The sequence below is a fragment of the Vicugna pacos genome, chromosome X (genome assembly GCF_048564905.1).
Source record: "Vicugna pacos chromosome X, VicPac4, whole genome shotgun sequence".
NCBI classification, from domain to species: Eukaryota; Metazoa; Chordata; class Mammalia; order Artiodactyla; family Camelidae; genus Vicugna; species Vicugna pacos.
Window position 1 is genome coordinate 28,780,816 of NC_133023.1, and position 104,599 is coordinate 28,885,414.

General features: G+C 41.1%; 1 protein-coding gene across 1 annotated transcript; it reads left to right on the top strand.

Moving 5' to 3' along the window:
• Window positions 1-15,885: 15,885 nt before the first annotated feature.
• On the top strand, window positions 15,886-103,571 carry LANCL3 (LanC like family member 3). The gene is made up of 5 exons (XM_072956664.1): window positions 15,886-16,767; window positions 85,617-85,740; window positions 88,866-89,063; window positions 96,207-96,414; window positions 102,786-103,571. Exons 1-5 carry the CDS (start codon window positions 16,195-16,197, stop codon window positions 102,943-102,945), a joined length of 1,263 nt encoding a protein of 420 aa, XP_072812765.1. The 5' UTR covers window positions 15,886-16,194; the 3' UTR covers window positions 102,946-103,571.
• Window positions 103,572-104,599: the final 1,028 nt, after the last annotated feature.

Genomic DNA, 104,599 nt, shown 5'->3' on the forward strand with positions numbered 1-104,599 from the left:
TTACTGCCATTTAAAAATCATTTTCTGTCTTATTCGTAGCTGTTTTGTTTCTCTTTTCCCTTCTTGCTGCCTTCCTCGATGTTTCATTGATTTTTTTTTTTTTGTAGTGGCATGCTTTGGTTTACTTCTCATTTTCTTTTGAGTATCTTCTAAAGATTGTGGTTACCATGAGGCTTACAAACAACACCTATGGTTATAACAATCTCCTTTAAGCTAATAGCAACTCAACTTCAACTACAAGAACCCTACACTTTTACTTCTGCCCACAGAAACACATACACACACACAGACATACTTTACGTTATTGATATAACAAATTACATTTTTATATTGTATATCCATTAAAATATTTTAGTTATAATTTTTTTAATACTTTGTCTGTTAACTTCTAATACCAGAATTAAAAGTGACCCACCCATCACCATTTCAGTTTTACAGTATTCTGTATTTATCTAATATATTTACCTTTACCAGTGAGTTTTATATTTTCTCATGCTTTCGCATTGCTGTTTAACATCTTTTTATTTCAACTTGAAGGTCTCCCTTTAATATTTCTTGTAAAGCAGGTCTAGAGGTAATAAATTCCTTCAGCTTTTGTTTACCTGGAAAACTTGTTTAATTTTATAGTGTGGTGTGGGAATTTCTTTGTACGTGGTGAGTCACTTTTCTCTTGCTGATTCCAAAACTTTCTCCTTATATGTGACTTTTGATAATTTGATTATAATCTCTCTCAGTTTGGACTTCTTTAGCTTCATCTTATTTGAGATCTTTGGGCTTCTTGAATCTGGACGTTCATTTCCTTCCCTAGGTTTGGGAAGTTTTCACCATGATTTGTTTATTCTTACTGAAGTATAGTTGATTTACAATATTATATTAGCTTCAGGTGTACAGCATAGCGATTCAGAATTTATACAGATTATACTCCATTAAAACTTATTAGAAGATAATGGCTATATTTCCCTGTGCTGTACAATATATCCTCGGTGCTTATCTATTTTATACACAGTAGTTTGTACCTTTTAATCCCCTACCCCTAACTTGCCTCTCCCCTCTTCCTTCTCCCCACTGGTAATGACTAGTTTGTTTTCTATATTTGTAAGTTTGTTTCTGTTTTGCTATACACATTTGCATTATTTTTTAGATTCCACATATAAGTGATACAATATTTATCTTTCTCTGTCTGACTTGTTTCACTAAGCATAATATTCTCTAGGTCCATCCACATTGCTACAGCATGATAGAATGGCAGACTTTTATTCTTCTATGGCTGAGTAATATTCCATTGTATACATATACCACATCTTCTTTATCCATTTTTCTGTTGATGGACACTTTAGTTGCTTCCAAATCTTGGCAATTGTGAAAAATGCTGCTATGTATCTTTCTGAATTAGCGTTTTTGTTTTTTCTCGTTATATACCCAGGAGTAGAATTGCTGGATCATATGGTAATTTTAGTTTTAGTTTTTTGAGAAACTTCCATACTGTTTCTCATAGTGGCTGCACCAATTTACATTCCCACCAACAGTGTACAAGGGTTCTCTTTCGTCCACATCCTTGCCAACATTTATTATTTGTAGACTTTTTGATGATAGCTATTCTAATAGGTGTGAGGTGATACCTCATTGTGGCTTTCATTTGCATTTCTCTATCAGTGATGTTGAGCATCTTTTCATGTGCCTGTTAGCTGTCTGTATGTGTTCTTTGGAAAAATGTCTATTCAGGTCTTCTGCCCATTTTTTGACCGGGTTGTTTGGTTTATGATATTGAGTTGTATGAGCTATTTATGTACTTTGGATATTAACCTCTTGTCAGTTCTATCATTTGCAAGTATTTTCTCCCATTCAGTAGGTTGTCTTTTTGTTTTTGTCCGTAGTTTCCTTTGCTGTGCAAAAGCTTTTAAGTTTAATTAGGTCTCATTTGTTTATTTTTGCTTTTCTTTCTTCTGCCTTAGGAGACAGATCCAAAAAAACATTGCTACGATCTATGTCAAAGAGTGTTCTGCCTATGTTCTCTTCCAGGAGTTTTATGGTTTGAGGTTTTACATATAGGTCTTTAATCCATTTTGAGGTTTTTTTGTATATGGTGTGAGGAAATGTTCTAATCTCATCATTTTACACGTAGCTGTCCAGTTTTCCCAGTGCCACTTGTTGAAGAGACTGTCTTTTCTCCATCCTATATTCTTGCCTCCTTTGTCATAAGACTAATTAACCATAATGGGCATTTCTGGGCTCTCAAGTATGTTCCATTGATTTATGTGTCTGTTTTTGTGTCAGTATCATTATGCCTTGATTACTGAAGCTTTGTAATACAGTCTGAAGTCTCTCAAGATTGCTTTGGCAATTTGGAGCTTTTTGTGGTTCCATATGAATTTTAGGATTATTTGTTCCAGTTCTGTGAAAAATTTCATCAGTATTTTGATAGGAATTGGATTAAATACATAGATTGCTTTGGGTGGTAATGCCATTTTAACAATATTAAACCTTCCAATTCAAGAGCTCAGAGTATCTTTCCATTTCTTTGCATCATCTTCAGTTTCCTTCGCCAATATTTACAGTTTTCAGAGTACAGGTTTTTTACCTCCTTGGTTAAGTTTATTCCTAGATATTTTTGATGTGATTTTAAACAGGATTGTTTTTTTAACGTTCTCTTTCTGATAGTTCATTACAAGTGTATAGAAAAGCAACAGATTTCTGTATATTAATCTTGTCTCCTGCAACTTTACTTAATTTATTTACTAGTTCTAATAGATTTTGTGTAGAGACTTCGGGGTTTTCTATATAAAGTATCATGTCATTTGCAAATAGTGACAGTTTTACATCTTCCTTTCCAATTTGAATGCCTTTCATTTCTTTTTCTTGTGTGACTATACAGGGAAGTATAAATATTATTTCTTTAAATAAGTTTTCTGCTTATTTCTCTCTCTTCTCCTTCTAGGACTCTCATAATGCATATATTGGTCCTCTTTTTGATGTCCCATAATTTCCATATGCTTTTGTCACTGTTTTTCCATCTTTTCTTTTTATTCCTTTGAATGGGTAATTTCAAATGATCTTTTCCTCAAGTTTGCTCATTCTTTCTTATGCTTGTTCACGTCTGTTTCATCTAATGAATTTTTAAACTCAGTTATTACATTCATCAGCATGAAAATTTCTGGTTTTGTCTTTTTTATATTTTGTATCTCTTTGTTGGAATTCTCATTTTGTTCATGAATAATTTTCCTGATATCCTTGAGCATCTTTATGACAGTTATTTTGAATTCTTTGTGAAGTAATTCACATAACCCTGTTTCTTTGATGTTGGTTTCTGGAGATTTATTTTGTTTCTTTGATTGGGCCATTTTTCCTTATTTCTTTGTGTTCCTTGTAACTTTGTGTTGGTATCTGCACAGCTGAAAAAACAGTCAACTCTCCCAGACTTTACTTACTGACTTCTTACAGGGAAATAACTTCACCAATCAGACCAGCTAGAGATTCTTAAATCTTTTTTGTGGATGTATCTTCTCTAAACTTGTGCATGTAAATTCCTAATCAGAGAAATTTGCTGGTTTCTTTTTTCAGGAGTTTGTAATCTCTTGCTCCCTCTGTTGTCTGTCTGCTGTACTGCAGGTCCTCTGAAGCAGCAGCATGCTAGACAGCTCTTTTTTGTTCTCAGAGGGCCCCTAGCATTAGAGTATGCCAGTTCCTGTCTATGCTCCAAAACAGGTGAGACAGAAACTAGTCCTTTGCGTAGCCCCCTGAAAAATCAGAATGTTGTACACACACTCCACTCCTTTCCCCCAGAGGAAGAACCCACCAAACTGTATCAGCCTCTGTCTAGTGTACTGTAGTTCCCCTGGAGCTCTAGTATGCCATCCAGCTCTTTTTTGTTCTCAGCAACCTCCAGGCATCCAGAGTGTGTTGGTTCCCACCAATGTTTCAAGACAGGTGAAACAGAAACCAGACTCTTGGGCAGCCCCCTAAAAGTCAGAACATTTGAAGTAAGGTCCAGTCTTCTCTTTCCTTCCTAGGGGAAAAGCCAGAAGCTAGGAGTTTGCTCCAGATCACATGGCACTGTGGTCGGGAAAGAGACGATGGCAAAAGATGGTCACAGATTTTCCTATGGACTTCAACATGACTGGTTTCATGCTTGCCTTGGGTGCAGAAGCATCTTACCTAGTTTCTGGATTTCTCACAGAGGGAATTAATCCATGTATCGTTATTGAATCAGTATTTCTTTGGGAGGAAGGAAGGTCTGGGGCTTCTATTCTGCCATCTTGCTGACATTACTCTCAATACTTTCAACTTTTTTTAAATAGGAAAGAGAAACAAACTTCTATTGTACTTTGAGGGGTTTTTTTTTAACACATTTTTCTTTATAAGCAGCTAAATTTAACTTGAATAGATACAGATAGATGCCTGCTTTGGATGGTAGGTAATATTAGATGAAGTCTTAAAACTTTACAAATCTAGAATGATATAAATCTAAGATTCACATTGTTATTCTTCAACCAAATATTTTATGAAAAAGAGGAAGTTTTAGGAAATACTGAAAATGTGTAAAAGTGTAGTTCCCAGGAAAGCAAATCCTCCTCTTTGATTTATTTTTGTTTTTACCCATAGGAAAACAATGGCTTTCATGATGTTTTGGTTAATTAGGAAGGACAGAACAGACGTCCAGATGTTAATCCCTTAGCTAGCCCCATACTCCACATCTTTCTTTGGTCTGGATACTAAGTCTGCATCAGAAACCCGAGTCAGCTTTATTAAATAAATGGTCTCATTTTATTTATATTTAATCATTTAGTAAATGAAATAAAGCCATTAGAAGAGATAACAGACCTCAGATTTAAAAACAAATGTTGAGACAAGATAAATATCTCTGCTTTTCCGTGACATTTATCTAGCAGCAGGAACCTATTAGACTGTCATGATGTTTTATTCCATTGACTTATCTCCAGGCTCTCTTTTATAGAAGGCCAATTTTTCGGATGCTTTTACACCCATCATTTATATGTACTTACTTATTTAACTCTTCTGCATTCACTACTACTCTATGTCTGAATTCCAATTTTGTATGTCTCACATGAAACTCAAAGTCTAAATATACAGTGTTCTTGACCAAAAAAAAAAGGTTAAATGTCACCATCTGAATAAAAATTAATTTTACTAAGTAGTGGTGGCCTGGAGATTGTTACGTGTAGGTTCTGACTGTGAATTTCAAGTAACCATATATGAGCCACTCACTTGTATGTTAAATAGAAAGATAACATTGATAATCTTTCAATATATCTTAATTGAAATTAAAGACTGAAGATACTGATTGTTTTTTTAACTAAGTTTGTCTTATATAACTTCCAGCCAATAATAAACCAAATTTCTCTATCAATCTTTCCAGAAGCAGCTCAAATAACCAAAACAACCAAAGACATCATGCAGGTTTTCTTTTCAAAGTTGTGTGAGAGTGGTAGAGTAGGGAGAAACTGTGGAAAGCTTCCATTGTATTTAAAAGATCAAAAACCACTGAGTCAAATATCCCCCTCATGTAGTGCCTGTTTATCCTGTCTTTGCAGACAAGCTCATCCACATGGCTTTATGTCACATGTTTTTAATTTTCTGACCACTCTTACCACTGCAGAACCAGATAGCCTTGAAAAAGATTAATGTTATCCTGTCTTATGCATCAGCAACAAAATTTGTCAACTTGAATCTTTTTTACCGGCAATTACATCAAAGCTGAAAAACAGCATGATTTCTTTTTTCACCTTAGAAGTTGAATTTGTTACACACAAAAAAAATCTTTAGGCTTGAAATGGAACATGTTTGATTTGGGAATCATTGAGAAAGAATAAGCAAAACAACCCCCCCTCCAAACACACACACAACTCTTTTCTAAGGAGAACCAACTTAGAAAAAGAGGAAGATACAAGAGGTTAGGTGGTAAGCAGGCAGTGGGAATCCACTTCTTGAAGCAACTACATGCAGAATAATAATGATTTTGGAAAAATGCTAACATTTGTTCAGTGTTAGACCTCAAGTTATACCTCTTAACCATTCTGTGAGACAGATTCTATTGTTGTTACCAATTTATAGGAGAGAACAGAGGTTTAGAAAGGTTAAATAACTTTCCCAAGGTCACGCAGTTGGATTTGGTGGAGCATGAATTTGACATCAGGTCTCATTTCTCAAGGTCTTCATCGCTCAAGACCTGTTCTCAATCAACTCTTGTCTCAATCATTTTCCTTGCTTTCCCAACATTTTCCTTGCTTCCCTCCCTACCTACCCAGCTTCTCTAAACAAAATCATGCAAACTACTTTAAATTATCAAAAACCTGAATTACTCCAGACTTCTTTCTTTTGCAAATGATAGTCACCCACTTGAGCAAAGGAAGAAATGTACTGGGCCCTATAACTGAATAGTCCTTCGGGTAAGGTCAGGTGCAGGTATGCCAATGATGTCATCAGGTAACACTTTTTGTCTCTTACTCCATTCTCCTTTCTACTATGTGGCTCTATCCTCAGCGAGCTTTCTCCTTGCAGTCATAGGACGGCCACCAGAAGCTGTAAGTTTAATCCTCTTACTTTAGCAATCCCAGCTTTCCCAATGTTTCTAGCCAAGAAAGCTCAGAACTGTTTCTCCTTGGGTAGGCCTGGGATATATGCCCCCTACCCTGCCTTGGGGACTTGGAAATGGTTTAGCTCCTCTCAAGTCACATGTTATGGGAATGGGGGATGGTTGTCTCTCAAAGGAAATTCAAGATATTATTGACAGAATGTAATGGAACCTGGGTTGGTAAGCACAACAGAACTCATTCTGAAGTCTAGTTGCCTGCCTTTTCCTGTATTATCACTATATTAACCCATTTCCAAAGCTTATCTCCATCAGCCTCATTTAATGAGTCTTACTGAATTTTGAGTGCATCTTCAGGATTTGAGTGCTAAAATTTTACATATGTATATCACCCATAATAAGACCGTAAAGTCATGCTCAACAGTTTCAAAACTGTATTAGCCATTGTCCTTCCCCTCATGCCCCATATCCATTCTACTACCTGGATCCTTTGGCTTAGTGTATAGCACCTCCACTGGCCCAACTGTGCAGAGCAGAAAACAGCCATAATCTTTTACTCTTCTCCTACCTTACTCCGACATCTAGTTGGTCATCAAACCCAGTAAATCCTATCTGCTTAACATCTCTTGACTCCTACTAAGTCTCTCCATCCTTCCTTCTACTGACATAGCTCAGATTTCCTCATTTCTTGATTATTCTACTTACCATCCCAACACATCTTGCTCCTTTCAAATATATTCTCCAATTTTCCAGAAAAATAATCTTTCTAAATCACAGATAGGATCCCCTCACTCTCCTCTTTACAACCATTCAGTGACTCCCTGTTGTATGACTGCCATGGGTCTCAGTTTTGTCATTGTTAAAGGAAAGGATTAAATTGATGATCTCTTGGATCCTTCCAGCTCCACGATTCTATTAATCCTTGCTAACCTAAAGTAGTCAATTTCTTTGGCCATCTGGTAATGGATTTTTCTGCCTTTTGGATCATGGGCTGAGATCCAGGTTCTTTTTGGATATCACTCTTCATTGTACCTCATAGTAACGCTGGGCCAAGCTATCTCGAGAAGTCATCTCATATTGAAAACAGTTGGAAAAGTGTGAGCATGGGCATTCCAGAGTCATAATCAGAATCAATTATTTGAGATCTATCCAATCTTTTAACTACAACTTCTTACATTCATGCAAATGTCTAGAAACTGACTGTATCAGAGAATAAACTCTATCTTCTATTTCTGACATTGGGACTTCTTCCAACAAGGAGAACTATAGATGTAGAAGTAGACATGTTGGTTTCTCATAAGACAAAAAGCAAGAGTGTTAATGTATTATTCATTATTATGCTATTATTTGAAAGCTGTTGAACTATGCCACCATAGGGATCCTTAATCACTCCTTTCCTTTTAATATTCTGAATATTGAAGTAAACCTTAGAAATGACTACATGCAGAAAACTGTTATAATTTTCAAGTTAAAGAATTTACTCTAACCAAATGAACACCTCCATCTCTACTTGCCGATATAAGGTAACTTTACACGGATTCATCAATTTAAGATAAAGGCATGTCTGTTTTAGCACTGCCCCCTACAGCAATGATTTACTATAGTGCATTCAAATCGTATATCTATACACACACATTATAGTACCCATAGAAAATTAGTAAATACACTTTTGTCATATCCAGTATGCTAGGGTGTGCATTATTATTTGCCTTGGCCAATGTGACTGATCAAACTGGGCTGCCTCTCCTTCAGATGGCGTGATGAGTGCCAGTACACTTACTTATTACACCTAGTTTCTAATTCTGCCAGTACATTGTGTGATTACGTTTGACTTACAATGGCTAAAAAAAAAAAAGGCTTAAGATTGATAATACTGGAGGTAGAGAAAAAGAGACAAGAAAAAGAATCAAATCCTATGTTAAAAATGCACATTTTGGGGGACTGAGCCAAGATGGCAGAGTAGAGAGACTCATAGCTCGCCCTTTTCCACAAATAACACCAAGAATTACGCCTACAAACCCACTGAATCACACAGAACACCTACTTGGACTCTTGCAGAGTGTCTCTCACTTCGAAATACAGGAGGATTCTCACAAAATCCTGTAAGAAAAAAAGAAAAAACTCCATGCAAGACAGGTCCTACAGGGAGGGCGTGGTATAGGAAGAAAGACACCCTCACGCTGGGATGCCCCGTCTCCAGCCAGGAGGCCAGCGGGGACAGAAACAGAGCTTCTGAGGCTCGGAGGAGAAAGTGACAACCGTTTGGCAGACAGAACTAAGGGAAACTGCCAAGGAGGGTCCCTGCAACCCCCAGCCCTAGCCGGCAGCCGGCAGGGACGAGCCAGGACTGGCTGTTGGAGATAGGTGAGGAGCCCAGGCAGAGGTTTAGGGCCCACTGCACAGAGGCAGCCTCAGGGGACTGGAGGGTGGTGTGAGCTCTGGCTGGGGGTGCGTGCGGAACTGCACAGCCTGGGACCCACATAAAAAGGCACCACTGTTGGTGTGGTGGGGGAGGGGCGCAACGCGGACGCACCATAGCCGCTGTCTCCACTTGGCGCCATTGTTGGTGTGTTCTCGCGAGAAGAGAGGTGGGGCTTGGTCAGAGCAGGCACTGCTGCGGGGAGGCGGGGCTGAAAGCTGAATTCATACCCAGTGGCCCTGCAACTTCTTGGGCGGCACTGAGATTTCTTTACAGCTCCAGACAGAGAGGGCGGGTTTGCTCTCTCTGGGCCCTTTGGCATGAACAGGCAGTGAGCCAAGTTCTGACACACAGGGGCGAGTACAGGTATTTACAATGGGCTGGTGTACCATATCGTATGCGGAGGCAGGGGTCTGCGCCAACCCTGTGGCACACTACAGATTCAGGTGTGTGACTGCATGCTTGCTACGGCGGGTCCTAGCGCCTGACATTGGTAGATCTGTACTGGTAGTTTCTGAGGCTCAGAACCTGGGGGACACCAGAGCAGGTGGCCAACGTTCCTATAGCTAAGGTGGGGACAAAGGCAGCGTCAACAAAGAGTACTTTGTAAGCCTGCATAACAAGCGACAGACAACACCACAGAGGGCACTTCCCAGGGGACATCTCCTGCCTACTCTTTCCCAGATGAAGCACTCCAGCCCTGCCTACCACACACCACAGCTCAGAAACGGGTCTAGAAGCCTCTATTCCAGAAACAGGGGAACAGACCCAGCCCCTTCCCAGGCTGTGACAACCACAGAACAAAAAAGGAGGCCTCACTCAACAACAATCAGGGCAAGCTAATACAAAAGAAAACTATCAAACACTAAAAATAGACTTACCATATGATCCAGCAATCCCATTCCTGGGAATATATCTGGAGGGAACTTTAATTCAAAAAGATACATGCACCCTAATGCTCATAGCAGCACTATTTACAATAGCCAAGACATGGAAACAACCTAAATGTCCACAGACTGGATGAAGAAGTGGTGGTATATTTATACAATGGAATACTACTCAGCCATAAAAAATAATAAAATAATGCCATTTGCAGCAACATGGATGGACCTAGAGAAGTCATTCTAAGTGAAGTGGGCCAGAAAGAGAAAGAAAAATACCATATGATATCACTCATATGTGGAATCTAAAAAAAAAAAAAAGACAAATGAACTTATTTACAAAACAGAAACAGACTCATAGACATAGAAAATAAACTTATGGTTACCAGGGGGAAAGGGGATGGGAAGGGATAAATTGGGAGTTTGTGATTTGCAGATACTAACATATATAAAATAGATAAACAACAAGTTTATACTGTATAGCACAGGGAACTATATTCAATATCTTGTAGTAACTTGTGAAAAAGAATATGAAAATGAACATACATATGTTCATCTATGACTGAAGCATTGTGCTGTGCACCAGAAATGGACACACTGTAAACTGACTATATTTCAATAAAATATATATATATATGCAATCAAAAATGCACATTTTTACAGCTGCTTGTGCAGAGGGGTACGATCAGGAAACTGTTCAAGAAAGCAGAGAAAGCATTTGCAGCAACATGGATGCTCCTGGAGAATGTCATTCTAAGTGAAGTAAGCCAGAAAGAGAAAGAAAAATACCATATGAGATCGCTCATATGTGGAATCTAAAAAACAAAAACAAAAACAAACAAACAAACAAAAACAAAGCATAAATACAGGACAGAAATAGACTCACAGACAGAGAATACAGACTTGTGGTTACCAGGGGGGTGGAGGGTGGGAAGGGATAGACTGGGATTTCAAAATTGTAGAATAGATAAACAAGATTACACTGTATAGCACAGGGAAATATACACAAAATGTTATAATAACTCACAGAGAAAAAAATGTGACAATGAGTGTGTATATGTCCATGAATGACTGAAAAATTGTGCTGAACACTGAAATTTGACACAACATTGTAAAATGATTATAAATCAATAAAAAATGTTAAAAAAAAAGCAGAGAACAAAGCTCAGCCATTGGTTAGGAATTGGTGGAAGTTTTTCATATTATGAAGGGTATCACAGACATCAATAAATATCTATTGAGCAAATGCTGTGTCCCAGGCATTAATTGAGATGCTGAGGATAAAGCAGGGAACAACAGAGACAAGAACTCCTATCCTCATGGTGATTACATTCTAGTGGAGGGAGACAGAAAAGGAAAAAGCTTAAATCAGTAAAAATACATAGTTATTAGACACTAATGAATGGTAGGGGGAAAGGTTGTAATTTAAAATAATAGCTGGGGAAGATGTCATTGAGAGGGAGGTGAAAGGGCAAGCCATGAATATATCTTGAAGAGCATTCCAGGAAGAGGAAACGGCATAGGAAACTCTAAGTTAAGGCTATAACAAATGTGTTTGTGGAAATCAAGGCGGCCAGTGTGGCTGGAACTGAAGGAGAAAGAGGAAGAGGAAAAAGAGGATAAGTCAGGTAAATGATGAGGGCCAGATGGCTGTGAGCCTTTTAGGCCATCCTATGAGTCTGGATTTTACTTTGTGGGATATTTGAAACATTGATACCATCAGTTAGAAGATTTGGCTTTTATCATTCCGGCTGCTATTTTGAGAATGGCCTATAGGGGGCAGAAGCAGGAGAAATCTCCAATTAGGTTGCTAATAAATTGGAGCTATATCTCCAAAGAAAATGTGCTAGAAGGACTGGACATAGCACTGATTTAGTTAGCTAAACCATTTCCAGGATGCACCCTTTGAGCAGAACTTTGGAAAACTTTCTGAAAGTACTTTTAGGATGGTTTATACCATAAAATGTACTAAACCTTGTGTTGAGGTTTGACAGTTACACAATTACTGATTTTTTTTCCCTATTCACCTTAGATAGCGATGATTTGCATAAGAGGAACCTGTTAATTTTAATATGTTTTTCCTGGATAGTTTTGCATAATTTTATGTGATTTCCTTGATGAACCCGCTAAAACTATTTTCCATCCATCATTTTGCACAATCTGCATAATAAGGAAATACTGAGGAAGAACTGGGAACTGGGCAATTCAGCAAGATCACAGAAACCATGTGCTGGGAGCTGCCTGTCAGCAAATGCTGCTAGAGATTCTGTGAATATCAGGAAAAATCTTGCAGATAAGGGCAAAATAAATGGCTTTGGCAAGTTTTGTGTAGGCTGCAATTTCTTGTGGGGTCACTGCTACTTCTAAAGAGTCCAACTAGAATAATTATTTTGGAACACAACTTTCTGTGTGCCTGCATACTCGGTGCCTCCCTGCTCAGATTTCTCCATAACATGCCTCTTGAGTGCACTATTGATTACAAGGACTTTATGGCATTGGATGACCCATAGAGTGGGCAATATAGATGACAGCAGACTTTATTGCATTGGATAATAAGAAGCTAGCAGGATGTTCTAGTTACCATTGTTGCACAGAAAATAACCCTAAAACTTAGTACCTTAAAACAACTATTTTATTTTATTCATAATATTGTGGGTCAGGAATTCTGGAAGGGCTTGGGATGTTAGTTCTCATGGAGCTGTAGTCATCTGAAGGCTCAACTGGGCTGGATATCCAAGGTGGCTCATTCACATAACTGTCAGCTGATTCTCTCAGCTGAGCTGTTGACCCAAGTACCTACAAGTGGCCTCTTCATATTGTCTTCACTTCCTCACAAAATGGTGGCCACAAGTAGTTAGACTCTTACAAGGTGGCTCAGTGCTCCAACTACGAGTACTCCCACATGTAACATGGGAGCTCTATCGTTTTTTATGACCTAGACTTGCATGTCATGCAGTGTCATTTGGATCACATTCCATTGGTTACAAGTTAAGTCATAAGCCACTTAGATTCAAGAGGGGGGGCACATCCCTTACCTCCTGATGAGAGGAGTGTCAAGGTCACATTGTAGAGGCCCATGTGGCAGAGCAGATATTGTTGGGGCCATATTTGGAAAATATAATCTGCTACCCAGGGTTAGTTATTAAAAATAGAATGTGTGAAGTCACTGGATTCAAGGTAAAGTATAGAGGTCACCTGACTTTGTGGAGAAACAGACAAAGTGAGGAAGCAGGAACTGCAGAATGTTGACATTGTTGCATTCATGAGAGCAAAAGGATCCAAGGAAACCCTGGGAGTTCAATCAAGCCAGGATAAAGTTGCAAGAAAGGCTTCATTCTGCAGGCTGCACTCCAGGTTACCTTGCTCATGGTGCTCTTATGGCAACTCATTTATCATTTCACAAACTTTTAATGAGTGCCTACTACATGTGCCAGGGACTATTCTGGACTCTTGGTGCATATCAGTAAATTAAATTAATGTAGCAAAAAGCCCTACCCTCATGGAGAGTGTATTCTAGTAGAGTCATGATATTAAAATAAACAGAACTGCTTGCAAATTAAGTAAATGACTATCAGAGGTGATGCCACACATGGTCTAAATAGCTAGCTCCACCCTGAAGAATGTCCTGGGCTGAAGTTTTGCAGGTAATCGTGCAACAGAAAAAGTGCTGAGGTCTTTGGGAACGAAATGTACAGGTAATAGGGGTAATTTGCCCCATGAGTTTCAGAGGGCCTCTGGATACTGCTAGCTTCCTGCTTCTCCCAGATCAGGCTGTTTCACATCCATCCTGTGATCTTTGTTCTACTTGTGGGCATCGCTGTCTGAAAGAAAATCCTAGGAACCCTAATAGTTCACCCCACCTTGTATACACACAATTTGTCATGTAAATTTGGAATTCCAGAAAGACACCCCCTGTTTCCTCATGTGACATGTCGATAAGGCAAAGAGCATGCCAGTTCTGAGACCAGACCCGGAGAAGTCTTGCATGTTTCCTCGTGTGCTCTTGCCCCTCTGCCATTGCCATTCAAGCCAGCTGGGAATGACCGGCTGGAGGATGAGAGACATGTGGACCAGAGCCCAGTTGACCTAGTCTCCCAAGCGACACCCGGCCCACCCCCAGCACCCAGCCAAGATCCCAGACGCATGAGCAATACACTTATTGTTATACACTACGAGATTGTGCGCTTGCTTGTTAGGCAGAATTTTTTGGCAATGGGTGCAGGGGGACACAACTAGGAATAAAGCAGAGCTCCTCCTCTTGGAGACCTGCTTCCAGGTTTACTTTGAAGCCAGTCAGCACAAACCCCTGTCATTGCTGCTGGTGCTACCTTGGTGCTGGGCTGGGTGGAAGGGTCATCAGAGTCAGAATGAACAGTCGCCTCTAGGTTGACGACCAGGGTGAGGTAGGGAGGGAGAAAGTGGAATAAGGCTTCATTTCTGCCTGAGAAGTTTTGCGTTTTATGTCTCCTTGTCTAAAGGGACAAAAATCACTTGTAATGCCTACTATGATTGGGGGATGAGGAAGAAGCCCCAAGGAGAAATGAAACATTCCACTTGATCCTTTGATCTCCCTGGCCCGTCACACTCCCTGCTGAAAAGTGGACTGACTTAGCTTTGTATTATTATCATTGAAAAGAAACCTGGTTTTGGCACACTACAGGAGGATGGAGGCCATACCATCTACTCTGTGGAAGTGTCAGTCCTGCCAGTAATCTTGGCAAACTGAACTCCTTCTCCAGAATACATCAAGCAAGGAGAAGGACGGAGGGGCAGGCTGTTTAATCTCTTCTTCCAAAACACTGTGACAATTAACACTTTTGAGGAAAAAAATTACCTCCAAGCAAAAGTGGCCTTTCAAGTAAGTGGAGTCGTTGCTCTCCCCACAAAGTGTCGGAAACTTTTCCATGAGTCACTTATTCTTTTGCGCCTTGCACACTCCCTAGCCAAATGCAAATACTCCTGGGAAAGGTGACCTTTTTGGCCGTCACTGGTCAACACTTTGGGAAAGGAAGAATTATTTTAAAACAGCTGAGCAAAGGAAAGGCAATTCATGTGTGCAACTGTTCATTTTCCATCTTTCCCACTGGACTGTAAGCTCCAAGAGGTCATGTCCATTTTGTTTATCCATCTATTTTCAGGGTCCAGGATCATAGGAGACTCTCAAAAACCCTGGGATGGGGTGGGGGGATGGGGAGGAAGAAAGCAGGAGGGAAGAACAATGGGAAGGAAGGAAAGGAGGGAAGGACACAGAGAAAAGGGTCAAAACGATTAATTAATAATCTCAGCATCGTTTACCCTGATATTAACTAGTTAATGACCTCAAGATATTTATAGGGCCTTCACTATGAAGGAACTGGATGGGGGGGGCGGGAGGGGCGAGGGGGCGGGGGCGGTCTCTGGGAGAAAGACCGAACCCTCATCCCTTACCTTATCCCGGTGTGCTTCTTTGAATTTTCACTTCTGTATACGCCAAGAAAAACAACAGGACAGCCAAGGGCGAGAGAAAGTTTCCCTATGAGGCATTTCACCGTTTTAATGCATGAAACGTGATGCATTCAAATCCCTCCGCCTTTGGGGTGAAACACTCAGAATGAGAACTCCAAAGTGACCAAGATGAAAACCAAGTTTCAGGAGGGCACCCAGTTTTTCCCCCGGAACTCTAGACTAGTTCAGTGGCTTCTCAATCTTTAACGTGCGTGCGAATCACCTGGGGATCTTGCTAAATATGCTGATTTTGATTCACTAGTCTGGAGCAAAGTCTCTGCTGCTGCATCTTTAATATGCTCCTAGGTGATGCTGACTTGCTGACTTGCTGACTCGAGGAGGGCCACCCGTGGAGTACACGAGGGACTCGAGGTCTTCACCTCCGCCGCCAGGTGTGTGTACGCCCAGTCTCAGCGTTCCGGATCGGTGTCCCGCGCGTCCCTGGCCTTCCGCCGGGAGGGGAGGAGCCGAGGGCGGAGCGGGAGGAGTGGCGCGGGCCCCGCGTGGGTCCTGCCGGAGATCACCTCGGCCCCTCGGAGAGGCGGCCGAGCTGCGGCGGCGCAGGAGGGGGCGGGTTCGGCGAGGGCGCGGCCTCTGTGAGGGGGGCGCACGACGCGCATCCCCCGCGCTCGCCCGGGCCACTCGGGAGCCTCGCGGCAGCCCGGTGCCCCACTTGGCAATCCGCTCCGTGCTTCTTCCTCGCGCCCGCCTCCTCTTGTCACCTCCCGTCTCAGCCTCCTCGCTCCATCCCGGCCGCATCCACCGCCATCCGAGTGCCTCCAAGAGCGAGAGGTGGTGCGCGGGACCGCAGGGCGCGCCCTCCAACGGACCCCGGCTCGGCATTGGGGGGCACGGGCGGCAGCATGGACACCAAGCGCTGCTTCGCCAACCGCTTCGATGACTACCAGGGCAGCCTGCTGGCGGGCCAGTGCGAAGAGGCGGTGGCGCCCTTGGTCACCGCCACCATCGAGCGCATCCTCCAGGAGCTGCCCCCGCTCGGGGGCGGCGCTGAGGCCCGGGGGACGGCGGCCGCGGCCAGCAGCTGCCAGGGGGGTCTATACGGCGGCGTGGCCGGGGTGGCCTACATGCTCTACCACGTCTCGCAGAGCCCGCTCTTCGCCGGGGCCCGGGAGCGCTACCTGCGTTCGGCCAAGCGCCTCATCGACGCGTGCGCCCGCGCGGAGGAGTGGGGCGAGCCGGACGCCGACACCCGCGCCGCCTTCCTGCTCGGGGGCGCCGGCGTGTACGCCGTGGCTACTCTCGTGTACCACGCCCTGGGCCGGTCCGACTACGTGCAGCCGCTGGCCAAGTTCCGGGCTCTGTGCGCCGTCTGCGCGCCCGTCTCCTTCCTGGAGTGCGGCTCCGACGAGCTCTTCGTGGGCCGCGCGGGCTACCTGTGCGCCGCGCTCGTGCTCAAGCAGAAACTCGCCCAGGAGGTAAGAGGCAGCCCCGGCCGCGGGGGGGCGCTCGCCGCCTGCCAGGCCCGGCCCTGCCCCGCCGCCCGGCCCCAGACTCCGGCTGTGGGAGCAGCGCCCCTGGCTGTTCTCCATCTCTCTTTGTTACTCTTTGTCTATCACAGTCCTTTTTTTGAGTCTCTTGAGGTTTATCTCTTGCTTTTGTCCGTCTCCTCCCCCTCCCCTCCCCCCGCCCACTGCCTCTTTCAGTCTCTCAGTTGGGATTCCCGCGCCTTTGCGCTTTGTTCATGTTTTAAGGCGGACGTGACATCTCCCCAGATGCCTCTGCCCAGTAGCTTTCTGGAGGCCCTTTCACGTGAGATTTTTTTTTAATTCTCAGAAATGAAACAGATTTCCCTTCCTTTGACCCTCCTGTCAAAAGCTGAGCACCCTCAAATATTAGAGCACTAGAAAGTAATAGAAGTTGGGGGAGCTGATTACGCTATTATTGTTTCTGTCATTAAGGTGAAGGTAAGTTGCTTTTGCAATCCCCGGGTCTGTAACCCAGAATAACTGCCCCCTGTGTTGCTTTCTATTCAGTTCATCGTATGGCTCTGATAAAATGCGTATCTGATAGGGGTGTCCTCTTTTAAATACATAAATGTAGACAGAATTTTACCCCATTATAATCCAACGTGCATTTTTTTTTTTTTCATTTTAAAGTGTATCGTTAGGTTTGTCAGGACGACAGCAGACTTGACAGGGCAGGCTTTCTTAATGAATAGCTTTCCAACAGCTCCTTAAAGTGAATTGGATTTCACAACTATGTGAGGTTTTTTGTTGGTTTTTTTTTTTTTCTGGATTCACTTTAAATACAGCGTGTGGATATTGGAAGAGAATGTGCCAGTTCCCGTGGAGTAGGGAAAAAAAAAATCCTCCAAAGTATCATAGTAACTAGAACTGAAAGAGAGGCACTTTCATTCATAACCTACTGGAGCCAAATATTGTTCTAGGGAGGAAGTGACACATTTAACTTGGCTCTCTCTATTTCGGTGAGAGAGGCATTTGAAGAAGAATTAAAGGTACATGGTGTTTTAAAAGTGTAATTAACTTAGATAACCTCGACAGAGGCTGGCTTGTTTTTTTTTTTTTTGGATTTATAGCAGGTGAGGTTAATTCAAGTGAGAAAAAAGATTACTAAACACCGTGCACTGTGCTAGCAGGGCAGCAAAGGGCTGTGTGACAAAGTTGTCTTGAAATAGTTCACTCTGCTTCTGAGTCACTGTTATCTGCTAGCAATTTCCCAAGGGCCCTTCCAGTTGTATAAAACCTTTTAGAAGGCCACGGGGCTATTTACATATCATTTGCATTATATTTGCATCTGCTCTTAAGACCTTGCAGTCTGGCAGTAGGCAATTTTCAAGTTCATGGAGATTTTTTTTCCCAGATGTTTTCCTTCAACTTGCTTTCATCCCCTTTTTGTGCTTTTCTCCAGAATGGAATGGCAGAGTGAGAGACCCATCAGGTCATGCAGGTGGAAACAGATCAGAAGGACTCCTTGCCCCAAGACTGGTGGCCCAGGGCCAGTCTGCAGTGCTGAGCCACAAAGACATTTAATAAGACCTCTCTTTTGCCCAGCTGCCAAACTAGATCTGTCTTTTTATACTAATCAAGTTGAGGTGCTTTGGCCCCTGCTCCAAGGAGACAGAACAAGCTCTGAGGTAAAAAACAACAATAGCAACAAAAAACAAACAAACAAAAAAAAACCCAGCTCTTAACTTGAGCAGATCAGCTAGTCTCAGTGCCAGCCTCAGCTGTGGCAACCAAGAAGTTCAGGCTTGAAAAGTGCGGGGCAGAGGCTAAGCATACCAGGTTGGAAGCCCTTTTAGGGGAAAATACAAGTCTTCGACACTGTTTCCACCCCCACATCCCAGCCTGCATAGGGCTTTGCCCTCAGGAGGTGATCTGTAAACCTTGATTAAATTGAACCGCGAACTTCTGTCATTTCTCTATAAATAATCTGCCATTATGTCCTGGGTTTCTTTCCCTCCAGTGTCACTTACATTCACTTTCCTCTGGCAGTGCCCTCAGTTATCATCCTCGTCTAGATCCTCCCCACCCTATGTGGCACGTCTTTGCCACCTAGTTGCGTGAACCAATCACCTTTTCCTGGGATTAGTGCGATATATGTACTCTGGGCTAGATTCTCTCACTCGGGCCAGTCCATGTACCTCTGAGAAAGCGGTCTTCTTAAAAATGCTTTTCATTCTGTCGTTACCCTGCTCAGCATCCTGCAATGGCTCCCTATTACCTTTCCTCCAGTGGCTTCTCATCTCACTTGGCAGTCAGAGCTCAGACACTTAAAATGGCTGACAGGGCCCCACAGGATCTGGCCCCTGTTTAGCTGCTCCACTTTTTGTTCACTCGGCTTCAACCCCACCGACCTTCTTGCTGTTTCAGGCCTCTCTTGTCTCAGGGTGTTTGTACTCACTGTTCCCTCTGCTTGGAATACTCTTTCCCCAGCTATTTTTATAGCTAGCTCCTTGACCTTGTACAGGTTACCGCCTCAGAGAGGCCTTCCGTCCACCCTGTTTAAAACTGCCCCCCTGTCCCCTGACTTTCGCCATTTTCTTGCTTCATTTTACTAATTTTGTTTACGTTGTCTTCAGTTAGAATGTAAACGCCAGAAGAGTAGAGAGTTTTTGTTTCATTGCTGTATTTAGGTGTTAAGACAGTGCTCGGTACAGGTTTAGGTACTCAACTTTCTGTGTTTTGGTGATGGTGTGAATATTGTCTAATCTGTGGCTTCCTTTATCACTCAGTCTTAATGGCATCTCATTTATCAGTATTTTCCTTTATGGTGGTGCTTTTGATGTTATGTTTAAAAAAAATCATTTCCTTCTGTCAAGGTATCAGTAGATATTTGTTGAATGAGTGAATGAATGAATACTAGTTTCTTACAAATTTTACCTGAAATCCAGCTTAACTGCTAGACCAGTGTTTGTTCGACTTTAATGTTATGGGAATCACCTGCAGATCCTGTTAATCAAATACAGATTCTGATTCGGCAGGCCTCGGATTGGGCCTGAGATTCTGCATTTCTAGCAAAATGGGTGATGCCTAATTAGATGATGTGATTAGTCCAGGGACCATGCTTTGAATAGGAAAGTGGTCCAATGCTGCGTAGATTTTGGCATCATACTAGCCATGTCTATGAAGGCATGCCATACGACACCGTTTTGTGAAGCCTGATGTATTTATTTATACAGTTGTGGTTTAAAATACTGACCACTGTATCCTACCATGCTTTCAATATAAGGACCCACCAGAGGAATTTCTCTCAGGACTTAGAAACAGGAAGATTTGTGCTCCTGCTGGAAATTGATGGAATTTTTTAAATCTCCAGGATAAGTCATGTTACTGATTGTATTTCTCATTTTATGTTGGCTACTAGGAAGCAAGTGGCCGGAACTGTGGTCCACATAGCTTGAGTACAATGTGTATTTTTGTATACTGAGGTTTGCTCTGGGTTTACCTAATTTTTTTCCTTCCTTCATTTGCCCTTTTCTGAATTTTCTCCCTGATATTTGATTTTATTGTTTGTATTTATAAGATTCAGAAATGAGAAAGTGTGTGTATGTAGAGAGAGAGACATACAGACACAGAAAGAACCGCTCAATCCAAGTAATGTATTTTTGCTTAATTTGGCCCTCCGGGAAATACTCAAGGGAAATAGCTTTGAGGGTTTGTAAGGCAGACATCCTTGAGCACTGGAGCACTAATGTCTCAAGAAATCACACCATAAGAACTTGTACTGAGTCTTTTCTGCTTTCCAGATTGGTGGAAACATAGCAGGGAAAAGGAAGTTAGAAAGAATGATGGAAGGACTAAGGAAGAGGCCTAGGGGACTATGGTTAAAATAATAACTTTGCCGCTGGGTGACCTTGGACAGGTAATTGAACATCCTGGAGCCTTAATTTCCTGCCTTGTAAAATGGATTAATAATAGCTTCCTCATTCGCTTATTCTACCATTTATTCATTCAGTGAATGTCAGGTTTCTACGTGTGCCAGGCACCCTGCTAGATGCCAGGATTGAGAGTGAACAAAAATCAATATAGTTATGTTGTCATAAGTGCTCTGAGGGAAGTAAACAGGAAATCAGTGCAGGCGGGGCAGGCGAGGGGAGGGGCGCTGCCTGGCGCCCGAAAGCGTGGAAGGAGTCTCTGTGGAGGTGATGTCCTAGCTCATCACTGAAGCATGAGAATGAAGTGGCAGAGGACAGGAAGGACAAAGCCCCCAAGGTGGGAAACTGCTTGGAGATGTCCAAGAAAAGGAAGGTGGCCGGCATGGCTGGAGCAGAGTGAGCAATGGATAGAGGGCTCGGGGCATCTGAAACCCGGGAGGAGCTATGAGCAGGGAAAAAGCAGATCCCGCAGGGCCAGGGCAATCCCCGTTAAGCGTTTGTATTTGTTTCAGGTTTAAACAGAGAAATGTCATCTTAATTATCTTTTTAAAAAGCTTACCCTGGTTTTCGGTATAGACAGTGGATCAAACAGTATTGAGAATGATCACAAGGGGGACTGGTTAGAGGGGGTCTAAACCCCTTGCGTTCCAAGGACTCCTTTATAACTCTGGTGAAACCTCCAGTGCTTCTTTTTAGAAGAACATTTTGAGATGCATAAAATAAAACACATAGGATTACAAAGGAAGCCAATTATATTAACATTCAGTTACCAAAACATTTTAAAAACATGTGATGCAGTAGCATATGTGCTGCTTTGTTAACACATTCGATACAATTTTGCTGCGGGCCTAAGGATTATGGTACATTTGGAACGGTGATGAGGGTCAATGATATTTCGAGATACCTTCAACAACTGCAGTGTGATGAATACATCTGTGATTTCCATAGGTGGCAAAGTCACAAGCACTGCTGGGTATTTTGTGGTCTGCATTTGTAATGAAAGGAAATGCTAGGTTGTTTAAATAAGATTGGAGAAAATAGAGATGCGATTTTACTTTCCTGGCCCAAGGGACTGGTCTGGAAGTTGCTGTGATGACTCAACCTAGATAAAGTTCCTAGTATAGTGCTTGACACAAGGTGGATGTTTAATGAAATCAGTGTTATTTCCTTTGCCTCTACTAAGAAAGAATCAAAAGCAATTCTGAAAATCACGTAGAAAGTTAGACCCAATACAAAGAATCTTTTTTCCTGCCATGATTAAAGGAACAAACCTTTTGCTAGATTGTTAATTGGGTCTTTAGTACATACGTAAGGCAGGTGGTTGGCAGCTGTACCAGTGGGGATGCTTTTAGCTGCAGATAATAGAATGTCCAGTAGAAAGTGATCTGAATAATGGGAACATGTATTACCTCATTTGCCAAGGGGTGTAGAGCTACGTCATTCCAGGATTGGTTCAGCAACTCAGGAAAATCATCAGACCTCGGGCCCTTTCCAACCTTTTTCTGTGCTCTTCTGAGTGTGTGAGCTGCATCACTCTTCAAAATTGCAAGATGGCTGCTGCCATCTCAAGCGTCATGTTCCCATGCAACTGAGTGTGAGGGTTTTTCCTTGTTTTGTTTTGTTTTGTTTTTTTTGAACCATATGGAACATTCTATCCTTGAAGAATTTCCCTTCTGCCTCATTGCACAGCACATGGTCACTGGCCCAGCTCTGTCCACTTCTGATTTCTGGGGAGGCTGGAAAGGCTAGTAGCCTTCATGTCTTACCTCTGTCGGTGGATGCAGGTTCTGATGAGAAGAAAGGAGGGGGGAATGGCTGTTGGGTGGTTACTTGAAGTGTCTGCCCCTGGGCTCCCTTACCAGGGTCTGCCTCGTGACCTCCCACTTCCTTAGCTGTTGTCCATAATGCCACAATGAACGTGGGGATGCACATACCTCTTCCAGATCCAGTTTTCATTTCTTTTGGATAAATACCCAAAAGTGGGAATGCTGGATCATATGGTAGTTCTGTTTTTACTTTTTTAAGGAACGTCCATACTGTTTTCCGTAGTTGTGGTACCAATTTATATTGCCACTAACAGTGTACAAGGGTTCTCTTTTCTCTACATCCTCAGCAATACTTATCTCTTACTTTTTTGATGATTCTTACAGGTGTGAGGTGACAACCTCATCATGGTTTTGATTTGCATTTCTCTGATGGTTAGTGATAGCGAGCACCTTTTCATGTACCTGTTGGCTATTTGTATGCTTTTTTTTTAAGTGCTCAATTTTTAAAATTTATGTATTTTTATTGAAGTATAGTCAGTTTACAATGTTGTGTCAATTTCTGGTATAGAGCATAATATTTCAGTCATACACATACATACATATATTTGTTTTCATATTCTTTTTCATTATAGGTTATTACAAGATACTGAATATAGTTCCCTGTACTATACAGTATAAACTTGTTGTTTATTTTATATATAGTAGTTAGTATCTGCAAATCTTGAACTCTCAATTTACCCCTTCCCACCCCCTTCACCCCCTGGTAACCATAAGTTTGTTTTTTATGTCTGTGAGTCTGTTTCTGTTTTGTAAATAAGTTCATTCGGCTTTTTTTTTTTAAGATTCCACATATAAGTGACATCATATGGTATTTTTCTTTCTCTTTCTGGCTTACAATCTCTAGGTCCATCCATGTTGCTGCAAATGGCATTGTTTTATAATTTTTATGGCTGAGTAGTATTCCACTGTATAAATATACCACAGCTTCTTTATCCAGTCATCTGTCAATGGACATTTAGGTTGTTTCCATGTCTTGGCTATTGTAAATAGTGCTGCTATGAACATTGAGGTGCATGTGTCTTTTCAAATTAGAGTTCTCTCTGGATATACTCCCAGGAGTGGGATTCCTGGATCATATAGTAAGTCTATTTTTAGGTTTTTGAAGATCTCCATACTGTTTTCCATAATGGCTACACCAAACTACATTCCCACCAACAGTGTAGGAGGGCTCCCTTTTCTCCACACCCTCTCCAGCATTTATCATTTTGGAGAGATGTCTATGCAGTTCCTCTGCCCATTTTTAAAATTCAGTTATTTGTTTCCCTGTTGAGTTGTAGGACTTCTTTATATATTTTGAATATTAACCTCTTACCAAAATACAGTTTGCAGATACTTGCTCCTGTTCTGTAGGTTGCCTTTTCATTTTGTTGTTCTTTTGCTCTGTAGAAGCTTTTTAGTTTGATGTAGTTCCACTTATTTTTGCTTTTGCTACTTGTGATTTTGGTGTCATATCCAGAAAATCATTGCCAAGACCAGTGTCAAGGAGTTTTTCTCCTGTGTTCTCTTTTAGGAGTTGTACCTTTTCTGGTTTTACGTTTAAGCCTTTAATCTATTTCAAGCTAATTTTTGTGAGTGGTGTAAGGTTCATTTTTCTGCATGTGGTTATTCAGTTTTCTCAATACTGTTCATTAATAAGACTGTCCTTTCCCCATTGAGTATTCTTGGCTCCCATGTCAAGTATTAGTTGACCATATACTTGGGGGTTTATTTATGGGCTCTTGATTCTGTTCCATTGGTCTATGTGTCTGTTTTCATATCAGTACCATAGTGTTTGGATTACTAAACCTTTGTAATATAGTTTGAAATCAAGAAGTGTGATACCTCTAGCTTTGTTCTGTTTTCTCAAGATTGCTTTGGCTATTCAGGGTCTTTTGCGGTTCTGTATAAATTTTAGGACTGTTTTTGTGTTTCTGTGAAAGTGTCATTAGGATTTTGATAGCAGTAGCATTCAATCTACAGATGGCTTTGGATAGTATGGGTAGTATGGACACTTTAATAATATCAATTTTTCTGATCCACAAACACAGGATGTCTTTCCATTTATTTGTATTTAATTTCTTTCATCAAAGTCTTAGTTGTCAGTATACAGATCTTCACCTCCTTGGTTAAATTCTGAAGTGTTTATTGTTTCTGATTTTATTATAATGGGATTTCTTTATTTCCTTTTCAGATAGTTTGTTGTTTTCTTAGTGTGTAGAAACACAGCTGATTTTTGTATGTTGATGTTGTAACCTGCAACTTTACTGAACTCATTTATTAGTTCTAGTAGTTCTTTGGTAGAGTCTTTAGGATTTTCTATATATAAGTTTATGTCATCTGCAAACAAACACTTCTTTCTTTCTGATTTGGGTACCTTTTATTTCTTTTAATTGCCTGATTGCTCAGGCTAAAACTTCCAGTACTATGTTGAATGAGTGTGAGAGTGGGCAGCTTTGTCTTGTTCTTCATCTTAGAGGAAAAGCTTTCAACCTTTCACCATTGAGTATATGATGCTAGCTGTGGGCTTGCCATAGATGACATTTATTATATTGAGGTATATCCCTTCTATAACCAGTTTGTTCACTTTTTATTATGAAAGGATATTGAATTTTATCAAATTATTTATCTGCACCTATTGAGATAATCGTGATGTTTTATCTTCATTATATTAATGTGATGTATCACATTTTTAAAGGAGAAATTTACTTCTTAAATTTACTCATTTAGTTACTTATTGGCTGTGTGCTTTGCAGTGTCCTTTGTACTATGTATACATTTTTATTTTCATTTTTTTAGCTGTACTGAGGTATAAATGACAAATAAAATTATAAGATATTTAAAGTGTTCATTGTGGTGATTTTGATATATGTACACATTGTAAGAGGATTCCCACCCTCTAGTTAATTAACACATCCATCACCTTACATATTTGCATATGTTGAATCATCCTTGCATCCCAGGGATCAATCCTACTTGATCCTTGTGTATGATCCTTTTAATGTGCTGTTGAATTCAGTTTGCTAGTATTTTGTGGAGAATGTTTATATCTATATTCATCAGGAATATTGGCCTGTAGTTTTCTTGTAGTGTCCTTATCTGGCTTTGTTACCAGGGTGACGTAGTGCTGGCCTCATAAAATGAGGCTGATAGTGTTCCCTCCTCTTCCATTTTTTGGAAGAGTTTGAGAGGGATTGACATTAATTTTTCTTTAAATGTCTGGTAGTATTCACCAGTGAAACCATCTGGTCCCGGCTTTTCTTTGTTGGGAAGTTTTTAATTATTGATTCAATATCTTTACTTATTATTGGTTTGTTTAGATTTCTGTTTCTTCATGATTCAGTGTTGGTAAATTGTATCTTTCTAGGAATTTATCCATTTCTTCTGGGTTGTCCAGTTTGTTGACATATACTTGTTCATAGTAGTCTCTTATGATCTTTTGTATTTCTGTAGTATCAGTTTTAATATCTCCTCTTTAATTTCTGATTTTGAGTCTTTTTTTTTGTCCTAATCTAGCTAACCATTTGTCAGTTTCATTTGTGTTTTCAAAGAACCAATTACTAATTTCATTGATTCTTTTCTATTGTATTTCTATTCTCTATTTCATTTATTTTGGCTCTGATGTTTGTGTACAATTTTCTTTCTTCTGCAAACTTTGGGCTTAGTTTTTTCTTCTTTTTCTGGTTCCTGGAGGAGTAAATGTTAGGTTTTTGAGAGCTTCCAGCACCCTCCCTACTTTTTCTTAACAATTATTACTGTCAGACTCACAAGGTAAATTCAGACAGTAAGAGGACACAGAAAGATACACAGGCATACCTCAAAGATATTGTGGGTCCAGTTCCAAACTACTGCAATAAAGCAGATGTCTCAATAAAGCAAGTCACATGAATTTTCTGGTTTACCAGTGCAGATAAGCTATGTTCACACTCTACTGTACTCTATTAAGTATGCCAATAGCATTATGTCTAAAAAACAATGTACACACCTTAATTAAAAAATACTTTATTGCTAAAACGTGCTAACCTTCATCTCAGCCATTAGCGAGTCATAGTAGTAACATCAAAGATCAGTGATCACAGATCATCATAACAAATATAATAGTAATGAAAAAGTTTGCAGTATTGGGAGAATTACCAAAGTATGACTCAGAGACTCAAAGTGAGCAAATGCTGTTGGGAAAAATGACTCTGATAGATTTGCTTGACACAGTGTTGCCACAAACCTTTGGTTTGTGAAAAAAGCAGTGTCTGTGAAGTGCAATAAAGCAAAGTGCATAAAACGAGGTATGCCTGTGTAATAGGATGTCTTCTTTGAACATGATCATTAACATTTTCTTATTTTAATAAATATTCTGGTTATATAAAATACCTATATTTTTATCCATTTACATGATCGTATATTTATGTGTGTGTGTGTGCATATATATGTATATTCTACAGCTTGTTTTATTATGTGCCTTGTGCATCTTTGCACATTACTGCAAAGAAAGATGTCTCATTCTTTATACTGGTTTGATTGAGTGGCTGTACCATAATTTAACCATTACTGATGGACATTAAGTTGATTTGTTTTTTTCCTTTTTCACTATCAAAATCAATGCTCTAAAGTATATGCACATATACGTATAATACACATATATACATGTAATATATACATACATACATATGGCTTTCTATATATGTATCTTTGCCTTCTGTTGCACGTATATGTGTAGAATAAATTTTTAAAACCCAATTTCTGAGTCAAGGTTGATAGATACTTTTCACTTGATGGAGATTATCAAACTGCTTCCTTAAAAGGTTACATCATCTTCCATTCCCTCCACGAGCGTTTGGGAGTGCCACGTTATTTTCAATACTCAGTTTCATCAGACTTTTTAATATATGACAAACTGATGGGTACAAAATGAGGATGGAGATTTCCAGGATAGAAAATGTGTCCCCTTATTGTTCCATTCAACACCCACTGAACAAAATGCATATGCAGGATTTCACTCAGTCTGAATTGGAGTGGTCCCTGTTTTGTAAGCAGCTGTGCATTGTGCATTGCATAAGTAAACCCTGCAGTTTGGCTTGAAATGACAGCAGGTTGGGAAGCTGGATTTTTGTAGGCTGAGTATAGTTCCTCATTGCCTGATTATAAACCTGTCAGGAAGTGGGCACCTCTATGGGCTACAGCTTAGACTCTATTATTCTGGATCCAGAACCCTGTGATGGCTAAAAGGACAGAAGAACTAGCACTGACTGGTTACTCATTGTGCACACTGTTGTAAGCACGTTACCTGTATTATGTCATGTAATACTTACCACATAAGCACTGGTTCTATTTCCATGCTCCCCAGTGAGGGAACTGAGGCACAGAGAGGCTATGGAACTTGTTCCGAGTCACACAGCTTAGTCAGTGGCAGAGGTGGGGTTCCATCCTTCACAGGCTAATTACCAAATCTATGCTTTCAATGGATGCTCCTCACACTTGAACATGCATGCAGATCTCCTGGGGATCTTGTTAAAAATCAGGTAGAATAGATAAACAAGATTATACTGTATAGCACAGAGAAACATATACAAGATCTTGTGGTAGCTCACAATGAAAAAAAATGTGACAATGAATATATGTATGTTCATGTATAACTGAAAAATTGTACTCTACATTGGAAATTGACACAACATTGTAAACTGACTATAACTCAATAAAAAAAAATGTTAAAAAAATCAGGTTTTGATTCAGCAGGTCTGGGGTGAGGACCAAGGTACTGCATCTCTAGCAAGCTCCCAGATGCTGCTGCTGCTGCTTCACTGAGCAGACTTGAGTAAAAAGCTCTAAATCATTCATTTTTTTCAATTTTGTGGGATTGCCTATCAACAGATTTGACTGATTTCCCACCTCCCCCCCCCCAAAAAAACTTCATGATTTTCACCACTTGTCCTTTGTACTGGAAATGATTTCTTCCACAAATGCCAGAATACCATCAGCTCTCCAGTTTGGAGTTGATGCTGAAGGAAAGATTCACTGCCTGGCACATCTTGCAGGTTTCAGGACTCAGTTAACGTCTCTGAGTGAATGCATGAATTTATTTTTTCTGATAAGTGTAATTTTACACTGTATATACCAGATTTTTTAAGAATGTCTTTAAAATAGACCACATTCCAGCAGTTTTAAGTGATTTCATAATAATAAGAGACACTTGATTGCAGCTTTCCCAGATCAGATCGAAAACATGATCTTGATGATCATGGAACCACTCCCATGTTGAAATAACTCAATTAAGTTTACCTGTGTGACAGAGTAGTGCTGCCTCAACTCTAAATTAATTTAAATGGAAGATCCTTAGGCATTTTTTCCTTATTTTTTTCTGACACAGTGATTTAACACTTAGAATAATGCAGATTTCCTTAGAGATAACTTATTTATACCTTTTAATTAATCTACTACCATACATTCCACCACAAACTAAACATACTATTTGTATTATAATTATTTGGAGAGAGCATGGTTCATAATTTTCTTATTCCCAAATAAATAAATTGGGGAAATACACATAGTAAAAATTCTTTTAAATGTCCTGAATTATTTGTTTTGCCAATAACTTGACCTCCCAGTGTTCCATAACGAGGTGGCTTTAATGAAATTTCACTATATTTATTGACTTCTGAATGCGAAATGATAGATTGTATTAATTTCTTATTAACTTGGCTAATTTCATTTTTTGCTAGTTAACAAGAGATGATTGTCACTCGACTGGCTCCTACACAGGACACAATGGATTTCCCCCATGTGCCAGGGGGTCCTATAATTATCCCCATGTGGTGATGGTCTCTTGGTAAACAACAGTCCATGATGTGTCTAAGTGTTTCTTTTCATGATTCACTTTTATTTATTTATCTCTGACTTCCATTCACTAATTAAGTACAATGCCTTGGATGTTGGATGTTTGATTTGTCTCAAAGAAAAACATGTTGTTCTCATGCATTATTTATATATATCTAAGTACTTCTTATCTTTTCCTAATTATTTTCTTTATGGATTTAGTTACTAAGGAAACCTACCAAGTTAACAGACTCATTATTCTTGGGGTGCTAGCCACTTGGACAAATGGAATTTTCAAGATGTCATTTGATCCATTCTTTCTTTTAGCAAGCTGAACAAAGAAGTGTTTTGTGTAAGATCACATTTCCTTTTCCAAATGGCTTTACCCATTCAACAGCCCAGACAGATGAATGCCTTTGACACATTGAAGTGTGAGTGTTGCTACCTGGGCCATAAAGCAGCTGTTTCCCAGATGAGAGGCAGTCTTACAGATTTCATGCGTGAGAACATCATCTAAATGAGAGGTGGCAAAACAAATATTGGTCATAGCGTTATGTGCAGTTAGCTGTTACTGTGCCCATCTGCTGGCTCCATTGCTTTGCATGGAATGGATTCCCTGTGCTCAGTGGTCTATTGAAATCTGGTGTCCATGACAACCGAAGCATCACCAATCTCAGAACAAGCACTATGGGGCCAGCTGAATCTCCACTCTTATAATGACTTTAGGAGGGAGCCACATTTCTGTCTAAGGCTGAAAAGATCTAGTGCTCAGCCAGAAAGGAAGTATTATTCTCATGCACATTTCAGTAACATAGTTTTGCTATTTGAAATGTTTTCTTCTTTCCTTGTGAGGCAAACAGAATTGCACATGTATCGCCAATTGCAACTGTTGAAATAGGTTAGAGTCTCAATGAAGGCATTAGAAGATCATGGTTAAGAACAGAGCTTTCAGAGGCAGATAGCCTTGGGATTGAATCCTGGCTCCACCACAGTAGCTGGTTGACCTTAGCCACGTTCCTTAGCATCTTTGAGGCTTAATTTCCTCATCTGCAAAATGTAAGGCAAGCAGCACCCACCTCATAGGTGTGTCATGAAGATCCACTGAGAATGTGCATGGAATGTGCTTAGCAGAGGGTCTGCTAAACACAGAGTGAAGACTCTATAGGTCAGCCATTGTTTTATTAGTATTTTGAGTATGATTGTCCTCAATGTGAAATGAGACCCTGTGTTGGCTAAACACTACAGGCATGTTTTTCAGATATTCAGCCGGTCATGTTCCCTGTGGTGGTATTCAGGGCTGCTACGCCCCTGATCACAATAGCAAAGCTTTGAGATCTTCAAACAGAGGCCATAAGGGGCTAGAGGGAGACGTCCTCTGCAATGCCATGTGGGAGATTAAGCTGAGCAGCTCAGAGGGTTGATGTATTAGAGTCACTTGTGTTGCTGGTCATCACCCCCGAACCATGAACCTATGTAAGTGACACTCTGCACTTTGCTTCTTCAGGAAGAGGGCGTCCTTTTCTCTTTTTAAAAGGTCAGGCTCTTTGCAGACTTAATCTAGGAATTGGCTTTCCCATGTCTGATTTGTCCTCTTCAGAGTAAATCGCCTAGTTGGCTTTATTGGCAGTAGATTGTCCCGCAGGTGACGTTGGAATATTTTTTGCTCTGTTCCCCCAGAATCTGAGTGGTGGATTCCAGTAGCTCACTCTTGCTCTTAAGTTCTCTTCTTTGTGTCTGAAGATCATTGGCTTATATTGCAGTAATTCCAAATTTCAGACAAATTTCAATAGTTGTATCTCCGGCAAAGTGACAACTTTAAATGAGTTTGATTTCTCGGCAAATGTTCCAGATCATGTATCTTCGGTAGCTTGTTTTAGAAAGAGATTAATACAATTAAGGATTCTTTCAAGTGTTCCTTCAGCTTCTGGACCCAGAAATTATTTTTCTTGCATTAATGCACATTTCTATTTACATTTCAAGGCTATGTGGTATAGACTCTCTGTCAGTTTCACAAACTTAAGTCTACATTTTACTCTTTAGCTCCTATTCATATTCACTTATAACATGATAATCTTGATATTTGTAACTACACTACTCTAATAATAAAGGTCTCATGATTTCTTCCTACCCCTCATCTAGTTATGAATATTCATTAGTTTTGCTTACAAACTTCAATACCACGCCAGCTGGCTCTAGGTCTGTGGCCTTCGTCTCCATGGAGGTCTATTTTTCTCCGATCTATGGTGTTAGATCAGTGTTTCTCACACTGGAGCATGCATTAGAATCCCTTGGAGGTCTTGTTACAATACACATGGCTGAGTTCCATCCTCAGACTTTCTGATTCAGTAGGTCTGGAGTAGGGCCTGAGAATGCACTATTAACAAATTCAGCCGTGATGCTGCTATAGTCTGACGGCTACATTTTTAGAACCACTACCTTAGACTGTGCCCTTAACCTTGGCCAAATATCTCTGAAATGTGGGAACTAGGTGAAGGCAAATGGCGGGAGCACCACAAACTTATCACCACCACCAGAAAATAACTTGAAGGATAGGACTTACTGTATGGCAGGCACTGTGATGAACATATTGTATCCATTTCAGGTGACAAAATTGGGACTTAGATTCAGTCACATGCCTGTCCTCACACAGCTGGTCAAGTAGTTGAATCCAGGTTTATCTGATTGCAGAGCTGCTTAATTTCTAGAGATTTGTCAGGTAAGACTGCTTGTTTTTCCAACTAAAGTTCACACTGCTAAGAGGAGAGTGAGCTGTATCTCAAGACATTTGGAGGAATGGCCTGAACTGGACTCGATGACTCTCAAGGTGTTTCTGAAGTTTAACTTAAAAATGAATAAAAATGGCAGTACAGGAAAGTGCGCTCTGTGTGCCCCAAAGTTCTGGAAGCCTCTGTGAGTCTCAGCTTCAATTTTTCCCATTACAAGTTTGATAGAGTGGTTAGACTCCAGGATCCTTTCCCAAACCCAAGCAACTAGCTGATGGTCTCAGGCTGGGTCCTCCAAAAGCTGCCTCAGAGATGTGGATATGCTACATTAAGGGAGAGCGCTGGGGAGAAACCAGTATGGAAGTGGGGAAAACAGTGGAGGGTAACAAGCCAAGGAAAGGTGTGATTTTTAGGTGAAGTCCCAGTCTCATCCTGTGGGGGAGCTCTGGATTGGACATTTACATCTCAGTTTGTCCAGGCTAGAGGCGCACGCTTCCACCAGGAAGTCACTACAGCTGCGTGGGGGTGTGATCTTGGGTACATCGGGCTGTACTGGCCACCGTAGCTCTCCTAACCCAAGAGTAGCGCTCTGAAGAAGGCTGCAGATGGGAGTTGTTAGAAGCAAAGTAGATGGACACTGGGGAGTGGGGAACAGGTTGGACTCATGGAATCAGTAGGAGGGTTCTGGTAGGAACACCCACAGTTCCATACATGGGTCCTCCAGAGTTTAGTAGAAGCCGTGAAGTTCGTTTTCTTGACAGATTGAATTAGAGAAGCTCTGGCCTTTGGGGCCCAAGGCACAGTCCAGGGCAGAGATGCGGTACATCACTAAAATCAGCATTATGTCCTAAATGCTGAGACACCCCCCTCCTCCCCACCCCCCACAGCCCACACACATCCTAAGCCTCTGCCTCAGCAACATTTCCCAGAACCCTGGCAGATACACTCAGCCACCAAGTAGTAGATTGAAGGAGGGTCTGTGGTTGTCAGATTCAACAAAAAAGAACCACAAAGACTGACATCTGTAGGCATCTCCCACCCAAGAGAAAAAGGAGTTACACTGTCTTGTCACCCGGCAGTAAAGCCCACCAATTGACTAACCCTCTTCCCCACTCGGAGTTCCCAATTAAGCTTCTTAGATTAAGACTCTTAAATAGGAGTAGTCAGTCAAAAGACATTTAAGGAAAGCATCTGATGTGAAAGACAGCGATCAGAACAAAATAAATAGGAAAACCGAATTTGGAGTAAATAGCAAATATCAGGAGCAGAAGAGAGCTTCCTAAGTGCCCAAATCCATAATTAATATTGTCAGAGAGGAAAGCAGTCACCGTATGAAATAGAAGCAGGATGTTATTAAAAGCAATATTCCGAGAAAAGAAGGAACTCTGCAAAATTAAAAACATGATAGCAGAAATAAAAATAATTCACAAGCATTAGTATATTAAGTTGAAGAAACAAACATCCCTGAAAGTTCAACCAAAAGGTAATGAGATTGTCAATAAAGAAAGACAATGAGATTGATGAGAGAGAAGACTAATTAGAAGTTAAAGCTCAGTCTACTAGTTAATCTCAATGAAAGAGAACAAGATAAATGAAAAAGAAAAATTATGAAAAAATAAGAATATTTTTCACATGTGAAAAAACATGAGTTGCTATATTTAAGGGACCCACCAGCATGTCAGATGGAAAAAGAATAAAGATTCGAAAGGCTTCTAAGAAGAAAGACAAAACTGGTTCCAAAAAAGGGTTTGCACTGGACTCTGAATAGCAACTTAAGAAGTTACAAGACCATGGAGCAAGGCCTCCAAAATTCACAGAGAAAATTATCAACTAGAATTCTATAGCAGCCAAAATGATCAATCACGTCTGAGAGTGGAGGAAAAACTCTTCGCAAGGTCTCAAAAAAAATTAAAACGTTGTTTTTTTTTCTTTCCAAAGCATATGACAGAGGTGATCTAGCCTCACAGAACGTGTGTTAAAAGAACCTTGGGGCCAGAGGGTCCACGTGAACCAGCCATCATCTGGAACACTGCAAGAGCTTTCTAACTAGTAAAACATTTTGGAGGGGAGGGTCCATGGCAAAGGGAGAATGAACCAAGAAATAGGAAAATATGAGATCTCAAAACTTGGAGCTCCGATACAGGTGGAATCAGAAAACTTCCACAGTGATGGTAAAGGACTGCCTAGGAGGACAGCTGGGTATCAGGCCTTGAAGGCAGCTGTTAAGTACTGAAGCAGAGCTACAGCTGGGATGTTGCTAAGAGGGAAAAAAAAAATAGGAGGCTTACCTGATATGTTTGGCTGTACCTTGGCGAGTTTTGCAAGTCTGCCTGCAAGTTTGGGTGTGAATTTGGTGTACAGACAAATAGAAAACCAAATAACATAAAAAGAAAATTATTAACTGGTGGTGGGGAATAGAAGCAGAAAGGAAGTGGTAATCAGTGCACATGGTTTTGCTTAATGAATATTGACTTAACTGAATGTGGTTGTGGTAAAAAATGTGATGTAACTATTTTGGGCGTTTGGGAAAGGAAATGTATGTATGGAGAGATTATAAGAGCTAAATTGTCATCTTCCATGTTAGCTGATTAATAGATAACACCTAAAATGGAAAAGTCAAGAGATAGCTGTACAAGCAGGTCATTTAGAAATGTGAAGATAAGTAGCTAGAAAAAATGCAAAAAAAGTGTTTAGTTTTTGCATCAGAGGAGTCACAATGTGGATGGAGTGGGTGGGGCAGAAGCCTGATACCATTTTAAGGAACTCTTCACTTTTTAAGTTATGCACATAGATTTCTTTGAGAAATATAAACACCAAGAAAATAAGAACTATTTTTCTTAATCTCACCTGTGCTTTTTAGATGTGATTTCTCCATATTCTGCTCTTCACATTTAATTTATGCCTGCTCAGTGATTTAAAAATGTTCTCAGAGAACATTTATGGAATGTTACCTAATAATAGAAATAATGTCATTTATAGACAAATTTTGTCAACAAATTTTTCCCCATCAAAAATATGGCTTGATCTCTCTCTCATATTCTTAGAAGTAAAACTAAATTAGGATTTAATGATGGCATTTTATTAGTTTGAATGGTCGAATAGCTCTGTGTCAATTAAAAACTTCATAAGGTTTAATTTGAATAGTTGTGCCTTCCTTAATGAAGTATTAAGTAAAATAATGAGGATCGGAGCTATATTTATTAAGATTCTACCCAGGAAGAAGGAGGAGAGAGCCCAGTTAAAATAATTAAAAGTGAAAAGATAGATGATTAGACTACAATGCAGACTGGCTGAACCACTTATGTAAAGCAGAATAAGAATAATGTTTTTTTTTCCATAGCAGTGGCTCTAAAATGCTCCAAGATTCTAAAAATGCGTCCAAGTCATTGCAACCAGTGGTAACGAATAATTATATAGAACATTAAGTCTGCTAAGTACTTTTTACATAAACTGTCCGGTTTAATTCTCACACTATGTCTTATAGTTAGATATTACTATGACCATTTTCGGAATAGAAAATAGAAAACATTGCAAGGAGGTTGAGAAACTTTCCCAAGGATATAGGGTTGTTAAGTAGGATAATAGTAATATTTATTGCCCCAGCAGGATACTTTTGGTAGGAACCAGCCAGTTGAGAATCTAAGACAAGAGAGAGAAACTAAGACTTACCTATGGGACTTATGGCTCCCAATTAATAAGAGATTGAATGTAGTCCAGAACTCAACTTCCTCTCCAAACTTGTGATCTTTCTGCTGCCTTGAGCTGAAGGTACCATTAGTGTTAAGCAAAATTCCCCCGTTCTCTAAATATACCAATAAATATTGCTTGAATGGCAAATAATTGTTTCTGTTCATTGAGAAAACCATCAAGGGAGTAGGTGAAGCTTCTGAATCAGTTCTAGGGCTTCAGGACTGAGTTAGTTGCTCACTTGCACCCCCTATTGCATTCGGTAGCTTGAAAACTCAAGAGAGACGGTGTCTGGGAGGTATTCAGGTACAGGTGAGAAGTTCCTGAATAGAACATAGTAGTGTGATATTGGAGACAAGCATGGATGACTAAGTGTAAGGACTGAAAGTAGATGGCAAATAAAAAATGAGACAAATGAACTTATTTACAAAACAGAAACAGACTCACAGACATAGAAAACAAACTTGTGGTTCCCAGGGGGAGAAAGAAGGGGGTTGGAAGGGATAAATTAGGAGTTTGGGATTAACATATATACACTACTATATATAAAATAGATAAACAACAAAGACTTACTGTACAGCACAAGGAACTATATTCAATACCTTGTAATAACCTATCATGAAAAAGAATATGAAAAGGAATATATATGTATAACTGAATCACTATGCTGTACACCAGAAATTAACACAATATTGTAAACCAACTATACTTCAATTAAAAAAAAAAGGTAGATGGCAAACAGTGAGATAAAGAATCTAACACCACACCTGTTCCCTAAGTTTCTTTTGTTATTTTTTCTCACAAGCCTTTTTTCTTAATCGATCCCTTTCCCCAGCACCTCTGGCTCTCCCTTTGGGTGTACATTCACTGCACATATTATGTTTGTTTCCATCCTACACCTTTTCGAGGGAGCCCTTCCTATAGCATGACTAGGGCAGCTCTGAGCTCTTAGTCTCCACTCCCTTTTTACTACTACTGAAATGAATCATAGCATAGGCTCCTGACAAAGAGAAGATTCTTAATACGTATGTATGGAAGGAAGGAAGGAATGCAGGTGAAATGTTTTTAATTTCATGGAACTAAATAATCCCCTTTATTTGAAGCTCAAAAAGGGACAACCCATATTTTAAAGGCAGCTCCTGTCTAAATGTATTTTAGCTGTTACTGGTTGGACAGCAGAGCCACTTAGGATTAAGTATTTGATGGCCAGGATACTTGGTTGGTCATGGATATTGTCGTATTTTCATTCACAAGCAGCCTTGTGACAGCCAAAGGATGGTCAAATTCTACCACTTTTACATTACAAAATGAGAAATGAAGTGCGCCCAGCTTGTGATAGGTCAGAATGATTCACTTAGGCACCTCTCCGCTGACACACAGAACTCTCTGATTGTTAACATTAGGGATACCCTTTAGTTTGGACTTGTGCAATACCTGACATCTAAAAGAGTTTTTGTTTTGTTTTTTTAAAATAATTTGTTACTTTTATATTCATGCAGGTGATAAAATCTTGTGTATGTTTCTCAACCTTTATCTCCCTCTGTTTGAAAATTGCATTCACGCTTAATAAATAAAACATTGACAGATGTAGACACTTCATCAGCTGCTATAATTTCTTTTGTGTTTGTTTGGGAAGGACTTGTGCTTTTCCTGTAAAGGAGAATGTAATATAGAAAACTGTCCCTTTAATTGCATATTAAAGCACTGTTCCTCAAACAGTTTTTAAAGTAAATATTTATGAACAAGAGTGTGTGTAGGAGTGGAAAAATCAGAGCCAGTTTTCAGTAAGTATATTTTTACTACAGCTAAGAAATGAATACCTCATCACGTCTTTCCCATAGTGAATAAACAGATACCCAGAGAGATAATTAAATCAGAAATTAGAAGGAAAAAAAAGGTCTTTCAGAATATTTCTACAGCACCCTATGACGTAATATTTCTCTTCATCTTAGATCGTGTGAGCTTTTAATTAGCAAGGTGGGACCCTGTATGACACAGCTGTTTCTGATTTATACTGTTGACTGTTGACCAACATGTAACTAACTCCCCACCAATATTTTTAGCAGTCAGGGAAAAGTCCCCAATTCTTGGTACAGGCAACTTCTTAGAGATTCCAACTGAAACTACTGTGTAAAATGGCTCTTAACATTTATCTTTAAGCTTGAGGCTTTCTGTTTTCCATCAGGCAAGCTGTGTTCCTTTCTACATGTGAATAAGAGACAGAACAATACTGTTTTCATTTCTGTTACTGTCTAGTATTGTTTTTTTCTAGAGATTTCAGGCCAAGGTGGAACCTTCTGGGTAGTCTCTTATCCTGAATTACTGGCAGTTAAGATGCTCTGACGCTTTCAGTGTGTTTACAGTGCCCTCTAAAGTTTGATTGCCAGGGATTTCCTTGGTTTGGGGCTATCTGCAGTTTCACCATAGTGTGTCTAGAGTAAATTTCATATTAATTATCCTACTTTTTATATGTTGTGTTTCATTTACTTGTGGATTTGTGTCTTTAATCCATTCTTGGAAATTGTCATTGGCTGTCCATTCAAATATTTCTCTTCGTTTTTAAATAATTTTATTGAGATGTAACTTACAAACCATATGGTTCATACATTTGAGGTATACAGTTCAGTGGTTTTAATGTGTTCATAGGGTTGTGCCACTATCACCACAATCAATTTTAGAAGATTTTCATGACGCCAAAAGGAAACCCTGAAGCCATTAACAGTCACTCCTCTATTTCACCCAACCCCTCCTCCTACCCCTACTGCTCTAGGCAGCCACTTTTTTGTCTTGATGGATTTGCCTATTCTGGACATTTCATATAAATGGAATAATACACTATGTAGTCTTTTGTGATTGGCTTCTTTCACTTAGCAAAAATGTATTCAAGCTCCATCCATATTATAGCATGTATCAGTACTTCATTGTTTTTTATTGCCAAATAATATTTCACTATACGGATACATCATATTTATTCATCTTGTCATCTGTTGGCATTTGAGTTATTACAAGTTATTGGCTACTATGAAAAATACCTCTGTGAACATTCTTGTATAGATTTTTGTTGTACACATCTGTTTTCAATGTTTTCAGTTCTCTTGGGTATATACCTAGGAATGGAATTGCTGGGCCAGATGGTAGTTTTATGTTTAACATTTTGAGGAACTGTAGAGACTGTCTTCCAAAGCAGCTGCACCATTTTCCATCAATACCAGCAACGTATAAGGGTTCTAGTTGGTCCAAACCCTCACCAACACTTGTTATTACCAAACTTTTCAATTATAGCCTTGTTAAGCCAGCCTGAACTGGTATATAATTGTGGCTTTGAGATGCATTTTCTTGATGACTAATGATGCTGAACATCTTTTCATGTGCTTATTGGCCATTTGCAGATATTTGGAGAAATGTCTTTTTAGAGCTTTTGCCTGTTTTTAATTGAGTTATTTTTTTATTATTGAGTTGTAAAATTTCTTTATATATTCTGGATACAAATTCCATATCAGAAATATGATTTGCAAAATATGTTGTCCCATTGTGTGGATTATCTTTCAACTGTATTGATGGTTTCCTTTGAAGCACAAAAGCTTTAATTTTTATAAAGCCTGATTTATCTACTTTTTCTCTTGTCACGTGTGCTTTTGGTGTCACTTCTAAGGAGAGTGACTAAATCAAGTTTGCGATCTTCTGCATTTTTTTTGTATCAGTGCTTCTCTACCTTGGCTGTACATTCGAATCAGCCAGTGAGCTTTAAAAATTCCTGAAGCCTGGGTCATGCTCTAGAACGATTAATTCAGAATTTCCTGGAGTGGGACCTAGGCATCAATAGTTTTATATTTCCACAGGTGAGTCCTGTGTGCAGCCAAAGTAGAGAACCACTGCTCTGTGTTCTTCTGAGGTCCAGATGGACATATGTTACACCTTTGTGTCACTTCATACTACATATCCTGTCTTTTATATTTTCCATTTACTTATTTCTCTGTGCTGCATTCTAGGTAACTTCTTTAGATATATCTTCCAGTTCACCAGTTCCCCCTTGAACAGTGTTTCACCTGCCATTTAACCCATCCATTGGGTTCTATATCTATCAATTTCACTTTTCTGTAAGTTCCAGCTAAGCTTTTCTCATGGTTTCACATTTCTCGTTAAGTTTGGCGATTCTACCTTTTTTTGAACATTTAATGCATTTTGGGGTATTCCATATCTGGTAATTTAAATGCTGGAAGTCCTTGATGGTATGATTTTCTTGTTTGTTGTTTCTGTATACTGTCACTTACGGGGGCTTGTTTCCTTGAGTCTTTGATCTTCCACCATGCACACATATTTGGTTGATTGTAATATGTGGTGTCTCTGTTGAGGATGCTTCCTTATAGAGATTTGTGTTTGCTGCTTCTGGGATTCAACAATACTGCCAGCCTGGAACCACTTGCGCCCTTTTCCTAGGCATTTCCAGCTTGATGGAGACATCAGCCTTTGCCCACAGGGCATCCGTGCCTTGCTTATCACATATGCTTCAGCTCAAGTTTTTTGTTTCCTTTTGCTTTTTCAGGTGGACTGGGGGCTTCCCCTTGCTGTACTTGAGCCTAAGTATATATTGGTAAACAAGTCTCTTAAAGGATATGCAGTATTTAATCAGTTACAAAGTTCTGCCAATTAAGATGCATTTTTTTATGTACCAGTGAGAAAGAGAAAAAACAGTCCATTAAACTGACATAATGCTTCTTCTCACTAGGATTTTACACTTATGGAAAGAGCTCTTTTAGAGTTATTTAGACAGTGTTTTTATCATATATCACTCTTGTGTATGCCTCAAAGAAAAATATAAGCAAAATAAATTAGTTATGATATTCATAACACTTTCTCACACTCACACTCCAGCAGGTTTTAATTACTTTCTCCCTAGAGTCACTAATGTCTGTGATTTTCTACAAAATATCATCCCTCTGTGCCATAAAAGCACTGGTGATGCAGCACTTCTTAAAAAAGTGTTCCGCTTTGGCATTTTTTTCCAAGTGGTTGACACCCATTTTGGAGGTTTTGATGAACCATACACAGACTGTGGGAGCTAAGTCCTACTGCCTCTGGGCGGATAGTGATTTTGAGATACATTCTAATTACAGGGATGTTAAAATGAAAAAAAAAAAAAAGAAGAAGAAGAAGAAGGAGAAGGGTACATCTTAGAATCAATAAAGCTATGCAGTTTCTTTGTTACAGGGAAAGGCCTTCCTGAGTATCTAGAGAAGTGCTGCTGAAGGTGTGGCTTGCGGGCCATTCTGCAAATTTATTCCTGGTCGAAAAGGATACAAGTACAGAAATGGAGAGTTGAGCATTTAGGAACTTTTTTTTAGTAATTACAGCAAGTAACTTTTTTTTAGTAATTACGCCTGTTAGATCTCATAATAAAAAATTGGGACTGATATTTCATATGTGTTTTTAATTGCATTTTCTGGCAATGCACCCGTATGTTATTTTACGAAAGCATCAGCCCATGATGGATTAGAAATAAACCAACCAAAATCGGTCCTTCACCAATGATAGTTTGAGTAGCATTGGTCTTAATGGGTCTCAAAGTTTGGCTTTGGCAGAATCACCTGGAGGGCTTACTAAAACACAGGTCACTGTGCTTTAGGTGGGTCTCCGGTAGAGTGGGAGAATTTGCATTTCTAATCAGTTCCCAGGTAATATGGATGCTGTTCTAGGGCCCACGCTTCCAGAACACTGCCCTCGACCCCAGATTGCTGGAAGCAGATACCATATTGCCAAGGATTTCCAGCTTGATTTGGAGGACAGGAAATCCTGATGCTCTCTTGGAAAGCTCCTGCTTCCGGTGATCACTTTCTTTTAATGAATTTAGAATAACTTCTCTAAACTGTATTCTATTTAATCTCCATTCCTTGGTACACTCTTTAGGACACCACTGACTTTCAGGGCTGTTGCAGCCAATGTCTGCTACAAAGGTATATATATATGATTGCATTTGATTAAATGTTCACACTCTTAGAAAAGCAAAATGTACATTTTATTTTTTAAGTGAATTGGTGCCATGATTGGGTAGAAATAAGCTCCCAGTTCTTTTGATTGTGCCACAATCTGTTGACAGTGTTCTAGGGACTGATCAAATAGCACCAATGCCCAGGATAACCCTTTCCAGTGGTTTAAACCAGACTGCACACCAGACTTCTGAGATATTTGTGTTGCCTTGTTAAGCTGACAGGAGGAAGCATCTCTGTGAAAAATCTGTACTGCATATCCACACCATAGTTTCCAGCAGCAACTGTCATTATTACTATCTTGAAGAATATATATTAACCTCAGAGACCTTGATAAATGACCCTTTAGGGGAAAATTAATATCTTTAGAGGAGTCAAATATATTAATCATTGGTGCCACGGGCAGAGTAAATTTCCTTCCCGCTGCTGTGGCAAATGCTGTAAATCCTTGCAGGGTCCATGGGCAACATTTATGGCCCTGTGAATATTAGCCAATGCCTGCCATTCACTGGGGTGGGAATAATTATCATCCCCTGCTTTCAGGTGTTGTAACAGATTAGGAGCCTTCTTAGAGTTCTAAACCAGTGCTTCTCACATTTTGATGCATCTGAATCACTTGGGGAACCTTTTAAAGATCTGGGATGGAGCCTGAGGTTCTGCCTGTCTTAGAAGCTCCTGGGTGATACCAGTGTTGCCCGTCTAAGGACCACACTGAGTGGTCCTTTGCTAAATGCTTTTGAACAACCTGCTTGCATAGAGTGCTCCTTCTTGCAAGCTAGCACGTGGAGTACTGATACAGCTCTTCCTCCAGAAACTTAGCCTGGTCACCTAAAGTCATTGCCCGCTTCTTTATGTTCATTTAGTGAAAAACATTCTGGCAGGTGATTCTGCCAAAGCTAAACTTTGTGACCCATTAAGATCAATGCTACTCAGGACAGTATTCACATTGGAAACCACTCCTTTCAGGTCTGTGTCCTTTAAGAACGTTTTACTTTGGTCATTAGAAAAGGTCAACTTTCTCTTTGTCAACAGAATATGCTGTTGGGGGAAGAGTTGTCACGAATGTCATATTGAAGGTAATTCCATAGCATCTTATCAGAGAAGAAAACCTAAATCCCAAGGAGAGACATACGATGCGAGCTCTGTGCTGTGCCACTTCAGGATGTCCTCAGAAGGCCACAGCTTTCATTTGTAAATGTCAACTTGTGATCGGTGGTGCATGAGACAGAGTACAGCTTTAATAAAATGGTTTTGTTGCTTGCTTTGGTCTTGGGTGAAACAGGAGTGATGAGAAATATTATTAGAGCCTGTGTGCGGCTATCGCTCACTGTGAGGCCCTCATATGCTTCTGTGCCCGAGAAGCAGACAAATTACTGTAACCTAATAGGGATTATTTTAAACAATGAATTCTACTCAGATCTGAGAGTGAAAGCCAGATTCCTTTCCTGGTCGAGTGTTTCATTTACCAGTGCTTTTAGCTGTAGGTAATAGAAAACCTGACTTAGGGTGGCTTAAGCAGATCAGGGTTATCATTCTAACATGTAAAGATGTCTGGAATTAGATGGCTGCTGGTATTTGCTCAATGAGTTGGCAGCATCAGGGCCTTTCCCTGGTGATAGTTGCAGAATCTGTGGAGCTCCTGGTACCATGTCTGTGTTCAAGGCAGAAAACAGAAGGAAGGGTGTGCTAAGGATGTCTTAACTGACCAGGGAAGCCAAAGCTGTCCAAGACATCTCCAGATTTCTCCTTGTGTCTGTCAATCAGGACTGTTGCATGCCCACGCAAGGGAGACTGGCAAATCTTGCATTTATCTGGGCCACCTTGAAAATTACTGGAGTTCTGTTGGGAAGGAAGAAGGGAGAAATGGATATTGAGTAGGCAACTAACTATATGCCTCAGCCAAAGTAACTGGAGGTAAAATTTCCCAGCCTCTGTGATGTAGCTTTCTTCTTTTCTTGGAAGAATCCTATATTCAGTACTAAGAAATAGAGTGCGTGTGTGCTGAAAGTAGGAGGTGGATTTGGTAGAGGGAAGAAGCAAAAGTCAAACAGCCTTTCAACATCCAAACTCCATTTCCTCCAAGTGAGAAGCTTATACATATTGGGTTTTGAAGGCACAGATTACACCTAAAATCAAAAGGAAGAGTAAATGGACATCACATTATGCACACAAAGTAATTTGGAAAATCGACAATAGATTTTCCAAAGTCATAAATATGGTGATACCCCTTATCCTGTAATTGTGTTAGAAAGTTCAAGTATTAAACAGCTTGTGTTGTCAGCCTAATGAATCTCTAATGATTTTGAAAGAAAACCTTGTACTATTAATTATAATTAGAATGCCTCTTGGGACACTTCAAGATTCAGTTCTTGATAAGGAGCAATCAGTGAGGTCTTTTGATAAAGAATGAAGCAGCTTGGAAAGTGAAAATCTTGGGGGTATTATTTGCCTTTTAAAAATATTCTCTGGACATTGATTCTTAAATAATGAATATCTTTCCAATGATGTTACTATATATTTCCTGTTGATTTTTAGACAACCTTTGCCTCAATTAGAGTTAATTGGACCTGCATTAGATTAGGATTTTGCACACTATTGAGCTGGGTAACTGCTTTTTTTTTCCTTTTTTCTTCTTCACTTAACTTTATTAAAATAATTTAGTTGTTAGGAGTTAACTCTTCTTTTAAAGATGAAGGAAAAAACAATTTGCTTGGGGAGAGGGTGGTGTATTTCTCTTTCTTGATTAAACACATAGTATGTATGGTCAAGATCAGGCTTCCCAGCTTGGCTTTGTAACATTTGGAAGGTGATTGCCTTGTTTAATCCTCTTCCTCTGTGCTTTCTGGCTCTGAATTAGCTCAGGCATTTTTATCTGTAGCCTTGTCACTGGATGAAAGGGAATGATGACTTCTGGGTTGTGCAGATTTTAGAATTCGGAGGAGAAAAGTGAGATAAAAGACAACTTTTAATTTTGTTTCATTCATCTGAAGGATATAGAAGCATTTCCCGGATTCCCATAGAAAGCCTGGCAGAAGATGGAGATTGTGAAAGAGAGATGACTGGGCTTCTTTTGCTCTCTCTTGAATCAGGAGATTAGTTCTTACAGAGAATTCCCTTTGCTGCCTTCCAAAGAGAGTGAAAAATAGCTTATGTCAGGGTCTAAAAGATGGGCGGGGTCCTGGTGTGATTGTGTGGCAGAGATGAGACAAAGTAGAGTTTTGGGGGTTTTCATGTGTATCTCCAAGTGAGTGAACTGAACTCACCCACCCTGGGAGATGGGCACATCGGAGTGCTGTGCTCCACCCTCACATTGGTTCCTCTGCCCTTCCTGACAGATTTGTAAGCGCTACTCTCTATTTTGTGTTTGCATTGAACTTGGAACCTGCTTCCGTCATAGCCCTTGGCACTTTGTGTCTTGAGCTCTGCCAGGACTGAGAGCTCTTTGAGGGCAGACCCAAGACCTCAGACTCCAGAGGGCAAGGAGTGTGACCTGTCTTGGGTCTCACTGTCCTTGGGACCACTTGAGGCAGGATTGAAGCAGCCCCCTGTGATGCTCAGATTTGCGTTCGTCTCTCGTTTTATGATCCCCATTTTCATGGGAACATTATACCTGCTCTCACTCAACTTTTTCACCTTGGGTTGAGAGAATCCTCAGTATGACTTTGAAAGGCACTTGAAATATCTTGCCCTTTTCAAAGCACAATGATTAGAAGGGATGCCTTGGGCAACAGTAAAGGAGAAACAGAACAAGTAGGGAGTTGAGGAGAATGACAAAAGTGTTGAGGTTGACAGGCACGGATACTTTCAGGTTTTAAATGAACTTTACCTGTTGCTGCCTAGGAAGCACAGAATGAAATGGGCAGCTCTGTTATTCTTGGGAGATGAATATATTCTCTCGGCTCTACCAAATGAGGCTGTGATATTGAAAGGATGCCAGCCTCCCCGCTGGGCAGCCTGCCTCCTTTTCGTCCAGGCACCGAGGTCTTTCTCAGCTGCCCCAGCATCTGTGCCCTTCCCGCTGTTCACCGCTTTGCCAAAGGCCAGCCTCCCTGAGCTGTGGGAGCATCTGCCCTTTGTTGTACTTGAGCAGAGAATGTTTCCAACATTTCAATTGCTCTTCTCCTGGGGAGCCGGAGAGAGGGAGAGCAGCATTGTGACAACTTTGAGACTCTCAAGCCAAAATGTTAGGGTTTTCTGAAGTGAAGCATCCCATCTTTGAAGGAGCAGCCTCCCTCCGAGCCCTTCTGGCTTTGAAGTGGTCGTCAGACCTGCCTTTGTCCTGAGAGATCCCGTGAGAGATTCTGCAGTGGTTTTCACTTGGGAACCCCGTTCAGAGGCATCTGGAGAACTCTTTTAGAGATACTCAAACTCAGGCACATTCGTCAGTTACCCACTGCTGCACACAGACTACCTTAACACTTCCGGCCTTATGTTTTGGTTGTTATTATTGCTCACAAGTCCATCTAGTGGTTCGGCTCGTCTGGGCCAGGCTGGGCTTGCTTATGTGTCGGCAGCGAGCTGAAAGGTCGGCTGAAACCTGCTGGCCTGGGGTGGCTCCGCTCAGGTGTGTGTCAGGTGGCCCGCCGTGGGCTGGGGGGAGGGAGTGACAGAATCCCAAGGCTTCGAGGCTTAGGCTCCAAAGTGCTGCATCACCACTCCGCTGCCAATTGACGACAGCACCGTCACGTGGGCAGCCTGGCTTCAAAGGGGAGACAACTGGACTCCACTTCCTGATGAGAGGGGCCGCAGAGAAAAATGGCAAGGGCCTGGGTGTAGGGAGGGAAAGACTCTGTGGCCGGCTTTGCAGTCTGTCGCAGTGTGTGGTGTCAGATGCAGCGTGAAGTCATGTGCGGGGCGTGGGTGTGTGTTCCCAGGGTTCTAGACTTCCACGAATTGTGGGGAGACGTGTGTGCTGGAGAAGGAGTGGGGCAGGTGCTGAGGAGTATTCCACATCCCCTTTGCCTCCGGCGTCTCTTGCGAGGGCTGCTGAAATTAATCCTGTACAGCTTCCTTCGCCTCACAGGTATCATAGACCGTTTATCCCCCTTCCCTTCCATGAAGCCGATGCTACGTATGAAACATATACAAATAACTATGGAGTGAGGCCAGGACGGGGTGGTGTGGTAGTGTTCAGTAATGTGATTTGCTGTATGTTGTTCACAGGAAAAGCCGAAAATGGACAGTGATGATTTACCCCAATTATTAAGGTATTACAGTTGACCCTTGACCGAGATGGGGACAGGGGCAGTGACCCTCTGCCCAGCCAAACTCCGCATCTCACTTCACAGTCGGCCCTCCATCGTCACAGTTCCACATCCGCAGAGTCAGCCGACCTCGGATCATGTAGTACTGCAGTGTGTATTTATTGAAAAACCCTGCGTATAAGAGGACCTGCGCAGTTCAAACCCATGTTGTTCCAGGGTCTGCCCTATAGGGTTGCTTTTGACATAGTTCTTGCCTTAAGATTGAAGTATAGTGACTCAACACCTGAGATCGTCCCCTCAGACCAATACAGATATCCAGCCTACTTACCAGCTATGAAGGTCCCTGGTGCACGTGTTTTTTGTGTATTTACCTCGCCCTTGACTTCATCTTAGTTACTTTTGTTTCTCGTTATCGTCATGGTGGCCTCCAAGGCCCTCTATGATGGGCGTTCTCCCTTCCCGGCCTCACTCTCTCACCTCACCTCCTACCCATCTCCCCGTGGCTCTCACTGCTCCAGACACCGGCCTCCTCACTGTTTCTTAAACACACAGGTGCACTCCCACGTTAGGGCTGGGCGTAAGTTGTGCCCTCTGCCTAGAGAACTCCTCCCTCACACATCACCTTGGCTAATAGCCTCGCCTCCCCTTTCAGGTCTTTGATAAGATGGGACCTTTTCTACGAGACCTGCATTGACCTCCTGTTGAATGCAGAGTCCTGCCCACCTTCACTGCAGCCACCCCGAGCCTCCTTCCCTGTTCTCCGTTTTCTTCTTTCCTTAATGCTGATCACCGTTTAGTACACTAGACAATTTACTTCGATAATATTCATTGTGTATCGTCTGAACCTCTTCCTTCCTGGGTGTTGGGGGTCCCTGAGACCACCCCAGGATCGATAATTCACCCAGCAAACTCAAAGGACTCAGCACAGAGTTGTGCCCATGGTTATGACTTATTACAGTGAAAGGACACAAGGCAGAATCAGCAGAGGGAAAAGGTGCCTGGAGTGAAATCAGGGGGAATCTTGGGCACAGGCTTCCAGGGGGCCCCTCTGAGCAGAGTCAAAAAGGACACACTTCATTCTCCCGGCAGCGAGTTGTGCCAGCTCGTGTGGGATGTGGTCTGCCGGGGAAGGCCATTAGAGGCTTGGCACCCAGGGTTTGTACCGGGGGCTGGTCACGTAGGCACCCTCTGCCCAGCACGTAGGAAAATTCCAGACTCCCAGAAGACAAGCAGGTGTTCAGAATAAACTATATTGTTGGCCCAAAGAGTTTAGGCACACCCTCACTAGTCCTGAGCATGGTGGTCCAGAAATCCAAGTTCTCAAATGCCAGCCTCGCAAACAGGTCTTTCCAAGGATGGCAGTCTCGGGCCAGCTGTGATAACTCTTCTCGACACCATCCAAGAATCTAAGCTCCTTGAGGACAGAGATCTTTGTTTTGTCCTAGGATGTGCCCCCTAGAACACTGGCTACCACACAGTAAGTGCTCAGTAAATGTGTATTGCGTGAAGAGCGGGAGCGCAGGTCCTTGCGTGCACCATTTGACTTTACCTGCATCTAGTTGTGATACTGATGCAAGAAGTGTCTTAGTTTCTTCTCTTAATGTTTATTTATTTATTTTTGGTTTGTTTTATAATGTTATTTTTTGATGTTTTTTGGGAGGGGAGATAATTAGATTTATTTTCATTTATTTTTTTTCATGAAAGTACCAGGGATTGAACCCAGGACCTCATGCATGCTAAGCATGCACTCTAACACGGAGCTCTACCCTCTCCATTAATGTTTATTTTTAAAGGCAAAAGTGCTGTGCAAAAGGACTTCTCCTTCACACAATATACATTTCCTTCTTCTCTGTTTCAAAGTCCAAAACCATTTTTCACTGACTATGTAAGCTCTTTAGTTTACCTATGATCAGTGACTCTTTGGATAAAAACCTCATTTTTCATTCCCTGCTCCCTCAGTATTAGAAAGATTAAGCTAATTTCAAAATGACTTGTGTCAGGATTTCATCCCATCTAGAAGGTCTATCTGTTTCATCAGAGGCTTGCTTGTCACCTTCTGAAGTTTGATAAATTGATGGAATGAATCATTTGCTGAAATTCAACAAAGAGCACCCAGCCTGTATTCTCTGTCTCTGCTTAAGATTGGTCTCAGCTCAAAAACCTTAAATTGAATTTATCAGCAGGAAAAAAAAATGAGAGGTTTTTTAAATGAATATCGTAGTACCATTCGAGAATATAAATCTCCTGTAGCATTTGTCATCAAAATTAAGTTTTAATATTATTGTGAGAATGTGTTGATACATCATTCCTACCAACAGAATATGCTAGGTTGGCCTATTAATAACAATTCCAAGTAATGCTGAGTCACTTTTGTACAGGGAGAATATTCTTCTGAATGGAAGGGGAATTATGAATCTATTCTTAGGGCAAATAAAAAATAATTGCACATCAGGATTCGTGGACTGATCAGATGAATTAATATTTCTGGCTGGGAGATGATAAATTCTGAGGGAGAAAACTGTCAGGGAGCGTTCACCAGCGACTTGAACAAATGACTTGGCCTTGACAGAAACATTTTAAATACAGCTTCTAGATGTTTAACGTATTTTGTCATTTTGACAAGATTGGGTTAGCCTTTCCTGAAACTTAAAAAAACTGACATGTTAAAAAAAGGGGGGGAGGGACTCATATGCCAGGATATTACAGTCCTCGGCTAGTGCTATTGAGGGCAGTGACTTGTTACTTTCTAGAGCTGGCAAGGATGTAAAAGAATTTCTGTCCCATGTACCTCATTTTATAGATGAGAAAACTGAGGTCCAGAGAGGTGTGGTGACTTGATGAAGGCCACACAGTGAACTAATAGCAGAGCACAGAACAGAATTCAGGGTCTTTCACTTTCAGAGCACTGTGCCACTCTGAGCCCATTACATGTTCCAAGGTGGTGGGTCTCCCAATCTAGTGGGCATCAGAATCACCTGGAGAGCTGGTTCACCCACAGACTGCTGGGCCCACCCTTCAGAGTTTGTGTTTTCATAGCTCTGGGATAGGGACAGGGACAGGGAATGTGCATTTCTACTAAGATCCCAGGTGATGCTCTTGGTCCTGGTTCAGTGACCACACTTGGAGAACCACTGGGCTAAGGGTTGGAGGGGACAGTCGGGAGACTAAGAATAAATGTGTGTGTGGGGGGGGGTATAGCTCAGTGGTAGTGTCTGCTTAGCATGCACAAGGTTCTGGGTTCAATCCCCAGTGCCTCCATTAAATAAATAAATAAAATTTTAAAAAGAGAATGAATGTGGAATTTTCTGCAGGGAAAGAGGGAATGATTGACTGGCTGATTTTAGCTAGTCCTGTCTTTGTATTCAAAGAATAGAAAGCCTGTTAGTAATTTTACTTTTCCTGTTCTGCTTGTCATTATTGTTAAATAAGGTTTCTACTATTAGCCTAAGTACCTGGTAAATTTCTTTCCTGACTCAGAATTATGACCCATTTGGGGGCCCTAGATAATTGGTGAAGGGGGCCATAGCAAATCAATGCCAAGAAAAAGAAAATCCCTAAGAGGTATCTTAAAATGCCGAACAATGGTTAATTTTGAATACCTCTTCAGCGTCCAAATCATTACCAGGAAATCATCAAATTGCCTTGACTCATCTTAAATATCCCCATTACCGTAGGAAAAAAAAAAAGAGCTAGAAATGGTGACTGCAAACAAACAGAAAAGTGGTTAACTGAGTTGACAGAGAGAACTGAACTTAAAGCAGAAATTGAATCCCTCCAAATATTGTTTTTCTGGGCCAGTTAATAAATTTGTTGCCAGAAATGTGCTTCACATTGTCCTTGGTGCTACAGAACAGGAAGACTACCTGACACTAAGATTAAATCTAAAAACCAAGTTCTCATGGTAGATTCTAAGCACATCCTTGCACTAACATAAAGTTTATCTTTACCTATTTCTTATTTTTATCTTTTTGTTGATATTCATTAGCTAGTTAGATTAAAATGGATGCGTTATACTATATTGAGACAAAATCAAAGTTGGTGGTTACAGCCTTCCCACCCCTTTTCAGAAATCTACCTGCTAAAAACAAACCCATATCTGCCTGCTCATAATCCCTCTTTTTAAAATTTAAAAAAAATTTTAATGTATTTTTATTGATGTATAGCCAGTTTACAATGTTGTGTCAATTTCTGGTGTACAGCATAATGCTTCAGTCATACATGAACATACATATATTCATTTTCATATTCTTTTTCACCATAAATTACTACAAGATATAGATTATAGTTCCCTGTGCTATACAGTATAAATTTGTTGTTTATCTATTTTATGTATATTAGTTAGTATCTGCAAATCTCAAACTCCCAATTTATCCCCTCCTACCCCCTTCCCCCCAGTAACCATAAGTTGTTTTCTATGTCTGAGTCTGTTTCTGTTTTGTAAATAAATTCATTCGTCATTTTTTTAAGACTCCACATATAAGTGATATCATGTGGTATTTTTCCTTCTCTTTTCTGGCTTACTTCACTTAGAATGACAGTCTCCAGGTCCATCCATGTTGCTGCAAATGGCATTATTTTATTATTTTTTATGGCTGAGTAGTATTCCGTTGTATAAATATACCACAACTTCTTTATCCAGTCACCTGTCAGTGGACATTTAGGTTGTTTCCATGTCTTGGCTATTGTAAATAGTGCTGCTGTGAACACTGGGGTGCGTGTGTCTTTGAATTAAGGTTCCCCATGGATAGAAGCCCCAGAATCCCTCTTAATTGTCCCTTTCACCTTGCTAGAGTAGATAAAAATTACTCCTGGCTGACCTAGAGACTACATCAAGGTTTTGGGGGAAAGGAAGAGATGAGAGAGAGGGAAGAAAAAGAACCCAAGTGGATTCTGGGGCTCAAGAAATTATTTGTGTGTAAAAGGTCCTGAAGCAGCTGTCAGGGACAAAAGTATCCAAGAATGTGGAAGGGGTTGAGGGAGTGTTACACGGGTTAGGTATGGATTCCTATTATTGTATTTTGAAAGGCAAAGAAAAGAGCTGCTGTTTTGATGCTCTGTAACTGCTAAAAGAGACACTGCTCTGAGATTGGACCACATGGGTCCTTGGATTTATTAAGTTTACTCAAAGTACCTATGCTTCAGTCTCTGCTCTAATAAAATTTGTTTGCAAGAAGGAATCAGGGGAATCCATGGAAAATTAGGTTTCCAAGGAAACCAGCCTGGATGGGATAAGAGGAACATTATGCCTATCTATCAATTAACAAATATTTACAGTCATGTGAAGGCTCTTGCTGTTGGTGAGAAAGGAAGCATTCTCTTTGGCTCCAGCAGGAGGGGTGAGAGAAAGAAGGGCACGGAGGTGTAGGGGAGAACTCTAAGCTACAGGCCTCAAAAAGGGAAAAATAGACTGTGGCTTCAAAAAAAAAAGGTTCTGGTAAAAGCTCTGAGTCAGCTTTCCATTCTAGGGAAGCTGAGTGTATCTGTTACCTATTGCTGTGGGACAAACTGCTTCAAAACTCCGTAGTTCAAAATAACGATCTTTTATTTTGTTCAAAAATCTGCAATTTGGGCAGCGTTGCACAGAGAGGGCTTGTGTTTTCTTTTCTTCTTGTCAGCTGGGAGGGCTCAACTTGGGGCTACAGGAACTGTTTTCTAGATGGCTCTCTCACATGGCTGGCAACTTGGTGCTGGTTCTCTACTGGGAGTTCATCTGGGGTCGGGAGCCTTGGTTTCTCTCCCCATTGGCCCTTCCATGGATTGCTTGGGGAAAGCATGTGAATGGACATATTTGGACAGTATCATCCCCACAGGGGAACCTGAGGCATGGTCTCTGCTTTGAATTGGTGTTTGCAAAAGCCAAAAAGGTATCTCAGTGTGTCTCAGCTTGCTTCTTTTCCTCCTTTTATCCCTGTAGACAGAATGCTTGGCCCTTACTTAAAGTCCAACCCCAGAAGCAATCCTCATTTCTCCCCATCATTGTTTAAGAGGCCAATTTTGGCCATTTTTGAACATTTTGCGTCACAGCTGGGAAGGAGAGAGTCAGAAAGAATTACACCAGAGAAACAAAAGTTCCAAGTGTTAATCAGTGGCCTTTCCAGCCAGCACTGGCCCTTTCTGACACACTAAGATTCACCAATTCTAGAACTTTACCTATAACAGGCCATATATTTATTGTATGGACTCCTTGTCTTAGTTTGGGTTCCCCTAAAGTGTACCCTAAGATAAGGATTTGGGAGTGAGTAGCGTATGTGGGAGGTGATCCCAGGAAGCTCAGTGAGGGAGTAGAGAGTGAAGTTGGGAAGGAAGGAAAGCCAGCTAAATGTGTGATTATGAGCAGCCTAGCCCTTGAGCCGCTGGGGGCCCAGGCCCACGGGGACTTTTGATAGATGGTGTAAAACACACCCCAGGGTTGTCCCCGAGGAGGAGTGCAGAAGGTGGAATATTTATCCACCAGTTCCTGTCCCTTGTTCGTTGGGGGCAGTAACACTGACCCTTGCAGCCCGCCCTGTGCCCAGACCTGACACACTCGTGAAGCCCGAGAAGGGCTTCAGGCATATGGTGCCCACCTTTACGTTATCGCCCAGGTGATGCTCTGATTCAGTCCAAGACGGAAAAGCAGAATGCTGCTTGCTGATGAGCTTTCTCTCCTCTTCCCCCCAGTACCCTATCCCTTGTCCAGCTCCTCTGCTCTGTGGATGTGGTGGTTTCCTTTTCTTTTTCTTTTTCTTCCTTTTCTTTCTTTTTTTCTTTCTTTTTTTTTTTTTTTGCCTCTCATCGCAAACTATGGTTAGAAGGGTGCCTTTGCTGACCTGTCTTACCATGACTGATGTCATATTCCCTCCTTCTCCTGGAGGTAGGCCCAGTCACCCTCTCATTTAAAACATGAGGGACAGGGCCTGTGGTCCCCTTCTGATGTGGGAAATGGAGGGGTTCCTTGAATGGCCAGGATCAAGGTAATAGTAATTATAGATAGAGGATGCAGGAGTTGAAGGAGAAGACTGATACAGGCCAGTGTATTTAAAGTGAAACTCCCCAGAGGGTGGATATGCTCAGTGGTAGAGTGCATGCTTAGCATGCACGAGGCTCAGGGTTCAGTCCCCAGTACCTGCATAAAAAAACGAAGCTCCTCGACCACCAACGTAATTGGCCCACTTAATGTAAGTACCTACTGGGCGGCAATAGACAGAGGTGCTTCCGAGTTTGGGGTCCAGCTGCCTGAGTTTGAATCCCAGAGCTACTCATTAGTTGTGTGACTTGGGGCAAGTTACCCGAGCCTTCTGAGCCTCATTTTCCTCATCTATAAAGTGTCATATGATTGTTTTGTGGATTAGATGAGCGAGAACATGAAATACTTTTAGAATGATGCCTGGCAGTTATTAAGTGTTCAGTAATGTTAGTTGTTGTTTTTATTATCATTCTTGTCCAAATCCCAGACCTAGTGAATCATATCTCTGAAGACAGAGCTTGGAAATCTTCATTTCTAACCAGCCCCTCATGTGTGATTCGTATACATCCTGAAATTTGAACGCCGCTGCTCCAGGCTGAGGCCAAGGGAGATAAGGTGATGTCAAGACAAGATTGATTAGCACAGGAGAATCTCATTTTCCAGCAACTTTGGGAAATGAGGAGTTGCCTATAAGCGAGTTCTCCAGATGGCTGGCACTTTCCTCTTGTTTTAAACACCCAATCATAACAGTTAAAACTTGCTGTATTATTCATTCTGAGGTCTAAATTCTATTATGGGCTGACACAAAGAAATCTGGAAATAGTAGTGTTGTAGCAGTATTTGGGGAGTCACTCAGTGTCCTCAAGACAGTCGGGCCGATAGTAAATCTTTATTGACTGTTTTGCTGTGTACCCTCCTGGTGGTAGGTGCTGTGGATACAATGACAAATAGGACCAAAGCCCTGCCTTCAAGATGCTCACTGTCTAGCGAAGGAGAGGCCAGGAGATGGAGTGGCAGGCAGTGAGAGGAGTGATAGGACAGAAGGCTGTTTTGAGCTTTGTCACAAGGATGTCGCAAAGGCTACATTAGTGGGAAGACATGTGGCCCTCATGCAGGGCCCTCTGAGCATGTGGGCCTGCGAGTTGATTGCTCCTGTGTCCTTCCCTTGCTGGCAATTGATACTCCTTGTTTCTGTCACTTTGCCTTCAAATGACATTCCTGTCCTTACCTAACACACTGCTTCTAATTTGCTAGGGACTGGAAACCAGATCCCCTGAACTTGCTGGGATGTTGCCCTCTTGGAAAGGCCTTCTCTAACCTTGCCATCTAAAATAGCACACCCACCATCACACACACACACACACACACACACACATACACACAGTCTGCAGCCCCTTGCCCTGCTTGATTTTTCCTTCATGACATTTGTCACCAACTGATGACAAGCTTGCTCCCTGCATCTATTGATGTCCAGTGGTCTGCCTTCCTCATGAGAACGTAAGTGCCGAGAGGGCAGGGGCTCCCAGTTTAGGACACCTGTGTATCCAACACCTAGAACCTGATCTGGCTCTGAACAGGTTTTTAATAAATATTTATTGAGTGAGTAATAACGATAGCAAATATATTTCTCTTAATTTTTTATTGAGGTATAATCTGTGTTCAGTAAAATGCACCCACCTTACATGTTCCACTCAGTGAACGCGCGCACACGTGTCCACCTAGAGCAGGAGCGAGCATCTCCGGCCCACACCCAGCAGGCTCGCTCGGAGCCCTCCTAGTCAGTGCCTCCTCCAGAAGGCAGCCGCTCCTCTGGCTTCTATCGCCACTGATTCGTTTTGCTCCTTCTTGAGTTTCACGTAAGTAGAATCATATAATCTGTGCTCTTACGTGTCAGCCTCCTCACCATTACGCCTGTGAGACACATCCGTGTCGTGGGGTGTAGCAGCAGTTCATGCTTTATTTCAGTGCTTGTAATATTCTCAGTGAATTGACTGCAGTGGATTTAACCCATTCCGGTCACATGTGCGTTGACTCCAGGCCTGGCTGAGAATGGGCCTGCGAGGCTCTGGGAGAAAAGGGCACGAGCGTTGTGGCAACGATTTGGGATGGCTTTCTTGTTACCCCATTTTCTCAGTCCTAGATTTCTGGAATGCTCCCCCTCTTCCTGCTACCTCAGGGTTCTGGGTTACACTTGGACCTGCAATGTCTGTCTGGAACAAAGTCAAATTTACAACCCCCCCAGATGGCCTGGTAGAGCAAAGCCACATCCCTGGTGGTTCAGTTACAAGACATCGAAGGGAAATGCTGTCCGCTCTCCCTCCTGATCGCCTTCTCTTCTCCTCCCGGCTCATCCTCAATTCTTGTTCACTTTCTGCTGATTCCCTCCACTCACTCGGGGCACCTTTGGGCCTAATGTGTTTTAGAACAGTGGTTCCCAACCATGGCTGCACATTACTGTCACTTGGGGAACTGTGAACTCCACCTTGCCTGAGCCCTGCTCCGAAGCAATGTAAATCAGTATCTCTGGAGCTGGTGCCTCGGTATCAGTAGTTTTGAAACGCTTTCCAGATGATTCTGACAGGCAGCCAAGTCTGAGAACCATTACAAGACACATCTTATCCCAGGAAATGGTACACTTGTGTAGCATCAACTCAGCCCCTTCCACCCCCATCAGGCAGAATCAACTTGTTTCCACGCGACTTACTAGATAGGGCTCTTTCACATGCTGTCAGCTTTATAAATTGCAGGGAGCAATTCATATGAGAACCACTTGAAAATGAGGAAGTCAAGGAATGTGGCTTTTTCTTCCACCATATTAGTCACTCCATGGTGTCTAGAGCAATATTAATTCCAGTTTGGCTCATGTATTACAATTTAAATACATCATTTAAACCCCAGGCTGTGGCAGGGATCCCTTGACGACCACTGGATGGGTACTTCTGAAAAACTGTTACTTGTGATTCTTTTTTTTTTTTAAGTGGGCACCATGTATAAACAGAATTAGTACCACCAGGTCACAAATGTCATGAGGTCAGGGTCTATTTTTCAGTCATCTATTTCCTGGCAATATCCAACAGTATTTTGTCCATTGTAGCTAACATTTCCCGAGTACTTTCTATTTGTTATTTACTGCACTCGGCGTTTAAAACTTCATCAGTCCTCACTCTAACAACAGTCTTACTGAACACTGATGTACCATACCCTTTTCTAGGCTCTTTTCATGTATTCATTCATTTACTCTTGTCAATAGCCCTATGAGTTGGGTTTTTATGATTATCTCCATTTTATGGGTTAAGAAACTGAGGCACAAATCGGTTCAGTACCACACTAAGGACTCACAGATGCTAACCTGTAGAGCTAGGATTCAAGTAATTTGGGGTCAGAGACTGCTTCCTTAACATCTACCCAGTGCTTCTCAAATTTCAACACACATAGAAATCACCTGGGGATCTTGTTAAAAATGCAGATTCCAGCTCACTTGATCTGGGGTAGAGCCTAGGACTCTGCATTTCTCACAAGCTCCCAGATGGTGTTGATGCTGTAGGTTTGTGGTCCACATGTTGAATAGCAAGGACACACCCTATTTTGATCGTTTCTATTACTGTCCCCATTTTCAGGTGAGTACTTTGAGGCTCAGAGAAGATAGCAGTTTCACCAGCTTCTCACAGGAAATATACAGCAAAGCTATAATTAGAATCCATGCAGTGGAGTCTCAAAAGTGATGGTTTAAACACCTTGGGAACTTGGTATATGGTTATTGAATGAATAAGTAAACTGACATCGGGTGCTGGGGCTAAGAGATCACCATTGTGTAGCCGTAGGTCAGAATAGAGCAACTAGAATCCAGGTAATCGTGTATCTTTCATTGATACTTTTTACACCTTGAATCTACTATCAGCTTTTATCTTCACCACATTTTCTTCTCATGGTCTAAACGGGTCATTCCCCACCCTTGCTGTTGACAGGGGACATAAAGGAAGCAGCTCAGCAAGTGTCCCTTGGGGATATCTTTCTGTATATCTGTTTACCATTGCCTTTGCTTTGGAAAAAGGGGCACAGACCTGGCATCCTGCTGACATGAATATTTCTTATTAAACTGAACAGCAGTATCAGTAGATAGAGGAGCAATACTCATTCAAAAATAATGCCACCATTTAAGCTTTTGTCATCAGCAAAGAGATTATTTTCCACTTTTTGACTGAAAGAAAATATTGCCATGAATAGCTTTGAAACACCCAGACTCAGAGCAAGTGTGCGGTCGATGAGATTCAAACTCTCATCCCCGACTCTGTTCTGATTCCATAGATTTAGTCCATGAAGGACCTCCTGAGAACAAGGCCATCCGGACAGAATAAAAATCAAACTGCATGTTCCTGGCAACAGTTCAACAATTACGGAGTCAAGGAAGAACTCTGCGCACCCCCAGCACTCTGGACAATGTTTTCCAACTAGATAATGCATACAGTCAGCTCTGCGTGTCCACGGGTTCTGCATCTGCTGACAGGGAGAGCTGACTGAAAGGAACTTGAGCATCCTCGGATTTTGGTATCTGTGGGAGGTCCTGGAATCAATCCCACATGAATATCGAGGGATGACTGTACAGGTGACAAAGATTCTGTGCCTGGAAGAAAATTTATTTACTTATTAAATTATTTTAAGAGGCACTTCTTGGCTAATAGAATGGGAGGGAACAAACTGTGTGATATAAAATGTGTGACTCATAAAAATATGTGACTTCATGCAACAGAAATCAGGGGTGAAATCCTAGCATCTCTCCATCTTGATGGGGTCCAGTCTTAAGAAAAGGACTCTTGGCTGTGTTTTATTGACTAGGATTCTGAAGCTGGTACTTTTTCTGTGGAAATGTCATTTGAGGCTCTGGCTTGTCTCATATTCATCACTGCTGGGAATGAGAAACCAGACCTGAAAATTAGTGGCTGTATTCACTTCACTCACTCATTCATTCATTCATTCATTCATTTCATTCAGTTATTCAGTAAAAGATGCTGAGTGCCACAGTGTTAGGTACTCTGGAGGTGCCAAGGAGCATCAAACATGGTGCCTGCCTTCAAGGAGTTCACAAAATTACTAAGGATGCAAGACAAAAAGGAAAGAGGTTAATACTAAGAGCTGGTGTATGACAAGGATAATACGAAAGGTACAGTGTCATAGAGCAGGGTTTCTTCAAAGAGTGGCCCTGGACTGTGCATCAGCATCACCTGGGAGCTTGTTTGAAATGCAGATTTTGGGGCCCCACCCCAGGCCCACTGAATCAGAAGTTCTGTGGTTGGGGCCCAAGGATCTGCATTTTTAACAAGATCCTAAGATGATTTGTATACACATTAAACTTTAAGAAGCACTGTTTTAAAAGAATACTTCTGTCAGAGGAAGAACACATTAAGCTACTGTCCTCAAGGGCCTGCAATTTAAAAGAAGAAATGAAATTTGAATATGAATCATCACATGTAATAAGGAACATTAGCAGAAGAAATGGGGAGAGGTAGAGAAATTTTGCTTGATGGCAAGTGGGGAAATCTATTTCTTGGATGGGGCCGTGGAGGGTAGGAAATGGATCAGTTAGGCGTGTCCTTAGCTAAGTAACACAACCTGATTGAGAGTGACTTAAGGAAAAGGGGTTGTTCTTTGTTATGCAAAAAGTAGCCTGGAGGTAGGTGGCCTCCAGCACTGACTCAGGTATTCAAGGATGTCAGCCCTTTTTTTTCCCATTATGATCACAAGATGACTATTGTAGCTCAGAGAATCACATCCTCATGGAACTGTATTCAAGTGCAAGAAGCAGGGAGGCATGGGGCAAGAAACTCTCCTTCTGCTTGCTTATTAAGGAGACAACTGTTTCCCAGAAGCCTCCTAGCAAACTTCCCCCTCACCTCACTGACTGGGACTGGGGCATACGACCACCAGTACACCAGGGCTGGTCTACCTTCCATGGCTTCTAGGAGGCCTAGCCCACCATAAGTTTAGTTAACATCCATCCCCTCATATAGTTACAAATTATTTTTCCTTGTGATGAGAACTTTTGGGATCCTGCTCTCTTAGCAGCTTTGAAATCTACCATACAGCGGTGTGAACTATAGTCCTCACTTGCACTGAAAGGGCTTTTTGAAGGCCAGACAGAAAAATGATGCCCCAGGCACTGCTCCTTTGAGCCTGCCACACCCAGGGCTCCTTGTGGCCCTCTCCTTGCAGGAGGCTGGGAGGCATTTAGCAAGATCACCCATTCGGCCTCAGACTGGAACGACCCAAGTATATATGGAAAATGGAAGGATACAGGCTGGGTATGTGTGCTTGTCTTTATGGCAGTGGTCTTGGGAAATGCCACGTGGGGCCCTGCTCCTCTTCACCCTGTTCCTGACCCTGAATCACTGAAACAGGAGCTGAGGGGAGCACCATGAGGAAACCAGCAGAGGAAGGAGAGCACTCTTCCCTGCAATGCAGGAAAAAACGGATGTGGGGTGTGGGGAGGGCCATGTTCCAGGTCTCGGTGGAGCCCCTGGGACGTGCCCCACCAGGTGTCGGTCCTTGGCTTCGCGCAGGAAAGAACTCAAGAGCAAGCCACAGTTGAGTAAAGGTAGATTTATTTGGAGAGATACATACTGCATAGAGTATAGGCTGTTTCAGAAGGAGAGAGAGGCCACGAGGTGTGAAGGTTGGGTGCTCAGGTTAAAGTAAAGGTAGATATACTCCATAGACAGAGTGTGAGCCATCTCCTAAGATGAGGGAGCGAGAGGCGGCCACGAGGCACGGTGTTGCTAGTTTTTATGGGCTCTTATGGGCTCGGCAGCTTCACACGCCAACAAATGGGAGGACAATTCCAACTACCCTGGGGAAGGGGCTGGGATTCCTAGGAATTGGGCCACCACCCACTCTCTGACCTTTTGTGGTCAGCCTTGGGACTGTCATGGCGCCTGTGGACATGTTATTCGTCATGCTAGTATGTTACAATGAACATATAATGAAGCTCAAGGTCTACTAGAAGTCAAATCTCCTGCCATCTTAATCCTCAAGGCATACTGGGAGTTGAATCTTCCACCATTTTGGTGCTAATTGCTGTCATTCCTTGAATGGCTGTGCCCCGCCACTGTCCCTCTTGTCTCACCTGTGAGAAGTGGTTTCTCCCCACCTGCCGCCTTTACTGACCTGTGTTAGTTTCCCAGGGCTGTTGTAACACAATACCATGAACTTGGTGGCTCAAACAACAGAAATTTACTGTCTCGCCGTTCTGGAGGCCAGAGGTCTAAGACCAAGCTGTCGATGGGGTTGGTTCCTTCTGAAGGCTGAGAGGGAGAGTCTGTCCCAGGCTCTCCCGTAACTTCTGGTGGTTTTCTGGCCTTCTTTGACATCCCCTGGCTTGTAGATCTCTCCCTTCATCTTCACGTGGTGTGTTTCCTCTACACCTTCACATTGCCTTCCCTGTGTGCATGTCCCCCTGTGTCCGAATTTCTACTTTTTATAAGGACCCAGTCATATTGCATTAAGGCCCACCACCATGACCTCAACTGAATCATCAGTTTCCGAATAAGGTCACATCCTCAGGTACTGGAGGTTCGGACATCAACAGCCCTCTTGGGAGTGATGGAATTTCATCCATAGCACAGCCCGTATTCCCAATGTCCACTTCCCTTTCTCTGGGGCCTCCCACCCACCCCCACCTTGATCTTAGTGGCCGCAGTTTGGTCACTGAACTCTTATACCAGGAGAATGTAGCGGAAGGAGGTGGGTTATTTCAAGGAGTAGTTTACCCTCACTGTTCGGTTTGAAGAGATAATTGTGTAGAATAGTGTCTGAAAAGAAACTTGGGGATGAAATTATATACCTATATTCAGTCTTATGCACGGGCTCTGAAGTTTGAATAAAAAAGAGTGGAATCAAAAGACTGACTAATAATTATAATGATTACCACTATCATATCTTATATAGCACTTCCACACAGACTCTCATTTGGAAGCACAATCCTTTTTTGCCAGTGATCAAGATCCGTTTTTCCCTCCCCTTTTACTTCATAATAAATTCTCCTTGAGGATGTTTTCTGACAGGAATTGTCTGCAGAAAACCCTTTACTTAGAGATGTAACCGGATCTTCCTAAATTTAGCAGAGTTCATGCAACACTGAACTGAAACCCAAGGAAGGGAAGATGGAGAGAGAGAGTAGATGAGACACTGAAGAAATATAAAGTGGAATTTATAGAAAAATCTTTTTTTTTTTTCTGGTCAGGTCACTGACAGAGGGGATCCAAATTTGGTCAAGCTAAGTTGTCTTGAGATTATATGGTCCTAATTTGGAGACTTGCTGTATTTTTAAACTTGGAAACTTGCTACTTAAATACTAGTTATTAGCAACAAACTCTGCCCTTGATCAAGGAAGCAGAAAGGAGAAGTTAGTACTCAGGCTGTAGTCTCGCCACTTTCTCAGACTCAACCATGTTGTCAGATGCTACAATCAGTTCCTCTTACTCAGTGGAAATTTCCTCTTATCCCATTTTCCCTGGAAATGGAAAAAAGCTGCACAGAACCTCCGCACAACCCTCCCTGTCCTCAGAGACTCTTCTTCATGTCATCATGTCTTTTCTCTCCTTTATCCCAGTCTATCAACGAGCTCCCTACATCTCCTTCAGATCACTTGAAGCGTGACACCAAGCCATTGCTTATGCTGCCGCATCTACCTGGAATGCTTTCCCTCTTAATCCTCGGCCAAAATATATCTTTTCTTCCTTGAATACTTAGCCGAGGAGAGAGTTCTGAAGCATGTACAGGAAGGCGTAAAATGGGGAAGCCCCCAGAAAGGCAGGCAGACACATCCTGTGACGCAGCTTGGCTTCCTCAGCTTTCCTATAGCCCTCCTAGTTGGCCATGCCTTAAGTGCTCATCACTATTGACCAGTTGCAGTTTTCTGGAACGCTCCTTTCCTATGACCCAGCTGAGTTCTAGGACGAAATGCAGAGAGTGGGAGTCTCCAGAGAAGGCCCAACGCAAAGGAGCAGAGGACTCCTGGGATCTCAGACGTGGGACGACAACTACAACCGACTGGGTACCACATGAAGGTTTGGGTATCACCTGACTGCTCAAGGATGAAAAGGTGGCAGATCTTCCACCCAGAGGAGTCAATGAGTTTCCTCTGCCCAGTTCCCAGCAGATCTGGGGAAACAGGGACCAGTTCCATAGTCTACGTGGTCTTACAGAAGCTGGGGCAAGTTGCAGAGAAGTTCCAAAGATTTAAGTCCCATGTAGCCTGGATTTGGGGTGCCACTTGAGCACAAACTCTTCCCTGTCCAGTTCTTTTTTTTTTTCAATTTTTTATTGATTTATAGTCATTTTACAATGTTGTGTCAAATTCCAGTGTTCAGCACAATTTTTCAGTCATTCATGGACATATACACACTCATTGTCACATTTTTTTCTCTGTGAGTTATCATAACATTTTGTGTATATTTCCCTGTGCTATACAGTGTAATCTTGTTTATCTATTCTACAATTTTGAAATCCCAGTCTATCCCTGTCCAGTTCTTAACTGCTGGTGGCCCCATATCCAGAGCCAGAGACCCCAGCATTCCTGTGGCCATCTTCCGTCCATATACCACAGGGTACTCACAAAAGGGACCAAGACTCAAGGCACTAACCATGAGCCCATGGCCAAAACTGAGGGGTTCAACTGTATTCAACACCTCCAGACCCGTGATAAAAACTGTTGAAAACGATCCATGAGTTATTGTCTGCAGAACAATCATTTGGATACTTGGCTGTTCTTTAACGTTGAACCCCACATCCCTGACTTAAGAGAGTGTCCTTGACGGAGACACTGGAGATGCCCTTGCTCTTGCATGGATTCTTCTGGTGCATTCCCGGAATGACCTAAAGGGCTGGGGAAGTGCCACAGACTCTTAGCTCACATCTTTTCAACCCTAATCCCCACAGTTCACAGCCTAGTTTCTGTCACAGCAGTTACTCCCCTGTCTCATTTAAATCCAAGTGAAGAAAATCTTAATACCAGATCTCATTGTTTCCAGATCGGACCGGTTTGACTTTGGGTATCCAGGTAACAAGCACCTTTGTCCTTTGCAGTCTATTATTTTGTTCCTGAGGCCATCTCTGCAGCTCCGGTGGGCAGTGCAGTATTTGTGTCGTCCTGCCCCTCTGGTCCAATGATACATACTTTGAGGTCTTGCGCTGTGTCTTTTCACAGTTTTTCAGACCCTGTGCACAGCTTGGCACAGCATTTTCAGGACACAGACATGCTATTGCTTGACATGTAAATTCAAGATGTTTGGTTGATTCTGATGATCAATTATGTAGTCTTTCTCTAGCTCTAGGCATTAAATTCCAGAACACCCGGAGGCTAAAGGAAATCCTGGTTGAAGTTCATCTTAATGGCAGAGGTAAGGGTGGATGGATCAGTGGCAACCCATTTCAGATATCTTCACACTCACTGAAATAAAACATTAAAAGCGGCATTCTAAGTAAAGAGACTACCAATAACATTTTATCACCTTAAATGAATATCTGGTGATCTTTCTTCTGTTTTCCTCAGCTCACGTGAGAATTATGTCTTCTCTCCTATTTCAAGAAAATGATTCGTTTTGCTTTGTTGCAGAAAATATTCAAGTGTGAAAAGATGAGTTTGGACTGTGCCGGGTCCCGAAGGCCAGCATTTCGATTTCAGTCTTTTGGACTTCTATGACTTGAAATTGTTGACCTTGAACTTCAAGTGGTCCCACCTTAATGAACCACTGTATCCCAGGGATGTGGAGGCACTCAGAGGCTTGAAATGGAAAATCTATGTTGGGGTGGCTCTAGCTCAGCTCCTGCCCCAAACCTTCCCCCACCCTGTAACTGGTGGGATCCCCTTGGCCCTGCCCCCACAGCTCAAGCCAAAGCGCCTCCTGTCACCTCCTCTCACACATGTCTCTCAGGTGACCCCCGAGGAGACTACAGTTCTGAGGCTTCGGCTGATCCAGTCTTCCTTTGTCTTTCCCAAGACATCATTGCCAGAGCCCCCACTGCTCTTCACCTTCTGCTGTACTTCCTGATTCTCAGCTCCCTCTTTATTCTAAGGGCCCTCCCCCCAAGGACGGACCTCCCACGTGGCAGTTCACCGCTTCTTAGAGTGGTGAGAAGGTGTCAGAATTATATATACGTGAGAGGAGCTCAAGCTGGGCAGACACTTGTGTACAGGGAGAGCCTCCAGTGTGTTCATATCCCTACTAACCTCATTTTACAACCCACAGCTTCTAGGCCTTGTCCCTGTATCACCCCCTTTCTCTGGCAGGGGTCCCCCGTTGCCTCCCTGGTATTTCCCAGAGCTGTGATACTATTGGAGGTTGTACAAAGAGTGGGGGAACTTCTTGTCAAATATTTTCTTCGCAAACTCAAACCCACTCTTGGCTATTGATACTACACTGAGAAATTCTACATTGGGGGGAAAAAACCCACTTTTTTCTTTTAAAATTTTTTTTAATTGAAGTAGTAAAAAAAAAAACAGGTTTTTAGATACTCACTACTATATGTAATACCCCACTTTTTTTAATCTAACGCTTCTCAAATATTTAACCACAAAGACCAGGACCCTCCCCCCAGCCCAGATCATCTGTTATCACCGGGTAGGACAGAATTTTGTAAGCACACGCGTAACGCATGAATTGCACACTTCCACATGGCCTCCAAGCCTGCTGCAAACTGGACTGAGCTGCTCTGCTCAACCTGAATGTTCCCTCCTTCACAGCATGATGTACTTTTCCACCGGGTCCATTTTCTCCATTGGCTGGAGGTCCACCTCTAGGCCTCTGCTCGTGCTTTTTACCCACCTGGATACCTGCCTTTAGGCACAGCTTATGTTCCAAATCCTGGGTGACGCCCTCTCCAGCTTCTCCAACTGCTAATATTCTGTTTCCAGTACTGCACCAATCAAGGCCTAATTCCACCCCTACCGCGACACGGTACATTCCGATTAGGCATGACCATATCACATCCAACAGCACTGTTTCACCTTAGCTTCTGTTTAGCATATAAGACACGCACTGACCACCTCTTCACTGACTGATGGAGAACGAGGATGGTCATTCCATCGTAGAAGCGGCCCCGTTTGATTGGCAGTGTTTTCAGCACTGAGCGTGGTTTCCGTAGCCAGGTCCAGTCCAGTTCTTCCTGAGAATGCAGCTACCCTGCACGTACCCCACTGAAAGCCCAGCACGCTTATTTCTACTTTAAGGAGAGAATGAATTTTGTGAGATTTTTTTCCTAATTTAACAGAAGTGATGGTTTAGAAATTTCATAATGACCCGGTGCCTCAGAAACACTTTAATTCTCCTGGACCATTCATACCATAGTGGTAACTTGAGGGTCTCGTCCCTTCTGCCTTCTGCAGTAGAAGATGAACCATGAAGATAATGCAGACATTATCTTTCCTGTGTCCTCAGAGTTATGTAAATAACCCTACCTTCCTTACTGACTGAAAAACTGTCATTAGTTTGCTTTTCAGGTCATCCTCTGTCTACTGAATGAAATTCAATAGACCTTGAAAATTCAACCTTCCGCAGTCTAATCACTAGATCATTGTTTAAAAAAAGTATCCTTTTAAATGCATCAATTTTTCTAGAATAATAGGAAGGCAGTTAGATTTTGTTTTTGTTTGTCTTTTCTATACACCTTTAGGGGTTGTTCCATTTTTATTTTTATTAACTAGATTTTCATTTTTAAAAGTATCACATGTACTTGCTAAACACACAGACACAGCCCTCCGTATCTACAAATTTCTCATCCACAAATTTGCAGATCGGTTGGTGGAATCAGGGGATGGGAAACCCATGGATACCGAGAGCCGACTGTATTTCTTGTACTACACTGGTTCATATAAGGGTCTTGGGCATCTGAGGATTTTGATATCCGGAACCAATTCCCCACAGATACTGAGGGACAACTACCTAAATGAGAAGTCAGTCTTCTTCTCACCTCAGATTCCCAGTCTCTAGTTATCCCTAGAGGTGAACATTTTTTTCCTGCTTCTTGTAAGTCTTCCCAGGAGTATTTTAACATCTCCGCCACACACAAGTATGTGTGAGTGGAGCATGCTACAAACACTGTTATGCACTTTATTTTTTTTTTACGCCAACCAGATGTTGGAGAACTTTCCTTATCAGCACACATAGATCTACTTAATACCTTTCATTACTGAGTAATATGTCATTGTATGGGTGGTACCACACTTCATTTAATCAGTAAACAGGCATTTTGGTTGTTTCTAGCCTTTTGCCATTGGATGTAAGCTACAGTGCATTATACATATAGCTTTGTACACCTGGGGACAAATATTTGTTGAAATTGGCTAAGACAGACATTTATGACCAGTTTTGCTAAAGTCCTTCCCAGAAGGCTGCACCTTTTTACCTTTCCTCTTAATAGTGTATGAGAGTGTTTCCCCCAACTTGTCTGTGCTACAGATTTTTCTTACCCAGTTCTGCCCCTCTGCTAGGTTAAAAATGGTATCTATTTTAAATTTGCATTTCTCTAATTATGTATGGAGATCTTTGCATAAGTTTTGAAGTCTTTTGCATATTGTTATGTGCCGATTCCTTGTTCATGTCCATTTCCTTTTTCCCCTGAGTTGTTACTCTTTCTCTGATTTGTTTCTAAAATTTTAAATGTTAATATTGTCTGTCATATATTTTGCCAACACATATAAAATCATTCCTATGTGTTTTCATCTACAGCTTTTACGGTAACTTTTTAAATGTCGTTTAAATATTTTCTCCATCTGGAAATTACTTTATTATGCTAAACGATTGTTGTAGGTTCTGTGGGAATAGAGGCCAAGTTTTTAATTAGCTGTTGCATATCTAATATCTGATACTTTTTTTTTTTTACTACCAGTTGTGTCCAGAATATAATGGGTAACACATTTCTGGCCTTTTCTTTGCTCTTTTTACCAAGTTCTCTCAAAAGATTCTCTGACCTGAAGTTTGGGAGGGGTAAGCCATCCCATCCCATACTTTACTGAAATATCAGCAGTTGGGCGCCAGTGGTGAGGTGATGGTGATGCTGAGTCAGCTTCCACAACCTCCTCCTCATGATGGGTCTTAGGTACCTACCCCTCCCCAAAAGTGTATCACCTCACGTTCCACGCTTTCCTGGCACTCCTATGTGAGGTTTGGTCACCTTTCAACTGCTTCTGAATGGAAGAAAACCCACAGGACTATATACCCGTCAAACTGAGGTCAGTGGGGAGAGGAGGATGTCCTGGAAGATTCTTTGGAATGCTCTTTGACTAAGGTAGCTGCATGAGTACCATATGCAGACAGCCCTGGGTGGTGACAAATCCAAGCTCACCTCTACCATTAGTTTGGAGTCCGGAATTGATAGCCAGGTAGGGCTGAGTGAACTTCAAAACACTCTTATCATTTTAAAATTTCTTATAAATACCCCTAAATCTCAATGGCTTACAGCAACAAACATTTATTTTTCTCACTCCTGGGGTAGCTCTGTGTGGGTTCAGGTTGGCTCCATGCCTGTCCTCACTCTCCTTGGGCCATTGGTTACCTGGAGGCTATTCTTCTCACAGAAGGTGCAGAAGGGCAAAAGGACAAGCCAGCTCACGTTCCCATATTGAGCCCACCAAGGTCAAGTAGAAGGGACTTCCAGGTGGCTTCTACATACCTCTGACCAAACACAACATAGGAAACTGGTAAAGGTAATGGACATTGGAGCCTGACAACACTGGGACAGCAGACACTGTTGAATGCCTGCTCAGAAACCATTTCTTTCCCTTCCATGATGGTGGACACTGGTCCCCACAGTAGGGCCTTATCATGCCAGATACTTTTCCAATCTCTCTTGCATCTGGAGGTAGCCATGTTATACAGTTCTGGCCAATGAGACATCAGGAGAACTCTGCTGAGTGCCCCTAGGACATTATTTTCCTATTTGAGTAAGCCACTGAATTTCTCACCTCCTCAGTATTCTCATCTGCAAATTGGGGCTATATATATTATATAGGGTTGTTACAGTAGTCGAATTTACATTGTAATGGGCAATCCCCAATCTCAGTAACTTACAATAAATAACATGCATTGAATTTTCTTGCTAATAGTCTGCAGGTTATCTGGAGCCGGTAGGGTGGCTCTGCTTCAGGCCATGGGTAGGGTTTAGCGCTGCTTCATGTGTTTCAGAGCAAGACAAACTATGCAAGCAAGTTTAAAGCTTCTGTTTATGTCACCTACATTTCTTTGACCAAAGCAGTTCACATGGCCAAGACCATCGATAAATAAGGCAGGGAAACATGCTCCTCCCAGAGAAATACTGCAGTTACGTGGCAAAGGTGTGGATGTATAATCCGTGAGTAGAATGGAGATTTAGAATAATAATCTTCCTAGATGTATAGGCATGAACAAACCAGTAGCTTCTTAGAATCTTAATTTCCTTGTCTTCAAGATGGCACTGGGCTCTTTTCTCTGGATTGGTGTGAAGATTAAACAGAAACCAGGTACCATAGGTGGCGCTTAGCAAAAGTTAGCCCTCCACCCCTACAACTAAATTCTGATTGTTTACTAAATGAGTTCCTCCCAGAAGTCCAGTATGGTGTGTGATTCAGTGTTGGCTTTCCCTGACGTTGATGAGTCAGTGAGAAGTTGCCGACGGGAAGGCTCCCTGAGGGAGGAGGCAAAACCATTTCCTCACTAAGCAAGCTTCCGTTGAACACCTGACATCATTATTGCAAGGTCATTGTCATGCTTTCGTGCTTCAAACTGGAAATTTTTTTTAAATCTTTTTTGGCCAATGACCCTTAATTCACTCTGACAAGATCATACAAACACTGGGATTTCAGGGTTGATTTTTTGGCTGTTTCATAGGCTCCCTCTGCTGGAGTGAAACCTCATGTTTTTTCTTCAAGACATGAAGATCCTTTCCCTTTAATGGAAAGCAAATCTAACAAACAATTGGCTGTATTGCTAGACAGATTTTTCACATAGTGTGTCTGCTGCCACGGCCTAAATTTACCTGCCATCATTCTGTAGTACCAACCGGCACTTCTTGCCTTTTCAAAATGGAGCCTTACAAAAGAGACTGGTTTTAAAGAATTTGCCAGAAACGTGAATTGTTAGTAATAAGCAGGTCTTGTTTCCTGTGAGTAATGCCCTTGGTCGTTCAGTTCTAACCTTCTCGGTTTTAGAACCTCTAGGGGTATTATGGAAGGCCTATTTAGAGGTACCTGCTTAAAAGGAAAGTAGCCTGAGTCACCAGATTTGTTCAGTAATGGAGGTAGGCTGTAGAAAAAGTGAGGATTGGCAAAGCCAACCCTTCCCCTGCCAGGGGGAGCTGCCCTTTCGCAGGACACACATGTTTTCAGGGCCATCAAAACACGATTTTGTGTGAATTGATGTTTTATAAAGCCACTATCCACTGCTTCATGTTTATGGAGTTTCACTTGATTTCTGGCTGGGCAGTGGGCCAAATCCATCATCTTCTCTTTTTTCACCTCTCCATCTTTCTGGAGTCATTTTTTTGATTTCCATGACTCAGTAGGGTGTTCAGTGAATTCTGAATTGATAGACCCAAAGAAGCTTCTGTGTGATGGTACAGGGTAGGGGGAACCTCATAGTAGTGTCGACTCCAACGTACGTGTGGTAGCGCTGGCCCCTCCATTTCTGCCGCCTCTGAAAACAGGGTTTGCCTCCAGCTTCGAAACGCAAAGGATGGGCTGAACCAGCACCACTGGCCTCCCCTATAGACTTGTTAGAAATGCGAAATTTCAGAACTCACTCCAGACCTATTGAATCTGATGCTGCACATTCATAAGATCTCCCGGGAATTCGTATGCCTGTTCAAATGTGAGAAGTGTTGGTCTCCAGCAGGAGTAAATCACGCAGTCATGCCAAGCCTGAGGCACATGACAGGGTGCTGCCACCTAGGCATCTGACATCGCCCGGGGGCACCTGACTCCTGCCCTCCACTGAGGTCTGTGACTCACACCCATGGGCCCAGGGCCAGCTCCACCTATTAGCTTTCTAGTGACAGGCGGTGGGTGAGCCCATAACTCCTGCCCTGCAATCAGTGTTTATGATCCTTGTTGACTGGTGCTTGCTGGCTTTGACCTCGTGGACTGTAATCTCCTGGACCTCCCTGTCTACCCTCCGCCAACTTAGCTGACTCAGCTGACTCCCACGATATGTCTATCAGCTGGTCTTTGGCCCAGACTTGTAAGTTCTTTCCAGCTGGGATGTAGGCAGGCCTAAGTGATGACACACCTTACTGCTGAGATAGTATTAAAAGAGCCTGTGGGTCTTCAGCAGCTGAAGCCTTAAGTTAGTTGTAAAGTTAAAAATCTCAGACAATAGAAAATCAACTTGAAGTAGCTTAATTTTAAAAGGGGAGAGGGTGGGCACCAATATGAATCAAATATCATGACATCACTTCCGGGATCTCTCTGCCCCAGATGCATAAATTGAATCTGATCATGAGGAACACTGTCCACATCCAAATGGAGGGGCATCCTATAAAATAAACTGCCCGTACTCTTCCAAAATGTCAAAGTCAAGAAAGACGAAGAAAGGCTGAGAGTCTCTTCCAGATTGATGAAGTCTAAAGGCCAAGATAACTAAATGCAATGTGTGATTCTGGATTGGATCTTGTAGCAGAAAAAAAAATATATATATACATCTTTAAGGGACATAATTGGAATTATTAGAATATTTTTAAATATGGACTGTGGATTACATAATATTGTATCAATGTTAAATTTCCTGAGTTTGATCATTACACTGTAGTTAGATAAGGTAGTTAGGCAAGAGAATGTCCTTGTTTATAAGAAATATGCACTGAAGTATTTTGGCATAAAGGGCGTCATGTCTGCAACTCACTCTAAAATTCCCCGTCCGAAAATAAACAATGATAAAGCAAATGTGGCAGAATGTTAACAAAAGATGACTATAGGTAAATGGTATATGGGGAATTTTGTACCATTCTTACAGTCTTTTGGAATTCTATACTAAACATTTACAAAAATAAAATTTAAAGGGGGGTTTTAATTAACAGAATACTGGGGGACTTCACAGAATTAATTGAAGAGATGTAAGACTCAGGGTAGCATGGGGATGTTGGGAACTCTAAGTGAAGACTTGATGCCATCAGAGCAAACTCTGACCCTGGTAAACTTCTTTAACGAAGTAATAGAAACCTGGAAATGTAGAGCAAGAAAGGGCTTTTAAGGTCCTTGAATATCTCCATTTCTTGGATGAAAAAACTGAGATCCAGACAGCAGAAGTGACTTGCCCAGGGAATCACAGATAATTAATACAATTTCCAACTGTAGACGTTTAGAACTCCTTTTAAGGGTATAGCTTAATTGGTAGAGAGCATGCTTAGCATGCAGGAGATCCTGGGTTCAATCCCCAGAACTTCCCCTAAAAAAATAAATAAACCTAATTACCTCCCCCCTGCCAAAATAAAATAATTAAATAATACAATAATAAATAAATAAAATATTTTTTAAAAACTCCTTTTCATATTGGTTTATAAGTGGATCCTCAAAGTTTTTTTCCCTACACTTTTAAGTTAGGACATAAGTTGAAGTAAGAAAAAGATTAACATAAATGAATATGCAGTAACATGAATATATATTCTACAGATACCTAAATAAGATCTCCCCATGATTAACATGTTTCTCCCCCAATGTTGTCATTAAACATATATATGATAGAATATTTAAACATCAAAAGCAATGTAATTGTCTTTGAACCCAATTTTATTTATATGTGAAAGTCAGCTAAAAGATTTGAGTTTCTTCATTTACCATGTACCAGGTACCTTCTGTCCTTTTCCATGGCATTACTCTCACCTCATAGAATACATCATCTCTCGGTTGAAAGGTAACACTAATCTACACTTGATTCTTGGAAATGTCCCTTGTGATTTGGAGAGACTGTGATTGCAGACTGTTTAGAAAGCATAATATCAGGCATGTATGGAGGCTTAGAAGCCATCTAGTCCCACCCGTTCCTTTGAAAGGTGAGGCTGCCTGCCGTTGATTGGTCATTCTCCCCTCAACTGCACCAGTTTCACACTAAGAAATGGATTTAAAATGGAATAGTATCTATTAGCGTATATTGAAATAATTATCTTTGTGATCACTTCTGAAATAACAGTGTAACTTGAGAAAGTGGAGCTCTTTTAATCACACTTCCTAGATTCCGGTATTGTCTCCTGGTATAGAAAAGGCATTTGTGCGGTGCTTAGACAGTTAGACTGGGAGCCGATAAACCTGCCTTGACCAATTACCTCCATGACAGCTTTTGAAGTAGAATGCAGATCCTAGCCGAACGATCCTAGGTGGTAGAGGACCAAATTGAATATATAGTAGCTTAGTATGTGGTGAGAAGCAATGAATTAAAAAAAAAAAGAATTAAGTGTACTTTCCTTACCTGCATTCAGACATGATTGTGAATGGCTAACATAGACTTTTCAGAGAACGTGGATTCCTGTAGTTCAATATGATGCCAGGCACCGTCTGTTGCCTACCAGATAGCCATTTCCCACATGGTCCTTACCAACAGTAGCCTAATGTTGTTTGGCATAGCAATGTTCTCAGATAATTACTTGATTTTCCAACCTCTCTGTCAGGGTGGCTATGTCAAAGAGTACCAGCTAATGACATGTCAGTGGAAGTCTGCTCGGGAGTTCAGGGAAACCTTTTGTTTTCCTGATGAAAGAGAATGGATATGACTGGTGCTGCCCCTCCTCACTTCTCCCGGCCTTGAATATAAACATGGTGTCTGGGGTTACAGCCACCATTTTGTGCCTGTGGGCCAACACCAGGGAAGGAAGAGAGAATTGTGACATCCTGGCTCTGACTTCACAAACTACTAAACAACATTAGCAGTCGGCCACTTCTTGACTTTTTGTTATGTGAGAAAAATACCCTTTTATTTGATTAAGCTACTGGAAGTCAGATTTTCTACTAGTTTATAAGTGTAGTAGACTCTTTAAGGGAAGTCTGCCTTGCTCAAAATAACCAAAGTTCTTTGTGAAACACCGTCCTCCTCTCTCTCTGGGTGGATTTTTGTCCCCATATTGATGTAGTTGGGGTGAATGGACCTGACTGAGGCTGAGCCAGTCAGATTCTGTCTCGGGAATTCGAAATGAGGTTTCAATGGTTCTAGCTGATCCTGAAATGTGACTTAAACTGAGGGACATTATAAAACTTGGAAGCTGGTGTGTGTTATGGTGTGATGGAGGTCACCTTCAGCCATAAAGAAGTAGAGAAAATGGGTCTGTAAAAGGTGAGAAAGAGAGGCAGAGACCAGTGTCACCGAGAGAGAACACTGTCTGTGGTCTGGCAGCTTTCTGGGTTCAAGTGTGTGTCCCTTCTCAGGCCTGGCTGCCCTCAGATTCCAGAAGCTGGTCTAGCTTCTTTCCAGAGAGCCAGGCAGCCCTGTGTGATTGGCAGGGTTGTGCCCTGCACAAGGATACCTGGCCCAAAGGGCAGGGGACAAGCCTCGGTGTTTTGGTCACTAAGCCTTGGCCTGGGGCTACATCAGCCCAGAGGCAATGTGCTACTTGCCACAATTCATCTGCCCAGAAGGGAGCCCAACATTTTTTTTCTAATTTCATTTAAGACTTAGGAAGGCTCTTCTTCAGGATACCTAACAAAGTTGCTGTCCTACAACTGAAGGGCCTTGATATTCAGACAAAATATATGAACAAACAGCCAAGCCATTTGTTCTACCATTTGATAAATAAGCTATTCAATACCTTGCTTTATTTGGCTTTTTTGTTTGTTTGTTTGATTTTTGTTTGTTTTGGTGGGAAGGGGAGGTAATTAGGTTTATTTATTTTATTTATTTGTTAATTGGAGGCACTGGGGATTGAACCCAGGAACTCATGCATGCTAAGTACACACTACCACTGAGCTATACCTTCCTCTTTGTTTTGCTTTTAAAATTGAAGTATAGTTTACATATAGCAAAATGTACAAATCTGAAGTGCGTAGTTCGGTGATTTCACTGTGTGACTCATATGTTTGCTTCCGGGATTGAGAAAAGGAACATTGCCATCATCCCAGAAAGTCCGTTTATCCCAGTTAGTACCACTTGCCACCCACACACAAAGGATACAGGAGGTAACCACTCTTCTGATCTCTATCACTATAGTTTCATCTGGTCTGTTTTTTTGCGTGTGTGTGGGGGAGGGAGGTATTTAGGTTTTACTTATTTATTTAGTTTTTAGAGGAAGCACTGGGGATTGAACCCAGGACCTCATGCATGCTAAGCATGCACTCTATCACTTGAGCTATACCCTCTCCCCTGATTTTGCCTGTTCTTGAACTTCATATAAATGGCATCATATAGCAAGTACTCTTTTGTGTCTGGCTCCTTTAGCTCGACATGTTCATGATCCATCCATGTTGTATGTAGCAGTAATTTGTTCTTTTTATTGTTGAGTAGTATTCCACTGTGACTATTCCAAATTTATTCATTCATTCTCCTGTTGATGGACATTGGGTGTTTCCAGGTCTTATGAATAAAGCTTATGAATAAACTCTTAGCAATAAAGCTGCTGTGGACATTCTTGTACCAGTGGGCCTAGGCACCTCTTTCCCCTGGACACTGATGTACTGTAATAGAAGCGTCTTCCACAGGAAACCTGTCTATCTCACATGCATTTATCACCTGGATAAATTTTGTCTGGAGTTGTTCCTTCATTGTATAATTGGGAGACCTTATTTTGAAAGTGCTTCTTCTTAACATAAATATATAATTATATATTTAATGTATCTATCTCCCCCCCTTTCCATATTAAACATGGGGCTACTCTCTCAGTATTATGGGGATGCATGCTTTTGAAAAATTGGTAAACGGTCAGTAGTAATTTATGCTACAACTAATGAAGTATATTTACAGAGACGGTACCTGGTATTAAGCTTGTAATTAAGAGTCTGGGTCTGGTATGTGATCTGGAATAAAAACAGCAGAGCTTATGTGAACCACATAAGATTAAGCTGAGTTCCTTGTTCCGACCACCTGTGCTATTTGCAATACTAACTAGTGCTGGATTTGCAATGCAAAGCCCTATAAGGCAATGTCTGTGTCCCAGCATCATGAGTGGAGCTTTTGAAAAAAGATGAGCGTCCAGTCCTACCCCTTCTAAAATCTTGGTCTAGAGTGGGGCCTCTGTTTTTAAACCTATCCATGTAATTATCTGCTATAGCAACTGGCCAGCTGGCCATTACTTTCCTGTCTCCATCCTTACGATTCTGGTGATTACCCTCACTTGAACATTGAAGCCTGCGAATGAATTTCATCTCCTATTAAATTTTCCCCAGACAACATGAGATGAGGCACACAATTTACTTAATATTGATTTCTTTATGAAGACAGCCCCATTAAAATAATAAATTACAGAGAGTGGCTGAATAAGACATACTTGGGGTAATAAAATATGGAGCACAGTATGAATGTATTCAGAGTAGAACGTAATCTCCACAATAGCAGGGATTTTTCTCTCTTTTGTTGACTGATGTTCTCCTAGTGAGCCGTAGTAGGGCTAGATAAATATTTAGAGTAAAGCTTATATAAGACAAGGACCTTAGTAACGTACAAGGTTATAAGTCCTGCTTTGCTCAGTACTGGTTATACATCCCGGTGGCTCTTCCCAGCCTTTGTCAGGACCAGGATGAAGCCTCCCCAGCTGTGTTCACTCCACAGCAACCACTTGAAACTTGTGGAAGCTGAAATCTGCAGAAGAGGCTTTGGGGAGCTTCTCATCCTTAACAGAGTAAAGGTGTCAATTTACTTTTCTCTCCCCTTCAGCCACAGAGCCAGCTCCTCCTGAGATTGTCTCTTCCTCCTCTTCCTCCCCCCAGGCCTAAAATGAAAATTGAAACCAACTACAGTGATGTGTTTGTTCATCATGGCTGCCCGGTCCCTAATCGGGGGCAGGCGGGTAGTGGGTGGCAGCGCCCTTCAGCACAGCTGCATGCCCAGGTCACCCCACATCTTTCTTGATGTATTGTTTATATAGAAAGGGCTTCTTTCAGAATTTTATAATCTAGCTCTCTTGAAGATCCCTGGCTAGAACTGTTTCTGAAAAGAAACCAGAAAACAAGAATCCAGAATCATTTTTCCTTCTAAGAACCTGAAAGCACAGCATCAACATAACGAAACTAACTTTGGACGTAACCACACAGAGGATTCCCTACAATCCCTCAGTGAATACAAGGGGAGGAAAGAAAGTTAGATACGTATTTATAAACCATCATGAACCAGAAAGGTCCTGGGAAGTTATTTGGTCAGCTACCTCATCTTACAGATGAAGACTGGGAAGGCAGAGAGGTTAAATCACTTGCTCAGGGCCATAGAATGACAAGAAATTCCAAATTTCCCAACCATGGTCACCCAATCCACCTCCCTACTCCCGCCCCAATAGCATTAGGTTTTCTTTTGCATGCAGAGAAGGTACTATTCATGGCCTTAGCATCCCTTAGCCCCAAGGAACACATTTATTAAAATATTTTTAAGGTGTTGGGAAAAAAAGAAGAAAAAAAGATCTAAGCAGTTTTAAAGAATCTTTGCCTTCTCTCTCCCGTTTCTGACCTGCAGGGCATCCATCACTCCCACAGGCCCATGTCAAAAGACATGGCAAAGAAGCCCTTTCAGCTTATTCTGTCGAAAATATCGAGGTGGAAGAGTTATTGAGCCTTAAAATGTCACAAATTGTTCAGATATTGTTCTTTTAGGACCATTTTTTTGTGACTAGCTCTCTCAAGCGACAGGGTAGGTAGTACATAATACAGTCACTTAGGTTGAGGTGACAGCAGTTTCCAGTAAAGACGATAATTGCTTCACAGCCCTTGTTACCAAGGCTCCCACGAGTCTCCTCTCTGTCTTCCCAAATCGACTTTGAGGATTTGAGGATCTACTGTCCTGGTGGCAGATTGGAGAATGTCCCTTGTCCCTGACCTGGAGCAGGATAAATGGAAGGAGTAGGGAGGTCACCCAGGGCAATGGTGGCAAGGTGACTGTATGTTTGCCAGGCTTTGTCTCTGGGCTCTAGGATAGCACTTAACAAGAAAAATCAATCACAACCTTGTGAGTACAGCCAGAACTGAAAACTGCATTTGAATTTGTCCACTCAGGCAGTCAGCCTCACTTTAAAGAGCTCCGGAGCTAGAGGTTTCCGTGGAAACAGAAGAATATGTGGGCAAGTATTTCTTTGCAGGGAAATGAATGCTAGCAATGCTATTAAGTTGGCACTTCATGGCTGCAAAGTTGATATGAGTTTGTAAGGAAGTAGTTTTTCTCTCATAACAAGAGTCTAGACATAGATGGTCCTGGTTGTGGCACAGATGCCCAGTGATATCCACAAACCCCAGATCTTTCTTTCTCCCCTATCTTTCTTTGAATGTTGGCCTTCCGATTGCCTCAGGATGCAAAATAGCTGCTATAGCTCCAGGCCTTACATAAACATTCAAGGCACCAAAAAGAGGAAAGCCAGGTAACGGCCAAGTCTGCCCATTTTATTTCTGTTTATCATGACATCAAAAGCTTTCCAAGAAGCTCTCGCCTCAGCATATTTCTCCATTGATTAAAATGAGGTCACATAGCCAATTCTAGCTTCAAGGAAGGCTGAGAACTGAATATCTGGCAAGGGACAATAGGTTTGACATGATTGGCTGGGGCTAATTCTATTTATCACCTAGAGCTAAACATATTGTCAGCTTAATAAAATTGAGATCCAGATAGCAAGGAATAAGGGGAGAATGCATGTTGACTGGCTAACTAATAGTGTAAGCCATAAGTATGAAATCAGAATTGACCTTTCCAAATAAGAAAGGCATTTACTCTATACCTAATTATACACAACTACTCATCTCTGTATTCCTGTAATCTCTAGCAGAGTGTCATGCACCCAGCAAGCACTTGAAAAATGTCTGTTGAACCATGGTTTGAGAATACTGCAATGACATACTCATTCAACAGTGGCATAGAGGAGGGTCTGATGTGAAATGGTCAATAATGCAGCCATTAATGTAGTCATTCACTATGGAGGCACCGGGAGACGAAGACTGCAGATAGTCAGGTAACCAATGCCAAGAGGCTAAAACAACTTCTAGTTCCCTAAGCCTTCTACTGGGACAGAAGTACACAAAAGAATATTCCTCTTGATAAAATAAAATGCCTTGAATAGAGGACAAGTTAAACATGCACTATAATCTCATTGCAAAGGACTTTTTGCCTAGCCTGTAAGAAATGAAACAACTGAAACATACCATCCCATCCGCATCCCAGAATTAGTGCCCAAATAAGTGTACACAGATTTGTAAATGTTTGTCATAAAGTGTTGAATCACAAAATGACAAAATACCCTTGCTGAAAGGCACATTAAAGACCACCTCAGTTTTAACTCCTTGTTTTTTTTCAGGTGAGGAAACTGAGGGCCCAAGACTGGTCTAAAGTTACCTGGTTAGTGACAAAGACTTGTCTAGAAGCCAGATAAACTTGAGAAGTATTTTTGAAAGAGCAAAGCAATGTGGCTTGGGGATAGTGGGACCATGAGAGGCTCAAAGTGTGATGATGAGAAAGGAAAAGTAAATACACAGACGTGAAGAGCCATACATTACTAGCTGATGAATTACAAGTTACCGCAACTTAGGAACAGAAGCTGACACAAGCTGGTCCTTGGGTGGAGGATAGGGGCGGAAGGTGAACAACAGCAGGGTTATTTTATGAGAGAGATTCTGAGCACAGACCTCCAAGGCCTGTGGTGCTGAATGGTGGGGTTGAGTCGCTACTGGACTTTGAGATGTCTGTTTTAACCATAGCTTACACGCATTGTGCTTGTGCTTTGGGGCAGGAATTGTGCTGTCTTATATGGAATCCTCATAGCAATCCAGGGAGGGAGGGAGGTCTTATTATTGTGATATTTTGCAAATGAGTAAACTGGGGCTTGGGAAGTATAAGTAACTTGCCTAAATCCACACTGCTAAGAAGGGGTGAAGCTAAGTTGACCGCAGTCTGAAATCACCTGGAGAGTTTTCATAAATACTGATGCCCGGGTCCCATTTCCAGTGAGGCTGATGTAATTGATTTGGGGTGTGGTCAGGGCATCGGGATTTTTAAAAACTTCCCCAAGTGATTGCATTGTGCAGCCAAATATTGGGAACTGCTTTTTAAAATTTATTTATTTATTTATTTATTGAAGTACAGTTGATTTACAATGTTGGGTTACTTTCTGGTGTACAGTATAGTGATTCAGTTATACATATATATATTCTTTTTCATTATAGGTTATTACAAGATATTGAATATAGTTCCCTGTGTAGGGCCTTGCTGTTTATTTTATATGTAATAATGTGTATCTGTTGGTCCCAAACTCCTAATTTATCCCTACCCCCCTTTCTCCTTTGGTAACCATAAGTTTGTTTTCGATGTCTGCGAGTCTCTTTCTGTTTTGTAAATAAGTTCATTTGTCTCATTTTTTTTAGATTCTACATATAAGTGATATCATATGATATTTGTCTTCGTCTGACTTACTTCACTTAGTATGATAATCTCTAGGTCCATCCATGTTGCTGCCAATGGTGTTATTTCATTCCTTTTTATGGCTGAGCAGGACGCCGCCATAGTAACCTCCTTCTCCTCCAGCTCACGGGGCACGGCCCCACCGTAAAAGCCCCGCTGGTAACCCGTGCCCCGTTGTTCTCATGAAGGGAAGAGCAAGAACTACTTTTTAAATGTCTCACCATCACCTTGGGATGTAGGTGCTGCAAGTCACTGCGATCCCCTTTTTGTACATAAGGAAACTCAGGCTCTCAGACATTTAGTGTCTTGCAGGAAACAGAATTAAATCATCCAACTGACACTGGGTACAGAATGGGTTACCAGGTACTTGTAATAAATCTTTAAAGCCAACAGTCAGTCTGCAAGAATGGGGTAAAACCTGTTTTTCTTTTCTGGTTTCCAGTGTTTTCTTGACTTGGGTTTCTTGACATGAGAAGGGAGAAGAAACAACTTTGAAATGGTATCTGGAACCAAATGTTTATCACTGAAATTCCCTGCTGAATCCCTTTCATGACTGGAAGATAATCACTAACTAGAGCAACCCATTCCTCATCACCCAGCATAATAATGGTCAGGGAGCATCAGGAAGCCCAGATGGAAGGCACTTGCTCATTCTGCACCAGCACACGTACCCCATTTGGAGACTAATTAAGAGAATAACAAACCTGGCCACATTGGCTAAGAGAGCTCCCCACTGGACTTTGCTGATTTGGACACGTTTTTCATACGCACAGCATACTGGAAGAGAATTTCCCATTCTTGATACTTCTCTTTTCTGGGTAGTCTGATCATTGAAATCATGGTGTGCAGTGTTCTTGCCTGGTTATCTTCTCAACACCTGAGGTAAACCTCCACCCACTCCAGAGATTTCCTGAAAGCCTGGCTCTTACCTGTAACCCAGTAGATTCCAACTGAATCACAACCCCAAAAAGGCATCAAAAGTAAAAATCTAACCATGTGTTTATATTGACTTCGTACCCAAAAAAAAGTTTCCTTAACTTTTTAATTTGGACTGGGAATTTTTTAGAAAACTTTACGTTTGGGTATGAGATGATTTCCTGCTCAATCATGGTACCCACAGGAAACCCAGGATTGTCGCTGGCTCTCTTGAGGACATGCCATGCAGTGGAATCGCTTTTACTGGCCCCACCCCTGAGGCAAGAGACACATCTTTGAGGCCACCATCTCCCCCAAATTCCAGGAGGGAGGGGGGCCCACCTCCAAACTACCTATAGATCCCCAAGCCTTTCTAGGGGATTATAGAATCTCTCCTAATGCGTAGCACAAGGGGATGTGGCTAGGAACTCCACTCTGACTTTCAAATTCCTGGTTTCTGTTCCACGTCAGCTCTTTGCACTTTGAACAGCTGTATCTTCATCCATCCTGACTCTACATATCCTTCAAGTCTATTGTTTATCAACTTGACTTACTAAAATACAGGTTTTAACAACTAAAAAGCTTTTTTTCCTCAAAGCTTTGATTTCCATGGCCATCAGATAGCTTATTTGTGTCTCTAAGCAGAAGCCTATGCTACCCCCGGAATGGTGGGGCAAAAGATTGGGGGAAATGAATTGCTGGAGGAAAACACCTAAGTTAGTGTCAGGTGCTTGCTGTTATATAGGTGTTTGGCGGGATACTGGAGGGGCTTTCTGCGTTCCATCTGGGTGGGCAGACCGATACTCCAGGCATTTTGGACTGTTGCTTGCTGATGTTGGCAGTGGTTGCTATAAAGCTAGCAAAGACTGCCACTTCAGAGGGCATGTGGACGGGACACTTGCCCTGGAAAGAGCTGTGTGGTGAGGCAAGCTTTGTGCGGTTTGGTCCCTTTCATTCATCTCCTTAACAAAGGTCAGCTCTCCTGGGCTGGGCATGGAGGTGGTTCCCTCAGAGCACGACCTTTAGGCAGGGCCAAGAAACAGCATGGGCTTTATGGCTCCTTGGTCTCTTCGTACTCAGAGCCCAGCCCAATAGGAACATTTCACAATAAACACCTCTGTTCAAGGATCTGCAGAGGGAATCGGTTAAACTAATGACACTGTTTAAACGAAACCACTGAAGAATTGCTTTCTATTTTTCAGATCTCTTAATTTATTTTAATACAATGCAAACAAATTTTTATTTAAAGAACCAAACCCATGCAAGATAGCCAAACACACAGAGACCTTATGTGCTACAAATACAGGAGAGGGAATTTGGGTCCGTTTTGATAATGGCAGCAGGGAGCCCCTCCCTGCCATCACCCATTGCCCCATTTTCCCCCAGTGGAAATGCCATTTCCTCATTCCCAAGGCCTCAGACTGTTTCAGACGCACAGAGGCCGTCATCTTGCAGGGGTGTGTGCTCATGTGCGTGTCCCTCGGTGCTAGGAGTGGGGACTGGCGGGATGTCCGAGAGCAGACAGATGAGAGACCACCAAGCAGCCCCTCCCCCATCTTATCTTCTTTCTTCACATACTGTTTGTTGAGGGGGCGGTGGGAAGAGCGCCCTCTTCCTCAGTATTCCCTTCCGCACACTTTTCATGAGCACTGTTTTCTTTTTTTATTTGCTGATCAATAAAGCCAAGGGTAGGTCTTGTCTGTTCCCAGAGATAAAGAACTCCACGCATAACTGGTCTTTATCCAGCCCAACAAGCGCGGTTTCTCTTTGTTTTTCACAGTGTTTCTGAGAGATAAGAGGAAACCACCCAGACATGATGCATGACTGAGGAGGTTTTGAAACATTTTATAGACTCATTCTCCTTTCAGAGCTGTAGATCAGGGATGGAAAGAAAAAGAGAGGGCAGCACATAGCACTCAAGTTGATTTTCTTTTTTTGGGTCGGAAACAAGCAGATGGAGAGACAGCAAGAGAGAGGGAGAGAGAGAGAAGCATGAATAAATGTTCAGCTGAGGAAAGAATAATCCAATTTTCAATTATTGGCACAGAAAGCAAATAGGGAGAATTTTAGTAATTCAAATGAGTATATACCCTGAAAATTCAGTGGCCTTTTTCTATCACAAAAATTGCGTGTCATATTGGTTCAAGACCAATAGTGGGAGACAGGACCTCAGTTCAGGTGAAGAGTCACATCTATTCCCAGGGAATTATAGGATGGGACCAGGTTAGACTCCTCTTAAGTTCATGCATTTAAGGGTTTTAGCAGGTTTCTGAAAGTGAGCCAGGATGGAGGGGTTGATATGAGACAGATGATGCAAGGTATTAAGTTGAGTAAGGCTACATGTAAGATTGGTCAGTACTGATAAAGGCACAGAGAGAGTAAGATGTTTTTAAGAGCAAATGAAGTTGTGGTCGCAATTCGAGTAGATGCAGAGGAGAAAATCATTTAGGAGAAATGTGCCATTCAGCTAAGGAAAGACCCAAGGCTGAGCCCTGAAATGATGGCAGGAAGGCGTGGGAAGATGGGGTCTTCAGCAATGTTAGACAGAGAGGAGGAGTAAACCCAAGAGGCAAAGATAAGTAGCTAATAAACGGGAAATTGAAGTTGAAAGCCATGACATAGTTGTTTCTGAGCAACCAGATGGAAAGCAAGGAGCTGGTAAAATCTTAGTGAAGCTGATATGTGACATACTCTGTGTTACTCTTTCTTTCCACCCTTCGGCTCCCAACTCTTAGCTGCTCTATTATAGACTTTGTCTGTGTCTGTCCCCAGAACTGGATAGTAAGTTCCCTGGAGGGAAAAAACATGTCCCAGGCTTTCTAGAATTCCCTCCACAATACCTACCACAGGGCCTCACTGGGAGATTAGCTGAGTAATGTTAATTGGCATAATTAATTAATGAACAACTTCTTTATGTAATTATTTTTCCAAATTAAATGCTAGATTTGAAGAGGCCAAAACCTGGATCATGTTTTGCCATTCTAATGTTGGGGAAATCAGAGGAACAAATTGTGACTTAAGAAATCATTAGTTATTTCAAAAGGAATTGCTGAGTCTTATGGCAGTTATCAGGTAGGCAGATTTTATGTGTGAGCCTTAGGAAAGAGGCCAAAATCCACTAGACTGTTCTTTGATCCCCAATTCATCAGTCAGGCCAAAGCTGAACTTCAGGCGACTTTTTTTTTCTTCTCTGACTAGTACTTTTCTTGTGCAGGTCTGCCCTTTTGGAAGGGTGGCTTCATGAGAGTAAAGAACTTGTCATCATGTTCACTGTTGTATCTCTGGCATCTCAAACAGGCTTTCCTGGCATACAGTAAGCACTTCAGACATAATTGTGGAAGGAAGGGAAAGAGGGAAGCAGGGCACAAATAAAGGAAAGAGGTGAGGGGGTTCTGCTTCTCATGCCAGTACCCCTGGCACTTACTCATCAGTTGCCAAAGGCCCCTCAGGCTCAATGTTAGGAACCAAGGATACCAAAATGATGAGGTGCCACAGTCTTTGCATCTGGTCATCTGGCAGAGAGAGAGAGACAGAGAGATAACACAACAGGTGCTGTGCCGAAGAATCACAGTGACATGAGGAGTGTGCCTGCCGAAGGGCTCCATCTCACCTGCCCCAAGGAAGAGTAGGGGGCGGAGGACATCGCAGACTTGAGCAGAATCCTAATGAACTCAATGATGCTTGGTAGGCTTGAGGACATTTTAATGTCTATAGTCCCCAAACTGACTGTAGGTAGGATGAATAAAATCTGGAAGACTGCAAGTCACTGCAATTGAGCCATTCTCTATGCAGGGTGATTTTGATAGTGAAAGTTATTTTGCCTCGGTACTTACTGGACTTTGGTTTCATTCAGGGAATGCAAAAGGCCACAGCGAGTCTGTCAGGCAGCAGCTAATCAGAATTGTGACTTTATAAGCACAGGCTAAATGACACAAATTGAAGGCCCATTGTCTGGGCCAGACCTGCACCATACATCAGGAGTAACAGCTTTGTCAAGCATGATTGCTTCGGACCAGTCTTTGTTTCTTCCTGAACAACTTCTTGTTTCTGTGACAAGGACTAATGATGTAACAGCTGTCAGGTGGTCTTTGTACTTTATAAAATCCTGTAGCAGTAAAGGTGTGTATTTCCCATCAAAACAGCAAATTTTATGAACAGGGTAGATAAACTTGACAGCAAAGAGAGAATCAGTGGTTTAAAAAAAAAAGATATGGTGGGCTAAGCTTATTTACAGATAGGAAAAGGATTGGGGGGATAGGCCTTTTAAGCAAGGAAATCCAGTCTCTGAGGAACCATGAAGATCATGACTTGACTTCTGCTTCTTGATTTCCTTACTCAGGTGCTGACCCCGGCACAGATCAAATCAATTTGCCAGGCGATTCTGGACTCTGGGAAGCAGTATGCGATGAAAAAGCGGAAACCATTCCCTCTGATGTATTCTTACTATGGAACCGAATACTTGGGTGAGTGAAGGGGTTGGCAAAGGCCTGGAGGACAAAGGGAGTCTCTATGTCAGCTCTGACTAAAGACTGGAAGATTCTGGTTTTGACGTAGGTCATCACCATTGCTTTAACTGGGGACACTTTAAAATGCCATTGAAAAACAAATATCGGTAGATACTACAAATCACAATTTCATATTTGTTTTCAGAGTCTGCCTGTCAGAAATGTAGCTATTTTAACTATTCCTTTCACAAAGGATGAAAATTCTTGTTCTAGACTGTGAATTCATTAGCCCAGTTTTGCTGAAAGTTTGTGAGCAGTTTATACACTCACTGCCAGTAGTAACTATTCCTATTCACAGGGAAACAGGATTCAGCTACTGACATTTTAAAGAATTTTTTTTAATTGTTATTTTTTATTGAAGTGTAGTCGATTTACGTTGTTTCGGAAACTATTCAGTTACATATATACATACATCTTTTTCAGATTCTTTTCCATTATAAGTTATTACAAGAAATTGAATATAGTTCCCTGTGCTATGCAGGAGATCCCTGTTGTTTATCTATTTTATACATAGTAATGTGTATCTGTGAATCCCAAACTCCTAATCAAGTTATTAACATTAGTGGGTTAATAACAGGCTACTGAATCACAGTGGCTACTTTTGAGATCTGGGGTATGTAAAGTGAAAGTTAGTTCATCCCCTTTTGAATTATTCAGTGGCTCCCCATCACTCCTTTCCAGCATGACTTACAAGGCTCCTTGTAGATCACCTGCCTCCTCCTCCAAACTCAAGCTTTCTTTCTCCCTTTCCTGGTTCTGTCCAGCATAGTCTCCATCAAGTAAAGTGTTCTCACATCTTTGCCACCTTTGTTCCTGTTCCTTTTGCCTAGAATGCCTGGCTTCCCCTGACCCGTTCATCAATCTGTCATACACACTTCACCTAGACTTGAAGATTCTGCTCCAGTATTATTAGATCTATTGAGAAACTTTGTGCTTCTGGAAAAAAAGGGTTTCTTGAACCCTGTCTGGAAAAACATTCAAGTTTACCCAAAACCAAAATTGGTTAGTGTCCGGTCACCCTGCCACACTTCTGTTGGCACCCTTATGACAGCACACTGTCATTAGTGCTTTACCTGTCCAACTGCATTAGCAGGCCCTGGGCACCTTCAGGATAAGGAGTTTCTCTCATATATTTTTATGATCCCTGGACCTTTACCAAGAGCCTGTATGTAATGAGGGTCCCCAAATGAATGAATGAGTGACTTATGAACAGCTTCAGCAATGAGCAAAGAGACTAACAGTTCTCTGAACGTTTTCTCAAAGAACCTTTAAGTTCCTGTCCAAGTTTCCCTAGAATCAGGGCCTGAGACAAGGATTTGGGTATAAATGATTTATTTGGGAGGTGATCCCAGAAAGTGTTGATAGAAGAATGCAGAAGTGAGATAGTAGAGAAAGTTAATAAGGATATGATAATGAGTAACTCTGGGTAACTGAGGCTCAGCTCCACTGGGGACTCTTCTAGTGTGTATAGACCATACCTCAGAATCGTCCCACCCAAGGGATGAGGGAGTTGGTCTATTCATCCACCAACTCCCTGCCTTATGGATTGAAGGCTGCTCCCAGAGCTGTTAATTTCCTAGGATTTCAGCCCTGCCTCTGCGGGCTGAGCACACTCCCATGGCCAGAGAAAGCCTCAGGCAGAATGATAGGCAAAATGATATTGTCTGCTAGAGTTCCCTAACAGAACTATTCCTTTCATTTTCTCCTTTCTTAGAGAAATTAATATTCTAGCCATTTACATATACATATAGCACAAACCAGATTTCTATCTAATGCTGAAATATTTTCCTTGAAAGCAAAACTTTTTTCCTAACAATTTAAAATCCAGTGAAAGAAAGGTCCCTTCAAGTTTCGTGGCCGAATTTCAAGAAGAATAGAATTTTCGACTAGATACAACCAGAAGGCTATTTCTGGGGAGTCAAGAGTTCTGAGTGCCCGAATGCAAAGAGAAAACTTTAACAACATTATAGAGTTGAGTTTAAAGAGGAAGCCCTTGGAATATGTTGACCCCAGCACCACCCACCAATCACCATTCTACTCATTAGAAGTGAGTGAAGACTCCTACAGTAGCTGGGCTGGCTTTTAGCTTTGCTGAACTAATTCCTTCTCCAAAGCAGGCTAAGGGCTTTGCTCATGCAGTACCCCTTACTAGAACTCCTAGGAATTCTCCAAAACTTTGCTCAGTTGATTCTACCTGTATGGAACCTTCAGCGCCCCCTCCATTCCGAGGCCACATTAAGCTCTCCTTCCTCGGTTCTCTTTTAGCTTCTGGAACGCATCTCTGATAGAGCATTTATCACCGCATGTTCTAATTATTTATTAACAAGTCTGACTTTCTCACTGGACTGGATGGGACGGTCTTCAAGGGTATGGAGCAAGCCATATTCATCTGTGTAGCCCCAGGGCTTGGACAATGCTCAGTACACAGTGTGAAGGCTTAAGTAAATTAATACCAATTACTAATGTTTAGCTTTACAGAAGAAAGGATTTAATCTGTTTTGCTTACTGATCTCTCTTCAGCACCTAGAACAGTATCTGGCACATAGTAGGTGCTTAATTCTCATGTGTTGAATGAATGAATGAATGTTGAGGATACCTAGAACAAATTATTTTCAAGTACTTTAGGAACATTTTCATAAAAGCTATTTTTTTTACGAAGTTTAATAAAATATACTTTCTCTAAAACAGGAGTCGATCACTAAAATTTTCTATAAAAGGATACGTAATACATATTTTAGGCTTTGTGGCCATATGGTCTCTGTCACAAATACAACTTTGCCATTGTAGCACAAAAGCCGTCATAGACAATATACAAGGGAATGAGGGTGGCTGTATTTCAATAAAACTTTATTTACAAAACAGGCACTGGGGGGATTTGGCCTGCAGGCTGTGGTTTGCCCACCCCTCTCTAACGTATGTTCCCCAGAAGCCTAGTTCTTAGGCAACTCAGTTATCATATTACTATGTGTGCTGTCAAATAATATTGCCATTCTTTTTTTTTTTACCATGATTGTTTTTTCACTACATTAAACTGGTTCTCCTCCCAATTACATAAATTAACGATGCTTTGCTTATCTGTATAGGAGCAGCTCATGGCCTGTCGTCCATTCTCCAGATGCTTCTTTCATACCATGAGCACCTCAAGCCCTCAGATCAGGAGCTGGTGTGGCAGAGCGTGGACTTCCTCATGGAGCAAGAACAGAACTGCAACTGGCCGCCTGAGCTGGGCGAGGCCATCGAGAGAGAGAACGAGCTGGTGCACTGGTGCCACGGCGCCCCAGGTCTCACTCATGTTATTATCTGCAAATGTTGCTTTTCATCCGGCTTAGCCAAAGACGTGTGCCTTTTCTGAGAAGTGAGGGTATTTCTCATCTTACACTATTACCAAGTGAGATAAAAGGCCAAGATGAAACTTTTCAAAGCCGCAAAAGTTTCCATCTGGAAAGGCCCTCCAGAAATGATCCTGTATTTTAAAAATATATGCTCTGCATACAAATTAAAAGTCGTACTGTCCAATAAAATATAGTATGAGCCACATATGAAATTAAATTTTTAGTAGCCTGATTAGAAACATAGAAACAGATGAAATTAATTTTAATAATAGCTATAACCCAATATACCCAAATATTATTTCAACATGCAACCAATTTAAAAATCAAGTGATTTTGCATTTTAAAAAATATTTAGTCTTCAAAATCCCATGTATATGTTATACTTACCTCCCATCTCAGTTCAGACTAGCCACATTGCAACTGCTCAGTGGCTTCATTGGACAGTGCAGACCTGGAGCCTGACAATTCAAAATGTAGTCCCTGAGCTAATGGCCTGGGCAACCTGGGAACTGGTTAGGAATATAGAATCTCAGGCCACACCTTAGCCCCACTGAATCAGAATCTGCATTTTAACAAGATCCCTAGGTGATTTGTATGCACATTAAGGTGTGAGGTAGACTGTTCTGTAATTCTTCAAATGTGGGTTTCCACTGTCACCTAAAAAAAATCTAGAGAAATGAGAAGCCATCTGTAGTGAACTCTCAGGAGCTGAGCCTAGAAATTTATCAGACCTCATCTTTTCCTTAAAAAAAAAAAATCCCATTACACTGCTAATTAGGCCTGAGAGCAGTGGCAATTCGAAAGAAGTTAAATTCAAATGAAACAATTAATTTTGGTTGATTGGCCAGGGGAGAGACTTGAAATACCAATATACCACAAAAATTTTTGATTAGGAGTATATTTAATTTTCAAGGCTATGCTTCAGTGCCATGAGTACAGCTTTAAAATGTATTTGATTTCTCTTTAGTTACCTGATTTTTATTACTTCCTTTCCCTTCCTTACCTAATTAATGTTCTTTAATCCAATTGAATTTCATTTTTTCCTTGGTACAGTTTGAGTTGACAAAAATAGTGTGAGTCTTAGCCCATTGGCCGTATTTTCTCTGCCTGCCACTTTTACTGAAGGAAGGACTTCAAAGGCTCCTCTGCGTACTTGTGCCAGCTCCAGGGTAGTGTGCATTATGTCCAAGCTAATTCTCACCAGTGATAATTTGAGCCCATGTTTTCTTGCTTTGAACTTCTTGAAGGAAAACAACACTTATTTACCATTCTGGAACTATCTCTTCATGTGATGCTCAACACTCCCATTTCCCATTCCCTTTAATCATTTTCAGTGATGGTCTTTGGATATCCTCCAAGCACGCCAGGATCCTTGAATTTTGGAGATGTCCCAAATTAAATACAGCATATTTTTAAAGGATTCAGTGTATAGTAAAAGCCCTGTAAAGAATGGGAAGATAGTCTCCTAAAATGAATGGCTGGGTCACTTAATTGATGTGGGTGTTTTGAAGGGCAGTTATTCCATTCTTTTTGTACATCACATCCCATCTGTCTTTGTAAATCATGTACCATAACAGTACAGCGTAGGATGTATCACCTTGGGGACTTTATTTATCCTCATCTATCATTCATGTTCAGTATCTCGGCAAGATTAAACATAGGTTGCAAAGCAAAATCATTCAACCCACGTAGTCACTGGACTACCCAAAATAAACCAATTCACAAGTGAATAAAGAACCAAATGGAGCCCATTATGTCTGCCAGCCCGCACTTCCATCTCAAGGGGCTTGGTCTTCCTTTTAAGAGATTTGCTAAAAATAGCGTCGAGAGTGATTATAAATCTGATAAGTGCCGGTCAAAGACCATCAGGGTATCTCTGAAGTTAGCAACGGTAAGCTCTCCAAAATTTCTGAAACAGGAGATGACCTAGAAAAATAATTTTCACTTGTTTGAGGAAAACATTTTCTGAGAGGAAATTTATGAACAGTGCAGATGGTTTGGGGAAGCAGAATGATTCTGTGATTAAAAACCTGCCAGAGATGATCCACAATGTGGAACTTCATCAGTGATACCTTATTTCCCACTATAATTGTTTCCTTCAACCCACCTCTACAGATGACAGCAGCATGGATATACTTCTTGACTCTAAGTTAACAACACTGGGTTCTGATTGTAGCTCCAGGAGTCACCAGCTAAGTGACCTTGAGGGAACCACTGTTTCTTTTGTGCCTTTGTTTCTTCATCTGTGAAATGAGCATGTTGAGACAGAGCAGTGAAGCTCAGTCTTGTTTTTTTTTTAATTGAAGTATAGTCAGTTTTCAATGTTGTGTCCATTTCTGAGATACAGCATAATAGTTCAGTCATATGTATACATATGTATATTCATTTTCATATTCTTTTTCATTATAGGTTACTACAAGATATCGAATATAGTTCCCTGTGCTATTCAGTATAAGCTTGTTGTTTATCTATTTTATATATAGTAGTTAGTGATTGTCATTCTACGTGAAGTAAGCCAGAAAGAGAAGGAAAAATACCATATGATATCATTTCTTGTATGTGGAATCTAAAAAAAAGACAAACTTATTTACAAAACAGAAACAGACTCAAAAACATAGAAAACAAACTTATGGTTACCAGGGGAGTTCCGAGTCTTTTTATCACCACAGACTGTTTTTATACAGTGGACCCTCACCATTCCTGAGGGTTATGTCCCAAAAGGTTAGTAGACACCTACATTTATAAATACCCAGTGTGGCATTGAGTTTTTCTCACTAAATGCAATGAAGTAGAGCAGGCACGTTCATGTGACCCCTTCCTAGCCTTAATGATTCTGAAATACAGGAAGAAAGTCATTTACAAAATCATTAAAACAAATGCTGTGGCTAAAATAAACTCAAGATCACATTATGTTCTGTCATTACTGTGGTAACACTGACAGGGCATTTCCTTTACGCTGTGTGAAACACAGGTGTAGCTTTCTTTTTTTTTTTTGAATCATTTCATGAGGACTTCTGGGTAGGTGACTTTGACTAGAGAACAGCACGGGCTTTTGCAGTCACTAAGCTTGCTAGCACACTGTACAATGCGTGCTTTAGTGAAATTACAGATCCCAAAATGGACCTGTGAACTGATTCTCTAGGATGTTGAAACTGTATGTGCCAAGTTTGGCTATCATGAGGCTCTGCTAGATTGCATGTTTTCTGAGATTTAGCCTCCCAAACCGTATTTCTTAAGTAATAATTTCTTTTCCCAGTCGTATTTGGCAAAGACATATATCATTGCTGCCTCAGGTTTCTTACCAATGCACAATAATCAGTGTTCCCATGACGAAATGACACTGTTCCCATAAAAAGCACCATTCTGTCCTTTTAAAGTAAACCACCCAATTGTGGGTTTCATTAGGTCAGGTTAGGAGACAACAGGTCTAGAAGTTTTTCAGGGTCCCTTCCAGGTACCATTCTGTGATCCAGGCTGCAGGAAGAGGCCCCTTCTCTCTGGCCAGAACCACAGGATCCATACCTAGTAAGCTGGTTGGGCCTAATGGCCTGGTATAGCAACTGGACCATCTCATCCATTCTTCCTTCCACATCTCTGATCGCTGGGCTGAGAGAAGGGATGTTACATGGTCAGCAGACATTTGCAGAGGCCTTGCCATGTGTCAACCACCACACCACAGACAGGGGAGCAAAAATGAGTAAGACAGAGTACTTGCCCTTGGGTAGTTGGCACTATACTAGGCAGACATGAAAACAGGTAATTCCAACAGACTCAGAGATACAGAGAACAAACTAGTGGGTACCAGTGGAGAAATGGAGGGGGGAGGGGCAAGATAGAGGTATGGGCTTAAAAGATATGAACTACTATGTATAAAATAGATAAACAACAAGGATATATTGTACAGCCCAGGGAATTAGTCATTACCTTATAACTTTTAATGGAGTATAGTTTGTAAAAGTACTGAATCACTATGTTGTACACCTGAAACTAGTATAATATTGTGAATCAACTATACTGCTATAAAATTATTTATTAATATTAAAAAAGCAGGTCATGTTAATATGATACTGTTTAAGTGCTAAGGTTTGTATAAGGAGCGCTGGGAGCTCAGAGGAGGGATTTCTTATCCTCCTCCAGATTCCAGGAAGGCTTCCTGGAAGAGGTGATGCCTGAGATAAGCTGACCAGACTAAGAAAGCTAGGATGTTTCTTCCAAGAAAAGTCAGAAAGAGGCATGGAACCACATGGTGAAGGAAGGGAAACTGCGGGTGATTTGGTTTTAGGGAAGTAAAAAGCTTCATGTAGGGAGCGGAGGAGAATGGCAGGAGGTCAGAAAGGGCTCTCTGTGTCTCACTTGGAGATTAGCTCACCTAGATTCCAGGGGGAAGCTATGAAGCACAGCTGACACCACAGAGTTGGTCTGTCTTGAGGCGGAGGGAGCTGACCTTCTGTACCTTGTCAGTCAGTCATTGACTGAAATCCACCAGGGGTGGGTGCACAGCGTAGCCTCACATTGGTTGAGGGCAAATATCCCAAGAAGAGGGCAGCTGTCAACTTTGTTAGCAGCCAACTTACAGCTACTGGGAGATGGGGCACCTGCCAGTAAAGTAAAGGGATCTGTGCCAGCATGAGGGGCTTCAGTTCATCTGACTCATTCCTCTTCATCCTTCATTTGGTACCCAGGTTAGATGGTGTGGCTCCCCTAGTGAGCCTTTCCTACCTCCAAGTGTAGGTTAGGAGTCTTCCCATGTTTCCACAACACCTCTATTACCCCTCACAAGCCTAATTAACGCCCCCAGGTAGGTTGTAAACACTATGAAGTCAGAGGCTTTTTAAAACTTTAGCACCTACTACTGTCCTAGTGTATAGTCGGTGCTCAGTTAATATCTAAACAGTCACCAAATCCTGTGAGATATCTCTTTCATTAGCCTCTTTGCCATCTTTCTGCCAACATGATCAACTCATAGCTACTGCATTGCCCTTCTTTAGGTCTTAGTTGTCACCATTGTGGGACATTTTGTCTGTAATACTAATCACATCATTAAAAGTAAAAACCAACCAATTCACAGCAAAATGCTCCCATTGGTTCCCTACTGCCCACACATACAGTCCAAGCTGCCTAATTGGACTTGTAAACCCATCCAAAATGTGAACCCAATCTGTCCTTCCACCTCATCGCCCCGTTGGTTAGAATACTACCCCACTGGCCTGCGTGTGGCTTGTTTGTTGTGGCTTTGAATCTTTGCCCCCTCTCCGTCTCCCCTTGGGCCTGGAGTTTCCTACGCATGTTACAAAGTCCTGTAGAAAGCCCTGCTCCCGTCAAGGCTTCTGTCTCCGTCCAGGAACTTCCACTTTTCTGATCCCGCTGGTATTACTGACAGCATCATTCATTTTATGCCCCAACAGTGTCATGAACCACGTGTCCTATTGTGTATCAGTCACAGGTACATATTTTTCTCTCCCTTTATAGACAACGCCTTCCTGAAGGGCAGGAATCATGTTTAGCATTTTTTTCTATCACCCAGGGCCAGAACTGGCTACATCATTTAGGGGGCTCAGTACAAGATAAAAATGCAGAGCCCTATTTAAAAAATGGTTAAGAATTTCAAGATGGTAGCAGCAGAGCATTAAATCCAGCATGGGGCCCTTCTGGAAGGCCCTTGTGAGGCTGTACAGGTCACATGCCCATGAAGCTGGCCCTGCCGAGGGCTATGCATACAGTAGATCATCTATGAAAACTTTCAGATGAATGGATGCAGGGAATGAATGAATGTTTAATTAAATAAGTTCAATTTCTTTTAAAACCATTCTTTAATTTGCAGGAGGCACTTGGTTCCTAAAACCGAAGGAAGACAGTGTTACAGGTGACATAATCAGCGGAGAGCCCATTGTTACCTGCTTATCAAAATTTAAACGATAAATTTTTAAAAGAATAAAATCATGACTCTCATACAAATATAAACATATGTCAACAATTTTATTTGGCTCATAAATTAATGAGGGAACCAGAGAAGTGTTACAGCTGATTCAAAGGAAAATCCACAGAGCAGACATATTTATAGGCCATGAGGAACGCTGACATGAATTTACTTAATAGATGCAAAACTAGCTGCTTCCACAGAGGCTGAGGGAAGTCAATCCAATGCCTACCAGACAGATGTGAGTTTCTAGAGGCAGGAATTATTTACATTACTATCTGTTTTCTACAAGGTAATTTCTATCTCTACAGAGCTGTAAAAGAGCCCAGTCAAAGACAAAGGCTGAGATAACCCTGATGAATGAGCTAGTCAAAATCTCTACTAAATTCCAGCCTGGCTCACTTTCTATAGGAGAGAGGGAGGCCATGCAGGAGAGGGAGTGATCTTGCATTACTAATCTCCTCTCTGAATGCAAGCACCTGGAACTTGAGGGAAATCGTTTCTATTAATAGCTGTCACTTCTCTTGTTTCTGTTCCTGCCTGTGTAATGGAGATTGCCTTTGTTGAGGAGTTTTGAAGGAAGGTGTCTTTCCTTGGAACAATCAAGTTGGGAGGGACTCACTTTACAATCGAAGCAGGAGTCTTGGCCAGATCACTTGGGATCATTGTTGTTTTTGGAAGGGCTCCCAGTTTTGCTCTTAAGAAAAGGTGTATGGTCATAAGTACTTTTACATTACCAATTCTGAACATCTGTGGGGGAATGGGCAAACTGTATAAACACTTAGCCATTCCAAGTAGCCAGGTACGCACAGCGCTTCCCAGGGTATGGCGTCATTAAATATTAACCCATTTGTAAATTTTGGATTTTATCAATCTATGTTCTTGTTCTTTCTCTAGGGGCCAGTACCATGATACAACGCAAACAACTTAAACTAAATCGCACAGGTTAAATAAGACTCCCTTGTAGGAGATTCCATAGCCTTGCTGCTTGAAATGTGATCCCCGGAAAGGCTGTTAGAAATACAGTATCTCTGGCCCCACATCAGTCCTACTAGATTAGAGTGAATATTCTACCAATACACTGGTGATTTGTCAGACTTTTCCAGTTTGAGAAGTTCTGCTTTATAGTATTAAGCCCTGAAAAATCACCTCTGATATCTTTGATGTTTTCACAGGAATTGCCTATCTGTTCGCCAAAGCTTATCTGGTTTCCAAGAAGCCACAGTACCTGGACACATGTATCCGCTGTGGGGAACTCACATGGCAGAAGGGCCTGCTGAAGAAGGGGCCAGGGATTTGCCACGGGGTGGCTGGCAGTGCCTATGTCTTTCTGCTGCTCTACCGACTCACGGGGAACTCTAAGTACATCTACCGAGCCCAAAGGTCAGCCTCTCTTTGCATGTTTTTTTTTTCCAAATGTTAATCCAATTAATGTTCTGAATAGATAGTAAGAATCACGTGGCTTAAAAAGTGTAAGAAGAAAAACATCAACTGTGCACTCTAGCAATTTAGTTCACTTCCCGAGAGACGGTCAGTGTTACCAGTGTCTTGTCTTCTCAGAAATGTTCCATGTATATATATATGCACACACACAGAAAAAGGCATATATTTTAAATTCTGTCCTGCCTTTTTAATACAAATGGTAGCACTTTGCTATCTTAGTAATCACCCTAAATCAGTCCATATAGGACTTTCCATTTTTATTGCCACATAGTATTACATCGTGTGAATGAACCCTAATTTATTTAACCAGTCCCATATGGAGGACTATTTGGACTATTTCCAATATTTTGCATTACAAATAATGCTATAATAAATAGCCTTGTACATATATCATTTTGTACATGTATGAATATATCTGAAAGGTAAATCCCTAGACGTGGAATTGCTGGGTCAAAGGCTATGTATATTTGTGATTATTTTTTATTGTGGTAAGAACACTTAATATGACATCTAGTCTCTTCACGTATTTCTAGAACGTATTCACCTTGTATGGTGGAAACTTTATACTCATTGAGGAAAAAACTCCCCATTTCCCCTCTCCGCCACCCAGCCCCTGGCAACAGTCATTCTATTCTCTGCTTCTAGGAGTTTGAGTATTGTAGATTCCTCATGTAAGGGTTATCATGCAGCATTTGTCTTTTTGTGACTGGCTTATTTCACTTAGCATAATGTCCTCATTTATCATTTAGAACAGGGTACATAGTAACTGCAATGTAAGTGTTCACTGTTCTTATTACTAAAAATTTTAGTTATATCATTCCAGACATTTCTCTATGCATAAATGTATGTTCGTATATCTAAATGTGTATCTGTGTATGGTATGTATATATTAATAAGATATTACAATTAAGTATGTGTAACAGTTCTATACATATAGTTTGCAGCTTATAATTTTAAATGAACAATTTTTAAGGGACATGCTTCATTTCAGTTTGCGTAGATCTAGCTCATTGTTTTAATGACTATATAGTTATTTAGAGTTGTACCATGATTAATTTAACGAACCTTTTAAGTAATGGACACTTGATAAATGTGCAGTATTTACTAATACAAACAAAATTGCCCCAAATATCCAATACATACCTTTCGGTGCACTTGTCAGAAAAATGTTGAAATTGAAGTCATTGAATGCAGAGGTGTTTCTAAACTGTCTTTATCTTTTGCCCATTTTTTTCATACTGTGATGCTTATTTTGAGGACTGTAACTCTTGGTCAATCTATGCTGTAAATATTTTCCTACTTTGCCATTTCTCTTTCAATTTATGGCTCATGGCTTTTTGCCACACCAAAATTTTAAATATTTTCCTTGACAAAATTGAACTTTCAAGATTTCTGGATTTTGTACTATGCTTAAAGAGACCTTTCCGACTCCAAGATTATAAAGTATTAATTTATATTGACTTTTAGTACTTTTACGGTTTTATTTTAATCTTTAAAATAAATTTATACCTCTTCACCCATTTATCCCACCTATTTAAAAGTTATTAAACTTTTAAATCTTTGATTAGTTAGAACTTACTTTTTAAAATAGTGTCAGATGGGTATCCACCTTTCTGTTTTTTAGTGGAAAAAAACGAAACTTTCCCATAACGTCTGTTGACCAATTACCCCAATGATTTGAAATTCCAATTTTATCACAAACTGAATTTATATAAATCTATGGTTTGTTTCTGGACTTTCTATAATTCATTCATTTATTTCCAATTTTTCTTAGCTGTCCTCTCTGATTTATTCTTCCAATTGTATTTTAGAATCAATTTCTCAAAAGTTAAAAAAATTCTATGGACATTTGATTGGAATCTCAATTGAATTTGTATGTTACTTAGTGAAAATTAACATTTTTAGAATACTGAGTTTTTCCATACAGGAGCATGGTATATTTTCCCTTTAAGTTTTTAAAAATATCATTTGGTAAAGTTTTGATCTTATGAAGAAGGACTTGTATGTTTCTTGTCAATTTATTCCTGTGGATTTTATGTTTCCAGGTTTGTGAGTGGAATCTTTTCCTTCATTATATTTTCAGATCATTTATCACTGGCATTTATGAAAGCTTTAAAAAAATACATATTATTGCAGTTTAGCAACCTAAGGTGCACTTCTCTTATATAAATCTGCATTGTATCTTACAAATATCTTAGTTTTGATAATTATCAAAATGATATATCTGGCCACCTTACTGAAGTCCATTTGTCTTTCTATTAGATTTTCATTAGATTCCATTGCGTTTTCTAAATAGACACACATATTATCTGCAAATAATTATAATTTTGTTACTTCCTTTCTCAACTGTAGGCTTTATTTTATTTGTTTCCTTATTGCATGGGTCAGAATCTCCGAAGCAATGTTCAGTGATAAGAGGGATAGTAAACATCCTTGTCTTTATGCTGATTTCATTAGGAATGCTTCAGTGTTTCACCATGATCTTTTCAATTTGCTTCTTATAATGTGGGTCATGTTATAATAGATTATGACACACCTCTGTTCAGGATAATCCAATGGCTCCCCATAGGAATCAGAGTAAAAGTCATGGTCTGTTCTCTGGACAAAAGACCCTGCAGGATCTTGCCTCTATTACTTTTCTGATATCGTGCCCTACTTGTCTTCCTCCTGGTTCTTTATGCTACAGTGGCTTCCTTGTAATTCTATTAAAATGCCAGGTACAATCTACCTGAAGGCCTTTGAAGTTTTGATTTCCTTCACCCATAATGTTCACTTTCTACATGTATCTCCCAGCTCTTTCACTTCATTCAGACCTTCACTCGAAAGTCATTTTTTTTCAGAGAGGCCTTCCCAAGCCCATTTATCTAAGTTCAATCTTTTTTTAAAAAAACATAAAATATCCTTTATGATATTTGCATGTATGCACTGAAGGAAAAATACTAACATATGTAAGTCCCTTATTTGAAGCTCCATTGTTTAGGAATTCTGTTGACATATTTTGATTTATGGTTCCCTAATCTGTTTAGGTTGCAATCTGACTCTTTATTTGCCAAATGTAGAAAACAAAAGTCATTTTGGATTTTATTTAGGCTAATGCGGTATCACCTTTGGGATAAATTTCATCAGAGGTTATCATTCCCTAGAAAGCCTATTAAAAAGAATCAGAACAACTCCTCTGTTTTTCTGGCAGGCCAGTCCTAGTTTACGGAGTCTTTATTGTAAGATTCTGGGATTACAGGGCCCTTCAGACAACTTAAATTTCTCACTTACAGATAAAGACTGAAAATGTGTGGGTACTATCTAAATATTGTTTGGGCATTGTATTTAATTGCTTAGTGCACTGAAATTTCCACTTCATCATAACTCAAAGGTAAATATGGTATGGCCCAGACTGGGGACTTCCCTAATTTTCGCAGTTCCTAAAACAGTAAAGTCAAACAATAGGTAACTTCCTGGAAAAATATTACTTGGCCAGTGCCTATTATTCTTTTTAACATAGAGTTGGAATTTATGATTCCAGAAAAGTATTTGACAACCTTCTCAGTTACTTCTCTGACTATTTAATTATTCAGGTTTTCTACCTCTTTTTGAATTAATTTTTGTAATGAATGTATTCCTATAAAAGCATCTAGTTCATATGGATTTTCAAATGTTTGACGTAAAGGTCTAACAGTATAGTTCTATGATATTTTGAATGTCCCATATCTGTGATTACATGCCCTTTCACATTCCCAATACTTTTCCTTTTTAGCCAGACACACCAGCATTTTGTCTGTGTTGTTCATCCTTTTAAGGAACTAGCTTTTGGTTTTTATTAATTCTTTTTATTTTTCTCTTTTGCTTCCTAATTCATTATTTTCTGTCTTTATGTTGATTTTCCAGTGTTCTTTTCCTTTATTTTGTTTTCTCCTATAGTTTTTAAAAAGTACTTAATTAGAATACCTTCCATTTTTATAATTATAGTAATAACAACTCAGATCAATGAATTTTCCTTTGAGTTCAGTTTTGGTCATAATTAATAAGTTTTGATATGTAATGGTCTCAATGTCTGTAATTCTTTTTTCTAAGGTTTTTTTAAAAAATATTTTATTTATTTGCCAACATATTATTTAATTATTTTATTTTGATGGGAGGTGGTGGAGGTAATCAGGTTTATTTATTTTTAGAGGAGGTACTGGGGACTGAACCCAGGACCTCGTACATGCAAAGCATGTGCTCTACCACTTGAGCTATACCCTCCCTCTATAATTCTTTTTAGTTCCGTAATTACCATCCTGACTTCTATTTAGACAGGAGTTTTTAGAAAAATGAATTTGTTAGTTCAGATTTGGCATTTTCACTTTAATATGATAACACGACATGTAGCTCTGAATACAGTGAAACTGCTCTTCTCACACATTGCTAGTATTCTTGTAAACTGCTATATATCATTTAGAGGTTATTTTGAAAAGCACAAAAATGTTTATCATATTATTTTTAAGTAAAAAAATGTAGGATACTAAATACTATACAGACTGTAATTTTAAGACTATAATAAATAAATCAAACCATAGTAGGGGGGAAAGGTCAGAAGAAGGAGCAAAATTAACAGTGAAATGGTTGCCTCTATTTTACAAATATTCTTCTATACTATGTTTATGTGAAAAAATTATATTTACCACGTAGCAAACACTTGCTATTTGCTCGAAGAGCCAAATATATGTTATCTTTGATCTTTACAGATAATTTTATGCAACTCTGTAACTTCAGCACTTTAAAGTCAGATTAAGAAATGTGACAAAGTTCATCTAACATGAAATTATCAGAGTCGGATATCACAACCCCAATGCCCTTCCTCTTTCTCCTGCACCTAGGCTTCTTAATCTAGGATATGTGAATTTATTTGAGAAAAAAGTATTACATCTCAAGCTGAAATGTAGCATTTCATTCAATTCTGAATTAACAGTGGCTGTGACTCTGTCACCAGATGTCATAGATATTCTCATGTCTTATTACTCTTGTTGCAGATATTGTGAAATATTTTACTCCCATCACTCCTTAGACATGTCAGTAGTTATTAGACCCACTATTAGATCTTATTATTTCATGTGTTAATAAAGAATCCATATATCATTACATCACAAATTTGGTTTAAAATTTTTTGCTAACCATATTTTAATATAATTAATTTTCTTGGGACTCCTGTGTATTTTACTTAATGTGTTTGAAGACTTTTTTCTGAGACAGTCCAGACTGCCAACTGATCCATAGGACTAAAAAGGTTAAGACTCCTTGAAGCTATACTGTGAAGTTTCATTGTGTAATTATACATTTTGAATTAAACAATTAAGATGCATCATTATTCTACTGTTTAAAATTGTGACTTCTATTTAAAAATTGTTGTGTATTCAGGAAAACAGTGGATAGAAAAATTATCCCAAACAGAATTGTCATGTGTTTCCTGCTGATTTATTTTAAGCTGCTGTCAATAATTCCAAGAGCCTTAAAAAGATCAAATAAGTAATTACTCTTCATAGGACCCCCTGTGTAGTAGCAATAATCTAAATTTGAATAGGATCTGTGGCAAATTCAAGTAAAAAAAAAAATCTTTTCGTAGAGCATTTAGAGGCCAGTGATTTATTTTTAAGGCAGATGTCCTAAAAATAATCTATCTTGTAGCTGAGTTTGCTATTTGATGTCATGATTATAAAATGTGGCTTGCCTTTTCCCATTCATCTTCTTCTTTTGTTTGCCCAAAGCACAGATTGTATAAAATCTTGCCCATTTATTTTCACAGTCTCTGCTCTCTGTCACATACAAATGAAACCTAGCTCAGAAATAATATGCCTGCAGAAACACAGCGTATTTACTCTTTTAAAGGCGCAGGCATTGCCGTATGCCAGGAACTAATACAACACTGGAAATGAACTATGCTTCAGTTAAAAACAATCAAAAGTAAATAAAGGAACAAGCATATATCAGCTTGCTTCCATTGAAGATAAATAAAAGTATGACTATTTATCTGTCTTTTTTTACTTTTAATTATTGGACGGCAGAAGGAATGAAATCCTCAGAAACATGTTTTGCTTTGCAAATGCTGAAAATAGTTGAATTTGCTTGCCCACATGCTTTTTTGAGAAACATGCACAATGACATTATGGCAGCTCTGGTTTTCTTAACAGAGAAAAAGTCTTTCTTAAAATGTATACAATTCTGGAAAGGAAACGATGCTAAAACTTGAACTTAGCAGAGAGGAGAAAGAAACAACCCAAGGCCAGTAATATGGAAACAGTCACATGAAAACTATTCATATTTTCCTCTTCTTCTCTTAGGTTTGCTGAATTTTTATTTACCGAGGAATTCAAGGCCGGTTCCCGGGTCCTTGAAAGTATATACAGCTTGTATGAAGGCTTCTCCGGGACGGTGTGCTTTCTGATCGATCTGCTGCAGCCCAACCAGGCTGAGTTCCCTCTCTTCAGCGTCTTTGTTTAGAAAGCTCCGTGTCGCACTGTGGCCCTGCAGAAGGTCCCTGAGATTTCCTGAGCCTACTACCCGAGGCCCTTCCCACACAAGCCACATTCAATGGTATCACAACCCTGAGCCTTAACATTGCCGCCGAGAGAAGGAAGGAAGGACTGAAGGAAGGTAGGAAGGGAGCAGGCAGGTGAAGGCAATAATGGTACAAGATTTAAGGGAAAAAACAGTGTGAGAACCTGCGAGCCTAAGACACCCAACTCTTCTAAAACCCATAGAGATGGACTATGTCAGGGAATAGATGCGAGACCAGAGATCCGAGGAAAAGGGGAAAGAAATCATCTGTCTTTCAGTTACGGCCTAGAAAGCAAAACTGAAATGGGGACTATGGCAATGAGATGCCAAAATACCTTTACAATTGGAGAGAGAATCTGACCATTTCTGGGTGCCCTCCACCCCTAAATTCAAAAATAAAGACAATCAAAAAACTCAAGTAATTGCCGAGCGGAAAACGGCTAGGAGGGGTAAGTGTCCAGTTGCTGAAGGACAAAAGAGGGAAACTCTTGGTTGTCCTTTGCCTTTACTTATTGAAATTCATGATTTGTAGTGAATGGAGAAGTTGGCATGTGAATCTTTATTTTTAATCATTCCCCTGGGCATTTTAAGAAATCATGTCATAACTTAGGTTTAGACCCTCAAATTCAAAGTTTCCTTAGGCCTTAGAGCATCTCTTTTCCTGGTTCCTTTTTTTTCCTAAAGCTCAATTAGAGTAGAAAAATTCGTAGGCTCGCAAATACGATAGCAAGTGTTGCTGCCAAGTGTTTTTCTCAATTTGAAGCGCAAGCTGTGTATTGTCTATTGTTAGTAATTTTTTAAATGCCTGTGTAATCCCAATGAAGCTATTAGCTGAATTGTAAAATATACTCGTGGTAAAAATCACTCATCTCAAAGATCAGGGTAACCACTACAACAGTGTGTCATGTCTGCCTTTGCTGGAATACCGTGTTCCACACACTGGCCTGGAAAGGGACCAGTGATTGTGGAAAGAACACTGCTCAGTTTTACACTATTCAGTTAAGAGATATGTGAACTCCCTGGCTGGTCACCTTACCTTCCAAGACACAGGCTCCACCAGAATTTGTCTACAATACCCACTGAGCCAAGTTGTCACATTGAATTCAACCCTGCTGTCAACACGTAGGAGTTATAAAACAACTTCAAGTAAACAGTGGTTTGCAGAACACTGTGGGAGCATCTGCCACTTCAATACTCAGAACACGAGTCTCCCCTTTTCCTAGAATTTGGTCACTGGCAACTTCATATATTGGAGTGAGGAGGAAATTGCATACTGTATAAGATTTAACAATTATTTAAATAGTCATTAAATATTTGGATATACATGATAGATGTAGAATATATACGTATAACTAAGTGCTTAGGTTTACATGGGGGTATAAATATATATGTATATATTCTGCATTTATCCCCATGTAAACCTAAGGAGTTATTTAGTTCAGTAGTTCCTAACTTCTTGATTCATAGATGAACTTTGGGAAGAGTTGGGAATACTCTTGCCTAAAAATGTGTGTGTGTGTGTGTGTGTGTGTGTGTGTGTATGCGCATGCACTCTTTTTAATGGGAAGACAATCTCTATCATTCATTAAGATTCTCA

Excerpts from the sequence above, each read along its gene's own strand:
- LANCL3 (XM_072956664.1), top strand. The coding sequence starts at position 16,195 with ATGGACACCAAGCGCTGCTTCGCCAACCGCTTCGATGACTACCAGGGC. Across the intron at positions 16,768-85,616 it reads AGCAGAAACTCGCCCAGGAG|GTGCTGACCCCGGCACAGAT; the intron begins GTAAGAGGCAGC and ends TTCCTTACTCAG. Across the intron at positions 89,064-96,206 it reads CTGGTGCCACGGCGCCCCAG|GAATTGCCTATCTGTTCGCC; the intron begins GTCTCACTCATG and ends ATGTTTTCACAG.